This window comes from Sapajus apella, unplaced genomic scaffold, assembly GCF_009761245.1.
Source record: "Sapajus apella isolate SASKATOON/1434 unplaced genomic scaffold, GSC_monkey_1.0 scaffold27, whole genome shotgun sequence".
Lineage (NCBI taxonomy): Eukaryota > Metazoa > Chordata > Mammalia > Primates > Cebidae > Sapajus > Sapajus apella.
The window spans coordinates 19,540,453-19,675,039 of record NW_022436967.1 but is presented as its reverse complement, the minus strand read 5'-3'; the positions used below and the strand labels follow the sequence as shown (position 1 = coordinate 19,675,039).

The window sequence follows — 134,587 nt, the reverse complement described above, 5'->3', positions numbered from 1 at the left end:
TATCTAGAAAACCCCATCATCTCAGCCCAAAAGCTTCTTAAGTTGATAAGCAACTTCAGCAAAGTCTCAGGATACGAAATCAATGTGCGAAACTCATTAGCATTCATATGCACCAGCAACAGACAGGCAGAAACCCAAATCATGAATGAACTCCCATTCACGATTGCCACAAAGAGAATAAAATACCTAGGAATAAGCTAGCAAGGGAAGTGAAAGACCTCTTCAAGGAGAACTACAAACCACTGCTCAAGGAAATCAAAGAGGACACAAGCAGATGGAAAAATAGTCCATGCTCATGGATAGGAGGCATCAGTATTGTCAAAATGGCCATACTACCCAAAGGAATTTATAGATTGAAAGCTATTTCCATTACACTACCATTACATTGACATTCTTCACAGAATTAGAAAACACTATTTCAAAATTCACATGGAACTAAAAAAGAGCACAAATAGCCAAGACAATCCTAAATAAAAAGAACAAACCTGGAAGCATCATGCTACCTGACTTCAAAACATACGACAAAGCTACAGTAACCAAAAGTGCATTGTACTGATACAAGAACAGACACATAGGCCAATAGAACAGAATAGAGAATGTAGTAATAAAACCACACACCTACAACCATCTGTTCTTTAACAAAACTGAAAAAAAACAGCAATGGGGAAAGGATTTCCTATTTAATAAATGGTTCTGGGAAAACTGGCTAGCCATATGCAGAAAATTAAAACTGGACACCTTCCTTACACCATATACAAAAATCAAAGATGAATTAAAGACTTAAATGTATAAGTCTACAAAACTATAAAAACTATAAAAACCCTAGAAGAAAATTTAGGTAATACCATTCAGGACGTAGGCATAGGCAAAGATTTCATGACAAAAAACCAAAAGCAATTGCAACAAAAGCAAAAAAAAAAAAAAAAAAAAAGAGAAAAAAAAGAAAACCTATTATCAGAGCAAATAGACAACCTACAGCCTACAGAATACGAGAAAAATTTTGCAATCTATCCATTTGACAAAGGTCTAACATCCAGCATCTATGTGAAACTTAAACAAATTTACAAGACAAAAACAGACAACTCCATTAAGAAGTGGGCAAAGGACATGAACAGACACTTTTCAAAAGAAGACATACATCCAGCCAACAATCATATGAAAAAACAGCTCAACAACACTGATCATTAGACAAATGCAAATCAAAACCACAATGAGATACCATCTCATGGCAGTCAGAATGGTGATTATTTAAGTCAAAAAAAAAAAAAAAAGAAGCCAGATGCTGGTGAGGTTGTGGAGAAAAAGGAACACTTTTACAGTGTTGGTGGGAGTCAAAATTAGTTCAACCATTGCAGAAGACAGTGTGGCAATTCCTCAAATATCTAAAGGAAGAAATACCATTTGACTCAGCAATCCCATTACTAGGTATATACCCAAAAGGAATATAAATCATTCTATCACAAAGATACATCCATGGGTATGTTCACTGCATCACTACTCATAATAGCAAAGACGTGGAATCAACCTAAATTTCCATCAATGATAGACTGGATAAAGAAAACATGGTACATATATACCATGGAATGCTATGCAGCCACAAAAAGGAATGAGATCAAGTCCTTTGTAAGCACATGGATGGAGATGGAAGTCATTATCCTCAGCAAACTAACACAGGGACAGAAAACCAAATACTGCATTTTCTCACTTGTAAGTGAGAGCTAAACAATGAGAACACATGGACATGTGATGGGGAAACAACACACACTGGGGCCTGTTGGAGGGTCAGGAGTAGGAAGAGGGAGAGCATCAGGAAGAATACCTAATGGATGCTAGGCTTGATACTTAGGTGATGGAATGATCTGTGTAGCAAACCACCATGGCACACATTTACCTATGTAACAAACCTGCACATCCTGCACATGTACCCCAGAACTTAAAATAAAAATTTTAAAAATATAATAAAGTAAAAATCTGCTTCTAGGCATACCAATTTGCATTCCTTGACAGATCCTCACTGTGAGACCAACATCTTGTTTCAAGAAATATATTCTTTACTTCTGATATATAGAAAGACATATGAAGATAGTATATGATCGATCACAATAAATTTCCTCACGAACTCATTGAAACCTATTAAATATTTTTAAAAATTCAAAACTTTTAATTCTGTATTAATGTACTGCTTATTATAGTTACACAGAAAAAATATGTTTTTAGATGAATACATGTATAAATGTATAGATTACAGTTAATGACCACAGTTATCAGAACATATTAGACTATGCTTCTTGTACACCTCCATACTCTGTTTACTTAAGTGTCCTCTTGCTAGCATAGCAAAAGGGCATTAATATTTTAGAAATAGTAATAAAAATAAACAAAGAACAAGTTATTATTTTGCTAGGTACAACCAACTGGTACTATATTAACAGCATGATGAAACACTCCCTTTGGTTTAAATAAACAACTTGAATTAAAGAACTTTAGAAGTAGGCATTGCCTTGAAATATCTAAATCAATCCCCTCATTTAAAGAATGGAAACTGACATTAGAGAGGTTAAGAAACTATTTCAGTTTTATATTGCACATATAACATTAGGACCCAAGTATCCTGACTTCTGATGTAATACTCCTTCTACCATCTCATTCTCTATCTCAGTTGAGAACACAATCATCAACATGGGCACAATCCACATATCTTTTGGTGACATATGGTAAATTATTTCATATTTATCCATATTTGTACAGATGTAACCTTGTATAATTTGTATACCATATTTATTAACCCTTGAGAAATAAAATTGAATGAGCAGTTAATGTTAGTGAAATGTGGAGCCAGAAAGTAAAGTCCTTTTTTTTGCAATGCTAGGCAGTTTCGATTTTATCAGTAAAAAATTGTAAACATGACAATAATGACAATATCAAACCAACATGAATATTTTTTCCTAAATAGATGGGAGTATATTTCCATTTTCCAAATTTTTCATATTTCTTTGTTAAAAAAAAAAAAAAGTAAACAGTCTCCTTCCATTAAAAATCTCTTCTTTGAAAGACATGAAACCATGTCTTTCAAATTAGTTGTGTTCTCTCAGGGGACATAGAAATCGATTTGGTTGGCTACAATCAGTAGCTTTTAAAATGAAATAGAATAGAATAGAATCAAATATCAGAGTACATCAGTCATAGTAATATTGTTTCATAAAATTTCTGAAATCAGTTTTATATGTGTTCATGGGTACTGGATCTCTATATAAAGTTTTCTGCTACTCTAGATTGAATCTAAAATGTTTGAAAGCTAATATTCTTTGGGCTATGCATGGTGGCTCACACCTGTAATCCTAGTACTCTGGGAGGCCGAGGTGGGTGGATCACCTGAGGTCAGGCGTTTGAGACCAGCCTGGGCAACATGGCAAAATCCTGTCTCTACTAAAAATACAAAAAAATTAGCCAGGCATGGTGATGCGTACCTGTAGTCCCAGCTAGCCAGGAGGCTGAGGCAGGAGAACCACTTGAATCCGGGAGGCTGAGGTTGCAGTGAGCCAAGATCCATCACGCCATCATACTCCAGTCTGGACAAGAAGAGTGAAACATCGGCTCAAAAAATAAAGCAAGCTACTGTTCTTTCTAGTGCTACTTGCTGCTTGCAGTTTAAATGTCAGCCCTGTTTTTAGCGACTGAAATAGCTTCCTTCTATCACATTAAAACTATTAAAACTAATTTGATAGAGTTCTTTAGAGTTAAAAGTATTTGAAACATTAGCAGAATAAAACTTATAGAAAGCAATTTAATCCACATACAAGTGATTTTCTTTGCCAAGAGTTAGTTTGTGTTTTTCTTCAGCACAATTTCAGGTTTAGGGCTTGTTTTACAGATAAGAAAATGAAAGCTTCAAGAACCCAAACAGTTAAGAATTGGAAATAAATTCAGTACTCTATTATTTTTGCCTTTACATGTAAGTCTTGGAAATATTTGTGTCACTGAATATTTTCTAACAATTTTATTACATTATTAAAAATTAAATGTTTATTTTACTTTTTTCTTTTGACTGTAGAGTGAATTTCAACAAGGAAGTTCAACTTGAAAACACTGGTGCCCTGAATATTTTTGTCATCTTTACAAAGAAAAGTGCTCTCCAGGGAAACTTCCTTTGGGTCTAGTATTTCAGCCAATATGCTATGAGCAAAAGACACTGTGTTACTTTACTATTGTATTTCTTAAAGAACTACTTTAAAAACAAGTCAGTCCAAGATGTAAAGTAAGTGTGTGTGTGTGTGTGTGCGCGCGCGCATGCGCGCGCGCATGCACACGTGCACATGCACAAGTCACAGAGACCTACATTTGTTATATTTCCAAGGAGTGGGAAAATATACTTCATAAATTTCCAAACATGATGGTTGTTTTTCATATAGTCAGAGAACTACCATGGATATCACAATTCAGAAGAAAGAAGATACTCGCTTTTGAAATACTCTTGATCTCATGTTTGCTTTCCTTTGTCTTATAAAAGGGTACAAAAGTGCCAAGTATGTTTATCAATATTCTAATATTTGAATATATAAGAAATTTTACTGTACTTTAAGAAAGAAAAGGGTTCCATCTTATATGAAACTTCAGAATACTTCATGGAAAATTGTTCACACTAGGCAAATTCCAAATGTTTAGGAATTAGGTTTCAGTCCGGGTTCTGCCAGGGTCTAGAATGAGGTTGGGTAATTTTTCTTCCCTGGGCTTAAGTTTTCTCATATGTACACTGAGGGATTTTAACAAACTAATCTCTGAGGTCCTTTCCATCTCTAAGATTCTAAGAAATCTTATATATAAAATAATTTAACAAAACTAGTTTCATAAAAAGTTGAAGAGAAATGATGTTCAATCCTAGTAAATAACTTTATGACAATTAAACCTCCAGATATTTTTGGCCATTATTTCTGAATCTATTATTAATACAGAACATATTGGCTTTGTTCATTTCTACTGTATTTCCATGGTATATTTTCAGTATATTTAACTGATATGGTCTTTTATTTAGTCATTCATCTTCTGTTTATTGGGTGTCTCCTATGTGCTAGACACTATGCTAGGTACCTCATTTTCACTGTTTCTAAAATAAGGGTATTAATAAATCTAAATAGTAATATTTAGGGTCATTGAAAAAGTTAAATAAAATAGTCTGCATAAAGCACTTAGTTTCTAACACATATTTGGGGATTAAATAACAACTGAGAAAAGGCCCTTTCACACATTTGGAACAACACACTCCCATTCATTTAAGCATGAAGAAAGAGGTTAAAAGAGGTTAAAACTGACCTGCCCACAGTCATACAACGACTTGTTGAGAGCAAAGAACATTCAGTGTTCTATCATATCCACATTGTTTCTGAGCACAAAGAATTTCACCATTTTTTTCATTATTTTGCTCAGATGACAAAACATTGCCAGAAAATGAATTACAAAACTAGGCAAATAAATGTCCAGAGGGGCTGGCAGTCCTACTTAATCCTATCAACAGTAATCCAGTTAGCTAGAATACCCTGCTACACACAGATGAGGAAACTCAGATTTAGAGAAGTTAATAACTTTTCAAGATCACACAAACAATAAATGGCAAAGTCAGGATTTGAAGCTAGGTCTGTCCAGGTACAAAAACCATACTATTTTATGATGCCATGTTGCCCTTAAACAAGTCTTTTCTTGGCCTTCTAACAGTTTTAATTCTGCCATTAGGATTAATTTAGGCTATGGCTAGAGCAGAATGTCAGGAATCCAACCTTCGTCAACATTGTCCTTAATGACTTAGCTGAAGACAAAGAAGATATTACTAATTTTTGCAATACAAATAGAGAAAGAATATAAAATAGAGAAAGAATAGTGAATCTTATGAGATATGGCATAAAACTTTAAAGCAAAATATGATACTTAAAAGAAATGAAGAAAACCAATGATGGGGTTGCTTGTGCTTTGAGACAGCATAAATATTTGTGTCCAAAAAAGAATAATGGGATTAAGATTTGGGAAACTTGGCATCCTATCACTTTATAAAGAAAATTAATCAAAGTAAAAATTAAGTATTTTGAACATAATATTGGTTAACAAAGTAACACAGTTGCAAAACAATCTTATTTAAACAACCCTGATAAGAAAACAGTGTCTGAACTATGGGAGGAAATAATTTCCCCAACCACAATTGGGGTAATTGCAAAAATCTGTTTTTATTTTTGGGGACCACATATTTTTCTGAAGTTGACAAGACAACATCTTGAATTCAGTTACATGGATGGTATGTGAGGCTTGTTACTGCATTTGCCAGGAACATGTTGATGAGGCCATTGTCAGGAAACATAGATAAGAGTTGCCTTAGATACAGGCCCACACGGTGAAGAAAAGCATTTTAAATGATGACAGAAAAATGTTTTCCTGTTACTGATAACTTAAATATCTTATTCACTTTTGGTTTTAGATCACAGCCAAACTGAAGTTTAATTTACATGCTCATGCATATTTCTGTTCTTTATCTTCTACTCTTATTTTAATTGCTGATAGTTCTGATATTTTCTTATTTATATTTCACCTCCGTTTTATATTATATGCTAGAATTTATTTAAAATCATTTAAATCATTTGTAGGATGAAGTGAATTACTGTATAATAAATTAATATGTGGATTTGTTTAATATTTACTAGGCTTTCAAAAATTGTTGATAGAGCGGAGTATTTTAGCTTAAAAAGACAAAAGATATTTTTAGTGTTAAATAGTATCTTATGAAAAAGAATATAGATTTCTGTTGTTACAAAGGACAGAAATAAGACTAGTGTGTGGAAATTACTAGGAGATAGATTCCAACTCATTGTGATGAACATTTCTTAATAGTTAGAGAAGTCTTAAAAGGGCAGTAATAGGCTGCCCCACAAAGCATTAGGTTTTCCATCACTGTTAACACATTTGAACAGAAGCTGATCCTCCACTGAGTGGAAGCCTGGACCAGATGAAATTTAAAGCTTTCTGTATTTTTGAGATTGTAATAAAATACGTATCATTGCCATTATGATAATGGAATTCTATATGAACCTATATCTTTTTTTAGTAGTCAGTGTTAGTACTCACAATAATGGCACTAATGGCCATAATAACCTAGTGTGGGACTTTACAGTTGCTTTTATCTAGGGCATTATAAAAAGACATTTGTACAAGGATTTCTTCTCACCCCAATTTTACTGATAAGAAAATTAGAATGTTTCAATGTGAACTAACATACAAGGGTAATGAAATGACCTACACTGACACTAAGTCAGCAAAAATCAAGGAGGCCACTAGTAGTAATTTACTAGCAAATGTTGACCTTGGTATGGCAGAGCCTTAGAAGGATAGGGATAGATGACCAGAAAACTTTCAGCCAAGGAAAACTAGCTAGGATCTCATGGATATTGAATTTGAAGTTCCAGTGCTTAACAAAATATCATGCTGCAGAGTTTTGAGGAATCCGCAAACGCTGAAGTCCTGAATTTCTTGTAAGAGAATAGAGGATCATCAGGAACTCTCTCTTTCCCACTCCATCTCTGCCTTATTCGTTCAAACCAGCTACTTTTAATGACAAGGTACATAGCTAAAGCGGTACTGGGCTCACATTTTTACAGCTTTGCAATCAGAGAAAAAAGGGATCTTTCCTGTAAGCTCCCATTTGAAAACTTCTGGGAAAGGATGCCGATTAACCTGAATCACTCACACACCAATCACTGAGGCCAGAAGAAGGTGAAATACCTCATTCAGGGTCATACCTGTCCTGTGATTAAGTAGTGTAGATTTGTTGCTGAAAGCAATACAAGAATATAGGTCCACGGTAGCTATTTTCTCAGTTGAAAGAAGTAGTATATTAATCAGACACTTCCAAATATACTGACACAACTTTTTCAGATGTACACATATTAAGAACTCAGGTTTTCTAGCTTTCTAGATCATTTGATCAAAAAATATAGTTTTATCTGATTTTGGGGGTACTATTCTCCCATATTGTCTTTTTTTCCTTTCCACCTCAGTTAATTAGGTCGCAGTATAATTCTACTTCTGGTTCCTACTGTAAGAAGCTGGGAGCCCAGCACGAAAGAGTATTTGTGGAGCACATTTGGGTACTGACAGCAGACCAGCTGCCTTCCAGAGGATGCTCTGGTCATGACAATTTCTTTCCAGGTGTCTTTACTCTGCTCTCTTGGTATATTTTATTAACTGTATATATTTTTTTAATTTTACAGGAAAAAAGAATAAAAGAAAGTCTTTCCTAAAAGAAACTATCAACTTTCCATCCAGTGACCTATTGTAGATAATAATTTAGATGTTTAACAACTCCCCATTGATGCCTATTGTCTGTCACTATGTTCTATTTACAGATAAAATGGCATATCAGAATGACTTTATCAAACTTTAGAGACAGAATGGTAATCAAAGGACACATGCCTTTCATAGAATTTTATTCCTAGATAATTAGAAAGACAATAAACAACTAAGCAAATAAATAAGCCAAATAATATAGGTTGTGATAGAGGTAAATAAACAGGAAGGACTAGGAACTCTATTCTGTGATATCTCAATGTCTGTGATAGAGATAAGCAAGGAGTTCTAGATCAAGGATGGCTTTCCTAAGAAGGTAAAGTGAAAACTGGGGTATAGATGATGAAAAGAAATAAATCATTTAGAGACCCATGGGAAGAACGTTCTAGGTCAGCAATTCTCAACCTTGGTACTACTGACATTGGGGACTGTCTTGTCCATTGCAGGATGTTTAGCAGCATCCCTTCCCCCAACTGTGACAACCAAAAATGTTTCCAACCACTGCCAAATATCCATGGAAGATAAAACCATCCCTAGTTTAGAACTAGTCTTCTAGATATAGAGAACAGAGAATGCAAAGCCTTGAACAGCACGAGATGTTGTTGCGGAGGTAGGAACAGATCATTCAGCGGTCTACAGGCCTGAGCAAGAATTTTGGATTTTATTCTATGTAAATGGAAAGTCACTGAACAATTTAAGTTGGGGAGTAGCATGTCAATATTTTTAAAAGACTATTAGGCTGCTGTGTGGGAAACATTTAAAAACATGAGGATAAATGAGAGCTCATGATCAGGCACTAAGGTATATCAACATTTAAAGTAGATTGAAAAGTACAAGAGAAAAGTAGACTGAGAAAGGAGTCCATGAGGTAGGATAAAAGCCATAAAGGAATGATGTCACAAAAAGAGATGAAGATGTCAAGAAGGGAGTGACTAGATTTTTCTGGCTGGCTCATCCCTGAGTCATAGCCTAGAGATGTCTCTTATTGCCTAGCTATAGTTTCCCCTACAGTTCTTCTGTATCTTATTCCAAATGAATCATTCTGTCCCAGAACTTACAAAGGCTTCCCATTGTAGTCCTGTACTGGCCTTATTCAATCCTGTTTCTAAAACTTTGCTCTTTTAAGTCACATCTGTTCCTCAATGCCTTCAAATACACCTGCTTATAACCCTTCCAAGCTGAAGTTCATATTTGATCTCCCACAGAAGCCCTCTCCAACTTTGGCTCACACAAATGACTCTTTTCAAAAAAACTCAACAAAACTTCCAATATTTTGCTCCATCCAATAAACACTACTTGTTAAGCATCTGTGCTGGGCACTGTGCTATGCCTTGGAAATATGAAAAAACAGAGGGCTTAGTAAGGAAATTCACTTCTCAGTCCTCCTCATGAATGCATTTAGGAAAAATGGATTTTGTCTAGTTTCTAATCCTGAGTCAGTCATTCAGCTACTACTTCTCTAAGCTGTATTTCACTCTACCCCACCCAACTCAGTCATGGTTAAGCTGTTGATTACCTCCTGGAACTACTGGATTACAGCTCTGCAGGACAGATTGTTGCTACTCCTGCCAGTCATCAGTGGCAGGGTGCATCTAGCCACAGGGTAGCACATTTCCCAAAGTCTGAGTTATAATCAATCCAGAATAAAACTAAGAAGTGTGTAGGTGTGCTGGTGGTGTGAACTTTGGCTGAGCCTCAGTTGAATAATCTAGGGTGTTTTTTGCCATGCCAAGCTTACTCCCTTTCATGATCTCTTTGCCTGTGTGAGGTGCAGAGACTGTTCTTCACAAATTTGGGTCCAGCCAATCAGAAACTATTGCATTGAACGCACACACATATCCCTCAAAGACAAATAGTAAGAGTTAATATATTTTGACCTTCCCAACTACAAAGTTTTCTGGGAGCAACTGCTCTCCTGCAATGTCAATTTTCCAGTTTTTCATGTTTGCTTCATACTCTGCCCTCTTGATGCTTAAATGTATCATTTAAGGATCAGTACACAGACATGCTGAAAACTGGTAGAAAGTATGAAATTATATGATTTTAAAAGTGTATAGTCAGGGTTTAGTCAAACTCTTGAGCAGGGTGAACTGAAAGGTATTCTGTAATCTCTAAATAAGGAAGGGAGGTAGTATAAGCCATTATTATTCACAGTTCAAATTATTTCTCAAAGGTAGAGGTGGGGGTTACTCTATCAGGCACATTTGCAGAGAATTATAGTACAACATAATTGTTATAAAAATAAGTCCAAAAAGGGTGAAAGAATGACAAGCCTTCCTCAGAAAGTTATGAAAAGATCCATGGAGATAAGTATTCGAGAGAGAACCAAAGAATCTTGAGAGGACCAAGAACACACAGAAAGCAAGGAATTTAGAATGATTAATGTGGAGGAACTGGAGGAAGAATGGCAGATGAGTTTAACAGTCTGATCATGAAAGGCCCTGAAGGGTGGGTACATCTGTACACTGTACCCTTCTATAGAAGTAAACTTCCTTGCTGAGAGGATTTATCTTTGCTATTTCTTTTGCAGCATCAAAATTTTACTTGTAACAGGAAATGAGAGTCAAAATTTGATATCAGAAAAGAAGAAATTAAGGAAAAGTAACAGGGGTACGCATGCATTTCTGACTTGGGGAGTTGCATGTCATCATGTGAACTAGGGAATGAAAATGGTGTAGGTTCCAGATGGGTGAGGAGGGAGATGGCATCAGGAGTAAATTATAGTAAAGATGTCCATGCCCGTTTGGGACATATTCAAGGGACTGTGTAAAGTCCAAATGAAGATGAAGATGTTGCTTAAAAATGTCTGACCTATAGATCAGACTTAAAAGTCTGACGTTTTTAAAAATCAAAGTATAGATATAGACATACACCTGCGAGTTGTTGTTGCACAGGACACCTGGTAGGGAAGTCCATGATGGGAAAGAGACTGCTCAAGGAGACATGAGGATTAACATGAAACAGCAAAAGAAAATGGAGTGCTGGCGAACACAGAGACCAAGCAGAAGAAAAACAATATTTAAAGTGGCTGCAGAATGAGCAGAAAATGACATTAGGGAAACTGAAGGGAGAGTTGATGGTGTGCTCTTATTGTTTTAAAAATGCAGAGTAGGCCCTTTCTTCCTCCACCCCTCCCAAAGTTTTTAATATTTTGAGGGCAGAAACCACGGCTTCCTTTCATTCTATTTCCTACAGTGTCTAGTTCAGTAAAGGGAACATACTAAATGCTCAATACATTCTTAAGGATTCAGTCTAGACATTACAAACGGGTCCCAATTGTCGCCTGTGTCAACGTCCCATATTTCTTCCCCGTTTCTTCAAATAAACTTTTAGAAGTGCCTCTGGGTTTACTTAAATCCATTTTTACAATCAGTATATTCTACTTACACGAGCTTTGAAATGAGTTCCAAAACCTTATTTACTTCGGAGATCTTTGATATCAATGACGATGGGTTTTTCTTTTACTACTATTCCTAAGAAACGTTTTTTAAAGTCAAAGTTTGGCCCAATTCCCAGCAGTACTTTTTAAACTTAAAACCTGTTCGAAAGCACAGCGAGGAGGCGGCCAGACTTTTCTGACAATCATTAACCAGGTCAACAGGCTTATTAAAGCTATCTAATTAAAGGCCACGAAACAACCGCTTGGGGAGTACACATTCACGCCACAGGAAGTCATTTAACTGCAAATAGATCGTCTAACGACTCACACAAAGCTACAGGAAACCGCGTGTCTGCTTGGCGTTTTGATGCCAAGCTACGGATTGCTCTCTCAAGTAACATCTAACCTTAGCGCAGTCCTTGGTGGATCCGCGTTCTTGAGCTTAGAAAATACGAATGAACTACCGAGAGCACCAGAATAATCGCCTCCTCCTGAGGAACTAGCCTCTCTTCCGCGCTACACCAGACAGCACGTCCCACAACCACCTTTCACCCAGCAACCAAGCTCCAGCGTGACGCTCGCGCTTTTGGGGAAATGTCTCCCGGTCTCGCGCGATCTCGCGTCTCCGAGGACGCCAACTATATCGCGCTCGCCATCAAATCCCCGCGGGAATAGAATTCCGCAGGTCCGGAAAGCCGGGAAATCGCGTGCGGAGGCGGGGTTACCTTGGTGAGCGTGAAGGCGGAGCCAACTCCGAGGGGGCGGGCTCGAGGCGGGGAGAGGGGCGGGGCTCCAGGGACCTGTTGATCGCAGGTGTCACTGGCCTGACTGGCCCCTGGGTATTGGGGCGTGTGCGCATGCTCCGCGCGCAGGGTCGGGCTCTGGGCGGCGGAGACCAGCCGTCTCTGCTCCAGTTCCCGGTGAGGCTTGGTACGTTGGCAGCTGTTGGTGTGTCTGGCGGGTGTCGGCGTGAAGCCGAGCTGGGCCAGCGGGAGGCAGCTCTGTGGGAGTGGAAGGCCAGTATTTCTCTATCTGTACCGCACGCTCCTAGCGCAGAGAGGGTAGTAGCTCAAGGTAAGTCTCAGAAACTAGCCTCTGGTTGGAGATCTGGCGACCTGCGACCCCCGCGGGCCTGACCGGGCCACTCTTATTCTGGCCCCCGACCTCGTCTCTCCCCTCGCAGCCCGGAGACGTCCTCTCCCCGCCCGGCCTTCAGGGCACACACTCTCTTTGCTGGGCCGTTCAGGCGCCGGAGGTCACGCAGCCCTCTAGTCCCTTCTTGCTGCGTCTGGTGGAGATGCCTCTGGCCAGGCTGGAGGCGCGCGCGAGGCGGGAGGAGGTGCTGTACTTGCTGGGTCCTGGTTGTTATTGCTGCCGTGTTTGCGGGCGGCGACAGGGCAGAAGCTGGAGTCCTGCTGGGGTTGTGAATATTACCCTTACTTGGCTCCTGCCTCTGGCTATCCAAGCCACATTACCTCGCCTGACCACACAGTTTTTTATTTAAAGGAGTTCAGGATGGTTATGCTCCCTCCTTGGAGAAGAGAGATGACTGGACTTGTGAGGTTCTTGGGGTGGTGGTTTCTTAGTGATAGTGGTGATGTATATAAAGTTAATGTTTAGCTTCCAAACGGCGGCTTACGGGGCATTTACTAAACTATTTTTAAACAGCGTTGGAGAACAGGAAGTACTTGCACAGGTGTAATAGGGAGGGTTTCTAAAACCTGCAATCAGAGGATGTTTTGAGGTTTGTAACCCTACTACAAGATTTTCTTTATCATTGCAAAGTCTGGAGTGCATTACCAGTTGGACAGCAAAGTTTTCCGAACGTTTCCTTATCTGGAAATAGATTTAGGGGTGTGTGTATGTATAAATATATATGTTTTGCGAAGAATATCAAAGGCTATTTTTGAGTTAGGTTTAACAGTAAACTTAGGAAGGAAGGGTTTTGTGATTAGGCTCTGATTCACTTTTAGTTCGTTCTTTAAAGAAAAGCCTTGCTAGTTTTTCGCTATTTAAAATGAGTAGCAAGTGCTAACACAAAATGTCTGATGGAAATGAACTTTTGGCTACATTGATACTTGTTAGTTTTATTTTCTGTCCTTTTCAGTTCCATGATGATGATCTAAGCAAAGACCCTTCGTCTTGTTAAAGATAAATTGTTTTAAAAACCCAAAGCGAACAAAACTTACTCAGCAAAAGTAATATATGATTTCTCTGCTGTTGCCATAAGAATTCCAAATGGACAAACTCAGTGTAAGTAGTAGTTAATTATAGTCTGAGAAACAAGGTTTTTGTTTTGTATCTCAAAGACTTTTAAAATTAACTCCGTGATACAATTTGTCCAGGTTCTTGATTACTGGTGATAAACCATGAAAGTGATTTATTAATATTTTTTTCATTAATGAAACTAGCAGGTGTATTTCTTCCTAACATGTAAAAAATAAGAGACTAAGAACTGGCCTTTCCTTTTTCCTATGAATTTTTAATTTTTTTTTGTAAATGTATGTAGATTGTATAAGTTCATGGAATTTGACACTAATTCATTAATATTATTTTCGCTAAATGATGCGAAAGATAGTTTTTAAAAAGATATTTTAATGGGATGTTAGACTTTTCCACCTAGTTTATTCTTTTCCTCAAAAAAAAAAAAAAAGAAATATTACAGTACTCTTAAGACCTGCCATATGTGCTGTGATTCAAGTTCTTTTATATTGTTTAGTGTTAGATGTTTATTTTAAACTGTGTAGTATCAAGAAATACAGCTTTGGTACCATATGGTTTACAAGTTTGTTTTAACAAGACAAAGTTTAAAAATGAAAATTTTTATCTTGTTTAAGGTTATATATAGCTTTAAAAGCCAAAATCAGAATTATTTTCCCTCCTGGAACTGTTTGGAACTCTCTTACTTACTGGGGTAGGAGGGGGTTCATTGCTTTACTCTACAACTTTCCAAAAATATATTTGATCTTTATAAAGTGGTGGATTAAACTATCCTACAAGGATGTTTAGTTATTAAAATACTTAGGAGATCTTTTTTGACAGCTTTGACTATAAGGTATTTCTTACTTGCAGACCTCAGAACAACCTATTGAAAGTTCGTTAGTTTATATACTGCATTTGGAAGCATTTTGAACACAATGTGCTAGGTGTGATAGGACCAAAATGATTGCCAGTTTAGCTTACCCTTGCTCATGAGCTCTTGTTTTAAGGAAGGGTGCTAGGTAGAAATTAATGATGTTCAAATGTAGTATTATATTGTTAATTTTACACTGATGATTTTTAGAAAATTTTGCATTACAGTATTTGCACATAATAGGAACAGGAAATGGATGCAACCTGTTCTGCTACCTGTTCTGAGGATTTAAAAATCCTCAAAGGTTAAATTTTAAATAACTTTATGTAATATCCTAATCTTTGCAGATTATGCATTTTTTAAAATTAATAATAGGAATGTCATAGATACCATGTATAGTATATAGAATATTTAGGCAAATAATGTTATATGTTCTTCCAAGTTAACGCATATCCTCTATCAGGAGTTGCTGAACCAAAAGCCCATGATTAGAACTGTGGTCTGTGGTTGTAATTGAGTTTTCATATAATTGGTTTTCTTTGTGATCTTAGTATTTTTTCTTTTTCTTTTTTTATGCTATTAATTTCATTTTGTTCATTTACAAACATTATTCGACAAGACTTCATTATTAGGTCATTAAAGATGTCCATCATACAAAACAAAAAACAAAAAACAACAACTACAAACCATTGCATCTGGCTAAAGAATTTTGATTTTACATGAGACTTCAGAAAAGTTACTTCATATACTCATCTTTGTAATTCATCAGAAATTTTTCTGCAAAATAAACCTTGTTCCAATATCTTAGCTGTTTTTATGGACAAAATCAGTTATTTGAGATGTCATAGTATTTTTGAATTAATTTGAAAATAATTACATTAGTCTTCTATTTTACATATATTACAAAAAAGAAGTTTTAAGAAATACTCTTCCTTTGGAAGTTTTTACTTCTGCGCTTTTCTGAGTTAGAAGTATTCCATAAACATTGACCCAATATTGTATGCTAGGCATAGTGGTAAACACTAGAAAGTCAAACATTAATTATACAATGTTGACAGGGTGCTGTGGCTCACACCTGTAATCCCAGCACTTTGGGAGTCCAAGGCAGGCAGATCACCTGAAGGTGGGAGTTCAAGTCCAGCCTGACCAACATGGAGAAACCCCGTCTCTACTAAAAATACAAAGTTAGCTGGGCATGGTGGCGCATGCCTGTAATCCTATCTACTTGGGAGGCTGAGCCAGGAGAATTTCTTGAACCTAGGAGGTGGAGGTTGCAGTGAGCCAAGATTGAGCCATTGCACTCCAGCAACAAGAGTGAAACTCTGTCTCAGGAAAAAAAAATGTCATTAAGCTTGTAGTTATTTTTCTGAAAAGTTGTACATTGGTTGAAAATTTCTAAATCAAATCTCTGTTACTGACATTGTTATTTCACAGTCACTTTATCTTTCTTTCTGATCCATTAACTGCTAACATTTTAACTCATTTTCTCCTTCTCTCTAGTCCAGAAAAGTTTTATAAATGAACATTTACAACAATTCATGGTGAAAATCCACTTGTGACGTGAAGCATTCCCAAACATACGTTTTGTAAATTAGGATTTTTCATATGCTAGTTATTCTTAAACTAGGATAGTTCCATAAATAAAATTGGTTATCATTTACTAAGAACCACTACTAAAATTTTAAAATTAAGAAATTTGCATTTCGTTGGATAGTTTATCTGATCTAAATCTGAAAGCAATAGTTACGTTTAATATATCAGTTTAAGGTATTTCCTTAAAGATAACAAAATGGAATATGAAATGTATAATATAGCTTTTGCTTTTTTTTCTAAATTCTTGTTGATATTGTTAAAAATCATTTTACATGGAAAATAATGTTATTATAATTAGGCCGCATTTGTTGAATGCCTATGTTTTGGCCATTTGTTAGGTATTTTATACATGGTTTATGATTCTCACAATAGCCCTATGAACCTTTCTATATTGATTTTGATTATAGATGATAAAACTGATATACTTTTAATGATTAAGTAGCTGAGTAATGTGTTGCTGTAAACTTTTTATCAGGAGAGGAATAAATATCTATGGGAATTATGAAGTCAGTGGATTCCATCCTTGTCAAGAACCCATCCGGGTATTCTTTTTCCATCAGATACCTCATGCTTTGGCTTTTTCTTAACTCCTCAGCCTGCCTGATAACCTATTGCCTTTCTCATGGTGCCTCTCCCCATACTTAGGTGAGGAAATTGCTTGAGCCCTAGATTTTTCCTCCTGTATGGTGCTGCCATATAGGCCTGAGATAATGCTCCTTCTTTGTCAGTGTAGTACTGACACTGATCTAGCTGCCAGATGGTAGGAAATTGTCCTGTACTCTAGTGCCTAGGTTGTCTTTGTTAGGAACACCATTTTTCCAGAGGGTTTGTTGTTTGAGATTTTACTTTATTTCCTGAGCTTCCTTTATTAAATACTTGATGACAACTTACCATGCACTGTGTTCTGTTCTAGATGCTTGTGATTTGCTTTACATTCTAAGTAGATTTGGAGAAGAGACAATAAAGAATAAACACCGTCAATACTCTAATATATGAGAAGGTGAAAAGTGCCAAGGAGGAAAGAAAAAGTAGAGCAAGGTAAGAAGAATTGGGAAAGTGTGGTGGAGATTGTGGTGGTTTGCAATTTTAGATAGGCATAGGCCTCATTTAAGTGATTTTTTTAGCAAAGCAGTTATGAAGGCAGGGAGGGCAAAGCCCACAGGGGAATAGCCAGTACAAAGGATATAAAGAACAGAGGTTTGGGTGGTGTGCAGGAATGACATCAAGGAGCCTGATGTGGCTGGAATGGAGAAAGCCAAAGGTGAAGTAGTTAGATGAGGGGCTGGGCAGGTAGTGACATTATGATTTAATTTTAGAAAGATCTGTGTCTACTCTTTGGAGTGGACTTATATGTTACTGTGTAAGGGTAGAAGCCAGGAGAGAGGCAGCTATTCTATTAATTCACACAGGACATGATGATGGCCAAGACTAGAATTGTTGAAGTGGAGGTGGTAAGACGTGGTCAGATCCTGAAATGTGAGAGAAAAAAGAGTCAAAGATGACATCAAGATGTTTGTTCTCAGCAATTGAAAAGATAAAGTTGCCATTGGTTGAGATGGGGAAGAAGGTATAGATAAAGTAAGAGTTCAGTTTGGGGCTTTGTCAAGGCAAATAAATGTTAGGTTATTGCTGACTTGACATAATTTTCTTCTAAAGATCATGCCTTAAAGCAGACTGCCATAAGCCATTTTCTTTAATGAACATGTCCTATATTCTGGATACATGTGTACACTTGTTGTTTGCAAGTCAGTTACTACTGGAAACTGGTGAACAGGTAAAAGCAACATGAAATAAAGCACAGTTTTTTTTTTTTTGCTAGACACAAATGGAGCAAAAATGTGGAAACTTACTGATTTTCTTTCTTTTGGGTATATATCACTAGGGATTGCTGGATTTTACATTGCTCCTTTTTCTCATGTAATAAAAAAAATATTCTATTCCCACTATTTTTTATACTTATTTTTATGATTTAAATCATTTCAATCACTTTATTATGCTTTATAATAAAATAACAGATGAGTAGTTTTCCCTTGCGGATTATGTTATAATTAGTATTACTTTGGGAACCAGTAAATCTGAACTTTCACTTTGTCTCTATTTTCAATATCTATATGCACATAATAAATTTTGAGAAATAAACATAAGAAGTTAAAAGTTTATAAGTGTATCTTTTAGTGAGGTAAGTTGAGCATGAGTTAAGGTACCCGATTAAAGGAAACTTAAATTACACCAATATTTTGAGTTGTCCCTTTGTTTGGCCCCTGGAAATTTTTGTAGTAAGTCTAGAAAATAGAACACAGTAAGATGTAGGACAGGTGGGGGGTTTATTTCTTTTTTTGGTAAAGTAGGAGAAAAGCAGTTATGAAAGTAGAACTGGGAAGGAACTATAGACTAATTGTTAGCCAGATCAATTTTAGGAAAGTGTCCATTTGGAAGTGGCAAATCTGTAAATTAATTCCTTTAAATCTAATGATACCTTTAAACTCTGGGAAACTGATTATGGTTTCTTAGATATACATATCCTAGTTTGAAGATCACTGCCTTTAAATGTAAGAAAACCAAGATTTTAGGGTTGGTGAAAAGTCAAAAAAGGAGAAGGTGACTTGATAGAGGACAATTTAGAAATCCCAAGTAATTTAAGAGTTTCCTTTCTGGTACTTCCGTGGCTGAGATCTTCCTGATGTGCTGCCAGAATCTTTACATTCACATTATTTTTCTTAGTGCTACCAGGGTAATCTTAAAACAGGTCTGATCATCATAGGTGGTGGGGTTAGAGGTAAAAGTGTTAAACTGGCACTTAAGGTATATAATTCCTAATTTTAGCTCTACTATTTACAGTTTCTAAAAACTGGAGTCCATTACTAAACTTCTCCTGACCTCATATTTCTTATTCTTACACTGTCAAAAGAAGGAAAAAAGTTAGTTTAGTTCAGTGCCTTTCATACTTTTGTGACCATGACTCAAAGTAAGGAAGATGATTTGCATCACAGTCTAAGTACATATATCCATATATTGTTTTATTGGAGACATGAATTTCTTTTTAAATATTTATTCATTTATTTTATCTTATTTTGTTTTTTGAGACAGAGTCTTGCTGTGTTGCCCAGGCTGGAGTGCAATGGTGTGATCGTGGCTCACTGCAACCTCCATCTCCTGGGTTCAAGCAATTCTCTAGACTCAGCCTCCTGAGTACCTGGGATTACAGGTGCGCACCACCACACCTGGCTAATTTTTGTATTTTTAGTAGAAACAAAGTTTCACATTTTGGCCAGGCTGGTCTAAAACTCCTGACCTTGTGATCGCCCACCTTGGCCTCCCAAAGTGTTAGGATTACAGGTGTGAGCTGCTGTGCCCGGCCTGAATTTCTTTAAGCAGAACCTGTGTATAAATGCTACGTTAAGCCCAAAGCAGCCATGTTTTATTATACTACAGAGTGTTAATAATGAACTGTTAGAATGCAATTTACTTTATGCTAGCCAAAAGAACGTTGAACTAACACATTTTAAACTTGTGTTTCTTATCACGTATGAGGTTTATAGTTATTTAATAATCTAACTCAGTGCTTCTAAATGTTTTGGAGTTAGGGAGGGAGGTTAGTTCTAAACATCTTTATAGATCTGATTTAAAGCTATAGTGGGGAGGCTGAGGTGACTAGAATTTGTGGAACAGAATGCTAGAAGGGAAAGAATTTCACAGAGAGGAAACTCACAATCTGCACAAGAATGTCCTTGAATCTCTGGCTGGGAACTGGGTACAGGGAGAAACTCCAGGAGGCTGGGAAAAGGAGTACTTGAAAGTTGAACAAGGGAAATTTGAAACTATGTTGAAATGAGTAACATTGAAAACAATATAGCAGACTGTGTGGGATTTAAACTAAGGCAGTGTGGAGGGAAATTTATAACATGAAATACATATATTAGAAAAGAAGAACGCTTTAAACTTTTATGAGAAAACTGGAAAAAGAAGAGCAAATTAAACCCAAAGTAAGCAGAGAAATAAAATAATGGATACTGGAAACCAATGAAATAGAAAACAGGAAAGCAATAGAAAAAAAAATCGTGAAATGAAAAGCTGATTCTTTGAGAGGAAAAATAAAATTGATAAAATCCCTAGCCAAGACTGGTCAATAAAAGAGAAGATACAAATTAACAATATCAGGAGTGAAAGAAAGGACATCATTGCAGACCTTACCAACATTAAGGGGATTATACAGAGTATCGTGAATTTTTTTCCAATAGATTTGACAACTAGGTGAAATGGGAAAAGTCCTAAATTTCTTCAGTCTTTTAAGAATATTGAAATAATAGCAGTTCTACATAAACTCTTCCAGAAAATGAAAGAGGAGAAGACACTTCCCAATTCATATTATGAGATGATTATAACTCTAATAACAAAATCAGACAAAGATATCAGAAGACGATGACAGACTGAAAATCTCTCATGAATACAGACGTAAAAATTATTTAAAATTTATTAGATTAAATCTAAAATATATAAAAAGAGTAGGTTTTGATAAATTGGGATTATCAGCGGGAATACAAGGTTGATTTAACACTTGAAAAATCATTGTAATATGCTTCATTAAGACTCAGAATAATATAATCATCTCAGTATTTACAAAATTACAAAATTTAAAACTTTTGACAAATTTCAACAACCATCTAAGACAAAATTTTCAACAAATAGAATCATATAATCATCCAGTATTTACTTTTATTTACAAAAAAATTTTGACAAAATTCAAAAATTATTTAAGATAAAATTTTCAACAAACTAGGAATAAAGGGCAACTCACCCAACCTGATACAGATATCTACAAAAATCTACAGCTAACCTTATACTTAAGGTGAAAGACTGAATGATTTCATCTTAGATTGGAAGCAAGATCAGTATTTCTGTTCTCTCTTCTAACATTTGGCATTGTACAGGAGGTCCTACCCAGTTCAGTAAGGCAAGAACAAGCTGAAAGAGGCATGCAGATTAGCAAGGAATAAGTGAAAGTGTCTAAGAAATCTATACAATAAGTCCTAGAACTAAGGTTGCAGTTTTTATTGTCAGTACACAAAATCAATTATATTTTTGTATGTTAGTAATGAAAAATTGGAAACGAGAATGGAAAACATCATTTACTATAATGTCAAAAAAGGTGAAACACTTAAAGATAAATTTAAGAATATGTATAACCTGTATACCTAAATTGACAAAACATTTCTAAGAGAAAGAAGACCTAAAAAAAAATGTAGAAAGACATAATATTCCTAGAATGGAAGTCTCAATATTGTTAAAATATTATTTTTTTTTTCAAAGAGGTGGTTTTGGTATAATTGTTGACATACCTGAAATATTTATAATTCATGTAATGGCAAAAACAGCAATTATTTTTGCTCCAACCTAATTGAATAGAGAGACCAGAAATATATCTACTACATCAGTAATCAATTATTTTATTTTTTCTTTTTTTTGAAACAAGGTCTCACACTGTCACCCAGGCTGAAGTGTAGTGGCACAATCACAAGTCACTGTGGTCTGTACCTCCCAGGCTCACACAACCCTCCCAGCTCAGCCTCCTGAGTAGCTGGGACTATAGGCATGTGCCACCATGCCTGGCTGATTTTTGTATTTTTTGTAGAGACGGGTCTCACTATGTTGCCCAAGATACTCTCGAACTCCTGGATTCAAGTGATTCTCTCACCTCACCCTCTCAAAGTGCTAGGATTGCAGGCATGAGCCACTGCGCCTGGCTGTAATCAATTAATTTTTGACAAAAGTATTCCAAAGCAATTTAGGGATTAAAAGTATACTCATTTTAAAAAATAGTGCTGGAAAATTGGATTTTGTTTGAACAAAATTAACCCAAAGCCTTATCTAATACTACACGCGTGTGTGTGTGCACGCACACACACACACACACACGCACACGCACACTTGAAATGAATCATAGAGCTAACCATAAGAGCCAAAACTTTAAAATCTCTGAACGAACACAGGAAAATATTTTTTTGTGACAAATATTAGGACACAGAAAAGCACCAATCATAAAATTAAAGAATGGATAAATTGGACTTCATCAAAATGAAAAACTTTATCGTAATTAAAGAACACTTAAAAGTCATAATAATTAAACGGGAAAGGTTCCCTTGTACCCCTTGCAGGGCATGTGATGGGGGTGTGACTGGCTTCTTCAGTGCCCCACTGCTTAAACCTCTAAGGGAGCATACAAACGGGCAGGCTATGGGGCTCTGATCCCACTCAGTGTCTCGGGGTGAATGTTTACAGCTCCTGATGCCCCAGTGGGCATGTGTTACAGGGTGCTCTTTTAGTTTGCCTATAGGCGGCTTATGTTAACCAGCTCAATTAGACCCTCTACCTTGTTGCAAGAACAGAGGGCTTTCTGTATCTCAGAGCTCTTGCCTTGGTGTACCGGAAGAATCGGATCACACATGGGCTTGGAGAATAAGTACAAAGTTTTATTGAGTGGAAGTAGCTCTCAGACCATGGGGGAGCCAGAAGGGAGATGGTTTTCCTGTGGAGTTGGGCCACTCATTGGTCCTGGCTCTCCTTTGCCGAACTCCACCTCATCCCACTAGTCAATGGCCTGGTGGTGTGCCGGTGTTTGTTGGTGTGCTTTTCTGCTGGGTGCCCCTTTTGAGGACCAGCCGCTTGCATCTTCTTCTGCTGATGTGCCCATCTTGACGCCTGGTTGCCTATGTGTCTGCTCACTAGTGTTTTGGGTTTTTGTAGGCCTGGGATGGGGGCATGGTGGGCCAGGGTGGTCTTGGGAAATGCAACATTTGGGCATGAAGGCAGGAGTGCCTGTCTTCACCTAGGTTCATGGGGTGGATCCCTAACCAGGGACCACATCCTCTTCTACCCAACACTTCCCTTCCCCTCTTCCATATCATTTAAAGGGACCATGCTCCCAGTACTCCTGTATCAATAACATATACAACCTAATGAAATAATGAGTGGAAGATTTGAATGTATATTTTTCTGAAGATATATGAATGGCATAAGCACACGAACAGCTACTTTGCGTCATTAGTCATTATAGAAATATACATTATAACCATAATGTGATACTGCTAAATACATCCACTAGAATAGCTTAAATTAAAAAGACGGTAACAATTGTTGAAGATGTGGAGTAGTTTTAGCTCTCCTACAAAAGGAGAGAATTAAAAATTGTATAGTATTCAAAAGCTTGGGAAAGCACTTTGGCAATTTTCTATAAAGTTAAACATACATTTACCTTACCATACAACCTAGCAACCCCACTGCTTGGTATTTATAAGAGAAATGTGTCCACAGAAAGAATTATACTTGAATGTGTATAGTTACTTTATTAATAATAACTCCAAAATGGAAACAACTCTAGTTAATCTATCTACTGGTAAAGAGATAAGAAAGAATATTACTCAGTAATAAAAAGGAATGTACAACTACTGATTTGTGCAGCAATACAGATGAAACTCAAAAGTATGAATCCATTCATGAGACGTTCTAGAAAAGTTGAAACTAGGACAGTGGATTTCTGTTTTCTTGGGGGTTGAATATATTAATTTTCTATTACTGTGTAACAAATTACCACAATTTTAACAGCTTAAAACAATGCACATTTATTATTTCACAGTGTTAGTGGGTCAGAAGTCTAGGTTGTTTTTTAACTGGGTTCTCTGCTCTCGGTCTCACAAGAGGGGTCAAGGTGTCAAATGGACTGGCCTTTTATCTGGAGGCCCTAAGGAATAAGAATCTGCTTCTGGGTTCATTCAGGTTGTTGGCAGAGGTGTTTCCTTGTAGGAGTGAGGCCCCTGTTTCTTTGTTAGCTGTCAACCAGGATCTGTTCTCTCATGTTAAGGCCCCCTCCACCTTTAAAGCAGCAATTGCACATCAAGTCTTTCTCATGCTTCAAATCTCTCTTTTTCTGTCACCAGCCAGAGAAAGCGCTCTGCTTTTAAGGATTCATGTAATTGCATTAGGCCCAACCAGATAATCACCATATTTTTAGGTCAACTGTGCCATATAACATAATGTGGTAATGGAATAGATATCATATTTACAGGTTCCTGTAGGGTACGAAATCTGGGGATGTGGGGAGTGGGTGCACTTTCAGAATTCCGCCTACCACACTGAGGAAGGTTATTGACTGTGAAGGGGCACAGGAGAGCTTCTCAGGGTGATTGTGTAATGGTTACATGACTGTATGTTTGTCAAAACTTACTGAACTGTACACTAACAGGATTAATTTTATTGATTGCAACTTATACCTCAAAAGCTGGTTAACTTAAACATCCTATGTACAAAAATCTTGTACAAATGAAAATTAATTAGCTCTCACTGAGATACTAGTGACCTCTGAATTGTTTAATTTGTATCTTATAAAATAGTAAATAGACTAAAATATAACTAGAATAGAGACAAATAAAATAGAAGAAAGAGTAAGGAAAACTACAGTTGTGTAGTGTAAGTAGATTTAGATGAATAAAAGGGAGGAAGGAGTTAATTACTAGCTGTTCTTCTAGATCTTTTGTAAGAGTTAGATTCCCTCTACTCTGCCTTCCTTTTTGCTACCCAGGTATTCTTCCTGGGGATTATAAAACTGAATGGTCTGAGCAACATCAGTCCTAGACCTCTGTCAGATGCAATAACAACTGCATACAACATAGACCATAGTAGCTATCTGCTATCATCCATCCAGCCATCTATATATGGTTCTATTATGTAAAATAAAGACTAAAGTAATGTTGTCCTTTTGGCTCCAGTATAATAAATACCATAAACCTGGTGTTTCTGATACTCTTTCAAGCTGCCACTCTTCTCACTTGCATGCCCTTTCTTTACCATTTCATCTATTCTTATGTTTATATGTTCATGACTTGAAAATCCATTATGTCCAACCCTGAACTCTTCCCCAAGATTACCTTTTGAATCTAAATGTTTACTGGATCTCTCCCTTTGAATGCTCTATAGAAACTCTTTCATTTTATCCCAAATGGAACTCAGTATTTTCTCTCAAGCTCATTTTCCTGTAAATGCTATTGGAGTTGGTATAACAATCCTACTACCATTCATTGTAGAAATCTGGGAACTTTTTTTACTTTCCTCTCTGCTTCATTGGTTTTGCTGACTTGACTTCTGAAAGGTGTGTTATTTTCATCCCCTTTTCCTGCTACCACTGCCCTTGTGTAGGCTCATGCCGTCTCTCCTCTGCATTCCTTCACCAGCCTCCCAATTTACCTGTTTTACTTGCAGTTTAATTTACCTCAAATTCATCGTATTCATTGCCGTGTCTGTTTATACCACAAGTCTGATTGTAATTTCCCTGCTTAAAACCAACAAAAGCTTTTCACCACCTATTAGGTAAAGGCTAAATTTCTTATGTGACCTTCAAGAGCAGCCATGATCTGACCCCTGGTTCTGTTTACCTCATACTTTATTGTGTATATTACTTCATTACTTGGTTCATAGCATTTCTTTGAAATGCATCTCATCCTCCCAACATACACACAAAACTGGTGCTCATTTTTCAATATATAGTAAGATGTAACCTCTCCAGGAAGCCTATTTTGCTTCCACACAGATCTTATCCTATAATATGCATATCTCTGGCTTTGCATATTTATATGTTTTGTTCATTTTTTCTTTGGGCTTCAACTGCACATCATTGAGTTTAATCTTTTCTAAGTTGGCTGTCTAGCCCTGTTTCAATTATACATATATATAGTCCTTGCTCAGGTGATCATATATAGCGTATATGCTTTCACACATATATTGTTTTACCAAAATGAGATAATATTAAGTTTCTGCATTTTGCCTTTGTCACTCAAAAACACTGTTGTATTTTCCTCGAATTTGATCTTGTGGCCTGTCTCTGGAGAATGGCTATAAACACTACTCTTGCCCTGATAGGACTTCAGGAGATGTGGTCATGGGTGTTTACATGTGCCTTTCACAGGATACTTCTTTTTCCTTCATATGACCTAATGCCTTAGTGTCCCTGACCCTCGACCGGTGTCCCTCTCACAGGAAACTTGTTCATACTGGCAGATGCCCTTGTGGCTCTTGTCTTACCTGTGTTGAGTTTATTTCTATCAAGATAGCCATTCTCTAGGGGAGAGTCCTGACCAGAAAAGGAGTTGAATTCAGGTGTAATTGGGCAAGATACACAGGATACAACTCACCAAAACATGAAATAACAGAAGCAGTTTATTACTTAGAAATCCAGAGACAAGAGGGCAGCACACCTCCTATGGCCAACTGGAAGTGGGGAGCCACTGATACGTGCACATTCAACCACTGAATGGGGAACAAAAGAGAGAGAGGGGAACTTTTGGGCCAAAACCTTTACTGGGGCCCAGGGTATTACCTAGGTGGGTTTCCTGCAGGGAGTTCTAATTGGTGGGTTTAGATTAAGTGGGTACATGTTCCACGGAGTCACTGTGACTAAAAGGTGGTCACTGTGGCATATCTGCACAGCCTATGCAGGCTGTGTGAGTCAGCAGGTCAAGTTATGTGGTTTGGATTTCACTGACTACCTATAAAGAGGTGGTAAGTAGGAGGCAGTTGTATGAAGTGGATATCTGGATCGACCACACTGAGGAACTAGGAGGAGGTAGAAAACTGTAAACTGTCAGGGGTAACAGAACACTGCTTCTGGTACGAGAAAGTCCAACTTATGTTCAAAGTGGATGCAGAGGTAACATAAAATTACACGAATTCACTGCAAACATCCTGTTAGCAATTATGTTCCTAATGATGGATAGTTACTTTATTTCTTTCGTTATTTACTGCTACAATCTAATATATCTCAATAAAAGTAGTACTTTTATTTCTGGGGTATAGATTCTCAGTATTGAGTTTTGGGGTTGAAGTATGTTAAGTTTTTAACTTTAATAGTTGTGGCCATGTTGATATAATATTGCCAGAGGGCATAATAGTATGATTACATTTCTTGTTAGCAGTGAAAGAAAGTATCTTTTCCCTTTTATTCTCACCAACAGTGTTTTAGTATTTTTGTCAGTCTGGTAGAAATGAAGTACCTTTCAACTACTGTACTAGATCCCTCCCACCTGCCAGTTTTGTTGATTCTCTAGCAGGACTCACAGGGCTCAGCATATAGTTGTATGCATTGCTGTGATTTATTACAGTGAAAGGATATAAAGCAAAATCAGCAAACAGAGAAGGAGCAGGAGGTGAAGTCAGCAGGAAACCAGGCACAAACTTCCAATTGTCTTCTACAAGTGGAGTCACACAGGGCACACTGATTTCTCCAGCAATATATTGTGATGACACATGTAAAATATGTACCAGGAAGCTCATTAGAGAGTCGGTGCTTAACATTTTATTGTGGGGTGGTCACATAACATCCTCTGCCTGGAATGTACCAAAATTCCAGTGTTCCAGAAGAAAAACAGGTATTCAGCATAAAAATTTTGTTTGTGCAGTTTAGGTATAGTGACCCACTCTTATCAGTGTGTTGGAAAGCCTCCCCAAATCTTGAGTTCCCAAAGGTTAGCCTTGCAAGCAGACCTTTGTAAGGATGGCAATCTAAGGGATGCTATGTAAAATCTTTTCTTTTGCTCTTTTTAAAAAACAGCTTTATTGAAATATATTCAGATACCATACAATTCAGTGGTTTTTAGTATATTCACAGGAATATATGTACATTGCTAGAGTCAATTTTGGAACATTCGTATCACCTCAGAAAGAAACTGTTTACCTTTTAACAATCACCTCTCATGCTCCAATAGCCCCCACTTCTCCAGTCCTAACCAACCATTAATCTACTATCTATCTTTGTAGATTTCCTAATTGTGGACATTTCATATGAATGGAATCATTTAATATATGGTCTTTTGTGACTGACTGCTTACACTTTGCTTAATGTTTTTAATGTTCGTTCATATTGTAATATATATCACTTCATTTTTTTATGGCTGAATAATATTTCATTGTATGAATATACATAACACATTTTGTTTATCCATTGACTGGTTGATGGACATTTGGATTGTTTCCACTATTATGAATAATGCTGTTTTAGCTATTTTCTTCACAGCCTCCCAAATGTTTATTGAGGGAATAAATACAGACTCACATTTGCATTCTCATAACAAACCACACTTGTCATTATTGTTTTCAATTGTATGTTATTCCTTTGACATATTGGTAGACTATGTTTGCTAGCATTTTATTTATAATTTTTGTACCTATAATCATGTCAAATTGGTATGAGGTTTATCATGTTTTGTTATTAAGGATATGTTAGCTTTATGAAATGATTTGGGGATTCTTAGTATTTTATTTTCCCTGTGGCCTGCAGTGATTTAACACTAGAATCAACAGTTATTTGATGCTTAGAATTTGTCTGATCCAGATGCTATTTAAAATGGAATAACTTTTATCTCTTTTCCATTTTCTTCTAAACTAGTCTTTTTAAGCTTTTCATTTTTTCTTGTATTCTTTCCATTGCTTATGTGTCTGGTCATTTCTCCTTTATCAATTTTATTAGTGTTTATGTTTCTCTCTCTCTCTCTCTCTTTTTTTTTTTTTAACCTTAATCAGGTTTTTTGTAAAGCTGTCTGTTAGTTTTTGTAAAATTTTAGTTTGGGATTTATTTTTTCTATTGTTTATAAGTTGACTTGGAAGTCTCCTTTTTTCATGTTAGTATAAGGTTTTACAGTTTTTGTCCTACGTCTCTTTTTTCCTACATCATGTTTGGATTCTTTGAGTTACACATCCTGATCCTGTTTGTGTCTGAGTTTTTCAGTCTTTAATTCTGGGAAATTCTTAGTCATTTCTAGACATATTTACTTATATCCCTCTCTAGGAATCTTATTAGGTAGATACTGACATTTAAATATTTTAATCATGTCTCATAGCTTTTGAGAAGTGTTTATGTTTTCTACTTCCTTATTCCTTTTTTAATGCTTTGTAGGAGAATTGCTTGATCTGAACTTGTTGCCACGAGTATGTTCTTGTCCTTTATTCAATTTGCTAGTTAACCCATCGAGTTTTTTAGTTCAGCAATTTAAAAAATATGTACATATCTTCAATTGGTGAATATTTATGCTTGTTTTAAATTTACATTCTCTTTAGTCTTTTTTCTCATGATATAGATTGTTCAGTTTATTGTCTTTCTTTTGTTGTGCTCATACTCTCCAAGTGTCTGGTTGTATTTTTCATGGAAGGGTGAAAGACTAGGCTCTAACTTGTGTCTTTGTATGATTTCATGGAGCAAAGGTGGGGGTGTATGGGCTTGATTTGGGGTGATACAGTTTGAGAATTGGTGCCAAAAAGGAACTTCCTGTTGACCTGCCTATGAGGCATGATCTTCTCTAGAACCTGCTATCCTTATTCTACGTATGCAGTGCGGGTGAGGACAGAACACACAGAGTCCTTGCCAATCACCTGAACTTGTTACTGCTTCCCAAACTGCTTATGTTCTGCTGCTTTCCTGATATAATAATCTCCTGTACACTCCAGATGGCACTGGGATGGTAGCAGAGCTGTTCTGTTTCATTGTATCGTACGGGGTAGGAATTATCTGCCCAGAGCAGTGTCAAGACTGGAAAAGGTCACTACTAGCTCTTTCCCAGTTGGTAGCATTTGGCCTGCTCCATCTCCTGGTTGCCATTTCCTTAACACTGTAGACGCCAATTGCTTTAGTGCCCCAAGGTTTTTTATTCATTAGACTTATTTTTGCTTTTGTGTAATCTATAGGGTTGAGACGGATGGAGGGAACCAGGTGTTTGAAATCCTGTGCTGGAGTGAAAGCCATAACATTTTTAAATTATCTGTTTGTGTCTGTGCCCCTCACCAAAGTAAGCCCCTTAAGGGTAGTGATTTTTATATGTACTTCAGCATAGTTCATGGGGCAGACTTGGTGTCTAATAAGGTTTATTGAAAGAATATTGTTTCAAAAAAATTCTTTCATTGAGAATATAAATGTACCACCGATACAGAACTTCCTTAATGTTGTAAAAGCATGACTAAATTTATTAAAAACTTAATTTGTATGCAAGGTTTCAGAATCATTTAGATCACTTTAGAAGAGGTGATAAACTGGAGAGTAAAATAAAAACAAGAAAACAACTAACATAATGCATTCGTCCCTCAGTGGATTGGTTCCAGGACCTGCTGTAGATACCACAATCCATGGATGCTTAGGTCCTTCAGTGGGTTCTCGGGAATGCACAGATGCTAAAAGTTGGTCCTCCACAGCTGAGGTTCCACATCCCGCAAACACTACGTTTTCGATCCATGGTTCTTGAATCCACAAATGCAGAACTCATGGACATGCAGGGCTAATTGTATAGTATTTTATAATTCTCAAAACATTTAACCTATGTTAAAGCAGGGCTGTTCGTGTTATCCCCATCTTAAAAGTGAAGAAACCATGAATCAGAGATGACAAGAATGTATGTAAGACTAAGCAGCCAATAAACAGGCCTGGAAACAAAGTCTCCTGACTGATTCTTTTAGAGACTGATGCTTCTTTATTTTTCAGCTCTTCTCTATTTTAATGAGTTTTTGGTTAATGATATTCAACTGACCTGGGCCATTCTGTCTGTCATATTTTTGTACTATGGAACTCAATCACTATTACCCAGAGTTTTTGGTGGTGGTGGTATTTGCTTTTAGAGACAGGGCCTTGGTGCTACCCAGGCTGGAGTGCAGTGGGGCAATCTTAGCTCACTGCAGCCTCAAACTTCTGGGCTCAAGTAATCCACCCACCTCAGCTTCCTGAGTAACTGAGATTAGAGGTGTGTACCACTGGGCCTGGATCATTTTTTTTTTTTTTTAATGTTTTGTAGAGACAAGATTTCACTATGTTGCCCAGGCTAGTTTTGAGCTCCTGGTTTCAAGTGATCCTCCCCATTTGACCTCAAAAAGTTCTGGATTATACATGTGGGGCACCCTGCCCGACCATCACCCAGAGTTTAAAGCCAGAGTTCTTCAAAACGGCTTGCGAGATCTCACATGATCTGTCTTTTTTCCATTTACTTTTCTCTTTGTTCATGTTTCTGCTGCCACACACGAGGCTTTATATTACTGTTCCTCCACTATACCAGATATGCTCCAACCCTCAGTATCTTTGAGGCTTCTGTTCACTGTGCTTGGAATTCTTTCTCTCAGGTGGCTTCTTCATCTGCTTCTAATCTTTGTGCAAATGTAACCTCAGTGAGACCCTATCTAAAAAGCACAAACCATCCTACATCATATATACTTCCTATCCCCTTTTCTTAGACTGTTTTTGTTACAACTTAGCACATAACTCTCTAGTATACTCTACAATTTATTATTAATTAAGGTATTGTCTGCCTTTTGTCATTATACTGTTAGTTCCAGTGACTGGTTCAATACATGGCTCAAAAAATGTTGAATGAAATAATTCATCAACAAAATTCAGTTGATTAAACAAAAATGTTAGTAAAATATGTATACTGCTGAGGTATTATGGGTTCGATTCCAGACCAATGCAATAAAGCAAGTTGCAGGATTTTTTTTTTGTTTCACAGTGCATATAAAAGTTTTGTTTACATTATACTATAGTCTATTAAGTGTGCAAAATGGCATTATATCTAAAAAGACAATGTATATATCTTATTTTAAAACTGCTTTATTGTTAGAAAATGCTAATGAACATTTGAGCCTTCAGTGAGTTGTAACCTATTTGCTGGTAGAGGGTCTCACCTTGATGTTGATGGCTGCTGACTGAATCAGGGTGATTACTGAAGATTGAGGTGGCTGTGGGTATTTCTTAAAATAAGGCAACAATGAAGTTTGCCACATTGACTCTTCCTTTCACCAAAGATTCCTCTGTAGCATGTGATGCTGTTTGATAGCATTTTCCCCACAGTAGATCTTCTTTCAAACTTAGGGTCAAACCCTGCCACTCCAGTAATGTTCTAAATGTTTTGTTGTCATTTCAACAACGTGCACAGCAATTCAGTCACATCTTTACACTCCACTTATAATTCTAGCTCTCTTGCTATTTACATCCAGTTACTTTCTCCACTGAAGTCTTGAACCCCTCAGAGTCATCCATAAGCGTTGGTATCGTTAACCAAATATCCTATTAATGTTGGTATTTCAACACTGAAAATCTGTTAATTAGTGTAGCCACTTTCATCAGTTATCTTAGCTAGATCTCTGGAAAATTTGCTGTACCTTCTCAACATCAGTACTTGCTGACTCACCTTGTATTTTTGTAGTAAGTAATTATGGTCTCACCTGTACAGCACTATTAAGATGGGGATGGCATCTTTCCTTAAACCTCCTGAACCAACCTCTGCCAGCTTCCTACTTTTCTTCCTTAGCTTCCTCACCCTCTTTTTCTCAGCTTTCATAGAATTAAAGAGAGTTAGGGCCTTGCTCTGCATTGGGCTTTAGCTTAAAGGAATGTTGTGATTGGCTGGATCTTCTATCCAGACCACTCAAAATTATCAGCTGTTTCACTTTCTTATCATTTAGGTGTTCACTGGAGTAGCGCTTTTAATTTCCTTCAAGCTTTTCCCTTGTATTCACAACTTGGGTTACTTACTGTTTGGTGTAGGAAGCCTACCTTCCCGCCTGTCTCAGCTTTCAACATGCCTTCCCCACCAAGACTAGTCATTTCCAGCTTTTGACTGAAAATGAGAGACATGCAACTTCTTTCACTTGAGCACCTAGGGGCCATTGTAGGGTTATGAATTGACCTCATTTCAATACTGCTGCATCTCAGGGAATAGGGGGGCCTGAGAAAAAGAGGGTAGTGGAAATAGATGGTCAGCGGAGCAGTCAGAATACACACATTCATGGATTATGCTTGCCATCCTTTTTTTGAGTGGTTCATAGTGCCTGAAAACAAGTACAATAGTAACATCAGAGATAACTTATCACAGATCAACATAACAGATATAGTAATATTGAAAACGAATTACTAAAGTGTGACATAGACTCGAAGTGAGCACATGCGGTTGGAAAAATGGTGCTGGTAGATTGGCTTGGTACAGGGTTGGAACAAACCTTCAATTTGCTAAAAAGGCAGCATATTTGCAAAGTACAATAAAGTAAAATACTATAAAACAAGGTATTCTTGTATTTGTTTTTAATTTATAAGTTTAACATTGAAAGTCCTTTTAATCAGGAGTATGCATTTGTTGATACCATGGAAATTTAATTCACCAAAATTTATTTATGAATAAAAGGTTTGAGTAATTTTACATATCTATTTACATAAAATCTGTCTTTTTTGGAAAAATGTGATTCTGTCTAAGAAGGATACCAATATATTAATAAATAGAGCAAGTTAGTGTTGACAAATATAGGATACCAGCTGAAATATAATTTATTTTAGATTTTTGAAGAATATTTTCCTTATGAAACCATCTTTTGAACATTGAGCTTAAAGTAGGTAGGGATTGATGTCACATATATATTTTAAAAAGGTAAATGATGAAATATTTAAAAATATATATTAAAATGCTATCATTCTAATCCTTTATATGATGAGTTTTAATTCCATATTCAATATTTGTGTTCAAATAGTAAAGTAAAAATTTTCTTATTGCATTTGCTTTTATTTAAACTTTTCTTTTTCTTTTTTGTAGATTTGCCTTGAGGTCACATTGATATGAGCTTTGGAGTCACCTTTCATAACTTCACCTGGGAAAGAGAGAGAAAACTTTCTTGTTAAAAAAATATAAGGAAAACAACCAACCAAAGGAATCATGCCAAATGCCAACTCTACATCTTTTTGTGTTATTAACATATATATTTTAATGCATTAAGACAAATGGCTTATACATTAAAGGAGATGATTTGTTCATCAGTATTTTTAGCCATTAAGAAAAATTGTTTTCATGTTGACCTTATACAGCTCTCATAAAATTTAACACATATAAACATCTTTAAGGCCTTGTTTAAAATAGCTTTCTTTTTTAGTGCTTAGAACTTCAATGTTTATGTGCCCTATTGTTACTTGTCAAAGTCTTCACGAGTTTGTAACATCAGGAAAGATATGGACATGGAAACTTACGTTATTAAAATAGACTGCAGTGGATTTAAGTGGACAATTCAAGACATCCATTTTATTATCTAAAATATTACATAAAAAGTGTACAGTTTTTAGCCTAAATGCAAACAAAGTTGCTTGAAAATGGCATGGGTAAAGTTCTTACGGAAACCTGGTGGCAACCTTGGAAAAGTTTATCAGCCTGGAAGCATGCTATCGCTAGCCCCTACCAAAGGCTTGTTAAATGAACCAGGACAAAACAGCTGCTTTCTTAATAGTGCCGTACAGGTGAGACCATAATTACTTCATTAAAAAAAAATACTTCTCAGAAAATCCTTTGTTTAATGATTCTTTAGCTCATAAATTAAAAATAAAATTATAAACTAGAATGACTTTTTAATATAACTTTTAATGGGAACAAAAATGTTTTGGCTGGTCATTTTGATTTTTATAATAAATGGAAATGGTTTCAACAGATTGATGTATCACTATGATATAAATAATCTTATTTAAAATGTTTATTTAGTAAATTAATATTTTTCTAACATACATAAACATTTTTGTTTTAATCAGCTAACACCCCTCCCTTTAAAAAAATTCAGTATATGGATATCTGTAGATAGAATAAAAAGACATAAGCTGCTTGGATTGAAATGAGAATGCAGAGTTTTTTTTTTATCTCAGTACTCAAACTTCCTTCACCTTTCACTGTGGTCCTTAAATTATCTCTGCAGAATCAGCATTTGGGCTACACTGTTTTGGGTAAATTGAAGGATAATCTGTTTTGCTTCAATTCTTGTTGAAAGTCTTTTAATTAACCTGCTTTTCTGCCTCAGATAATGATACACTTTCTTATGCATAATATAGTTTTTATTCAGCAGTCATAGATTTTGTAGGTCCTGTGTCCTTCTGACCATTGTAGAGCACTAAAGATGAGGATGATTTAGAATATTGATAATTTTTTCTATTGAGCTTAGAATATACCATGAAAGAATTCATATGTAATGATTCACTTTTCATATGTATTGTTTTTTCTTTTGAAAAATAATAGAGAAAAATATTGGTTGATTAGATCATTTGACAGATAAATGTAGAATGTATTAAGTGCACAGACATCTGACTCAGAGCTATGTTCTCAGTTACCCTTTACCCGAAACAGATGCCAAACTTGAACATTCTCTAACTCACCCAGGGAAAGAGAGGCAGTTGGTATTAAGAAAACATTCATGCTAATTTACTTTAGGATACTTAAATAGTAGTGTTCTGCCCTGGCTCAAAGATCCCACTGACATTACTGTCACAAATGCAGAAAAATATTTATTCAATGGCACTGGATATAGTGAAGTATTAGATACCAAAAGACCTGGAATTAAATGCTTTTGATTGAATCAGACTGTGAGAAAGGGTTTCTGGCATTTCAGATATTTTTTTGTTTACCCCTTTTTCTTTTTCACTTTTGTTTTCCCCTCTGTTTCTGTCCTTTTCATTGGCACCCAAAATACTATAGTTCAGGGAAACAAAACACAGAACAGGTGACAATTTTGAGTAAGGAAACTTAAATGGGTTAGAACATGGAGAAGTATTCCTATGGTGATATATTTTTTTTTCTTTAAATGAGCATTCCACTGACCTTTACCATGAAGACTATTTACTTATACTTATCTACCAAGTTGCCATTTCTGGTGCTCATCACTTTTTTGCATAGACCGCATTCCATCTGATATTCTTTTCTTTGGCTTGAAGGATTTTTCTTGTAATACAGGTTTATTGGTGATGAACTCTTTCACCTTTTGTATGCCTGAAAAAGATCTGCATTCCACTTTTGTTTTTGAAAGGTATTTTTATCTTGTTAAAGGGGTCTAAGTTGACATTTTTCTTTCAGTACTTTAAAGATTTTGCTTCTCAATGTTTTAGCTTGCATTATTCTAATGAAAAATCTAAGATTCTGATCTTTGTTTTTCTGTATGTAATTTGTTCTTTTTCTCTGACCGCTTTTAAGATTTTCTCCTTATCATTGGCTTAAAGCAATTTAATGATGTTTCCTGATGTAGGTTTCTCCATGTTTCTTTGTGTTTGGGTTTGTTGAGCATCTTGGATCTGTGGGTTTTGGATTTAAATCAAATTTGGAAATACTTTGTTGTGTCTTCAAATAATTTTTCTGTCTCTTCCCTCCTTTGGGGTTTTCCAGTTACATATGTAGTGGATTGCCTGAAGTTGTCCAGTTGTTCCAGATCTCACTGATGCTCTCTTTATTTTCTTTCTCAAGTCTTGTTTTCTCTTTGTGTTTTATTTTGTGTGGTTTCTATTAGTACATCTTCAAGTTCATTAATCTTTTCCTTTGCATTACCTATCTGCTATTAGTCCCATCCAGTGTACTTTTTGTCTTAGACATTGTAGTTTTCACTTTGAGAAGTTTGATTTTGGTCTTCTTAAAATCTCTTTCATGTTTTTGGATGTCAGACAAGTTTTACCTTGTCAGGTTATGGATATTTTTATATTCCTAAAAAAAATCTTGAACTTTGTTCTAGGACAGAGTTTATTTGGAAGCAATTTGATCATTTTACTTTTAAACTTTGTTAGGCGGGACAGAGCTGTGTTTATTCTTGAGTTAATTTTTCAGCTCTTGAGACTCTGTTTCTTCAACCATTGTTTTGTAAATTTTGAAGTTTTCTACTTTGGTTCAGGAATAGGCACTATCTTGGGCCTGTGTGAGCTCTGTGCACTATTCCCTCTAATCTTTTTGGGCGTTTCTTTCCCATGCCTCAGACAGTTTCCTCATAGTAAACATCCAAATACTGGAGTGGGGTCCTCTACTGATCCCTGATGTAACTCTGCAGTACTCTGCCCTGCCAACTCTAGCAGCTTTGGGGGATCTGCTGGCCTTTTGATGTCTGCCATATAAACTAACTCACAAAGCCAATTCTCCCTGACAAAACAACTATTCAAATGGAGTTTCTATTAGATAAGACCTGACTTTCTTTTTAAAAATTCAGAATACAAATGTTGATATGCAATTTGATGAATACTTTTTTAAACTGCTGAGAAATAAATTGTAGAATATGTCTTGTAAGAAATTACTAAACACAGACACTAAAGTGTTTGGGTCTAAGAAAAATGAATTTATATGCCATTTCTTATTAATATTTAAGCTATTTCTTACATTATTTTCAAGTAAAGAATGTATGATGAAGGGTTTGTATTTCTTTATATAATGTGCGTCTAGATATGTATTGATCTTTTAGGAATAATCATATAAGAAATATGTATAAATATTCAAAAATAAATCAGTTTTGTTAGGCACTGTTTTAATTGCTACATGCAAATAATGAAAAGGTGTATATTGCTAAAAACAAATTAGTTCAGCAACTAGCTTTAACCTTAATTTAAAAAAAATAAGTGCTAGAATATAGTCAACATTTTAAAATGAAATGGGACTGGGAATGGTGGCTTATACCTGCAATCCTAGCACTTTGGGACAAAAATACAAAAGTTAGCTGGGCATGGTGGCAGGTGCCTGTAGTTCTAGCTACTCAGGAAGCTGAGGCAGGAGAATTGCTTTGAACCCCGGAGGTGGAGGTTGCAGTGAGCCAAGATAGCACCACTGTACTCCAGCCTGGGCAACAGAGTGAGACTCCATCTAAAAAATAAATAAAACAAAATAAAATAAAATGGATGAGGATTAACTATAATTAGGATAATTATTTAGTGACAGGAATTTGTTAAAGTAGCCTCTGTACTATTATGTTAAAGACAGTAATGTACAGGAACTTTAAAGAAATAACATAAAACATTTTGTAGTTTGAGCCAGTGTAACTGAGAATTTTTGTAATCACAGAAAACATTTTGGTTACATTTGGAAGACTTCATTAACTTTATAAACAGATTTTAGAGGGTATTCTATTTTAGCTGAACATTTTAAACTTTTAACGCAAAAGCAGTACAATTAGGTATAATATAACATATTAGTGTGGTTTTAACGTCAGAGGTGCAAAGTTATAACATTTAATATTGTCATACTATTTAATAGCTCACATTTATTGTGTTCTTACTGCTTGTTGGAACATTACCTATGTTACCTAATTTAATCCTTACAACAGCCCTAAGAGGTGAGTACTACATTTATCTTTATTTTGCTGATGAGAAAACTGAGTCCCAGAAAATATTTTGCCGAAGTCAGTCCAGGAGTTGGTAAATGGGAAACCCAGAATTAGAAACCAGACACCTGCCTTCAGAGGTTATTTTATTAACCTCAGTGGTGTACTACTTTTAAAGTTGTGCGGGTCATTAATCATCTTCATTGTTGGTAAAACAGATTTCAGTGTATTTTTAAAAATATGTTAGGACATGATACTTAAGAAGGTTATTAAACATCATCAAGTGCTTTGTAAAAACTGAGTTATCTGTGACAGAAAAATTGATACTATTATGCTTTAAGAAAATGCAACTTTCAAAGAGAAATTCTGAAATGACCTTCAGTTATGGAGCAGTTGAAAATATAGGAAACATTAAAACCAGTTTGTTTTGATTAGCTTTTTGTTGTTATTTGGGAAGAAGGAGAGATCATGAATAGATTTTCTTAGTTACGTTATTTGAGGACGCAACTAAAAGATAGGAAAATATGAAGATCTTATTTGTTTGTTGTAATAGTAGCAACAGCCACAAATAGCAGCTGGTACTCATTGCATGACAGTTAAGTACCATACCCTGCTTTAAAAGCATTACATATTATTACATATTATTTAATCCTTACAGAAACTCTATGAGATACAAGTACTATTCTCATCCTCATTGTATAGAATTTAGGTTTTTCAGAATGATTTTAAGCACGGGACTGCTTTGTTTTTACAGTGGCAGTCTTTTTGGGTTTGCTTTGTCTTTGTCTTTTAGTAGCAGAAGGTAAATGGATAATTGCAGCAAGTACATATTTAGGTAATTTATTAATGGCTGCTTCTTACCATGCTGTAACCCCATTACCATATAGGTACCCCATTTCTTGTTCAGTGTACAGTGATGCCACACACCTCTGCTTACCCCTTTTTCTTGCCATAATGTGCAGACCCTAATTTAGTACACTCTGGCTTTAAAGTCTAATTATATTTCCTTTCAAAAATTCAATTTGTTCCAAGTATTATAATCACTTCCTCTTTCATGTCTCTGCCAGCTTCTCCATTTAGTTTTCCATGTTTCCTGTTCAGAACAAATCCTTAATGAGGAGTTAGTTTTTCCCTGCTCCATGCCTGTCATGGTTTTTCATGTGCACCAGTATCTTCTGAATCTAACATTTATGTATGTACAACATGCATGTAGCAATTTTATACTTCTTGTCATTCCCGGTGGTTATGTATGTCTGATTATGTACAGGAAATTAAAAGAAGCTACTTATTAGCCTTTTGCCATTTTTAAAATATCTAAATATGTCTTTTGTTACAGTAAGAAAAATCTCAGTGTGTTTTTTTCCTTCACATCTCGTTGTTTTTTAGGTTTTATGGCAATTGGATATATTCCGACGAAGCTTGCGGGTTTTGACTGGACATGTTTGCCAGGGAGATGCCTGTATATTTTGTGCATTGAAGGTAACCTTTTAATAGCTCTGAAAAATTACTATCAATTGTTCCCTCAAAAATTTAAGTTTGATAGTTGATATACGTGGTGAATTTAAGTTTGATAGTTGATGTATTTGGTCAATTTGTTGTAACTAAAGTTCACTGTCAGGTGATTAACAGTTTTGAAGGTAAATTCTTAAAGAATAAGTTATTCAGGGCCAGGCGCGGTGGCTCAAGCCTGTAATCCCAGCACTTTGGGAGGCCGAGGCGGGTGGATCACGAGGTCAAGAGATCGAGACCATCCTGGTCAATATGGTGAAACCCCGTCTCTACTAAAAATACAAAAAATTAGCTGGGCATGGTGGCGCGTGCCTGTAATCCCAGCTACTCAGGAGGCTGAGGCAGGAGAATTGCCTGAACCCAGGAGGCGGAGGTTGCGGTGAGCCGAGATCGTGCCATTGCACTCCAGCCTGGGTAGCATGAGTGAAACTCCGTCTAAAAAAAAAAAAAAAAAAAAAAAGAATAAGTTATTCAGGGTTGTGTTTTTATTTTCTTCTTTTATATGAGGACAGTTAAAAATTAATATTCTAAGTAGTATAAATTGTTAGGAACATTATCTTTTTCATTATTTTGAAATTATTCTTAATCATTTTAACAAATGTTTTTTGAGCTACTACTGAGTTCTGGGTACCAGTGTAGTTACTGAGGATACAGCAGTGAACAAAACGGCTAAAAATTTCCTGTTTCATATAGCTTGTATTCTTACAGAGGAGGAGACAATAAGAAAGCCAAATATTATAGAGTATGTTAGATGGTAATAATTATAACAATGGAAAAATACATCAGGTAAACAAAATAGGGAGTATTGTGTAGCCAGGAAAACTTCACAGAGAAACTGATATTTGAATCGAGACTTTGAAGAGCCTTCCAGGCAGACAAAGAAACAGCGACTGCAAAGGCCTTGAGGTGTGAGTATACCTGACATATTTAAGGACACCAAGGAAGTCTGGGTGGTAGGAGCTTTGTGAGCAAGGAAGAGACTGGTAGAAGATGAGCTCTGAGGTGAGGGTAGCTGAGGTGGCTTTAAAACATGTCTGCAGATTCTTTTGCATGCTTCCTTTTCCAAAATCGAATTCATTGAATGGCTGATTTCTGTCAAAAAAATCAGCCTTATGACTGATTTCTGTCAAAAACTTAGACTATGGCAGAACTGAGGCTGCAAGCAAGGTATCTGAGGTTAGGTTAGCTTAGAAAAGGCAATATAGCTCTCACCCAGCTCTGTCTCTTCAGTTGCTCATTCTTGGAAGTGAGCCACCATGATGAGGAAACCAGGTAGCCATGCAAAAAGACCACATGGAAGCATTCTGGACACAGCTAGAGCTGAGTTCCCAGCCCACAGCCAACATCAATCACCAGACGTGAAAGAGTGACCTTCAAATATTCCAGATCCCAGCATTCAAACTGCCCAAAATGACTTCAGGTGGAGCAGAGACATGCTGTTCCTACCCAAATTGCAGATTTGTGATCAAAATAAAAGTATTTTCTTAGTAACTACATTTTGGGGTGGTTTAGTTACAGGGCAGTAAATAACTGGATCAGGGGTTTAGATTGTGTAGCGCCTTATAGGCCTCTGTAAGGATCGTGGCTTTGTCTTTGAGTGATTTAGGGAGATTGGGGATTGTTTTGAGTGGAAGAGTGATACAGTCTGTTTTAACTAGCTGTAATGTTTGAACTAGATCCCTGTGGCTGCTCTGCTGAGGAAAATAGAAGGAAGGCAAAGAAACAGAGCATCCAGTATATATTAGCAACTCATTTGTGCCACTGAAAACTTTTGCCAGATCATTTAAGATTTTGTTACACATTTTAGAGATAAATGTTTCATTTTTTACATTCTTGAAAATATTCATAACACACACACACACATAGACACACAGAAATTAAAAAAAAATTTTTTTAAATTTCTTATTTATAAATTGTATTTTTTGCAGTAGTGAAACAGATTCTTGAAATGTTTTCCTTGTATGTTGATCTTAAAAATATTTTTTTTGAGATGACATAACCCCTTGAGCTAACATAGGACTGAATGTGACCAATACTTCTTGGTGGGGTGTCATTGAATACTTTTTTCCCTACTTTCTTCCATGTAAGATGATTGTCATAAAATTGGTATTTATTAAAATGTTTTTTTTCTTGCTTAAGCTTAGTAAGGAAAATTGAAAATCTAATAACTATAATCCCATGTTTACAGTTTCTTAGGTTTAGATTAGAAACTGAATGAAGTTTCCAGTTTCTTAAGTTTAGATTAGAAATACAGGTTGGTTATTCCTTGTCTGAAATGCTCAGGACCAGCAGTGTTTTGGATTTTAGTTTTTTTTTTGGATTTTGGAATATTTGCATTTATATATTTACTGATTGAGCATCAAATTTAAAAGCATTTTCTTTAAGCATTATGTCAGTGCTCAAAAAGTTTCAGATTTTGGAGCATTTTGGATTTCAGATTTTTGATTTGGGGATATTCAACCTGTAATATTCATTCAACCAGTTGAGAAAACTGATAACTTGGGGGTGGTAGGACCTTTTCTTAAAAGTTAAAAGTCATTATTATCTTTTTTCTGAATCTTCTTGTAAGCTGTACATTTGCATTTTTAAAAAGTAAGTTTAGTCAAATAATAGTGGGAAGTTGTCATTCTGTTAAAGTGTCTAATTTTTAAATCAAAATTTGTCATTTTCGGAGGTATTCTTAAGACCCTAGTAGAAAATTTTTTAGAAATTGTAAAGTTCTTTTAGGTTATTTTTTTTTTTTTTTTTAAGACTAGTGCATTCTAATTTTTTATGTGATTATATGTTTATTTTGTTCAGCATAATTCTAATTCCTATTGTATATTTTTAGATTTAAAGCAACTTAAATCTCAAAACTCTGTTCCTTAAACAACCTGCATCAGAATCATCTGGGGATTAATTTATAAATGAGCCTCACCTAAGACTTAGTCAGAATCTCTGAGAGTGGAACCTGGGAACCCTATATGTTGAATTCTTGTGTCCCCTAACATTTAATTTAGAGGCTGTTGTAAATATTTCCACACTTGATTATACAAATAATTGGTTTTTCATGAAATTTTAGAACAAAAGACTTCTGTATTATTTTCTAAGTATATATAGTGTTTTGAGTTTCTCTGTGTTATAATGAAATTACTGAAATATTTTTAAAGTTGGCATAAAACTTACTGATTTTCTTGTTGATTCCCAGACAATATTTGCACAGTTCCAACACAGTCGAGAAAAAGCACTTCCCTCAGATAACATAAGGCATGCTCTTGCAGAAAGCTTCAAAGATGAGCAGCGATTTCAACTTGGCCTTATGGATGATGCTGCAGAATGCTTTGTAAGTATTTCTGATATTCCTTAAGAAATCAGAATAGTCATTTTGATTCCTTAGATAGAACAAATGTTGAAACAAATGAAACAAAAATTTAGAACAATAGAAGACTGTCAGAACCGGCCAGCAGATCTGTATCTTACCCATCCTTCAAGCTCAACTTCAATCCATCTGTCTTTTGTGTTGTACTTTTGGTTTTGATGATTTGTGTTGCTCTAATTTTTATTCTTAGGCTACTAAAATATTTTAAAACTTAATTGGAGCAATAAGCTTTGCTGAATATAAATGATATCACTTAAATCAGTGTTCTGCCTCTACAGGGTTCACATATGTGGCACATTCCTAGCAGGAATATTTTTCATTACATGCAATGATTATCATTGAGAGAGAAGGGGATTTGGTGGGAAGTTAACAGGGGCAACAGTTCTGTTACCCACATTCCAGGTTGAGAATCACTGAGGGTGATGTTCTGAGGCTCTGTTACCACCATAGTAGTAAGTAGAGCATTCTTTTGATCAGGTACATATTTTATACATATAAAATATGTATGCTAATTATTAAATGTCTCAGTAATATTGATGTCACCTATAATTAAGTTGTAGCCATTTCTTCTCTCTTGTTCTTATTTCTAGTCAGCAAATTCTGTAAATTCTTTCATCATAACCCCTTTCAAAAGTTTTTTCTTTCCATATTCATTCCCTACCACAACTTCTTCCAGTTCAGCATATTTAAGCCTACTACTGGTGTGCATTCAGCCTGTTTATTTGTGGCCTATTTTTTTTAATAGCCGCCATGTTAATATAATTTTATTCAGGTTAATGCTTACTCTTCAAATATTTCCATGATTCAAATGTAGACTTTTTATTCTAATATTTAAGGCCCTTTATGATTAAACTCCACCTTCCCTTGGTGCTTCATCCCTGGATTTTTTTTCCTAGTGAGATTATTCCATTCAGTACCTCATGTTTATTTTTATATTCTTGCTTATATTTCTTATATGAAAGCCTGTTCTATTAGCAGCTTTTGCTCAAGTTCCTGAAATACTCAAAACTTTAAAAATCTATCATTTTGTCAAGGTTCAAACTAAGTCTATGCCTACCAGATAACATAGACTTATGTTTGGCTTGACCAAACCACCCAACCCATTCCCTCTAGAATTTACTATCAGTAGAATTCATTTGGCATTTGTATATTATTAATCACCTTTTTTTAAAGAAGCATCTTCATGGTTTCCTTAGATGAAAAGCTCATTGACCAGCACCTGGCCTAGCACACTTGCATGTTGATTAAAATGTGAATATTGCCACACACAGTAATGAAATATAATTTCCATGTTTCTTCTGTTTATAATTGATTTTTCACTTAAAAAATTTATTTTGAACAATGCTAAACTCTGTAGTTTTACTTTCACTTAAATGAATTGTTCTAATACATGATGTGATAATTCACACAATGTCTAGAAATCTAGGCTTAAATTATTAAATGGTTTTAAATATCCTGGCGCAGAGGAGAGGGAAGTTAGCTAATTAATAGAATTCATTGGTTAAGCTTCGGTAAAAAGAATTCTGTTAAAGAAATAACTACCCCTTATTGATCTATATTGTAAATCAACATTTATATGAAATTCATTGCAGAGTACATTGTCTCCATTATGGTGTTAGTGTAGATATAGAGCCTTTATTTTGCTGTTATTTATACAGACTGCCTAGATGATTCAAATAGGATTTTTTTTAAGCTGATTTTTCTTAATTTGAGAATATTGGGAACACAGGAAACTATTTTCTAACATTAAATTCTAGATGTCAGTCACCATGGGTTGATTTTTAGAAGGATTAAAAATAAATTTATTAAAGATCATTTTATATTACAACGCTTCTTTCATAAAACAACATTTAATTTAAGCTAGTGCTATAAAAGGTGAATAATTGAACATTCAATTAAAGTATTGATTAGAGAGGAAAGCTGAAAAGCTAGCAATATGTATGACACTTTTAAATTTACACTTTGGAAAATCTTCAAGTAAAGAGTTCTATTTTGATGTGTTCCCTGCAAGATCAATAACTCATTTATCTATTTTATTTTTAAATTAGGAAAATATATTGGAGAGGATTCATTTTCACATAGTGCCAAGCAGAGATGCAGACATGTGTACCTCTAAATCTTGTATCACTCACCAGAAGTTTGCCATGACTCTGTATGAACAGGTGAGATGGCTTAGTTATTTTTTAGACATTATAGTTCTGTTTTATGACTGATAGATTAAACATATGTTTTTACCTATATAGTGTGTGTGTCGTAGCTGTGGAGCATCATCAGATCCTCTACCTTTTACAGAATTTGTGCGGTACATTTCTACAACAGCCTTATGGTAAGAACCTGTTAAAACATGCTTACCAAAGATGTAATAACATATTTAAGCAGATCGAGTACTTATTTTATAAAACTGTAGCATACATGAATTTCCTCTCTCTGTCTAAGGCTACCAAATATGCTGCTGTGAGATATATACAGTGATGTCTATCTCAATTGGATGTTTGTAATGTAGCCAATATATGTGTTACTTAGTGAAGTGTACATAATGCTAGTTAAAATTTTTATCTATTTATAACAAATTTTAGAACTGTGAAAGGAAGCATAACATGATAAACTGAATGTTAAAGGGAACTATACATGGTTTCTTCATTTATGAGATGTTCTATTTGTAATGGCCATATTTTCTGTCAGCTCCACTATGTCCCTTTCTGGTGATAAAAGCTAGGGTAAGAGAGAAGAAAGAAAAATGTAAGCATAATTCTCAGATTATTGTATTTGAGGCCTCAACATTCACCTTAAATAAAAATTTGCTTGCCTGCTCACCTGCTCACTCACTTTCTCCCTTTTTGTCCATGAAAGATTAGCCAGTTAAGGATCTAAAAGTTATCTCTAGACCTTACATAATGATCTTTGAATACTTTCCAACAGGTATTTGAAAGTATAAATATTTGGCATGTGGTAAACATTGAGTAAGATCATAAACATTTGCATACATTTTAATACAAAAGACATAATGTGGATCAATAATCATCAGTCAGAATATGTTAGTGCAACAGTTAGTTGATAAATGCTGCCAATATTTATGTCAGTGTGCAAAGTGAATGTTGTGTTCATCCATTTCATATTCATCTTCCTGTCTTTACTGGGTATAAAACGTTTCATAATGATTATTGAATAATAATTTGGTTATTTGGATGTGTTTACTATCTTTCTTATGTTTACAGACAACTAAAAAACATTGATTTAGAGAAACATTCCTAAATTTCAGTCAAATTGCAGTCATTTAAAAAAATTTCTATGAAAAGCAGGATGGGGTTTGAACAAAGATAGGCAATAAGTTAAAAACTAAATTTTTAATTCTACTTTAAAACTCTTGAATGAAATGACAGTGTTCTGAGGCAGAACGTTAGATAATAAGAATTAGATTCACATTATTCTCTGCTTAGTAAACATTGTAAGTTGTAGGAGTGTACACTGAATTCTAATTATAATATCCTTATTTGTATTCGTAATAAGTGTTGAATACCAGTTATTGAATGCTTACCATGTTCCAGACTTTATGTAAATTGCCACTTTTAATCTTAACCAAAATTCTATTTTGTTGATGAAGAAATAGGTTTAATGAGATTAATTTAGTAAGTAGATGAATTAAGATTGAAACCCAGATCTGTCTGACTTCAAAATTTGTTTGGCTAACCACTACTCTAATGCTGTCAGTTTTGTAAGACCAGTATATGCAATTTGAATGAGCTTATCAGATTTTGGGCTTTCTAGTGTACTCGTGAAGTGTTTTGGAGAGGTACATTTAGTTGCTACCAAATACTTATAGATTATTTAAACTATTGAACTGTAAAATATATCCAGCTCTAGAATAGTTACATTACTGTTAAGTACGACCAGAGTAGCTAGAATGGAAACTAGTAAGTGTTTCAACTTACATTACGTTCCTTTTTGGAAATGTTTAAATCGTTGTTTAAGTATTAGTCTGTTCTCACGCTGCTAATAAAGACATACTCAAGACTGGGCAATTTATAAAGTAAAGAGGTTTAATTGATTCACAGTTCCATGTGGATCATGGCAGAAGGTAAGGAGGAGCAAAGTCACATCTTACATGGTGGCAGGCAAGGGAAGATGAGAGCCAAATGAAAGGGTTTTCCCCTTATGAAACCATCAGATCTTGTGAGACTTATTCACTACCACCAGAGCAGTATGGGAGAACAGCCCCCATAATTCAATTGCCTCTAACTAGGCCCCTCCCACAACACGAGAATTATGGGAGCTACAATTCAAGATGAGATTTGGGTAGGGACACAGCCAAGCCATATTAGTTACTTAATGCCCTATATGTAAAATATGTCTTTTAAGGAGGTTGAATAAAAAAGTATCACAGTTACCCTGTAGTGTATTAAAAGACCTGCCTGGGCTCTAATAAAATGATTAGTATTCTGGCTGGGCGCAGTGGCTCATGCCTATAATCCCAGCACTTTGGGAGGTCAAGGCAGGTGGAGCTCCTCACCTGAGGTCAGGAGTTCAAGACCAGCCTGGGCAACATCGTGAAACTCCATCTCTACTAAAAATACAAAAGTTAGCCAGGTGTGGTGGCACGTGCCTGTAATCCCAGCTCCTCTGGAGGCTGAGGCATGAGAATCACTTGAAGCAGGAGGCAGAGGTTGCAGTGAGTTGAGATTGTACCATTGCATTCCAGCCTGGGCGATAGAGCAAGACCCCATCTCAAAAAAAAGAGTAGTATTCATAATAAAAACAAAAGGCGTAAGTCTGGCTTTAAAAACTTGGCTTGTGACTTCTGCATTTAATCAGCAAAGGACCTTCTCCTAGCTGAAATTGGTAATTTTGCTTCTAGGAACTTTGGGCCAGAGAGCGAGCCTTTCCTACAGTTTTGTTCTTGTTAGGGTATGGTTTAAACTTCAGTTTCTACTTATTAATCAATAATACAAAAGAAACATTTGCTTTAGAACTACCTTCAGACAGAGCATCTTAGCCTCATTCATCTAGTTCCAAACAAAAGTATAATTTTGTCACTTTGTTGTCTTTATTTGAGCTAAGTGTTTTCATCATATACTTGCCAAATTTAATAATTTTTCACTTTATGGAAAGGTACTTTATGGTTAATTTTAAAGTCATGGTCATGTCTTAGAAAAAATGACGCATGTCTAAACTGACAATATTTTTCGTATGTAGTTTATTAAAGTTTTAAGTTCATAGGCCAGATTTGGGATTGTTTCTTTTTTCATAGCAATGAAGTTGAAAGAATGTTGGAAAGGCATGAACGCTTTAAACCTGAAATGTTTGCAGAATTGCTACAAGCAGCAAATACAATGGATGACTATAGGAAATGTCCTGTAAGTATAATTTGGAGAATATTAGATGCTTCTGGTTTTGTAAATTTGAAAATAGACATTCAGATATTATCATGTAAATATTGATTTCTTTAAACACTCTAAAGTTTGTGAAGGTTTTAAGGTAGCATATGTTAATTGTTTTCAGAGTTCTGAAATGTATCATTTGATTAAAGAGAAAGTTTCTTTTTTTCAGTAATTTGATGAATGATACTCTTTTCTCATCTAATATTGTTAATGACTCAAGGGTTTTATTTCTGCTTTTAAGGTTGAATTTGTTTTTTTAACAGATTTACACAAATATCAAAGAATACTTTTATTTAAAATAAACTTCTTGTTTAATCAATAATTAAGACAGCTTGTGAGAAGTCAATTTTTAGTATACTGAATAAATTGCAGATATGTGTTAAAATTGTTATATAATATATAATTATTAAACTGTGTAAGGCTTTGCATATGATTTATCTGTTTTCATAATTTTAAAATTTGACTTTTGTGTTTTTCTGTAGAGTAACTGTGGCCAAAAAATAAAAATTCGCCGTGTTTTAATGAATTGCCCAGAGATTGTTACAATTGGTTTAGTCTGGGACTCTGAGCATTCTGACTTGACCGAAGATGTTGTACGGAATCTAGCAACACATCTTTATCTTCCTGGGGTATCTTAACTATTTTCATTCCTCTCTTTTTTATTTTCATATTCTTCTAAAACATCTTGATATATATTATGATACACTTATTTTGATTTCAAAACTAATTTTTTTTTCTGAAGAAAATAATACTATTCTGATGTTTTATCTGATAAAGACAAGTTTAATCAAATCAGGCTAACTGGAATGTCTTTTTTACAAAAGCTAGGAATGGCTTTCAATTATAAACTAAACTGTCTTATGACTTTTGCTTCTTTCAATCTAAAATGATGATGATAGATGATTTTTTATATATGGCCATGATTATAAATATAAATATTGTTAACTTAGAAAGGTTTTAAGATTTAAAATTCATCTAAAGCACTGAAGTCTCTCTCTCTCTCTCTCTCTCTTTTTAATTTTTTGACACAGTCTTGCTGTGTTGCCCAGGCTGCAGTGCATTGGCACAATCTTGGCTCACTACAACCTCCACCTCCCAGACTCAAGCAATTCTCATGCTTTAATCTCCCAAGTAACTGGGATTACAGCCATGCACCACCACACTCAGCTAATTTTTTGTGTTTTTAGAAGAGAGGAGTTTCACTATGTTAGCCAGGCTGGTCTCAAACTCCTGGCTTCAAGTTGATCCACCTGTCTTTGCTTTCCAAAGTGCTGGGATTAAAGGTGTGAGCCACCATGCCTGGCCATGATCTCTTGATATGCTTGTAACTTTCTTAATATATTTTGAATTGTTACAATTAAAGTTTTAGATAAATATCTTTTAGATATTTTTAATGAACATTGGAATATGTGATTCAAAAATTACCAGAAATGTGGAATTTATCTCATATTTTGAATTTCTTTATGAAAAGTTTCAGTCATGTATCATTAGAGATACTCTATTACTAATTAGTAGTGAATTTGTTTTATTGGTCTTAATGTTTCTATGAACAAATTAAAAGTAGCAATTATGTTAACAGTGTGATCTCAGTGGTACCTTTGAGTAACAATATCATAATATTGGAGTGGGGCAGTATGCATGAGAAATATTTCATGAGTCAAATACATGATTAATCTAATTATTCCTCATTTTAAAAAAGATATAGTGTTAAGTATACATTACTAATTTTTTAAACAGCTTTTTTATAGGGTTACTGATGAAAATGCCAAAAATAGTGAACTTCTCCTTGTTGGTATGATCTGCTACACCAGCCGACATTATTGTGCCTTTGCATTTCACACCAAAAGTTCCAAATGGGTTTTTTTTGATGATGCAAATGTGAAAGAGGTAAGTGACACTTTCTTTAACTGAAATAATTACTGTGATTTTTACTTTTTGGTAATAAATAATATGTTGATATTAATACTCAAAAGGATGATATAATTATTATGCAAAATAGTAATAAATGAACATAATGATGCTGGCATCATCAAGTTCAAACTTTCTTTTTTTACTCTTGAAACTGGCTTATTTTGAAGCCAACTTTTAAATTAGTCCATTTCCAGAATAATAATAAACTGACTAATGAATGTTAGTATACAAATATGTAACTATCAGTGATCTGTGTGTCAGAGATTATCCTTTTTGCCTAATGCATAGTTGCTATATTTTTTTTGTAGATTATTCACAGTAGTTTTGTATAACTAGTGATAAAAATGTTCTTGTCTTTTTATTATGACAATTTTTTTCAAATTTTGTGTGTGGCATAGAAGGATAGATATATCAGTTACATCTTTTGGTAATTATAGTAGACCCTTAAACAACGTAGGCATGCCAAAGCCCCTGTGCAGTTGAAAACCCACAACCAACTTTCAACTCCCTCAAAACTTAACTGCCCACAGCCTACTATTGATAGGCAGCCTTACCAAAAACATAGTCAATTAACACTTATTCTTTATGTTATATGTACTTTATACTGTACTCTTACAGTAAAGTAAGCTAGAGAAAAAAGTGTTACTTAGAAAATTATAAGCAAAAGAAAATATATTTACTACTTACTAAGTGGAAGTGGATCATCATAAAGGTCCTCATCCTTCTTGCTGTCTTCATGTTGAGTAGGCTGAAGAGGAAGAGGAAAAGGAAGGTTGGTTTTGCTGTCTTGGTGGCAGAGGCAGAAGAAAATCCACATATAAGTGAACCTATGCAGTTCAAACCCGTGTTGTTCAAGGGCCAACTATAATTTATTTACTCAAATTGTAATAATATTGTCTAGAAAAGTAGTGAATAATGGTTCTTAATAAGGAATATCAGAACCACATAAGGAGCTTTTAAAAAAACATATGCCTGGACTCCTAAAGTTTTGATTTAATGGTGTAAAGGCAGGTATCTGAAATTTTAAGTTTTACAGGAGATTCAGACATAAGCTACGTTGAAAATTGTTGGTCTTGGCACTACTGTTCTCTGGCTTATAAGCTTTGGCAATCTTTATTAAGTAGTAAACTGATTTTAAAATACAAGTTCTTTGGTTGTTATAAGCAAATAATGTAGAATTCTGTTTAGTTTCATTTTAATATACAACCAAAGGCCATTTATCAGCACTGTGATTAATACATACAAGTTCAAATATTTGGCATTTAGTGGACTTCTAATTCTACCCATGAAGGATTAACTGCTGTAGAAATAGCCATTTCGCTGTTTAAAACTAAGACATAGGTGAAACAACTCTTTTTAGACATTGAACAACATGCAGTTGAACAAAGAAAAGGGAAACAAATGAGGTCAGCTCTATAATTACCCCTGCTTACTGCCTAGAGGTAGTTTCTGGGTTGCAATGCAGGCAATGGGAGCCCAAACAAAGCCCAGTAGTGTTACTGAGTTCTGGAGACTGAAATTGAAGTTCAGGGAGGCCTAGATGGCTAAAATTTGCAGGACAGAATATCAGAAAGAAAACTGCACAGGGAGAAAGTTCTGGAAATTGACGTAGGGGTTCCCTGGAAATTTTGGCTAAATTGTGATCTGTGTATGTGAGGAGTGAACCCACACAAGTTTGGGGCTAGTTCAGAGAGATGGGAGGCCTCACTGGAAAACAAAATGTAAAACAGTTTTCCAAAATCATGCAAGGTTAGTGATAGTTTGTATCCCCACCATAAAGAGTGGAGAGATGATATAACATATAGGCATTTGCTAGAATTTTCAGAAAAGTATTACCTTGATAATGGGGCTAAATTATTTCTAGGCTGAAGGTTGTTCTGTACCTGACATTAAAAAGCTTAAAACAACGTCAGGCACGGTGGCTCATGCCTATAATCCGAGCACTTTGGGAGGCTTAGGTGGGCAGATCATGAGGTTGAGATCGAGACCATCTTGGCCAACATAGTGAAACCCTGTCTCTACTAAAAATACAAAAATTAGCTGGGTGTGGTGACGTGTGCCTGTAGTCCCAGCTACTTGGGAGGCTGAGGTAGGAGAATCGCTTGAACCCAGGGAGATAGAGGTTGCAGTGAACTGAGATCACACTACTGCACTCCAGCCTGACGACAGAGTGAGACTCTGTCTCAAAAACAAAACAAAACAAAAAAAAACCTTAAAATAAAGCCTTGAAAGGACAAAGCTAATTCTACTTTTCAAATAGCACAACAAAATTCAAGCCTACAAAGTTCAATGGAATTTCAATATGCCACTTCAAAATGGCATTCAATAAAAAGTTACCAAATATGCAAAGAACCTGAAGAAAAATTAATAAAAACAGATCGGAAATGACTGAGATGGGAATATCAGGGAAGGATAGTAAAACTATTATTTATATGTAGGGATTTCTTAGATAACATTTAATAAGCATGAACCTTAAAATTAGTTGATAAATTAGACTTCATCGAAAGTTAAAATTTTTGTTCTTTGGTAAGAATGAAATGACAAACCATAAACTGGGAGAAAATATTTGTGAAACATGTATCTAATAAAGGCTATATCCAGAATATTGAAAGAACTCTTAAAACCCAATAAAAAATTATCAAGAATTGTTGATAGTTCACCAGTGAAAATATATGAATGGCCTTTGAAATGATATTCAGTACATCATTAGCCACAAAGGAAATACAAATTTAATTCATAATGAGATTCCATTACTTACCTGTTGTAATGACCAAAATTAAAAAGACTGACCATACCAATAGTGGTGAGGATGAGAACAGCTAGATCTCTCACATGAGGCTGATGGAACTACACAATTGAAAGTTCACTTACAAAACTGTCAGTTTCTTATAAATTTAATCATATATTTATCATATAACCCAGCAAATCCACTCCTGTGAAAACATAAGTCCACATATAACGTGTACTTGAATGTTCTTGGTGGTTTTCTTCATAGTAGCCCAAACTAGAAATGACTCAAATGTCAACAATAGGTGAATGGATGAACAAATCGTGGTATAGCTATACAGTGGAATATAATACTCAGCAAGAAGGACTGAACTATTGATGCATGCAATAATATGAACAAATCTCAGAAGCATTATGCTAAGTGAAAGAAGTGAGATATAAATGACTACATGCTATGATTCCATTTATATGAAATTTCTAGAAGGAAAAACAAAGGTGTAGAAAGTAGATCATTTTCAGGGACTGCAAACTGGGGTGTAAGGTAAGGTTTGGGGGTGAGGATTACATGATTATGTTATCAAAACTCACTGACTTGTACACTATAACTAGATAATTTTACTTCATATACTATACCTAAATAAAGCTATTAAAAATTTTTGGTATTTATGTTCTAAAATCAGCACTTCGCTTAAATTACTTAGTACTTTTTTTTGTAGGAGTTTATTAAGTTTCATCTTGAGTCAATGTGTAACAACATTTTGCAGTTTCTACTTTGCTTTTACATAGTTTAAGTTGTCAAAATTTGGAGGAAGAACTGGGTAATCACCCTGTGAAGTTTTTTGTTATTTTATTTTCACATTGACTCCTCAAAGCCTGGCCAACATGGTGAAACCCTATCTAAAAACACAAAAATTAGCCAGGTGTGGTGGCACATGCCTGTAATCCGAGCTACTCAAGAGGGCAGAGGCATGAGAATCTCTTGAACCTGGGAGACAGGTTGCAGTGAGCTGAGACCATGCCACTGAACTCCAGCCTGGGCGACAGAGTGAGACTTTTTCTCAAAAACAAAACAAAACAAATGGACTCCTCAAGTCCAGTGAGGAGAATCAACAGCAGAATATGTGTAGTTTGAAAAAGCTCATGAGAATTTTTCTTAAAAGTCCCCTTCACTGCAAAAATATTCTAGAATGCTTTGTGGTGTTTTTGTTTGGTTGGTTTTGCTTTGCTTTTAAATCAACTTTATAGAGGTATAGTGCACAAACATTAAAATACATCCATTTTAAGTGTCCAGTTGGAGTTTTGATAAATGTATTCACCTATGTAACCACCATAATCAGTACACAGAACATGTTCATCACCCTAGAAAAATTCTATCAGTTTTCTTTGTTGTCATACTCTCTACACCACTCCAGGCCTAGGAAATCACCGGTCTCATTATAGATTAGTTTCACTCATTCTACAATTTTATATAAATGGTCTCTTACAGTATGTACTACTCTGTGTCTGCCTCCCTTCCTTCAGCATAATGTCTTTAAGATTCATTCATGTTGTTTGGATCCATGCTGTATTTTTATTGTGTATTTTATGGCTGTACAACAATTGATCCATTTACCTATTGAAGTATGAATAAGCTGTTTGTGAACATATTTTTTTCCATTGCTCTTAGATAATACCTAGAAGTGGGATTTCTGGGTTGTATGGTAAGTGTCTGCTAAACTTTACAAGAAACTATCAAACTGATTTCCAAAGTAGTTTTACCAGTTTGCATTCTATGATAGCAATGTATGAGAGTTCCTGTTGTTCCACATTCTCAGCAGCACTTCTGTTGGTGTTCTTTTTAACATTAGCCCTCCTAGTATATGTATAATAGTATCTCACTGTGGTTTTCACTTGCATGTCCCTTGTGATTGGTAATATTTTGAGCATCTCTTCATGTGCTTGTTGACCATTCTTACATCTTTCTCGTGGTGGAATGTCCAAATTTTTGGCCAGTATTTCATATTGGATTATCTTCTTATTAATGTATTGTAGGAATTCTTTATTCTGCATTCCTTTATTACATGTATGTTGCTTACTTTTTCGATTTCTTAATGGTGTCTTTCCAAGAGCAAAAGTTATTAATTAATTTTGATTAAGTCCATTTTAAAAATATTTCTCTTCTATGGTTTGGTATGCTGAGAAATCTGCCCTTTCCCAAAGTTGTAAAGATTTTCTCTTTTGTTTTCTTCTGTAAGTTTTGTAGTTTTTGTATGAGCCATTCTGAGTTAATTTTTTTTGTCGTTTTATAGGAAATCAAGTCAAAGTTCTTTTTCTCATGGTAAAAATTCTTTTTCTCCAGTTGTAGCACCATTTGTTGAGCCAGCTCTTATATTTTTCCATTGAATTGCCTTGAAATCTTTGTCAGATGTCGGTCAACCACATATTTGGAAAGCTTTTTAAAATTTAATCACCTTGAAGTTGATGATCTTTGTCCGTCAAAAATTTAAATGATAATGTTTAAAAGATTTTTATTTAGACTAGCTACTAAATACTGTTAATATATATTATGATACATACTTGAACTACTAGCATCTGCATATCTAAATTTTTAAAAACTATAAAGTAATTTTTTAAAAATATAAAGTAATTCAGAGTCTCTGCCTTTTCATGTAACACATTGATTACAAGGTTTTGTTTTGTTTTTATTCATTGTGGTTTTTTAAAAGATTGGAACTAGATGGAAAGATGTTGTCTCCAAATGCATTCGATGCCACTTTCAGCCACTACTTTTGTTTTACGCAAACCCAGATGGCACAGCAGTTTCTACTGAGGATGCACTCAGGCAGGTCATCAACTGGTCACATTATAAATCTGTTGCAGAAAATATGGGTAATTCTTTCTTTTTAAATTTTTCAATGTTTTTCTATTATCACAGTCAACTAGGAATATTAATACTCTGATTATAAAATGAATATTTAGTATAACTTCAAATTTGATTTTCAGCAGAGTTCAAGAAATTTTAGTAATTTTTGTTAGTATTTTGGAATGAACCTTTTCTCATCAGTGGCCTCAGAAGCACCTTCAGGAGTTAGCCACTATTATGATCACACAATCACAGAAGAGCCTCTACTAGTAGCTGTTTCTAGAAGTACATTTTAAGTGATTGAGTAAACTGGAAAAGTCCAAAACAGCAAAGTCATTTTTGGATGCCTTCATTTCGAAATTCTTAAATGATATCAATCCTCTAAGTTTTACTTAACTGTTTCTGCAGTTAAAAATATCTGAAAAAAATGATTCAAGCATCTCTTCTCATGGGAAGGAAAGGAATGATACCTTTTGTTTATCTTTTTAAGGATGTGAAAAGCCTGTAATTCATAAATCAGATAATTCAAAAGAAAATGGATTTGGTGATCAGGCAAAGCAGAGAGAAAATCAGAAATTTCAAACTGATAATATTTCATCATCTAATCGGAGCCATGTTCACACAGGTGTAGGGAGAGGACCAGGTATGTGTTTAAATTGTCATTTTTACATAGTTCCAGGTGAGTGTCCTCCTTTCTTTACTCTGGAGGATTCTTAACTAGCTTTCCTTGGCTATGAAGAGATAATAACAAGTAGATAACAAAATTCGTCTTTTGATTTATGCATTTTTCTGAGATCTGTAGTTTTATCTGACCAGTTTGATTCCATGAATTGTTTGAGTTTCTCCATGGCCTCAGACTGTGGTAGGCCTGAGGCAATCTGACCTCAGTTACCAAATAAAGCAATAATGTGGCATTTCCTTCAAGGAGTTAATAATCAGCTTGAAGCAGAAAAACATAAGTTAGTATTTGGCATAAATGCCAAAATTAAATTTACTGGTAGTGAATGCAACAGTATTTCAAAGATACTATTGCCATAGTTTGTTCTTAACCTCATTTTTATTCAATTCTATCTTGTTATTGTTATCCCATAACTAATTTTCATAAGCCAAGTTCTGTAACTTCGGTCCAAAATAAGACCTCACAATATTGTGTATAGTTATGGTTTAGAAATACATATAACTTTTGTGGACGTTCAGAATGATTTTGTAAGCAACTTTTAAATATATTAATGAAATAATGTCTAATCATAAAAGTAACCCATTTAATCAAAGGTAGTAAGATTGAGAATTAACAATTATCCATAAAGAACTAAAATAAAGGCTTTTAAAAAATTCTTAATAAAGCCGTATCTCTTTTCCTTTCACAGATTATCAATACGCTTAGATTAAGGCATTTTATGTTTTTCAAAAGATATCTAGTTTTAAGCCCAGAAATAGTATATAAGTGTGTAAGAACAGAAGCATTGAAACCAGAAAACTTGGGTTCATATTCCCGGTTCTAGACTTACAAGCTTTGTGAACTTGGGCAAATTTCGAATTTCTCTCTGCCTCCGTTTCCTTACCCAAAATAGAGACAGTAATTGTACCTCAGAGAAGTAAATGAGTAAGACACATGGCACAGAGAGACCATTCAGTTACCTTTAGCTCTTATTTTAATGGCAGATCTGTTTCTTTCTTTTATACTTGTTTTAGTGGCTACACAAGAAATTTTAAAAGACAGCATGCATCTCCAGTGTCAAGAAAAATCACATTTAATTTTTAATCATAAAAATACCATTGTATGCTATATACCAACATATCTCTGCTCTTTTTAAATATGTAATGTGTTACCATTTTTATATAGATCAATTTTATTTTTATTGAGCAATTTGAAAAATGATCTGTATCACAGTAAGAATGATTTCTTTTACAGCTAAGTTAAGTCACATTGATCAAAGGGAAAAGATAAAAGACATTTCCAGAGAATGTGCTCTCAAAGCTATTGAACAGAAAAACTTACTCTCTTCACAAAGGAAAGAGTTAGAGAAGGGACAAAGAAAAGATTTAGGACGACATAAGGGTAAGTTAAGATCTTATACTATTGATTCTAAAAATCTTATTTTAAAACAATTTTTTAACTCTAATTTCTGTATATATTAAATATATATTAAAATATATAAGTTAAATATATATTTCTGTATCTAGTATATAAAATATACAAATTACATATATTTCTGTATATGTATAAATATATAAATTTTATCTATGTATAATTTCTGTATATAGTTAATATATAGAAATTAAATTATATTAAAGTTATTTTTAATAACTTTAAGAGAGGAGATCTCATTCTGTTGTCCGTTATGCATGACATAATCATAGCTCTCTGCAGTCTTGAACTCCTGGATTCAAGCTGTCCTCATATCTTAGCCTCCTGAGTAGCTAGGCACATGCCACCACGCCTGGCTAAATTTTAAAAAGTTATTCATAGAGATAGGGCCTTGCTGTGTTGCCTAGACTGGTCTTGAACTGCTGGCCTCAAACAATCCTGTTGCCTCAGCCTCCCAAAGTGCTGGGATTACAGGCATGCCCAAACCTATTATATTTTACATGTTTATATATTTATTAATATGAGTTCTTTAATACACCTGTACTAAATATGCAGAATTTTCCTGGTTCTTATTTAATTTTAACCTGGGATACTTGTATATGTGTTTTGATGTTTTAACTTACTCATAGATATAATTCACTCATGGCATTCAAGTTTAAGGAAGTTTATGAAATTTAGTGAAGGGGCTCCTTTTCTGGCAATCCCTGACCTTACCTCTCTTTACTTAGTATTCCCATTTCATTATAAGCATGTCTTTTTATGGTTTTATGCCTTTTTCTTTATGGACAGAACATAATTTAACTGATACTGATAGACTTTAAAGGCCGATTTAAGATTTTTGCTTAAGCAACATCCTTTTCCACACATATCTTTGTACGTTTTTGTGTGTAGCCATAACATAAAATTCCTTCAGAGGAATTGCTGAGTCAGGAGATATTTACTTTTAATTTTGACAGACATGGCTCAGTTGCCCTCCTGAAAGACTGAACTAGTCTCCATTCCAACCAACAATAATTGGATGTTTCTTCACACTCTAAGCAGCAATTGGTTGAACAAACTTTTAAATCTTTACCAATATAAGAAGTGGAAAATATTTTACTGTTTTTGTTATTATGAGTTAGATAGAGTGCTTATTTTTTTAAAAAAACAATTATTATTTACCCTAGAGATCATTTTTTACAGTTTGTTTCTTTTTTAAATACCCCTCATTAAGCATACATAAGGACTGGAAAAGCACTTTTAAATTTTAAAGCAGTATGTGATATAATGTACTTTTAATTACTATTTACCTAAAACTATTTAACATTTTACCTCTAACAGGTATTTTATGACTAAAAGGTAGCTCTGAGGAGTAATTCATATGTATCTTTAATTTTTTTTTGTTTTTAAGAGTTAGTTGATGAAGACATTTCACATTTCAAGTCTGGATCACCTCCTGTCGCAAATGGTTTTAGGCAATATGGGAATCCACATCTATATCATAGTCAAGGAAAAGGATCATATAAACATGACCGAGTTGCACCTCAGAGTCGAGCTTCTGCACAAATAATAAGTTCAAGTAAATCCCAGATTCTTGCTCCCGGAGAGAAAATAACTGGCAAAATTAAGAATGACAGTGGCACTGGATATGATACAGACAGCAGCCAAGATTCTAGGGATAGAGGAAACAGCTGTAATAGCAGCAGTAAAAGCCGGAACCGAGGTTGGAAACCTATGAGAGAAACATTAAATGTTGATAGTATTTTTAGTGAAAGTGAAAAAAGACAGAATAGTCCAAGACACAAACCAAATATTAGTAACAAACCTAAATGTAGCAAGGATCAAAGTTTTAGTAATTGGCCGAAAGAGAATCCAAAGCAAAAAGGTTTAATGACCATATATGAAGATGAAATGAAGCAGGAAACAGGAAGCAGAAGTTCCCTTGAATCTAATGGAAAAGGAGCAGACAAAAATAAAGGCCTTGTAGAGGGTAAAGTGTATGGTGATAATTGGCAGATGCAAAGGACTGAGTCTGGATATGAAAGCAGTGATCACATCAGTAATGGATCTACTAATTTGGACTCACCTGTTATCGATGGAAATGGTATAGTAATGGATATCAGTGGTGTTAAAGAAAAAGTATGCTTCAGGTAATGTAAAAGTTGAGTGAATCATTTTTCCATCACTATTATTTCCTGTTAATCGCATGAAGTAATTTTTGAAGCTTGGGGTCAATTAAATAGGCTGGAACAACATGAGCTGTTTTAAAGAGCTTTAAAACGTTTGTTTCTCTTAAATACAAGTATGTTTCTGTAAAGAAACCTAGGATATTGCAGTTTATTTGATATTTTAGATTTCTATTTTTAATAGTTATTTCCTTATTCCAAAAATAGCAGCTTTTTTAGAAAATTTGGGAAGTACAGAAGTTTATTATCATTGTTGTATCACTGTTAACAATTGATTGGTTTTAAAGCACAGACTTCAACTGGCATCATTTCAGTCATGAAGTTGGTTGTTTAATTCTTTTTTGGGTGGTGGGGGAAAGGAGTCTCGCTCTGTGGTCCAGGCTGGAGTGCAGTGACACAATCATGGCTTACTGCAACCCCCGCCTCCTGGGTTCAAGTGTTTCTCCAGCCTCAGCCTCCCAGGTAGCTAGGACTATAGGCACACACTACCATGCCTGGCTAATTTTTGTATTTTTAGTAGAGATGGGGTTTTGCCATGTTGGCCAGGCTGGTCTCGAGCTCCCAACCTCAGGTGATCTGCCTGCCTTGATCTCCCAAAAGTGCTGGGATTATAGGCCTACGCCACTGCGTCTGGCTCTGTTGTTTAATTCTTCAATCTATGTGATGTTTATAATCTCATCTCTAACATTTGTAACTCAGAGCTGAAGCTAATTTTTACTGTCACAACTCAGTCTCATGGAAGAGATATTTTCTCTTTAGCAAATATAAAAAAAAATCAGCCAAATAACTAAGTTTGTGCTCATTTAATTCTAAATACATTTATTATATTACTATTTAATCCTTCTAAAATGTGTTTGATATTAGCTGGTATTTTACCACATTTGTTATTAAAAGGTAGATTTGCAAAAATCAACTGCCCATGTTTTATGAAAATACTTGTTTCAATAGAGACTTAAGGAAAGGGCCAGGTGTGGTAGCTCATGCCTGTAATCATAGCACTTTCGGAGGCTGAGGCAGGAGGATTGCTTGAGCCTAGGACTTTCAGACCAGCCTGAGCAACATGGTGAGATCTTGTCTCTACAAAAAAATTTTTAAAAGTTAACGAAGTATGGTGCCATGTGCCTGTGGTCACAGCTACTTGGGAGGCTGAGGGGGGAGGATTGTTTGAGCCCAGGAGGTCAAGGCTACAGTGAACCATGTTTGGGCTACTGTACTCCATTCTGGGCAAAAAGGCAAAAAGTCCTGGCTCAAAAAAAAAAAAGACTTGACAGGGTAATTTTATAATTCTTCTTGGAATGGAATAGCTCAGGATAGTAGAAAGATCAGGACTTTATAACCAGATAGACTGAGATTTTAATTACTGGACAAATTAATTTGACTTTTACAGTCTTCATCTTATATTGTAAAATGAAGATAACAACTACTTTTAAGTATTGTGAGATGTATATTAAATAATGTACATTAAGCCCTGGAGCAGCACATGGCATATAACTGTTTAACAAATGTTGTTTTCTTTTTTTAGAATAAATTAAGGTCTGCCATAATAACTGATGTGTTTAGTGTGTATTTTATTTTCTAGTGACCAGTTTAAGACAAGCAACCTAAATAAAGAACATGGGGACTGTACCTCCCTTCAGAACCAAAATGACTTAGAAGGTAAAAAACTTATTTGAATATAATGGTTGCAGTAAAAAATAAATCATAATAATTTATTGTTTGCTATTATGATGTACCTAAGAAAAAAATTCCTATATTACTATAAAAATTATTTTTAAATAACCTTAAAATATCAATAAATTTTATTGTTAATATGTTTTAATGTGGAAAGAAGGAAGTCAGCATTCTTTTTTATATGTATATTGTCATACAAAAGGAAGCATGCTATGCTTTCCACATTGGCTTCACAAAGTGTTAATAATGGTTTTGTATCTTTGTATCTCACTTTTTGTTTGATTGGATAACTATTGCTTTTGAAGCTTGCAGTCTTTTTTAATGTGCTGTTTGGCTATGTCTCTGATATTGCAGATAGTGTTAGATTGCTTCCTCTTTTGATTTAGATGATGAAGTCTTTCAATTTTTTTTTTTTTTTAGTAGCAGTTTGCATTTTAAGTGTCCACATTAGGGACCCTTGAACACATTGCTTTTGATGCTGATCCTTACAAATGGGATTTGGGACTCAAATAGGCAGGAGTATCTGTCTATGGTGGCTTGTTAACACATTACTTTTACTTAACAGAAGGTATATTTCTATATTTGCCAAGAAAAATGTCATGTTCTGATAGTTTAGAAACTTGTCTATGGACTGTTGGCGTTTCTTACTTTATTTATCTCCCACCTTTTATGCCTATGGGAAATAGGCATAAAAAGAGAATGGTCCATTTTTTCTCTGAGGTAAGAGTAAAGAAGGTAAGAATGGTCCTGTTACTGATAAGTTTGTGAGTAATGAAGGAAGTTGAGAGCATTCATACTTGATGGCTTTTAAAGGATGGGAAAAGCTGTGAGAAAAGGAGGAACTCTATCGGGATAGGTAGCTTTTAGATTATGCAATGGTAGTAGCTCCAAAATCTCAAGGTGTTAACTCGTTTGTTTCTTGCTCACAATACAAGTCCAGAGGTGATCAGTGTAGTCTCTTCTTAGGAGTCACTCAGGACCCCAGGCTAAGGGGATATAGGTGAGGAGGAGGTAAAGGAAGATACAGTGTGGAGAATCACCTGCCAAGTTTTAAAACTTCAAAGCAGAAGTGACACATGCACTTCCACTTCCATATAATTGGCCAGAGCTAGTTTTCTAACCAGGCCTGATTTCAAAGAAGGTAGAAAAGTACAGTTTTATAGGTGCTTGGAATTGAATGGAAGTATGTATGAACAACTCTAATGATTGCCACAGTAGTTAAGAACAAATAGAAAGACTGATTAAACAGTCTTCTGGAAAAGTTCAGTTTGGCAACAGTAACTATGCAATGGTGTGGGATTATTATAGGCAATTTGTTGGCACATAATAGCCCAGAAGCAAAGAAAGTTAGACATTTGAATGTATACAGGATTCAGGATTGCTATTGGGAATATATACCTGAAGAATTTGAGGAGAGAGGTCAAGGAAGATGATTAGTAAAGGGATTATTATGTTGCAATCAAAGACAATGTTTTCAACTCTTATAACTCAGAGGAATAGAAGGGATGTAAGTTTTCCCAATATGAAAGAGCAATGAACAGCAAATTTTAAAGTTTTTTAGACTTTATTATCCTTAAGGGTTTTTTGGGGATTATTCGTCAGTTTGCAGACAAAGAATGTGATTAAATTTTAAATTATTTTGTTTTCCTCAAATGGTATACTATCAGAAGGAAACACTTATATTAAGGAAACAACCTTCATTTCCCATATTAGAATGTCTCGCCTGATAAAATCTGATAAGTTTGGTAACCAAGTATTACAGGAAACAGTAAAGGGCTGGCCAGAAATCATAGCAAAAGTCAGTGAGATTGAACAATAACTGCAAGTTCAGTACTTGTTACAAAATGATGCTTGCTTCCTGATAGTTATCAAAACACAATAGAGATTTTGTTGGTCAAAAGTACATTGCTATAAGAACTTTGCAGTAGGTTTCATCATTTAATATGAAAGAGTGTGTATGTGATGCACTTAAACATGCTTTTTTCGTGGTAAAATATACATAACCAAATTTACCATTCTAACGGTTTTTAAGTGTACAGTTCAGTGGCATTAAGTATATTCACATTGTTGTGCAACCATTATTACCATACATCTCCAGAATTTTTTTATCTTCTCAAACTGAAGTTCTCTACCCATTAAACAACTCCTCATTCTCCCCTCCTCCCAGTCCTTGGCAATCACCATTCTACTTTTTGTGTCTATGAATTGGACTACTTTAGGTATTTCATGTAGGTGGAACCACATAATATTTGTCCTCTTGTGTGTGGGTTATCTCACTTAGCATGATGACTTCAAGGTTCATCCATGTTGTAGATGTATCAGAATCTCATTCCTTTTTAAGACTAACATTCCATTGTATTATATACCACATCTTGTTTATGCATTCATCTGTAAGTGGACGTGTGGGTTGTCACTACCCTTTGGCTACAATATGCTAAATAATGCTGCAATGAGTATTAGTGTGCAAATGTCTGTTTGAGTTCCTAAAGTCTTTTGAATATATACCCAAAATTGCAGTTGCTTAGTCCTGTGGTATTTACATGTTTATGTTTTCAGGAACTGCTATACTATTTTTATAGCAGGTGTACCATTTTACATTCCCACCAGCAGCACATAAGGACTCCAGTCTCTCCATAGCCTTACTAGCACTTGTTATTTTCTGTTTTAATAGGTATCTTATTGTAATTTTGTGTAACCCACACTTTATTTAACTAAATAAATTATACTATTTTAAAGTTATTTCTGATTTCATAAACTTCCCTACTTCAAAGCCTACCATGGTTCTCTAAGCCAGTCTTTAACTTGAGAACATCTGTTTGTGTTGTACCTTGTAGTATTGTGTATTCCCTTCCTCCAGTCTGAGACTGAGAATATGTGGAAAAGTAATACAGGAATTTTTTCCCAACTTAAGAGCTTGCTGTGCATGGGTTTTTTTCCCCCCCATGAGGGACAGTTAAATATAATTCTGTGACTATATATGATTTTCTTCATTCATTCTTATTCTTATTTATAAAATGAGGGCACACTTAAATTATTGACCTATAGGATCATTTTATATCAATAGCTAAAAGACTTAGAAGTTAAAGAGCCTTAGAAATTTCTTATTTTCATATTTTCTTGACATTTTGTCAATTTTTACTATTAGTCTATACCAATATATTTAATGGTAGAGGACCAAAATCTATAATAATGCCACTGTTATTACTGCTTTTTTAATTCCATTAATAGGGATATTATATAGGCTTGTCTGCCTATGTCATGAGGAATTCTGCTGCAAAAATCCATCTCTGCACTGCCTAAAGCCGTTATATTTGGAAACATTGTTTAAATTGCCACAATGCCATTTGGAATGTTTTAGCCCCCTTTTAAAAAATGGAATTCTAGTATAGGGATTTCACATGCCTTAAATTACCTTCAAGACAGAAGAAATGTTTAAAACACATTGTCAGGAGAAAGCATCACATATTTGAAGAACACAAGTAGTTTGGTATATGCAAGGCAGAAGTGCATGCATGGAATCATGGGATAATGGCAAAAGGGATAGATAGAAGCCAAATTATAATGAAAGTTTGTGCTATTTTTTAATCATAGAGGAAATGGAGAGGCACCAGAGAACAAGAATGGTATGCTGTGATTTGCATTTTAGAAAAGTCTGTGGTGGTAGTGAAGAGGGTAAATTTGGGACAGTGGGAGAAAAATTAGATGACTACTGTAATAGCCTAGAAGAGAAAAGTTGGGGCGTGAACAAAGGTGGTACCAGCATCAAGAAAGATTTGAGAGACAATAAGCATATGTGGGCAGGATAATTAGCTAGCTTTTGTGACATGTACCAAATGAGAGAAAGGGAAGCTGGGATAGATGTACTTGGGTTGTATACAACTAGATTTACCATTTAGCAAAATGGGGAATATAGGAAGAAGGAACAGATCTTGAAGGTGGAAGGATGGCAAGTTTATATTTTAATTTGTTGAGTTTATCATCTAGGTAAACAGCATTATTAGGCAATTAGAACTCAGGAAAGATGGTATATTTGATAACCATTCATGTATATGTAAAAGTGCATTACATACTTTTTCATATTAACTGAGGAAACCTATTGCAAAGTCCTTAGAGCAATGTGATTCTGATCATCAGAATCTCTATGACCTTGTGTTATGATAACAGGAAGCAAGAGAAGTAAAAAAAATGAATTTTTGTCTGTCTTTCCAACCCTTTGCTGTGAATAGCATACCTGGAGGAGAAAATGAAAGTAAGTGCTTAGTTTGGGTTTTGTTTTGTCTGTTTCAAGTGGACATGCTTGGTATTTATATTGCAAAAGATAAGGAACTAATGATGTATAGAGGGAGAGAAAGGCATGAAGAATAGAACAATACAGTAATTGATGAAGACCCTTGAGGAAGGTAGAGTCAGAAGGAAATAAGGTAGAGAGAGGATTTCAATGAAAAGGATAGCAGCTTTTCTGTGATGAAGAAGAGAAAAATGGAGCAGATATTGATTAATGTGTATTTGTGTTAGGTAGAACAGTTGAAATGTTTATATCTAATTGACTTTCTTTTCTCTATGAGGTATGGTTATCTACTGAGATAAGTATATAGTAGGTTAAGATATTTACAGATCATACATAACAGATAACAAAGGAATTACTAGGTCTTTCAAGAACTTTTGTCATTTGCTTTTCAAGTCTGTAATACTTGGCTTAATCTCAGTTGTTCCTACAAGTCAGGATTCGTTAATGCTGAGTCTTGATCTGGGACATAACAAATAAGAGTCAAAGAAATTGATCAGTGGTTTAAAAATCTGTTAAGTCCTCATTTCTTATTATATAAATAATCTGTACCTCCACTTTCTTAATTGAAATATACTATCCTTAATGTTGTTACATCCTAGAATTAGTCAATGAAAAATTTTGTCAGAAGTGTTTATACATATACTTAAGTTTGATCATTTTCTCTGGCCAGGCATGCTGGCTCACTCTTGTAATCCCAGGACTTCAGGAGGCCGAGGTGGGCAGATCACAAACCCTCTACTAAGAATACAAAAATTAGCTGGGCGTGGTGGCGCATGCCTGTAGTCCCAGCTACTTGGGAGGCTGAGGCAGGAGAATTGCTTGAACCCAGGAGGTGAAGGCTGCAGTGGGCCAAGATTGTGCCACTGCACTCCAGCCTGGCTACAGAGCAAGACTCCATCTCAAAAATAAAATAAAATAAAATTTACTCTAAGCTGTTTTTGGCAAACTGCAGTGTTTGTTCATTTAAAATAAATACATTAGAAAGTATATTTAGAGAAAGAAGTACTTTTGTCAGCCAATTTTTTTTCTATGTACATTAAACATTTTTTCTCTAAGAATTTCATAAACTGGAAACACATAATCTCTTCTCTTTCTGTGGCCTACCCAGCATCACCAAATAGCTACCTATGTACTTTTTTAAAACTAAACTTTTGAGTTTGAAATTTACTTTGTAGCAAATTGGCAATATTTGCTTTTCATTTAAATTATAATCCCAGTGAGAAAAGAAATTATTGACTCCTGGTTTTTTATTTTGTAAAATCCCAAAATTTAGGTTTCAGATAGCATAGATTATTACGTATTAAAGTATCTTTCTACTCCTTTTAGTATATGGTAAATTTAGCCATAAATATTCATCTAGTTAAAGTTTGCTGATTTTTCTAAAATATTCAGATTTTGTTCAAATATATTTTTATTATAAATTCAGTTGTTGATTAGATTGTTGCTCTTGAATGTTTAGGGTTTGTAAATGTAATATTACCATTATTTTCTGAAATCTCATTATACAAGAGTGAAGATTACATTGTGCCAGCAGTTTGGTTTTATTGCTCTCTCTCTCTTTCTCTCTCTCTCTCTATATATATATATATTTATATATTGCTCTCTATATAACTTTTTATATATGTAGCTCTCTCTCTCTCTCTCTCTCTCTCTATATATATATATATATATCTATATATATATATAGCTCTCTCTCTCTCTCAATATCTCTCTCTCTCTCTCTCTCTCTCTCTCTGTATATATATGGATATATATGGATATATATATATGGAGAGAGAGAGAGAGAGAGAGAGAGATACACACACACACGTGTATTTTAAATGTAGGTCATTTTTTTCAGATGGAATATATATTTTGATTTCTTGAATACTATGTTTTGGGTTTTCTTTTTGCATACAGAATCAAAATTGGCATTATTAAAGTTTCTTGCCGTGATACTGAGGGTTTTTCCTGTGTCAGTTGTCAAAATTGGACTATCTTAGATTCGTGAATAACCTAGAGCCAAAATTCCTCATAAAGACACATGGATGTCTATGTCAGCAGAAGAGAAAAATAACATATCTATTTTTAAGTTAGTTGGAATTTTGAAGTCAGACCACTTGGTTGAATGCCTGCCACAGTGATATTAAAATTTCAAACATGTTCATAAATCTCTGCTGCCTCCTGCTGCCCATTGTATGAATAATTCATAAAATTAAAGAATTATTTAAGAACGACTTTTTTATTGTTTGTGAATGTTAAACTTGAAATTATGAATTGGCTAATAAGTGAAATAAACATGAAGTTAAAAATCACACTGAGTAGCAAATTACAGTTTCAACTTAACGATTAAGCTTTAAACGTTGACAAATTATTGAGGTTATTTTTGACATCTTATTATTTGTCACATCTATTTTTAATCATAAAATAGCTGTTGAAAAGAATGAAAAAGTTTTTGAGCCTGTGGCAGTATCTTGTTTACCCACAGTGATTTTTGGCAAAATTTTTGAGCCTCTGGCAGTATCTGGTTTATCCACAGTATTTTTCTTAAGCATGAAAAATAATATATTCCTTCTAGAGAGACTCTGGGATAAATTTTACTGCTGTTTAAAAGTTTTATGAGCATGGTGCTTATAGACTTGAGACAGGTGGGAGGGAAAAATAAGATTTGTCTCAATTCATACTTAACTTGTCCTGCACCACTGAGTTGGGAACATGATAGGCAGAGTAGAGGTGACTTAAAAGAAGTAAAACTGTTTTTGAGGCAGTTGTTTATTCTGCAGACCTTCGTTTGAATGTCTTTGTGTGCTAGATACTGTGCTAACTTCTGGGGAAATTTTTTTTTTAAAGGCACATATATAATCAGAGGGCTTACTGCAATTTAGTGGAAGTGTTAAATCTTAAATGAGTGCCAGGCTTATAATTCCTCTCATTCAACCATCTTAAGTTTTATTATTTACTATATAAGCAACATTGGCATAGAGGGTATTAAATTCTCATATATATTACATGACTTACATGACTCTTTCTTGGAAATTGCTTCCAAGATTTAACTTGCAGAACCTGATCATAATCAAATATAGATTCTTTTTCCCCTTTAGGGCAATACCTAAAAAGTATCTAAGATAAAGAACGCTTATTGTTTAAAAAATAAAGTTACTGCTTTAATAACTTTGATTTGTTTTCTTTGCAGTGTTCATAGATTTGGTGTACTGTAAAGTATAAGCAGGAGAATGAGAGCAAAATGAGATAAATGAACAAGATGAAAATGTCAACTAAAACTATAGGAGAATGCAGAAAAACTTACTAGAAATGTTACAGAAGTGTAGACAATTAATTGACAGTTCATGCTAATGCCATATATTTTGGTATCTTCTATGAGCATCAGCATGTTATTTGATGTTCATACTAGTGGCCTAATTTCATCAGAAGGAGGTTTAGTGTAATGACTTTGTATATTAATGACCTAGTATAGTAGGAAAAGCACTAGCTTTGGTGTGAACCCTGGATTGGTTTAAATGCTCCTACTTACCAGATATGTAGAATATTGGTTAGGTCACTTAACTTCCCTGAGCCTCAGTTTCCTCAAGTGTAAAAAGGGGAATTGTTTCACAGAACAGTTGTGACTGATGTTTTAAAAGACAACTATTATCACCTAGAACAGTAGTTTTCAAACTTTTGGGCCTCAGATATCTTTATAATCTTAAAGGATGTATGACCTCAAAGAGCTTTTGTTTCTATAGGTTATGTCTATCAACATTTGCTAGATTAGACACTAAATCTGAAACTTTAAAAATATTTATTCATTTAGAGAATAATAAACCCAATACATGCTAACACAAATAACATTTTAAAATGAAAATTATTGAAAACAAAAATTTAGTGAGATGAATGGCATTGTTTTATGCTTTCAAATCTCAGTTAATGCCTGGCTTCATATAAGATGGCTGGATTCTTGTTTTTGCATTCAGACTGTTGTGTTTTCATGTATGAAGAACATCCATTTACATGCAGATAATACAGTTGAAAATGGTAATATTTTAATAGCCTTTCCAAAAATTGTGGATATTCTTCTTTGACACTACACTAATACCAAGTAGTAGTTTCTTTAATGTAGTGTGAAATCTGAAACCACAGTATTTAACTTTTCATCCTCCATTACATTAAAATGCATTAGTCTGTCTTGTACTTTGAATGGATATTTTACACATGCATGATTTTATAACATTCATGTATAGTCATTTAAAAAATATTGGTTTGCTAAGTTATGTAGGCTTCCAACTGTTGATACATTTCATTAATATCTTTCTAAAAACTATTTTTGTTAGTATTACCATAGATACTAACAGGAAGCCTTTATAAGTATTAGTTGCAAAACTCATGGTGATGGATACAAATTTTCCAAAATTCTTACTTTCATTTCAAAGCCTGAATTTTATCACCAGTAATAAATATTGCCAGTTATTTTCCGTGAAATGACAGGTTCATTATTTTCAAGAAAATGTCTGCCAGTACCCAAGTCTGAATAACCAAAGTTTGTCATCTTTTCAGGTGAAAGTGGTGTTCTGTGAAAAACCAGCTAAATTCAGCTGACAACTCAAACAATCCTATAAATGCTTTTTCTTGAAACAGCTGTCATGTTTGGTATTACCACAGCGAAAATGCTTTATGTATACTTCCCATTTCCTCACATAGAATAATAACAAGACATGCAAATTAATAAAATAATTGTTACTGCTTCAAGCATTCTTTAAATGAAACTGGCTTTAAAAAAAAAACACAAAGTGTATGGCAATGAAAAATATAGTTAGTACATTTTAGTTGTTGCCTTGAATTATGCCAGCAGTTTTATCCATTATTGTTTTTGTACCATCAGTGTAAATGGCATCATAGTCAGAAAGAAAAATGACATCCTAATATTATCATGAAAATAGTTTGACTTCATAGACCCCCTGAAATTGTCTTGGGAACCTCCAGGGTTCCAAGCCCACACTTCGAGAATTGCTAAGCTAGAATAATCTTAAGACTTGGTACATATTGGGTATTCCATAAACTGTAGCTATCATTATTGTGGTGATAACCAAGATAACTTTATACAATTTCCTACTTCTCATTTCTAACATAAGCAGGTGTTCATCATAAGATGACGTTGTTCACAAAGTAATTAAAGATACTTTTGTGCTTTGTCGATATGTTGGTGCTTGTGACTCTTCTATCAGTATATTGGTGTCCCAGGCCCCTTGTGCCTTAGTAAAGGAAAAAGCTCCCTGTAGACTTTCAGGTCCTTAGCTATAAAGCACTTGCTTTCCCATAAGGGGGAATCAAAAACTTAGATAGTCTTAGGTAAACTTTTGTATAAATCCAAATGTCTTAGTTCCCTTTTCTTCGTCTCTAACCTTTAAAATAGTTTTTAGTTTTCAGGGTTTTGTTTGTTCAGTTGGGCCTACTTTATCTGTAGTCTGGACATCAATTTCTTTTAGTTGTATTAAAGTTTAGAGGGCAATAGTCATTTTTATTAGAGCTGTTTTAGTTAAGGTCATATTTTGTAGAGAGAAATCCAAATGTAGATAATGCTTTACTCTGAACATTAATATTGTTAAAGGCTCTCCAGTGAATTCTCCTAGAATTGTTGTTCAGAGGGAAATAGATCTGCTATATGTTATGTGGTGCCACATTGGCCTTTAGGCCCTAATCAATAGCTAGCTATAATTAAAAAGAGAGAGAGAAAATGGTTAATTTGGTGTCAGAAATCTTATGTAACAGGCTTAGAAATATGAAGATAGTTGGAAGTAACAAAAGTCACACTGTAAATTAGTTTTTTCATAAGACTTCATTAAAATTAAATTAAAAAACTATTTGGTGCCTATTAAATGTCAAAACCAGGGGATCAAATTAAGTATCAATTATAAGGCGGCAATATGGGATCATGGTTAAGAGCACAGACTTTTGAGTCAGACAGATGGAGTTCTGTATACATACATATATATATATATAGGCATATATATCACAGAATATGTGATATATAGATATATAGAGATATATATAACCAAGGTTATAGATATATATGGTTATATAACCTTAGGTAAGTTACTTAACCTTTCTAAGCCACTGTTTTCTCATCTCTAACATCAAGATGATAGTGTTCTTTATAAAGTTATTGTAAAGATTAAATGAAATACCCACTTTTCACAACTTGAGTAAGCAGTCAATAAATGGTAGCTAATTAGTAGTCGTGTATTTTATATGCTGTCATAATAACCTCCTACCAATTTTAATTCAGTTTAAGTTCCTAATATTCCCATGAGGTAGGTAAAATGGACTATCATTATCCCATTATATAAATGAAAACTGAGATTTTAAGAAGTTAAGAGGCTTGTTTACCTACCCATAATTAGTGAGTCCAAACTTCAACTCAAGCCAGCAGTCTTCAAATGTGGATTTTTTTCACCGTAACACTTTGTCAGTAAAGATCTTATCTCATGTAATAGGGGAAACATATACACAGATCTGCATCACCAAGCAGGAACAGCACTATTCTGTCATTGATGACACCCTCAAGTGATGATAAAATGAAGAAATTTTGTATAAAGTATTCAAAAAAGAACAGTTATTTTGAGTTGTCTTATTCACTTTTTTAATTGGAAGAGAATTACCTGTTTATAGAAAACTATGTAAATATAAAAATATAAATGAAATAAATTCTATAAGATAATTTAAATAATTTTGTTTTCCTCATCTCTCCTCCCCACCCCACACCACCCTAGGCTTTAGAAAAGAACTCAAGAACTTGGAAGCAGGCTATAAATCTCATGAGTTCTACCCAGAATCACATTTACAAATAAAAAATCATTTGATAAGGTAACCATAATTTTTTTCCCTAAGTACATGTATTATAGGCACATTGTTTATCAGAAGGGCATAAATATTTATTATTACTTTGAAAGCAATGGGTCTACAGTATTAGGATGCCTTTCTTATTGGGAATCATTAATAGAATGTGGATCTAAGGAGAAAGTGTACAAAGTACCAGGTACAGCACCTGATTATCTGTTTCAATGCTCACAGCATTCTTATGAGGTAGGTGGTATTTTACAAGAGAAAATTTGAAGCTTAGATTAAGTAATGTGACCAAAACAACTGAGCTGAGATTTGATTGTAGCTCCATCTACCTAGCAAAGCCTCAACTCTCTTTAACCATTGCATTCCAATTCAATTCATGTAATTCATATGAGAAGAATAATTTGCAATACAGTATCATTTACCCTTACCTTAGAAGGTAACTATTACCTAAATGTAATCATTATTTTAAACTAGTATACAGCAGGGTGTGGCGTGGTGGCACTATCTGTAATCATAGCTACTGAGGAGGCTGAGGCAGTAGGATCACTTGAGGCCAAGAGTTTGAAGCCAGCGGAGGCAACATAGCAAGACCCCTACCATAGCAAAATAAAATAATTAGCATACTATACTGCTACATATCAAAATTTAAATATTCTATCTCTATTGCCTTTAAAGTTTGGAATCTTACTGGGGAGATGTTTTAGGGTATTGTTTAACTGTTAACACTTTCCTCAAGTTCTACATTTTGTCACAAATAAATGTAATTTTAGTGTTGTCAATTGAAGTGGGTTTTAAAATTACATTTCTAATTATTAGAAATGGGATTCTGGTAATGATGGGTGTTTCTGGTAAACACTCATATTCTGACATAAAGATTTTGGATTTGGAGAGAGTTGAAAATGTTAATGGTTACAAATATCTTTCCATTTTTGTGGTTTTGTTATAAAAATAATATAAACTGTATTTGGGGAAAATCAAACTACAAAACACATGTTTATTTTCTCCTAGTTTCACATATTTGCATAGGGTGTTCTAGCTTTGTTTTTATTTTCATATTCCAGATCACATATACATGAAGCCAATGGAAAGTTATTTCCTTCATCCAGTCTACAAATACCCAAGGACCATAATACCAGAGAACACATCCACCAGTCAGAAGAACAGAAACTTGAAAAACCAAATGAATGCAAATTTTCTGAGTGGCTTAATATTGAAAATTCTGAGAGAACAGGTTTGCCTTTTTGTGCTGATAACTCTGCTTCTAGGAAGAGACTGAACAGAAATGAACCATGTTTATTATGGTCTTCACACCTAAGAACTGTTGGGTTAAAGCCAGACACTGCTCCTTTCATCCAGCAGCAAAATATGGATCAATGTTACTCTGAGGACTCTCTATCCACAGAATGTATAAGTCAGTCAGCCTGCAGATCTGATGGGTGTCAGATGCCAAAACTTTTTTGCCAGAATCCACCACCCCCTTTGCCACCAAAGAAACATGCTATAACCAGCCTGCCACAGTCAGAGAAAAGTGAATCTACACCTGATGTCAAACTTACAGAGGTGTTTAAAGCTACTTCTCATCTTCCGAGGCACAGTTTAAGTACAGCTTCAGAACCAAGTTTAGAAGTGAGTAAACATATGAATGATGAAAGACATAAAGAAACATTTCAAGTGAGAGAACGCGTTGGCAACACACCAAACTGCCCATCCAACTCCTCAACTAACGATTTTCAGGCAAACTCAGGTGCTGTTAATGTCTTTTGTCAACCAGAACTAGACTCTATTTCTACCTGTCCAAATGAGACAGTGTCATTAACTACCTATTTTTCAGTTGATAGCTGCATGACAGATACATATAGATTGAAATACCATCAGAGGCCCAAGCTCTCTTTTCCAGAAAGCAGTGGCTTTTGTAATAATTCACTATCTTAGAGTGTAAAAGGGCTAGGACCTGTGTTACATAATAGTCTTGGTTCAAGCTGCCCTTCTGAACAAAGATACAAACCTAGCATACATTCTAATAGGTAAATGGTAAAATTGACACTAACTTTTACTTCTTAGAGGCCATTTAAATATAATAGGAACCTACTGACCAAACCTAGTGATACATAAAATTAAAGCCCATAGTATTTTTAAAGTTGTTAATCACTATACATGTACATGTGTGTGTGTTTGTATATGTGTATACACAAATATAATTTTATGATCAATATATTAGATATTTTAGAAATTGCCTTTGAATAGTCTTGGCATGCCATGAAAAACGGAAAATTAGGGAGATGTAATAATTCATTTGCCATATTTGAATAAAAATTAAATTTGCCCCTCTTATTTTGTGACCAGTAGACCTGCAAGTATTAAACTAACCAGTATTCATGTGTGGAGATTATTATAAACTATGCTAATTGAGAAGTACCAGGTGATACATAGCTTGGTACTTTTTTGTCAAAGAATTATTTGCTTTTTGAAGAAGCACTTTCTAATGGGTAACCAGAAAAGGGCTTCACCCATTTGCTTTCGACTTCTATGATAGTCTACTGCATATGATCCCTTTAAGTGTCTTTAAAAAAATGACTTATGAATTCGATAGCATTTGGAAAAAAATGCCTTAATGATCTTAACAATTTGTAAATCTTCAGGATCAGATGGAATTTTGCTCCTAGAACTTTTGTCTTCAGAGTATCTAGTTAAGATAAATTAGGCCTTTGACTATTACAGGTATTCATAAATATTACTTTAGCCATTTAAGTTAAAATAAATGGCTTAAACTTTAATATATTTATTTATCCCATTACTTTTTTTCTAATTTTATATGAAATGTGAAAAGTCTTTATTTTGGTTTACTTTGGGCTGCTATCCACCAGTGTTAGGAATTAATGTAGAGACCCTCTTATTGGGAATGTCATAGCAACTGCCTACATTTTCTTTGCTATATTACTTGCTTATAGGTTGTCAATCCATTTTATTTGAATTTGAAAATCTATCTAGGTTTCCAGATTAAATTTCTGCCTTTCACATATAGAGTTTAATTTTAATGAATGTTTAATTAGAGTAGCCTTCTCTTTTGTTCTACTCTGAACAAATAGTAATTTTACTCCAAGTACTTTTCATGAAGAGGGCTTTGAAAATTAAAGGAATTTTTATTATAATGGTAACTTATGAGTAAAAATAAGTTACTTTGCCTTATTTCATTAGTTATTTTATTTTGTACTATGCTGGTAAACTGATTGTGGTTTAGAATAGTTTTATGTTCACTCCAAATAACTGAGAAGCAGAACTAGTTTTCTGTACATTCCTAAATGGATAAACCTCATAATTCAATAAACTAGTAAATTAAGCAACTTAACTGATTCCATAAATCTTGTTAAAACATTCTAAAATTCTGTAAATAATTTAATGTGAATACTGTTAAACAGAAAATAATTGCTTATAAAAGTCTAACTTCAGCCAGTTACCAAGTCTTGGGCAAATTTTATCTTCGACCTATAGTTTTTACTAGCCTTTTCTAACCATAATAGTGAGTGATAATTACTTTATAGTGTTGTTAGAAATACTTGAATGCCAAATTTTATCTTTTAAGAAAGTTTATTTTTAACATCATTTTTTAGTATGGAGAGTTTGTAAATAATGTAAAGTTTGTAAACTTGTATTTAATATACCAATGTTTTTAATTACTGCTTTTATAACATTGTAAAATACTAGAAACATGGGCTTCAAGTTTTTTAATAGCTTTCAGAAAGTTTGTGCATTTTTTTTTCTATTTGGTTAAGATGTGAGTTGGAAATGTATTATTGGAAACATTTAAACTAATTTTTATATTTAACAGCAGTTTCAGAGATTTGTCTTTTCAACTCAGTTGAGTTGTAGACATCAAATAGAAATGTTTTGCCTCTTTTAAGTACTGTCCAGTTGAAACCTCCTGAACCATGTAATGTACTGCTACACAAACTAGAAACTGACCATTTAATGTTGTCAACACTCCAAATACAAATATATATATATACTAATCATTTTATTACATGTAAAATTTTTACATCTAGGGTGCCTATTTATTTTTACAGATGTTTTCATCTGGTTATAAGCTTATTATAACTTTGTAAATAATTCAGCCAACAATTATAATGTTTAAAATACTTACCTTCAGAATGTTATATTTTCATGTGAAATCAATTTCTTCTAGTTCAAAAAAAATTTAAGATAAACTGATTTTTAAGTTTATATGATTCGGCTTCTCTTTGCATTCATGAACTGTGTGTCACCCTCCCCTAATGTGGATTATTATGGGACTTGTTAAGTCAAGGGTACTTGGAATTTCTCTGATCATAAAACGTATCTATCACAGGAGGGCCTAAGAGTTAAACTCCAGCAAGGTCTAAAGCACAGCCCCTTAGAAAAGGAGTTGGCAAATTTTCTATAAAGATAGAAGATAATTTAGGCCTTGTGGACCATAATATTTCTGTTAACAACTACTCAACTCTGTAGTGTGAAAGCAGCCATAAACAATATGTAAATGAATGGGCATGGATGTTTTCCAGTAAAACTTTGTCAACACTGAAATCCAGATTGCATATATCTTTCACGTCCTGAAAGTCTTTTTTCCCCTCAATTTAAAATGTAAAAACTATTCTTGGCTCACAGGCTGAAGTCTCCAAATGTACTCCCATTGCCACTTATGGACTGAGTATTTGCAGCTCTTTACATCCTAAAACATTCAAGTTAAGCCCCCTAAAAACTATCCCTTGCAACTGCTAATAAGCCAATTCATTTCAAAAGAAACTACTAAAATAATCATTTCATTTTATATAAAATTGTGTGAAATTTACAGAAGAATTTATCAGAGTAGCCACATTGATTTTCTTTTGATATCTTTTTTTTTTTTTTGTCCTGTTATCTTAGCAAGTTTGCAACTTTTCTTGGTGTTCCATTTATCCACTTCTTAAAAGCCTTCAAAGTGTGGGCAATGTAAGCAGTCACTACTTGAAATGGCACAGTTTAACGGTAGGTACAATTTCTTACCATCTGTAGGAAAGATTCAACCTTCATACTGCCATCATTTTAAAAATACTATTTACAGTCATGTCATATTACTAAGTCAGGATTCTCTATAGAAAGAGAATCAACAGAATATATATAGACATATAGAAAGAAATTTATTTTGAGGGATTGGCTCGTGATTATAGAGGCTGAGAAGTCCCACAGTCTGCTGTCTGCAAACAGTAGGCCCAGGAAAGCTAATAGTGTAGTTCTAGCCCAAACCCAAAGGTCTGAGAACCAGGGGCCCTGGTCTGTGTATGAGAGCCAGAGAATCAGGAGAACCAATGTCCAAGGATAGAACATGGATGTCCCAGTTCAAGCAGAGAGAAGAGAGAATTGCCCTTCCTCTGCCTTTTTATTCCAGCCAGGACCTGAAGGGATTGGATGACACCCACCCACAGTGGAGTGAGTGGCTCTTTTTTATTCAGTCTACTGATTCAAATGCTAATCTCTTCTAGAAACACTTTCATGGACAAACCCAGAAATCTGAGCATCTCCTAGGATAATCAAGATGACATGTAAAATAAACCTTCACACCAAGATCTCTCCATCTTCACTATACCAGAAATTTTCAGAATATCTGATAGTTGTGGTTGTTGGCTGATTTTAGGCTCAAAAAGGTAATATGAATTATGATTGGAAGTCTGTGTGTGACCTAACAGTAAACTATGTAAGAAACACACACACACACACACACACACACACACACGTTAATTACCTCACAATCTCACCACCAGTTGTTTGTTACAATAAAACCAGCTATATAAGTAAACATTTATTAGACAAAACCATTAGCAAGCAGTGCAGAAACAGTTCATACAATCAATTTGGTACTCAGTGAAAAATCCCAGTTCTGTGTGCCTATAGCTGTTTCAACCATATCTTCCATAAATTGTTCTCTTTAGGTTGATGCAACAAAACCCTCAAGGCATAATTGCTAACTTTATAGTCAGCATCAGGCAATTAAAAATCTCCAAAATCAATTCCAGACTTTTCTGAAAGGTAGGAAGATACACAGAGAATTTACCAGATCTTATACCCTGTTTAGAAGGGAGGGAAATATCCCTAAAATATTTAAGACAGTTCACATATACTGAATGCAAGTAATTTCAACAAGAGCCCACTTCTACCATTCCTCATGTAAAGCCTTTAGGGCTAACAGAAATATTTTCTTTTTGAGACAAGGTCTCACTCTGGTGCCCAGATTTGAGTGCAGGGCCCCATCTCGGCTCACTGCAACCTCCACCTCCCACCTTCAAGAAATTCTCGTGCCTCACCATCCCAAGTAGTTGAGACTATAGGTGTGTGCCAACAGGCCCAGCTAATATTTTTGTATTTTTTAGTAGAGACAGGGTTTCACCAGGTTGGCCAGGCTGGTCTCAAAACTCTTGACCTCAAGTGGCCAACTGCCCTTGGCCTCCCAAAGTGCTGGGATTATAGGTGTAAGCCACTGTACCCAGCCAACATTTTCTATTAGTTACTACAGCTTAGAGTAGCTGCTATGGGATTGTGGCCTTTTTGATTAAATACTAGCTGATCAACCCTTGAATGTAAATTCTTGTTTTATAACATTTAGATTTAAATAACAATAAGCTCCATGGAGTCAAGAATCCCTTTTTGTTTTGTTCACTGCTGTGTCTAAGATAATGCCTGGCTCAAATATTTGTTGAATGGGTAAATATGCTGACTTTGCTGAAGTATTTAAGCAAGTCACAGACATTATAAAAATAAAGGTTTTGGCCACAAGCATACTTAATGCAAGTAAATCAAAATGATTTATTAACAGTAATAAAAAATAGGTTTGAAACACATAGGAGGCTCAAGAGTTTAAAAGGGAAAAAGGGGGAGATACCCAGGTAAGAGGACATGCATGCTAGCTTTCCAATACTTTCACACTACCTATTTTTTCTAAGACTGTATCAACCTGTTGCCCATAACCTATCTTTTCAAAACAGAGTTCAACGAAACCTAAAAATTTAAAATGGAACTTAGAGGCAGTAAATACACCGGGGGCCTACATTTTCCATATATCTTATTTTTATACAGCCTCTGTGCAATCTAAGAATACTTTGTTCCTTCTCTCAAAATCTTTCCCTGCTTTTGAATAATTTACTTTTGAATTCATATAAACCTTCGCTTATGAGTCGCCATATTCCTTGCATATTAAATCCTGAACAACTCTTAAAACATTAAGACATTACTATATTTCTTAATTAATACACAAAACCTTTAAGTACAAATGTTTTTCTATTCAGCCCCTGTAAAGCCATCGGATGTCTGAAACGTTTTTAAACATGAACCAAAAGGTTTAATTTTAACAACTTAGTGAGGAATGGGTGAAATCCTACCAATTTAATAGAGTTCTGCAAATTAGTAACAAAGTGTAAAATGAAAGGAAGGGTCCCTTGGAGATTTGAAATTCTTCTGTTGAAAGTCCTGTCTTCTTTATTCAAGACATTTGTAGCCATTTTCAGAATTCACTCAAGAACGAACTTCTTAATATGGGTATCACCAAATGAGTCTGTAAAAAGCAAGTATTTGTCAGCAATATTTGCTTTATGTTCCCAGTTTAACACTTTATGCCTACTTCAGAAAATCTTGTTTTCACCACTTGTCTATTCCTAAATGATTTATATATTGATTTAAAAAGAGCCTGGAACATTTCAGGTAAGGCCTCCATTTTCTATCCAGAGCTGAAAACTCAGGTCATAAACACACACACCACACACACACACACCCCCCACTGTATTTGAGATCAGTCTCCACCAAAATAAGGAGGGAGAGTGAAACTCCCTTTACAAATGGTTTGACAGAATTTTATAAAAATCCCTATCCCTTTAGCCATCCTCCCCATTCATCCCTCTGCCTCCCCTGCCCACTGCCCCCGACTTTGTTTGAGACAGGGTTTTGTTTTGTCACCCAGACTGGAGTATAGTGGTGTATTCACAGCTCACTGATGCCTTGACTTCCCCAACTGAAGCAATCCTCCTGTTTCAGCCTCCCAAGTAGCTGGGACTACAGGCGTGAGCCACTGTGCCTCGCCCTGTCTTCTCTTACTACACCAAGTAATCATACAGTGAGGCCTAAGACTCCCAAATCTTTGTGAAAATATAGGGATGGGGGATGAGGGTTGGGCATAAGTGACTGTCTATCAAGAAGTGAGAATTTCAGAAGTAACTCACGGTGACTAATGAGTTAACTTACAGTGAGTGAACAATCAATTCCAAAGTCCAATAGAGCTGTCTAGATGGGCTACACTGCTTTTCTCCCATAGGCGCTCTCTTTCATCTCACTGCTTCTCCTTATCACCATCTCCACCTGGTATCTGTTTCCTCTGCCCTATTCTGTAAGTTCCCTTCCTTTACCCTCTGCCAGAATTGTCTTTTCAGAATGAGTAACGATGAAAATGGAGAGCATGGGTTTTACAAGTGAACTCTACAGAATTTTGTGACTTGGTGTTTTAGGATACGTGGATGTGTGTAATAAAAAGCCAAAAGTGTCTCGGGTTTCTGGGAGGTAACGTTGGATAAAGTTGACCTTTACTGAAATGAGAACACTGAAAGGCAAGTAAATTCGGGTAAGAAGCTGTTAAGAGTTCAGTTACGGACATGTTAAGTTTGAGACAGCTGCGTGGTCTGCTCATGGTCAAACAGCTGTATAGTAACAATAGCTTTCATTGGGCAGTTACAACTGTCAGGCAACACGCAAATCACTACGATCTCAATCTTCACTACACCCCTATGACCTGGTGAGTACCGGCCCCAAATGACTGATGAAAAAATAAAACTCCAAAAAGCGAAATAACTTCTCCGGTTGCTTCATGGTGCTGCAGGAACTCAAGCCTATCTGGTTCCATTCCAAATCATGAGAAAATATGACGCCAAGTTTTCTCCACACTTCTTTGGAGACTCCCATGGACGTGCCAAGGAAGGACATTTCACTCCTAGTCCTCCTCCCCCACCCACCCGACTGCGCCACTCACCAGCTGTGTGATCTTGGACATATTCATTCTTCTCCCCGCCCAAAATAGAGCAAGAATTACCACTCCAATTCTGCATTCAAGATACTCACCATGGCAAAAAATACACGAAGAGAAATACCACCGCGTCGAAAAGGATGAAGAGCCAGAGGTCCAACCAGTAGGAGTGTTTAGGAAGCCCGTTTGTCCCGGACTGAGGCCGCACATCGAGGTTCTGCCTCCCTGCCTCGCTCTGGCCTCGCCGCTCCCGGGGACCGTCTCGACCATCACCAGCCGGTGCGTCCACCTCCATCTCGCTCCTGCAGCTTCGTAACAACCCTAAAACCTGAAAATGTCTCGGTTCCCGGACTTTGGTGTTCGCCGCACCGGAAACTAAGCTGAGTCCCACCGCCCGCGCAGTCCGCCGCGCCCCAGCTTCCGGAATGCCCTCGGAGCTTACGCATCCCAGCGCGCAGGCGTCTGGTCCGGCTTTCCGCTGCCTACGTGACCACCGGCCTGAAGCGCGGCCTCAGCCCGGACGCTGTATTGATGGGCCCGCCCACTTCTACCTCGCGGCCTCCCAAGCTGGAAGCTGGTTGTTCAGGTTTCGCTGGAAGTAATACACTTTCCTTCCACTGAAAGGCCGGTTCCTGTCAGGTGATGGACTCCTCCCTGGAACTGCCCAGGGGATCCTTATGCTAACGTGTTAGGAAGGCCCCCTCCGGAGGATTTTGTACCGTCTCTAGCATTTTACACTGAATATGTGAAACAGCAGTAATGAAGTGGACGTCCTACTCACGGGCCTGAGTTTCTAAACGGGCCAGAGAGCAGCATGTGAGCATTTTGCAAGTACTTAATGGGAGTGAGTTTAAGAATAAGCCAGCGGCGCCGCCTGTAATTCCAGCACTTTGGAAGCCGAGGCGGGCAGATCACCTGAGGTCAGGAGTTCGAGATTAGCCTGGCCAACATGCTGAAACCCTGTCTCTACTAGGAGAAAAAAAAAAAAAAAAAAGAGTCAGGCGCAGTGGCAGGCGCCTGAATCCCAGCTACTTGGAAGGCTGAGGCAGGAGACTCGCTTGAACACAGGACTTGGAGGCTGCAGTGAGCCGAGATCGCACTACTGCACTCTAACCTGCGCCACAGAGGAGAATCAAAAGTTATTTCAGTTTGAGTGTGAGCCTCAGCAAGAATAGAATGCTAGCAGGAAGAAAATGACCCATACTGTCTGGATTTTACCTGGTGGGTCCAGTTTCAAATATTCTTTCTTGTCACAGTATGAATCCTGAATTTTTCATAAAATATGCGCCCCCAGACATATAAGTGGTTCTCTTGGTGCATACTAAATGCAGATAAGACTCTGTAATTGTATTTTTACAGAAAGTCATTAAATCGTCACAAAACCTCCTTGAAGGGGGTAGTACTCCATTTTATAGAATTAGAAAATGAGACACAAAAGGAGTGAATTGTCTAAGGTTACTAAAAAAATTATAAAGCCTAAAGTTAACTCCAAATCCAGCATTCTTAAAGCTGTTCCATAGCTTCCTAACCCTGCTCCATTTTGCCTCCCAATCAATTGCCAAGATTTAGCGACAAAGATAGTGTATAACCTTTAAAGAAAAATGCCACCGTCTGTTTCTTCAAAGAAAAATGCTTTGTAGATTCTGGGATGAGAGGGCCATTACCTGAGAATTAATTAGATTATGTGCTGTGTTTCAGATTGCCTGATGGTAGTAGACAAGAAGACCCTGGGCTTAAATGCCATTGAATATTTATAAAAATTAGGAAAGGCAAGTAAACAGTCCCTCCTACCAGAGATGGAAGCCTTCTTCTTGCTGATAAGGTAAGATCAATTACTCCTATTATTGAAGTAGGATTGATAAAAATATTTTGTAATTATTAATGTTGAAGAAGCATGACATAAACTGAACAGGTCTTGAAATGGTTTTTAAGCTTGTCTTTGGCACAGAATCACATGCTTATCATGAGGAGATGTTAATAGTATGGTCTGATCTTGAGTCAGGAGTGTCTGTCAGACTTGGAAGAGTAATTAATGCAAATAAGGTGGGATTATTTAAACCAAATTCAGTTGAAAGATTCTATTTCCGACTTTACCCCACTGATTGTTGATTATTCCACATTACAGAAATGAGTTCAGAATGTGTTGTAGCTGGTCTCGAACTACTGACCTCAGGTGAGCCTTCTGCCTCAACTTCTTAAAATGCCGGGATTATAGGCATGAGGTACCTTGCTCAGTTGGCATTTGCCATTTTCAAAACAATTTAAATTTTAAAAAGTACTGTACTGAAATCCAGGTTCACCTTCAGTCATGCAATACCTCTGCACTTGCCCAATCACCTTGAACTTTCTACTTCACATGTTCAAGTGAAAACTATGTACCAGGGACTACAGATTGAATCATTGGAATGCACCATGATCCAACACATCCATAATTCTGTCAGCATAATTAATCTGATTAGGCTGGGGTGGAGAAGGCAGTATATGAAAATGCTGTAACAATCAGGCCAAAGATAGCTAAGTGTTTTAAAGAAGATGTTACAGATCTTCTGAGTGCAGTAAGTTCTCAACAGGCAGATCATTAATTTGGCTTTAACCTAAGGGATAATGCAAGTTTTTTATGCAGCTCTCAAGCCAGTATGTCCATGTAATAAAGCATCCTCATGAACATCCTAGGAATTAAACTAATTTTATAGAATAACCAATCTAACAGTGGAGAATTTGGTTATTGTAATTTTTATCTGGAAATATATGTGTTTATCTTATTCTTTCTCATTTTAACTTCATCTTTTCCTCCTTTTCAAATTGGGTACCTGTCCAAACAATAGCCCTGGTGAACAGGTTATTTCTCCAACTTCTGGGTCATTTCATTCATTTTGTTCTTACTGTTCTCTTCCTTTTTTTTTTTTTTTTTTTTGAGACGGAGGCTCACTCTGTTGTTGCCCAGGCTAGAATTCAGTGGTGCAATCTTGGCTCACTGCAACCTCTTTTTTCTTTTTTTTTTTTGAGATGGAGTCTTGCTCTGTCACCCAGGCTGAAGTGCAATGGCATTATTTTGGCCCACTGCAACCTCCCTGCTAAGTTCAATTGATTTTCCCTGCCTCAGCCTCCTGAGTAGATGGGATTACAGATGTCCGCCACCACACCCGGCTAATTTATGCATTTTTAGTAGAGGCAGAGTTTTGACCGGACTGGTCTCGAACTCCTGATCTCAGGTGATCTGCCTGCCTCGGTCTCCTAAAGTGCTGGGATTACAGGCTGAGCCACCGTGCCTGGCCTGTTCTCTTCTATTCTTACTCCTTTGTATACCTTTGGTAGTTTTCTTTGTTTGAGAGTTGTATTATCTGCTGGGCACTGTTGTTCATGCCTGTAATACCAACTTTGGGAGGCCAAAGTGGGTGGATTGCTTGTGTCGAGGTATTCAAGACAAGCCTGAGCAACATGGCAAAATCCCATCTCTACCAAAAGTACAAAAGTTAGCTGGGTATGGTGGCACACCCCTGTAGTCCCAGCTACTTGGGAGACTGAAGTAGAAGGATCGCTTGAGGTCAAGGCTGCAGTGAACTGCGATCGTACCACTGCACTTCAGCCTGAGCTACAGCAAGATCCTGTTCCCTCGCTGCTCTAACAAAGAATTGTACTGTCATTATAACTAGGTTGCAGCTTCTTTTTTATCTTCATCTTGGTCTTTAGCTGTTTCCACCTTTATACCCACTGTTAATCTGACTCCACTCTACTCAGCCAACCTGGCGCCCAGCAAACATTCTTTGCTCCAGTCTGAGTGCTTTCTTCTATCTTCCTCATGGAAACTGTTCTCTTGGCCTCTGGGCTTTGGTTCATGATGTTCCTGTTAAACTGGAAAGCTTTCTCACCGCTCTAAATCCTACTCATCCTTGGGGCCCCGATTTAAGTGCCAACTTCGTAAAGTTTCCTTCACTAAAATTCACATTGATCTCTCCATTCTTGATATTTCTAACATACCAATTGTGAAAACTTCACATTTAACTTGTTCCTAACTTCTTTCTATGTCATGTTTTCTTCATGGAAGGAGGGTTGTTTTCTCAAGATCAAGGCAGTGAGTGAAGTATTTGTTTCCATAGTTTTTGCCTTCCACTAGAACCTATTATTTCACTCTGCATTCTGTAATGGCCTCCTATTAATGGGGCTATGTATTAGACTGGTCATCTTTCAAAATTTCCCTACCTCTGACTCAAAAAATACTGAAATTTTCTTGATTTTGTCTGGCATATTGGCTTGCTTTCTAGCAATTTTATGTAAACTTTCTCCCCTTTTAGAGTATTAAGTTTTGTTCATTTGTTTTGTGACAGGGTATTGGTCTATCAACCAGGCTTGAGTGCAGTGGTGCTATCAGAGTTCATGGCAGCCTTGAACTCCTGGGCTCAAACAATCCTCCCACCTCAACTTTCTCAGTAGGTAGGACTGTAGGCACACACTGCCATGCCAGACTTGCTTTTTATTAATGTTTATTTTTGTAGAAATGGGGTTTCACTATGTTGCCCAGGCTTTTCTCAAAATCCCAGCCTCAAGCGATCCTCCTGCTTCAGCCTCTCAAACTGCTGGGATTACTGGCATGAGCCACTGAGCCTGGCAAATATTACATGTTCTTTAAAGGAGAGACAGTACTTTTGCCATCTTTGTAATCTCCACAGCCCTTTAAACAGTGTCTTCAACGTGGAAGAAATTAAATATTTATTCAACAGTTTTGTTTTTTTTTTATATTCTGCAACCACTAACACAATCCAGGTCAAAAAAAAAAAAAATGCTTGTTAAATTGTGTGTTTTAGAACATAATAGTGTATAATACCAGTGAGATCTAACACTATTGAGCTATACTGTCAGCAGGGATACTTTCTGAGAATTTTTGAAGTACTAGTAATGGATATGTGCCAATCCTTTCCCCCTCTATGGATTTTCCTTCTTTAGTTTGAGTAAATACTTTTTAATACCTGCTGCGTGTCAGACATTGTCCAAGGAGCCTTAAGAGATACAGAATGCAATTTCAACCAATTCATTAAAAGTACTGACTGAGGATGTATAACAGGGCAATGAAGTTTTCAAACAGTATCACAAAGCCTGGGGTTCTGCATAATGATTTGGTATTTGGAAGGCTGAGCAGAACTGGCTGTGAACGTACTAGTCAGATAAAATTAAAACTGTTTCTGCTATTTACTTATACATGTACAAACAGACTTCAACCATAAAAACTTAGTTTTGTTTATATTTTAAAGTTTTGTACAAGATTTTATTTCAAAACAAAGCATCCTTCTGCTTTTAAAAGTTTAAAAACAAATTCAGTAGAGCAGAGCTTAACTAGTAGGCACGAAAGACTAAGATGTTGAAACCTACAGCTTTGAAATTTTATTAGGCTAATCATCAGCAATCAACCTGTTATTTGTTTTATAGGAAGGTGTTAGAGGAGCAGTCATTGAGGATGGAGATTGAAAGGTTAGGCAATACATGACATGTTTTTATCTCATAAAATTATAAGTTTCCAAACATAAAAAACCTGTGCTTGGAATTAAAACTTATACTTGGAATTAAAAAGTTGTTAATTTAGAATAAATAAATGGATGCTAAGGTGATCATTGCTATATATAAAATATTGACCAGAATTAGACTTAATAAGTGTGACAAATGTAACCATGTTAATAGCAGTTATCCTTGGAGATGGGATCACAGATAGTTTCATTCTTTGTGCTTTTTCCTAGGCCAGGTGCAGTGGTTCACACCTGTAATCCCAGCACTTTGGGAGGCCAAGGTGCGCGGATCACCTGAGGTCAGGAGTTTGAGACCAGGCTGGCCAACATGGTAAAACCCTGTCTACTAAAAATAGAAAAATTAGCTGGGTGTAGTGGTGGGCTCCTGTAATCCCAGCTACTAGGGAGGCTGAGGCTGGAGAATCACTTGAACCTAGGAGGTAGAGGTCACAGTGTGTGGAGATCACGCCATTGCACTAAAGTCTAGATGACAAAAGCTATACTCTGTCTCAAAAAAGAAAAAGAAGCAAGAGATAGTCTAGTCCAAAATCATTATTTAACTATTTCTGATGTGAGATCACTGGCAGTAGGCACATAAGTATCAAGGGGCTTTAATGATTTGTAATGGTGCTTTTTAAACTACATTTCATGGAATGCTGTGATTCCTCAGGGATTACTCAAGAACCAACATGGAACAGAAGAGATAGATGCAGGGAATGTGGCTTAAGGCCTCTGCTGAAGAAGCTCAGCTTTCTTGTTCATATCTATAAATATATCTGTTGGAGAACAGATTGACTGTTTTGTTTTGTTTTTGTTTTTGTTTTTCCTGTTCTGGTGAAAGCTAGTGTCAAAAAGTCACCTTGGGCTACCCATGTTCAAAATGGTGGAATAGCAACACCAAGTTCCTGTCCCTCAAGCACAGCAGCATTGAAAAACAAGGAAAAGTCTGAAATAACTTTGTCAGAATGCTGGAAAACAGTCAAAAGTTTACAACAACCAAGAAAATGCTGAATCAAAATATATGAAGTAGATATTGACAGAATTGAAGGGGGAATAGACAGTTCTACAAAAATTTTTGGAAACTTTAATACTTCACTTTTTCATGGGTGGAACATTTAGACAGAAGACCAGTAAGAAAATAGAGGGCTTGAACAACACTGTAAACCAGCTATACCTAGCAGACACATGTGGAACTCCACCCAACAGCAGCAAAATACCCCGTCTTATCAAGTATACATGAAACATTCTCCAGGATATATCATATATTAAGGCATAAAAGAAATTTTAATGAAGTTTTATAAGTTAAGTCAGAAATGTCTCTGATAACAATGAAATGATGTTAGAAGTTAATAACAGAAGGAAAACCGGAAAATTCACAAATATGTGGAAACTTAACACATTCTTAAACAACCAGTAGTTCAAAAAGGGTATCACAAAGGAAATTAGAAAATACTTGAGAGACAAAAGAAAATGAAAATACAACATATGAAAACTTACAGATTGCAGTGAAGACAATGTGTAATTATAAATGCCTACCTTAAAAAAGAAAGATGTCAAATCAACCTAACTTTACACCATAAGGAAATAGAAAATGGAGAGCAAATAAACTCAAAGCTATCAGAAGACAGGAAACAATAAAGATTAGAGCAGAGATAGATGAAATAGTGAATACAAAACCCATAAAGGGGGCCAGGCGCGGTGGCTCACGCCTGTAATCCCAGGATTTTGGGAGACCGAGACGGGTGGATCATGAGGTCAAGAGATCGAGACCATCCTGGTCAACATGGTGAAACCCCGTCTCTACTAAAAATACAAAAAATTAACTGGGCATGGTGGCGCACGCCTGTAGTCCCAGCTACTCGGGAGGCTGAGGCAGGAGAATTGTCTGAACCCAGGAGGCGGAGGTTGCGGTGAGCCGAGATTGCGCCATTGCACTCCAGCCTGGGTAACAAGAGGGAAACTCCGTCTCAAAAAAAAGAAAACCCATACAGGGAATCTGTGAAACCAAAAGTTGGTTATTTGAAAAGGTCAACAAAATTGACAAACCTTTAGCTACACACACAATAAAGTGAGAAGACACAAATAACTAAATCATGAACGAACATGTAGATATTACCACCAAACTTACAGAAATAAAAAGAATTATAAGGGGATACTACGATCAATTGTATGTCAACAAATTAGATAACTTAGATGAATAGAAAAGCTGAACAGACCTATAACAAGTAAAAAGATTCAATCAGTAATCAAAACGTTCCAACAAAGAAAAGTCCAGGATTAGATCACTTCTCTGGTGAATTCTATCAAACATTTAAAAAGAATTAATACTATTTTTTTCAAACTCTCCCCAAAAAATAGAACTGAGGAAACACTCTCTTTCTATGAAGCCAGCACATTGATACCAAGGCAGATAATGACACAAGAAAAGAAAATTACAGGTATTTGCTCACCCATGTTTATAGCAGCACTATTCACAATAGCCAAGAGGTGGAAGCAACCCAAATGTCCATCAACAGGTGAATGGATAAAAAAATGTGTTATGTACATACAATGGAATATCATTCAGCCTTAAGAGAAAGGAAATCCTGTCAAATGCTGCAACATGGATGAGCCTTGAGATCATTATGCTAAGTGAAATAAGCCAGTGACAGGCAAATACTATATGATTCTACTTACAGGAGGTATCTTTAGTAGTCAAATTCCCAGAAGCAGTAAGTCGAGTGGTGCTTAGCAGGGGCTGGGGGACAGAGGAAAAATGCCAGTTGTTTAATAGGCATAGAATTATAGTTTTGCAAGATAGAAACGTTTTGGAGATCTGTTTCACAACTTTGTGAATATGTTTGACACTACTAAATTGTACTTTTGAAAATGGTTAATATGATAAGTTTTCTGTTATGTGCCTTTACTGCAATAAATAATGCAGACCAGTATCCATTATGAATATAGATACAAAAATTCTCAAAAACAGCTGGGCACAATGGCTCATGCCTTTAATCCCAGCACTATGGGAGGCCAAGGTAGGTGGCTCATGAAGTCAGGAGTTCAAAACCGGCCTGACCAAGATGTGAAACCCCATCTCTACTAAAAATACAAAAATTAGGCATGCACGGTGGCAGGTGCCTGTAATCCCAGCTACTGGGGAGGCTAAGACAGGAAGGTTGACTGAACCCAGGTGGCAAAGGTTGCAGTGAGCCACTGCACTCCAGCCTTGGTGGCAGAGTGAGACTTGTCTCAAAAAAAAAAAAAAAAATGCTCAAAAAGTACTAGCAAATCCAAACTAACAGCATTTTATTTTATTTTATTTTGTTATTTTTTTTTTTTTATAGAGACAGGGTTTCACCCTGTTAGCCAGAATGGTCTTGGATGCCTGACCTAGTAATCTGCCTGCTTTGGCCTACTAAAGTGCTGGGATTAAAAGCATGAGCCACTGTGCCTGGCTACCAACTGCATTTGAAAAGGATCATATACTGTTATCACGTGAGATTTATCCCAGGAATGCAAGTGTAGCTCGACATAAGAAAGTCAATTAGTATAGTATGCCACGTTAGTAAAACAAAGGGAAAAAAGGCGATCATTTCATTTCAATTGAGCAGAATAGGCATTTGGTGAAATCTAATACCCTTGCCTAATAAAAACGCTCAGAAAACTGGGAATAGAAGGGAACTTCCTCAACTTGATAAAGGGTATAATGAAAAACCCACAGCTAATATCAAACAACAACAAAAGAGATAAATTAGACTTCATCAAAATTAAAAACTTTTGGGCATCAAAGAACATTATAAAGAAAGTAAGAAGACAGTTTATAGAATGGGAGAAATTTTCGTAAGTCATATATCTGATAAAGATTTAATACACAAAATATATAAAGAACTTCTACAACTCCACAACAAAAAGACAACCCAGTTAAAAAGGGACTGATAAAGGACTTGAACAGTCATTTCTCCAAAGAAGATACACAAATAGCCAACATGCAGTTGAAAATATGCTCCATACCATATTTCTCATTAGGGAAATGCAAATCAAAATCACAATGAGATACCACTTCACATCTACTAGGATGGCAATAATAATATAATAATACAGAAAATAACAAGTGTTGGCAAGGATGTGGGAAAACTTAAATCCTTTAACATTGCTGGTGGGAATGTAAAATGATGCAGCCATTATGGAAAGTAATTTAGAGGCTTCTCAGAAAGTTAAAGAAGAACCATATGACTTTGCAATTCTGCTTCTAGGTATATAACCCAAATAGTTTAAAACAAAGACTCAGATAGTTGTACACCAAGTACACACCAATTATGCTGTTTCATCGCAGCACTATTAGCAATAGCCAAAAAGTGGAAACAACTCAACTGTCCGTAAATGGATGGATAAACACAATGTAGTTATACACATAACTAATTATTACTCAGCTATAAAAAGGAATGAAGTATTGATATGTGCTACAACATGGATGAGTCTTGAAATAATGCTAAGTGTTAATGTTTGAAAAAGTGCTAAATAAAATAAGCATTTCATTTAAGCCAGATACGAGTAAAAAGACAGTCTATAGAATGGAAGAAAATATGTGATTTTTCAGGATATTGGGAGATGGGGGCAACTGGGTGTTATTGCTTAATGGAAAGGTTCTGTTTGTGGTTATAACAAAATTTTGGAAACAGATGGTGTGATGATTACACAACATTGTGACTATAATTGTCACTGAATTGATATATAAAGTCATTAAAATGGCAAATTATATATTATATGTATCTTACCACAGTAAAAGAGCCCCCCCCACCCCAAAAGAAAAGAATATTAATACTTGACAGTCTTCACCTTCCCCACAACAAAAAGTCACACTGGTCTTCTTTAGGGGACTAAATCAACCTTAAAGTTCTAAAACAGATCATTCTTGTAATTTATTAAATTGGACTCTCTGGAAGCAATCAGGGTAGCAGTTCTTAAGTAAATAATTTTCTTTATGTATTTTTATATGTATATATATAGAGAGACAGGGTCTCACTGGGTTGCCCAAGCTAGTCTGAAACTCTGGGCCTCAAGTGATTATTTCACCTGGCCTCCGGAAGCACTGGGATTTTAAGTGTGATCCACCACATCCGGCCCTTGCCTTTTATATCTTAAGTGGGGCTCTTTAAAGTCTTAAAAGGTGAAGTTTTAGGAGGCTGAGGCAGGAGAATTGCCTGAACCCAGGAGGCGGAGGTTGCGGTGAGCCGAGATCGTGCCATTGCACTCCAGCCTGGGTAACGAGCGAAACTCCGTCTCAAAAAAAAAAAAAAAGGTGAAGTTTTCAGGTGCTAAAAAAAAGAAAGTAGAAAAGCTTAGAAGACAATAGGTCTGTGAGGTAGAAGATACCTCAGCCCTTTTGGCCCCCTTGTCCCAGCTGATAGCCCAAAAGGTAGTTATTGATGTGAAAGGATGAGTTTCTGCTGCCTGCCAAACCCTAATATTCCATGACCCATGGTAAGACTTTGAGGACACCATCTAGTCCAGTACTTTGTTCTCAGATCTGATTGAACAAGTCCAGATGCTCCAGATAATTGCTTCTTGCGACAACTTCAGGTTATGCCATTCTTTACTCCCTGAAAGGAGTATTGAAGTGGAAAACCTCAAGTGCTGTTGCGTTAAAAATGAGCTAGTGTACCCTCTTCTAGGTGCAGAGTAGAATTGACAGTGTAGGCATTGTTAGGTTTCCATGAGGATTTCTTTTGAAAAGATGTTCCCATGCTTAAAAATAAATAATAAATTTAGAGTATTGTCAGAGTTCAAAAGAAGAAGTTTATTTTCCTCCTGCTTTCTATGTTGGCAAATGGACCACACACTGGTGTAGTTCTGTTCATTTAAACTGTTGGAGTATTGCAACAGGATCTCAAGGTTGGGGACATGTTACTTGATTTTGAAAAGCTTGAGGCGTAGGAGGTAAAAGATGACACCAAAAAGCTACCTAAGTCAACTTAAGAGGGAAACAGGCTCATGGTTCAATAGTGGTCAGAGTTATAGAATGTAGGAATAGTACAGCTCTGGTCTTTTCCTGTGTTCCTTCATCATTCCCATGCACACTAAATTTCATAAACAACTTTCTTTTCATAGAGGTTCTCCCTACTGGGGATTAAGGGTACTCCCTAAGAACATAAGGGAATGAGTAATATGACCCCCACAAGCAGTTAGAGCTACTCTCCGTGGTGTGAGAATGACTTCCTCAATTTGTAATGCAGGCAGACTAAAATAGATCATGTATTGGTTTTGTAACAGCTAGAAACTGGGAAGAATAGAGTTCATAAAGTTTTCAGTATTGTTAACCTCACAAAATAATCCTTCAGAAATTCCAGTTCAAATGATAGGAGTCTTTTGCATGTTTCATAAAGCTTATTTTGTTACATTACTCTGTTCTTCCTTAGGGAGCAACTTTGAGCCCACATAGGCTATGCTAATTAGGCTCTTTATTTGTTTTTTTCAGAAAGGGTCTCTCTCAGCCTGAAGTGCAGTGGCATGATCATGGCTCACTACAGCCTTGAACTCCTGGGCACAAGGGCGATCTTCCTGCCTCAGCCTTCTGAGTACTTGGGATTGCAGGTGTGAGCTACTGTATCGAGCCTGAGACTCTTTATGTTGTAGAGCACAGAAACACTCAGTGTAATTCCAAGGCTCTTTTAGGAATATCACTGGCTCAAGGATCCAAATCCAGGCACTGACTAAAACATACTTAGAATGGCTTATTCTCTAACTCCCTTCAGACTGTTGTTCAAATGTTATCTGTTGAATGCCATCCAACTCTGTATTTAAAACTGTACCCATGATCTCACCTCTTGACACTCCACATCTCTCTTTCTGGTTTTCTCTCAGTAGCACTTATATCATCAAATGTACAATATATTTCACTTCATTCTCTTGTTTATTATCTGTATCCCTTCCATGACAACAGGGATTTTTGTCTGTCTTGTTCTTTGTTGTATCTGTAACCCCTAGATAAGCACCTGGCATATAGTGCCTGCATATAAGACATGCTTAATATGTATTTGATGGATGATATTTCAAATGAAAATTTACCTACATAACCACATTAAATAAAATTGAATTTGGACTCTATGATGACTGCTTGGGTTCAAGTCCTGGTTCAGTGACTTACTGGCTGTTGACCTTGGGCAAGTTATATAACCTCTCTCTGCCTGAGTTTTCTCATGTGTAAAATGAGGCTAGTAATAATTGTTCTTACTGTATAGGCTTTGTTGTGATGATGAACATGAATTGGTACTATAAAACACTTTGAAAAATTTCTGGCACATTGGAAACACCATGTATTAATAACTGTTAACTTGTAGTGGTAGTAGGAGTTGCATTTAACTGTATCTGAATTAGCACTGTGTTTTATAAATAAGGCATTTAGATTTTATGATCTCTTCCTTGTGCTTAGGAGCCAATTTGTATGAGAATAAGAATGACAGGAGTCTGAAATGTGAATTAGGCCTTTTAAGAATTCAAGGAAGTCCATATAATCAAGCATCTTATGAAAAATAGTTCAGTGGATAAAGTAATTCAAGGTAGCATATATTTCTATGAGAGCCTACCTTTACACCTTTATAATTCTTATCATAATAATTTTTACTTGTTCAGTATGTCTTCCATGTGTAGATTCTAAGCTTCTAAGCTAGATTGAAGTTCCATGGAAACAAAATAGATTTGTCTGGTTCACCACTTAAACTCATGTGATAGTTAGTACATGGTAGGTGCTTGATTCATATTTGGTTAAAGAAATATATATTCTTGGCTACTCGGGATCCAAGGAGCCTATACTGAACAAGTTATGTTTTTATCCACCAGAAACAGTAATTCATTACTTCCACATCTAAATGTATTATCTCACCCCTCTTTTCTTTTATCCAGTTTTTGTTTACTCATCATGACTGCTCTTACCTCATGGCCTCTGTTGTTTGCTTTTCCATCTGTATCTTTTAACTTTTGCCCATCATTACTAGCTAATGATGTTTTCTGTGTACTGAAGACAAATTCTCAACAGAGAGACCCTACCTGATTTTAATTAATGAGAATTATTGGTCATGGACAAAGTTTTCCTATCATTGGCTGCCCTTGGATCAGTTGGCCATTTTGACCTAATCAGCTATGGCTAGGGTGATCTGGTTCAGAATAAGTTTATCTGTGTGTAAAGAACAACAAGGACTGAATCCCTCTGTAGAACTTCTGGGTATAAGAAAGAATGGGGAAAGCTGGCTTTCTGAGGCTGGGGCTGTCCAGCATGCCTCAAACTACAATCATTAACATTTACTATGTGTTAGAGGGATACGGTGTAGGGTGTAAATATAAGACCCTATCCTTGCTCTCATATAGCTCACAAACTAGAGGAGCAGGCAAGCAGATTGAATACAGAGAAATGGTATTGCTGGAGTTGAACACCTTGTGCCACGGGAACATGCAGGGACAAACACTCAGTCTGGACTGGGATTGTGAAATAACCTCCATCTTCACAGAGATTGCTCTTTTCTGAGGATATGCTAAAGAGAAGAAGATCTGTGTCACATCTATGTCCTTCAGTATCGTTTTTTAAAAAATGTATCTTGTTAAAAGTTTCTAAATTAAAACCAACAAATGGCATTGAGCATACACTCCTTCACTTAAAGGACATTTTGGTTTCAAGTTTAGGAAGATTGCTGCTCTTTGACTTTCAGGTATTTTCTTCAGTAAGTTTGATAAGAACCCAGTTACACTACCTGTCACCTGAGAGATGTGGCTTTGAAACTGGGCTGACATTTAGGGAGCACTTCCTTGCCTGCCCTCCTTCAGAATTCTGCTACATCTTCACAGCAGTCCTATTACTAATTGTTTAAGCTCCCTCTGTCATTTCTGGTAAACTTGATTACATGGCAGAGAGGACTTCTTGGAATCCTTCCTTCTAATGGAAACTTTGATGAGGATGTACATGGATGAGAGAGGCCCTCTGGAACACTATGCTTTTCCATGGCTATTGATTTGTACCATTTGCTCCTAACTTTCATATTCTGCCACTGTCTTACTTATTTTTCTTTTCCAGTCAATTTTCCAGTAAAGACTGTTCCAGAAAATAGCCTGAAGTTTTGTCATTGGGCCTGAAGGCAATATATACCACCGTGCATATTAGCACATACTGAGTGAAAGTATAACCCTACTCTAGATAACCATCCAATGCTGAAGGTTATGATGCTATTCTTGGTATTTTGGCTCAGACCCAAGATGAGCCTGAGAATTGTATCCATTTGAGGAAATTCTAAATGACCGAAATATCTCTCCCAGTGGTGTTCATCATTAAATACTTGCTGCCTGGCACATAGTGTTTTTTATTTTTTGTTCAATAAATGAAAGCAATTCTAGTGGATCGGTTCAAGAGGAGTGTTTGTATTAACTTTGCTTAGTATGGAGTTTGGAACTGAAGAAGCATTTAATAAATATCATTTTAAAGTGCAGAATATGGCATGTCAACCCTTTCTAGAACACTGTCTAGACACTGAAATGCAGTGAAGAGACTGCACTGGAAACCTCTGAAAGAGTCTGTATTCTTCACCAGTAGATGGCATTCTTATGCTATAGTTTCGAGAAAGCAAGTAGCAAAAGGTAAAGAAGCACTTTATAATGTTGAAGTGACCATCTACCTCATTTTTCCTCTCCCTATCTCCACTCTCTCACTTCCATTCTATCCCAGGCAACTATCTTTTCCATCCATTCATGTCTCTTTAGGTGCCAAGAGATGCCTTGCAACTATTCTCTGGAGTTTCTCATAGAAAATATCTTTTGTACTTATTAATAGCCAGTCTGTAGAAATAGGACCACCCCGTCCTTTTCAGGGCCCTGTGTAAAATGAAATGCAGAACTTGTTCAAAAAGCATTCAGAATTTTAGGACAGTACAGAAGATCATTAAACAGAGTACAGGGCCCTATGAGCCTGCACAAGACATACACCCACGAAACCTGCCACACTTTATAATATAAATATTATTTTCTTCCCATCCTACCTTCTATTATTCTAATACCCTGCCCCTGCGACCCACACCCAAAAGGGCTGCTTAAGAAGGGAAGGAATCACCAAATGTTATTCTGACATCATAGAATCTTAGCACTGAAAGAAAATTTAGAGATCTAGTTCAATCCTCTCATTTTGAAGATGATTGAACTGCATTCCAAAGAGAGAAAGAGACTCTCCCAAAGTCCCCAGCTAGTTATGTCACAGGCTGGACTGGAACTAAGTGTTCTCATCTACCAGGCCAAGGCTCACTCTCTCTCATGCAGACTCCATGAGAGGTATTTTAAGAAAAGAGTTTTCCCATCTACTCAGGATATACTTTGCCCGCATTTTCTCTACAGGAGAAGGGTACATGTTTGTGTTACATTTGAATACCAGCTATATGCTAGGTATTACACTAGGTGTCTTACACATAATACCTCAATTAGCAACAGTCTCAGAAAATCATTACATTTCCCCTGAATTTCAAGTGAGAAAAATTGAGAATCAGAACTTGAATTTTAGTCAGCAAATGGGAAGACAAGAATTTTGGCAAGTCAGTGATTCTAAAACCTATTCTCTTTCACCACATCATTCCTGAATTTTAGGAAGACTGAGTCAGCCTGTGTTTTCTGAACATTGATCTTGTTTTTGGTCAGCTCAGGGTGATCTTGGGGTCTCTTTCCAGGTTATGTTTTTCAGATTTATCAGGTTTGCTACTGCCTTGGTGTCTTTGCTCCAGGGTGTTTCCTCTGCTTGAAACCCTCTTCACCCAGATATTTCATGGAAAACAGGATCACCTGTTGGATAGGTAATGGGGGATCTGATCGTATAGGGTCTTACAGGGCATTGTAAGAACATTGGCTTTTTCCTCTGTGTGAAATGGGAGCCATGCAGCAATTTGAGCAGAGAAGCGACGTGATCAGATTTAGATTTTTAAAGGATCCTTCTTGCTGCTGTGTTGAAAAAGAGTCTAAAGTGGGTAGATTAGGGAATGTAGAAGTTTGGAGGCTTTTTAGGGAGTTATGACAGTAATCCAGGAGAAAGATAATGGTGACTCATACTAAGGTGATAGCAGTGGAAGAGATGTGAAGTAGTTGGTTTCTGGAGTTATATGTGTATGTAATTTTATGATTTTTAACTTTTTCTTATGGAAAATCTCAAAAACATTCAAAAGCACCGAAATGAGTATAATGGATTCCCATGTTCCTACTCAGTGAACTTATCATGTGTTATTATGTGTCAGGCACTTTGCAACTGCTGCAAGAATTGCCAGCTTGTACCTCTTCCTCCCCTACCCTAGACTGGGGAGAAAGCAACTCCCAGATAACATATTTCATGTGTAAATATTTCAGCTTCTACTACTCCAGCTGCTCCTGACTGCCCCAACGTTCTGGTATCTACCTTATAGTTTCTGTTTGTTCATGGTTTCATGTACTCATTACTTCTAGTTATTTACTGCCCTATATATCCTCTGTAAACCTTTTTCCTTCCTATCAGCTACAAACTGTACACTTCTCAAATTCACACTTGCTAAAAAGAGGTTCTTGTAGGTTTGGTCAGTTGTTATTTTCCCTTCTGCACAGAGCTCATGATCTGGCCAAATTGTGGTAGATTGGGTGCTGTTGGTTCAGGGACCCTCTTTTGGCCAAGCAGGGTTTTGTAATGACAAGGTTAGTTTCTTCAAAAAAGGATTATTGAAATGGTAGTTGTGTAACAAATAATAGTCTGCTCTCCAATACTAATAAATCGTGGAAATTTAATACTAGAAAGGATATAAATTGTGAAAAAAGTAAGCCTGCAATGAGACTAGAAATAGATGTGTCTAAACACTGAACATGATTATTTTACAGCCTGACCTGACTCATTTAGAGTGCTATTCTTGGGTGCCACTGAGGAATTAAGGACTTTTTTTTTCTTAATATATTTTTGTTTATAACAGGCTAAGTAATAGCATAGATCATAATGATCTAGACTGGAAGTCAAGACCTACATTTAATTCTTCTGTTCATCATTGACTTTGCATAGTATTAGACAAGCTAAAAAACTTCCTTATGCCTTTGCCTCCCTCAAATGATTAATACCTGCCTTTTCCTGATTTGCGTATGGTAGACAGATAAGAGTAGAGGGTTAAAAGTACATTGAGCTTTTATGAAGAGAAGCATGTGAAAATTTAAATAATTACTATTTCCTGTGTCAACATTTTTATGAAATTATAAAATGAACATAGATTTAAGGGTTTTTGTATAAATTTAAGGAGGACAGGTATAGTTTTGTTACATGGATATATTGCATGGTGGTAAAGTCTGGACAGTAACCATCAACCCTTGAATAATGTACATTGTACCCATTAAGTAAATTCTCATCCCTCATCCCACCCCCCACCCCTCCCTGGCTGACCCTCCAACCCTTCCAGGTCTTCAGTGTCTATTATTCTACACTCTGTGTCCATGTATATACATTATTTAGCTCCCACTTATAAGTGAGAACACTCAGCATTCAACTTTCAAAGGTTACATACTCTCTAATCTATTCATTTTCATCAGGTACTCAAACTTTTCTTTGTACATTTTAATGTATATGTCATATGTGTCTACCACTTAGAACAATGTATGACATGTAGTAAGAACTATGTAAATGTTAAGCTGTTGTCTGCATCAGTGTGAAAAATAATTTGTCAAAAGTCCATAGAGTTAGAAATGCTTAAACATTTGACCCCTCCCTCCATCCCCTAACATATACCCTGCTTTGAAGCACACAAAATAGTACATCCTGAGAAAATATGCATAAAAGTACACTTTCTGAGCCCTGGAAAATTGGCAATGTATGTGTTTATGCCAAAAGAAATACAGCAACAACAAAAAAGAACATCAGCAATATATGTGTTTATATGACAAAAAATACAAGAACAAAAAAGAAGGGGGTCATTAAAAATGGCATTGGTAACTATATCTCCATTGTTCTCAGAGACCAGTTAGTAGACAGGCTGCATCAAAATCAGCAGGAAATTTTCACGAATTCTTGGTTCTACTAGAGATTCTGATATAGTAGAATAATAGTGGAGATTAAGTATACAGAAATTGTTGAAGTTTCTCAAATGATCCTGATTTTCAGCCAGGCCTGGGAATTACTGATGTATAGAAAAATGTAATACAGTTTTTAATTTAACTTAGTATATCATTTATTTCTGGGAATCACTAATGTGTAGAAAAATGTAATATAATACTTAATTTAACTTAGTGCATCATTTATTTCCTATCATCCTAATCAAAGTGGTATATATTGGGAAATATCTACCCCCAGGAAAGCGGACTAGGAGTACATCTATCAAAATCAGAATGGCAATTATATCTGGATTATGAGTTTATGGAAATATTTATTTTACATTTGTGTTTCTTATTTCTAAGTTTTCTTGTTGAGCGTATATTTTTATAATAATAGATATTCACAATCAGTGCAAGAAATTTATTCATAATCAGTGCACGATTTTAAAGACTCATATGCAGCCTAAAGTTTATCAAATGTAAAGAAAAAAAAAAACTTGGGAGGCTGAGGCAGGAGGATCGCTTAAGCCCAGGAGTTCAAGACCAGCCTGGGCAATATAGCAAGACCCCATCTCTAAAAAAATAAAAACAAAACAAAACAAAAATTAGCTGGGCAGAGTGGTATATACCCATAGTCCTAGCTACTCAGAAGGCTGAGGCAGGAAGATTGCCTGAGTCCAGGAATTTGAGATTACAATGAGCTTTGATCACTGCATTCCAGCCTGAGTGACAGAGTAAGACCCTCTCTCTACCAAAACAATCTGTCAGTGCATATTCACATATTTTTTCTTTTAAAAGGCCAGGCTACATATAAAACAACATGGGAACAATATTTATTTTTGCTTTTAAAAATGTCACAATTTTTTTTAGTAAATATATATCTTAGAGAATATAAAGCAAATTAAATCCTAATTAGCTTTTACTTCTTTTGCTTTGGCAAGAATGGAAATATACCAATGTTTATAAAAGGACCAATCAGTCAGCAACCTTATACTTGATGTGGTGAGAGAACAGTTCTGGTACAATATAAATCTTCTGTCCAATTTATATTTTTGGCTGTGCTCTGCGAATAATGCTCAATCCTTTTTAAAGATTCTTTTGGATTCTACTCCTTTATATACATAAGTCTAAAAGGTGTTAACAAACAGAAGAATTTACCATAAGATTTACATCTAAATTAAATGTTAATTAAGTAGAAAATTAAGAAAAAGTTTTAAGACATTAAGAAAAAGTATCATCTTAGTTTTAAATGAGTTTATACTATTTTTTCTTGTAGTTGATAGCAACATTTTATTCAGATATAGGATACAGCCATTTAGAAACACGTTGGTTTGTAGTCATTTACATTTTCAGTTAAAATAGGCATTAGCTATTTGACATATATTATGTTCTCTTTTGTAAATAGGCATCAGAAAATAGCTATACAATATTTTTAAAATCAGAAGGATTTACGAGAAAACAAGTAGTCTGTTTACTGGAGATGTAGCTCAGCAGTGACAAAAGTTATTGTTATGTAGTCATTTTTGCCTGTGGAAAACAGCTATAAATTTTGCAACTCAACCTGGACTAGTTCGCCGCCTATAATTTCTCTGACAGTATTCAGTTCATTTCCATTGTCTGTCCATTTGAATTTTCCAATAAATTTATTTCCCTCAAGGGTCCAGGTACCCTACATAATAATAATAATAATGGGACTTTTAAACATGTTAGACACTGTTGTGAGTTCTGTAGACGTTTTTATTTAATCTCCGTGGTAACCCTATGAAATTGATACTATTATCTCTACAGAAGAGGAGACTGTAAAATGGCATAGTAATTCACCTAAAGTCACAGAGTCGGGATTGAACCCAGGCCATTAGGCTACAGAGTATTGCAAAGTACTACAGAGTAGTACAGGTAACCATTATGCTTGTTTTTTTCAATAATTTCCATATGCCGAATTTCAAGGCAGATGAGCAGGCCTTCCTTCTGAATCTTTTATGTTATGTGTCCAGAAACACAGTCTTGGTTAAAATTAGTTTCATGGAGAGGTTAACAACTCTGTGCTTGCTTTAATTTGTGTGATTGTAAAACTAATTAAAGAAAGGCATAACTAATAAGTAATACATTACAGTAGTTAAATTGTCATTACAAACGTGATTTAAATAGAAAAATTTTGAGGCTAAAAAAGTTTTTAAAAAATGTTTGAAAATGGCTTTCTAAAATGTGTTCTCTTAAACATGAAGAGGTACACTCCCAATGACCTACAGTGCATTAAACCTTTCCATTTGGTAACTCCTTAAGTTGTTCATTGATTCCTTTCTTTTAGTATTTCAACATATTACGTGGCATTACAGTTAAGTTACATATTAACTCTAAAAGCTTCTGTTGCTGTACTTTTTTTTTTTTAAGTTGTGCACTTTTATTTAACTCGTCTTAAGTCAGTGTACAGGTAAGCCCTAGCTGCCTCCACCCACTCCCAGGGAGACCAAAAGCCTTCATACATCTCAAGTTGAGGGACAAAAATGGGGTAGCCACAGAGGCTAAAATCTTTCAAAATAAAACAAAATTTAAAAATACTGAGATGAAATTTAAAAAATTTTTAAATTTTTTTCATTAAATAATTTACACAAAAACAATGCTCGTGTGGACATGGGAGAGGACTGGGCCATTCTCCTTAGAGAGAAGTGGGGTGGCTTTTGGGAGGACAGGGGAATTCCTGTAACAATGCATCTCATGATATTTTGAATGACTATTAAAAAAAAGAACAATGTACAAAGTTCTCAGCCACATTGTAGAATTTTGGGGGATGCTTGCTCCAACTGACTACTGTCACCTTTACCATTCCAGTATCCTGAGTCAAGCCAAAACAAAACAAAACAAAACAACAAATAAAGCCATGCCAATCTCATTTTGTTTGCTAGGCAAGTTAGGTTTTGTTAAGAAAGGGTATAACGCAACTAAGCCATAGTCCGCCAGAAGCTTTTGCCGTACGCGATGGAGGGGCCATACTCCTCATACTGCTGCTTGCTGATCCACATCTGCTGGAAGCTGGGCAGCGAGGCCAGGATGGAGCCGCCGATCCACACGGAGTATTTGCGCTCAGGAGGAGCAATGATCTTGATCTTCATCGTGCTGGGTGCCAGGGCCGTGATCTCCTTCTGCATCCTGTCAGCAATGCCAGGGTACATGGTGGTACCACCAGACAGCACTGTGTTGGCGTACAGGTCTTTGTGGATGTCCACATTACACTTCATGATGGAGTTGAAGGTAGTTTCGTGGATGCCATAAGATTCCATGCCCAGGAAGGAAGGCTGGAAGAGTGCCTCAGGGCAACGGAACCGCTCGTTGCCAATGGTAATGACCTGGCCATTGGGCAGCTCGTAGCTCTGCTCCAGGGTGGAGATGGAGGCTGCCATGGCCATTTCCTGCTCAAAGTCCAGAGTGACGTAGCACAGCTTCTCCTTGATGTCATACACCGTTTCCCGCCCAGCTGTGGTGGTGAAGCTGTAGCCACGCTCAGAGAGGATCTTCATGAGGTAGTCAGTCAGGCCCCGGCCAGCCAGGTCCAGACGCAGGATGGCGTAAGGGACGGCATACCCCTCATAGGTGGGCACAGTGTGGGTGATCCCATCACCAGAGTCGATCACAATGCCAGTGGTACGGCCAGAGGCGTACAGGGACAGCTGTGCCGGGATGGCTACATACATGCCTGGGGTGTTGAAGGTCTCAAACATGATCTGGGCCATCTTTTGGCGGTTGGCTTTGGGGTTCAGGGGGGCCTCAGTCAGCAGCATGGGGTGCTCCTCAGGAGCCACACGCAGCTGGTTGTAGAAAATGTGGTGCCAGATCTTCTCCATGTCGTCCCAGTTGGTGACAATGCCATGCTCGATGGGGTACTTCAGGGTCAGGATGTCTCTTTTGCTCTGGGTCTCATCACCCACATAGTAGTCCTTCTGTCCCATGTCCACCATCAAGCCCTGGTGCCTGGGGCGCCCTACAATGGAGGGGAAGATGGCCTGGGGGTTATCATTGCCTGCGAAGCCGGCCTTGCACACGCCAGAGCCATTGTCAACAACGATTGCAGTGATATCGTCGTCCATGGTGAGCTGGTGGTGGGTGTGGACGGGCTGCAGAGTGGTGAGGGCAAGGCTCTGTGCTTGCAGGGCAGATGTGGTCTTGGCCCTGTTGCTGTACTGTTTAAAAACATAGTTTTAAAGTTCTTTATGAATAGGTCTGTACTCAGTCATTCAAAGGTATTTTTCTAATTCTTATATTGTTCAATTCAGATTCTTCCCAGATGTGTATAAAAATAAAAGCATAACATTTAAATACCCTGCCAATTTGGGCAGTACATAACATGAACAAACTTCACTGCCTTCTTCAGTAAATGAAGGAGACCTGCATTAACTAAACTATCGAATGAAATAGGGCAGAGATCATTTCAGTACTTGGTAGAAAAATCAAGAATGCATTACTCATAAAAAAATTCTTAGAGTTCAGTTCCGTCTGCAAGGTCGTAATTAAAGGTGACATCAAGTTCAAAAACAACTTCAAAGTTTCTAAAAGTGCTTGATTCTTTGACTGTGAATGTATTTCCTTCTTGTGTAATTGCCAGCTTCAAATTGTCATGAGCTGCAGGCTTCCTTTTCACTGTATTAACACCTACAAAAGGTGAGGCAATGGAGAAAATAAAGTCAAATGCCATAGGAAGTGTTTATTTTTCCAAGTTCTGTTTTGTTTGCTTGTTATTTTTGAGGGTGGAAAGAAAACTCAGTAAAATTGCCTTTGCACTAAGAGCATTCAGATTGCTTCTACAGAAGTTCAGGTTCAGTCAGATCAAGAAAACTGATTAAAGTTGTTTTTCCAAAACTTGAGAAAAATTAAGTAGAGTACAGAATTACAGAATCTTAGAGCTGAGCAACTTTAATAAGATTAACAGACTGTTCATTTCAGTGTTAAGTAAGTCAAATTCTAGAAATATCAAATGAAGGATTAAAATGTATACTCATGTTTATAAGGAAGCACATCTTTAATTCCACATATACAGTATTCTTTTTTTCTTAAATTCCCGTTTGTTTTTCATAGTGGCTTTAAAATTTTGAACTTTATAATTCTGTTTTTTTCTTGTGGCATTTCTGACTGACACAAAAACGAGCAAATTAGCAAATATTTTAGTCAAAAATCACTATAAGAATCTACAACTTTTATAAATTTGAACTTAGAAATCCTAAACCGTAGGCTATAATTGATGCAACTTTTCTTTTAGGAAAATGACATGAATTTGTTTGCCTATCTTCTGTAGTATATGGGCTACCAGAGTATTGGTATCAATTTAAAAATCAGTTAAATTAAAGCCCCCTGAAGAAAATACATAGCCTCTCAACATTATTCTGCAACTTTTATAAGTTTGAAGAAATGAGATTTAAATCTAACTTATTCAGAGCTGTAAATTTTAAGAGACTTTTTTCCATTACTTTCTTATATGGTCTTGGCTTTTCCAACCCCTAGAATTGAATGTTTTTAAATCTAGAAGTTATCGTTATATGCCACCGTTTTCTTACTGTAAACAACAAAAAAGTCATTTTTAAGAGTAAAAGAAACATATCTGGATCTTTTTGGTGTGTTTCAGAGAACAGCACTCAAAGAATCTTGTCTTCCATTAGTGAGATGGTGGATTCTTCCTAATATAAGAAGTGAGAACATGGTTTCCCTACTCTGAGCATCTTCTGGATCCTCACTACCATATCAGCAGCTATCCCTAAGCCCAGAGATTTAGGAATTAGAAAGAAAAGTGTTTGTAAGAAGGCAAAGAATGAGCAACATAGAAATAAAGTCTTTACCCACTTTTTCCATGAACTTGTCATAGTTTTTACTCTGGTCTACCTTCCAGTTGCCATCAAACGTGATGATTTCAGTTGAGTCAGCCTCCAGGCAATTAGAGATTTAGGTCTGTCCTTGGGCGAGAATTTATTCTATTTCTTATCTTAGAACCAACGTCATACTGTGACGTGGAAGTTTAAAGTTCAGAGATCACCTAACTACTCTATGTCAAGCAATTTTAATTATCTTTCTGTGCATTCTTGAGATTTCTGAAATTAAACTGAATTAAAACATGAACAGCATCCTTATTCTGCCTTAAACTACAATTTGTGGGCATACTTATTTCAAGAGTTAGAATTCATGCTGTCCTAAGATTGTTTTTCTAAGTTCAAAGGGCACACTATATTGGAGCTAATATAATTTATAGCATATATCAAATAACACCTGGGAAATGAGACCATGACCTGTCCCTTTTTCACAACAGCAATTATCTTACAGTTGAAAAGTTAAAGTTAATAAAATATGTTTTCTACCATGTCTTTTTGCACTGTGTTTAGCATTGCCAAGAGTTTGGATAAATATCCTGGCACTCTGTACGGTGCATGACACACAATAACTGCTCATTGATTTTTGTCTTGATCTTGAATGGTGATAGGCCACTGAGCAAAATTTCAAGAGGTATAAATGTTGCTGGATAGTGTAAAAACTCACATAAAAGAAAGAATGAGTTTTAAACATCTGCCATGTGCAGAGAGAACAAGAGCCAGTTTTAAGTATGCGATTAGGTAAAACCACTCCTTCGTTTTACTCTCACTGCCTCTCATTCCCAAACCCGGTAGAGTCAGAAGTCACATCTCAACATGTATGTGGACTCAGAGTGTAGAGGGTAGCTAGAAAGGTACAAAGAAAAGGTCACCATGTCTCTCCTTTCCCTGCTTCTGAGTGCCAACCTGGAACAGGCCAAGCTGGGGGAGGAAACTTGGTGTGAAGTAAGAGTTTTGATTACTAGTCTTAGAAGCTCTAGGGCTTGCCCAAGATATTACTTAGGATCAGGGGAAGATATATCTAACAGATTTGAATAGACCATTGGGAAATAGAATCCTGGTTTTTAAATTTTGATATTATTTTATATTTTGATTTATAAATCTTTTAAACACTTTTGTATTGTTTGATTTTTTTTTTTTTTATTTTGAGTTGCTCACTTTTTATTTTATTAGGTAAGCACATTAAAAAGCAAACTATCTTCTACTAGCTCTATTATTTCATTAAAAAGGGAAAAGAGTTACAGGTGCACTGGCTCTTGCCTGTAATTCCAGCTACTAGGCTGAGGCAGGAGAATCACTTGAGGCCAGGAGTTTGAAACCAGCAGTTTGAGACCAGCCTCAGCAACATAGCAAGAGCCTGGCTTTAAAAATTATAGTAAAATAAATTAGCCAGATGTAATGGAATGTGCCTGTAGTCCCAGCTACTTGGGAAGCTAAGGCAGGAGGATCTCTTGAGGCCAAGAGTTCGAGATTGCAATGAGCTGTCATCATGCCGGTGCACTCCAGCCTGGGCAACAGAGAGACCCCATCTCTAAAAAATAAATAAATAATTTTTTAATGTCAAAAAGGGAAAGAAAAAACACATACATACTCATGTGTTGGGGACAAAGGTCATAATGGAAAGTTGTTTATGTTCATCATTTAAGTTTTACTTCAAAACTGGGTGCATTGTGATTTTTTTCTCTTTTTGTCAATGATTTAATACCTTATCATTTGGAAACCATTAACCTAATATACTTTCAGCTTGGAGGGAAGTAGAAAAGTTTGTTTAAAACTGAGGACTAAAGAGTCTCTCAGGTAGTCAACTGCTTATGGTGATTTGTCAACTCAGAAGCTTATGGATGATGAATTCAATCTTTCTAGGTCAGAAAAATGGATATGTGTGGTCACTGAAATAGAAATGTGTTACAGTGAAAAGAATCTGTGTTTTAGAAACAAAACCCATTGACAGGTTTCAGTACTGACTAAACATACATTACTCTGCACGATCTTTGTCAGATTATGCAACTCTCTGAGTCTCAGTTTTCTCATCAATAAATCGAAGATGTTAATAATAACTGTGTGTGTGTGTGTGTGTGTGTGTGTGTGTGTGTGTATAAAATGGGCATACTTATTTCAAAAGTTAGAATGCATGTTGTCTGAAGATTGTTTTTCTATGTTCAAAGGGCATACTATGTTGGAGCTAACGTAATTTATGGCATATATCAAATAACATTTGGGAAATGAAACCATAACCTATCCTTTTTTTACAACAGGAATTATCTTGTAAAGTAAGACTTTATGATAAAACAGTTATTTTTTTAAAGATCAAAATGGGAATTTAAAAATCAATTTTTTAAATGTCACAACACAATTATCTTGTAAAGTAAGACTTTATGATAATTTTATCAAAATTATTTATTTTGATAAAATTCCATAAAGCACTCACTTGAACAACTTATAGATCTCAACTTATAGAGAAACGTTTGTTTCTTTCCTAAGTCACTGAGAAAGGAAATCGGCAGCAATGACAATATTTTAGAAGCATGCTGGGTCTCAAACCACTATTATATTTTGGTAAAAAAATCCATGCCATCTGGTGTTTATGAGAAAGTCACCTAAAAGTTACTTAGGTATTACTTGGGGCTGGGTATACCTTGGATTTGCCCGTTAAGGATATTATTACACTGTATAACCCTCTGGGATTATATCTTTCTACCATATAATCTTATAGCAATTGAAATGAAAGTGCCTAGCTCAAGAAGGAAGGCTGGCAGGAAGAAACCAAAATGGCTTCTTACCATTTTCACCATGACCTCACCCATGTCTCATGGCCACTTTAAGCTTCTCAGAAGGATCCAAATAGGATCAATTTAAAGCAAATAGGACTTGGGCTTATACAAGCCTGCTAACAAAAATAAGCACGTTAAGCTTTCAGTCTTAAAGTTGTCAGTGGCATTGACTTAATTTAACATTAGATAGGAAATCCTGTTATTTCTGTAGAGTAGCATTAGTTTTTTTTTTTCTTAATGCTCAGATTACATATTTAACATTACAGTTTTCCTTCTCCAGCTCCTCAGCTCTGTAGCTTGTCAGTTTCTATCACTTACCTGTAGTCTATCTAGAAAAGAATATACAGAACTTGGGTGCCAATTTCCCTACAGACCTTTCCTACTGATGATATGATTGAGCCAACAAGCTAAGGGCAGACCTAGCCGTTTCTTTTGCATTTTGATAATTTTGGGGATGTGAGTGGACTAAGTGTATGTGAGCATGTGGATGCAGATGCTATTGAGGTAGAGCTATAGCTATGCCCTCGTTCTCTGGGCTCTGCAGTCAGCATCACTCACTCAGTAGTAGTCTGGAAGAAGTGGAAATCAGCAGAAACTTCTGTGGATCCCTATTTCATTCCTGCAAAGGGAAGTATAAACCACTGTCCTTAACATGGTTTACAAAGCTGCTACTTAAGTCTCCCGTCACTTTTTCCATTCCCTACCGTGTACTCTAAGATCTAGATCTATTAAACTTCTTGCAGTCCCCAATCCCCTGAATGTCCATGCCTCTGTTGCTTCAGATCTTAGCTTGGATGCTGATTGCTCAGAGATTCTTACTTGAATTACCAAGAGCGAGTCAGGCAACCCTCCTCCCCCGAGGTGTTAATGACCTTCTAAAGGTCTCAGAGTAGTTCATAAAAGAAAAAAACAGCTGATCCATGATAACCAAATGAATATTGTTATCATGAAGTCCAGTTACATCATTAGCAAGGGCAATAGGATGTTAAAATCTCATCTCAAAGGAATAATGTTTTAGAGATCACAAAAATCCATTTATCCCATTGTATAATAGAAGGGAGTGTTTTTGTAGAGTATTATTCTTTATATATCCTTATTGCAAAATAGCATTTTAAGGCATATTCTAATCATCTCATAATTTATATATCCTATTTTTTTTATCTCAAGTTGTTTAGCTTTTTACATGTAAAAAAATAGAGGTCTCTATCAGAACCATATGAAAGAAGGATTTGAGGGACAGATAGGAAGAGTAACAGGAAAGTCTTAAGGTTACTGTCAAATCCTTAGCAGTGAATGGGGAATGAGAGAGAATTCTAAAGTTTGCTGACAAAGTTTATTTCATTCTGTTTTAATGAATAGCCTCTAAATTTTAGGAATATTATGACCTATTTAATTATGTTTTAGAGTTTGTACCTGGGATGATTGGTTGTTTTTCTTTCAAAGAGATTATAAATGTACAGAAGTGTGCAGGAGAATGTCTACCCTAGAGTAGTGAGTGTGGCTTGCTAACACTCATTAATAACACAACAGCCTAAGAAAACGGCCATTTTAGAAGATTCATGTGTCCATTGAATGATCTTGCATGATGTATTTGTGGCTTCTTGTTAGTAGCCTGGGTTTATCCCAAAAATGATGAGTCCCTTTCAAGCAGTGTAGATCGGAGGTTGCTCATCTCCTGTGCCCCTCATAGCACAGGTAGAAAACGATGGGTTTGCATTCTCACAGCTCCCTACTGCCACATCCAAACCATTATGTCTCTGCCTTTTTCAAAATAAAATGTTGTTTTTTCAGACCACTCCCATTTGGGAGTCTACTTTGTCATGTTATCTACCATCCACTCCCTCTAGCATTATCATCTACCTTCTATCACTGAAGATCTTGGCACTCGCTCACCATCATCTGTGTCCTGTCATCATCCTGGGTGACCTTGAAGTCCATGTGGATAACCCACTTGTCAACCTGGCTTCACAGCTCCTTAACCAACTCATATCTAGTGACCACAGGCTGATACTTCTATCTCTTGTTCTTCGTCTAATCCCTAGATTTCACATATTTTGACCCACTATTAGAACAGAGTAGACTATTTTCCTAGTCTCCCACCTCTATCCTGCTGTCTTAGGCTGCTTTGGCAGGCTGTGGTAAGGGTCAGACATTGCCCTGTATGCCCCCACTCAGGGCTGGGACTAGGGTGAAAGTAGTAATATATTTTATTTGAGTGCAAAATTTTAGGAAGTACCAGAAAACTGAGCAATCAAGATAAACACATCTTTTTTTTGAGATGGACACTTGCTCTGTCTTCCAGGCTGGAGTGCAGTGGCACAATCTCAGCTTACTACTACAACTTCCACCTCCCAGGTTCAAGCAATTCTCCTGCCTTAGCCCCCCAGGTAGCTGTGATTACAGGCACATGCCACCATGCCCAGCTAATTTTTGTATTTCTAGTTGAGACAGAGTTTCTCCACATTGGCCAGGCTGGTCTCGAACTTGTGACCTCAGGTGATCTGCCAGCCTTGGCCTCCCAAAGTGCTGTGATTCCAGGTGTGAGCCACTGTGCCCAGCCAACATAAACATATCTTAATAAAATTTTTAAAAATAATTATTAATATGAAAAACCATGATGAACAAGATACCAAAAATTTACTTGTAAGATTGTGCGGGAAATCCTTATGGTGTTCAGTGACCATCTTGACATGTATTGCAGACAACTATCATCACTGTTGCTTCACAGTACATTTATTTTTCCACTGAAATAATTTTCAAAAAAGTTCTCTCAATTGCCATCATCTTTGATATCTGTGTTGTGGGTATTAGAACTTAATAGCAGTCACCATCCTTGAAATTTAGGCTCTCTGGTCCAACACTTCACTTTGAAATGTATTTTGCATATTGTTGTATCAGTCAAAATCTCCAATTTAAATTACAGCTATCCATTTATCCATCCATCCATCCATCCATCCATCCATTTATTGAGTTTGTGTATGAAGGAGAAATAGAATCTTCAAATTCTAATGATTAGTCCATTTTAGAGTTAAACTAATGACTATGAAATAGAAATGTTTACAGTTACGAAGGAAATAGTAAGTTGGTGTGCCTCAACAAGTAGGCCTGGAGCAAAAATTGTAAGTAAAATTAAAGGGAATCACAGTGCATTTTACTCTCATAATCACTGTTAGAAATGTCCCACTAAACATGTTATGTTACCAACACCTCTATTATGCCCTCATCTTTACCTCTATAGATTTAACCTTTGTGAGCTATTCTGAAATAGCTTATTCCACAGCTTCTGGTCAATTTGTAGACAATGTAAGTAGAGACCTCCCTCCAGATATAGACTGATGTGTCTGGTCTTCTTCAGAGAAAAATTAAGGACTTTCAAGCTACTGAATTGTCCATTCCTTTGTAAAAAGTGATTTATTAACCTTCAGCTACCTTGGAGGTAGTTGTTGACAGAGCCTTATATTGAACTTCCTATTAAAGAATACAGATATGCACTGTATTATAGGCATAGGATTTTTTTTCAAAACCTTGAAAAACTTTTTTTCAATTTTTTGTAAAAACTGTTCTATTAAAGGGGTAATATAGTCAGTAAATATTTGGTATCTGTTTAACTACCTTATGTAGAGCTATTGGCTCTAAGGATTTTGAAAGGATAACGATAATTCTCTAAAATAATTCGGCACCTTTGGCCATTTGTGTAACCAGGTGCAAATTACCAAGTTTCCCAGTTTTTCCCTTGAGTCCAACTGTAATGTATTGTTCTGCAAAGTATAGTCCAGTTATCAGCTCTGTTTTCCTTGGTCAGTTGAATTAACCTCCTTCTTAAGCTTAGCCTGTAGTGCGTTTGGGTTAATAACCAAAACCGTAACATGCCAGCCGCACAATAGGGGATTTTATAGAACTGTTTCTGCCTGGAATACTGTAATTGGAATTTGAATTAATTATAATCAAAAAAGCTTTCATACTTTATGATATGTGAACTCTGAAACCCCAAACACCAAAATCTTACTATATAAAAATGAGCCACATGCTTAAAAAAAAAAAAAACAAAAAAAAAAAACCACACATAAATCAAGTTTAATTTCATATCATGCTATTTTCCTAAAATTTACTATCTAAAGAGTTATTAAAAATTAGTTCCTTCTGATTGACAAATACCACATTTAAACTGAATTACACCTGCCTTTCTGCGATGAAGGCCCAACTTTTGGAAATAATGATTTACAGTCCAATGACACAAGGGAGTCTATGGCTCCATTGCTGCAAATGAGCAGAAGATGGATGAAAATAAAAACATATTAAGAAGTCCACATTTCTAACAAACATCTTGCAAAGAATAAAGTGATAATTTAAGGAATGTGTATAAGTTTACTTAATATAAATTTCATGTGTTTAGGGCAAATAATACAATAAATACCCCTTTGACTACCCCCAATTTAAAAAGTAGACTAGTATAATAGAAGGCATATCTCCTTGGTTCTCAGTATTCCTAAAAGACATGAATGGCTGTCTACTTCAAGCACCTGAGATGATATGCCTCTGTATACCCCTCTAGCCTTAGAAATATGCTTGTCTCCTGCAGGCAGGGCAAGCTGGAAGTGCCAAGGAGGTAAGGCTACCAGGACCAACCCTCACCTAATAATGGGCAAAAGGTGGTGGATATATATCTAAGCTCCCTGTCTTCAGATAAGAAGACTTTGATATTTTATTAGATTGGTGCAAATGTAATTGCGCTTATACAATCTCCAAGAGGAAATAGTCTCCAAGTGAAATTGAGCTCCAGTTGTCCACAGTAATAACCTGCGTATTAACTTAGCCTGTATAGATTTACTTCCTTCCCATCTGTCTTCCATGCTTTTCAGGGAAACAAGTAGTTTACTAGTGTTTCCTGTGATAACCTCCTGAATAAACTGCTTATGCTCAAATCCTTATGTTGGGGTTTTCTTCTGGAGGGATTGCCAAACTGTTGAAGTTCCCTGTGTTCATCCGAGTCTCAGCTCTGTCTCTTCCCCCACCAAGAATTACTGTTTTGGTTTTTTGTGTTTATTGTTCCTTTCCTATTTGTAATAGTTGTATAAATTCATTAAAAACATTAATAACTACAGTGGTTTGCTATAACACAGTATATCTTCTCTCAGAATACAAAGCCCTTGGGGACTTTCCCTAGGGAGTCTGGACCCTGGCCATTATGTGCTTCCCAAGCTGTGGCTGCTGCACCTAACATTTTCTTTTAGAATTGGGCAAGGAATTACTAAAAGATGCTCCAGTGGATCACTTGGGTACCAAACATATTTCTTTCTATACCCATTGTGGAACAGCAACCTACCTTTTCCTGATGCTTTGGTTTAGTTACTCTTGCCAGGATAGTGACTGCTTTCCTTGACCTTTCAGCACACAGACCCCAAAGTGACTGTGTAGCAATCACAGCTTAAGTTTAATGGAATTTCTACTGTGTCTGCTGAAGGAAGCATTTCCTTCTGAAAAATAGGATTTCTACCACAAAGGCCAGAGTTGAGTGAGTGAGAAGTGATGGCAAAAGGATAATTTCTTCTTTTACCCTTTGGTTTCCAGATCCATATATTTCGTCTGTTGAGGATAGAGTACCATGTAATGATTAGTTATATATATATATATATATTCTACAAACTTGCTCCTTAGCTGTCTCTTCAAAAGACCAGCTTCTAGGCCATATGTCATGTCATAAATCCAGTGGATCTTATGATCATGTACCCAGGGGTGTACCGCTTTTGCTGTGAGTTCCTTGGTCTGATGTGATTTCGAGCAGGATTCTATGACAGTGGATCACGCTTTGTAGCCCCCAGATGCTGAGGCTTTGCTGGCAGGAAAGGAAACATCATACCCTCAAAATGTGTCTGTTCGAGTCCAGCTTGATTGCAACGTTTTCTAGGGTAGGACAGGCCCAAGATAATCAACATGCCAGAGATCTCATCCAGGGATGGCTTCATATTAGGAACTCATCGTTGGTCTTGTTTAGACATTTGCCAGAGGCAGCACTGGATCAGCTAGGAGAGTGGGAGTCCATGGACCCATGCATAGCCTTCATCCCTCCATCATGACTGTTTATTCATGTGGCTTAGTTCTGTGCCAGAGCGAAACTCTAACAGTCTAGGTAAGAGCCTGTCTTTCACAGTATGAGTTGGATCCTTATTCCATACTAACCCTTGACCTGCCTTGATGCATGTTGGACTGATAAATTATTTTATTATCTTATTTATTGAAACTGGTTGTCACTCTGTCACCAGTCTGAGTGCAGTGATGTGATTATGACTCACTGCAACCTCTGCCTCCTAGGCTCAGGTGATCCTCCACCTTAGCCTCCCTAGTGGCTGGGATTATAGGCAAGTGCCACCATGCCAGGCTAACTTTTTATTTTTTGTATAGACAGGGTCTTGCTCTGTTGCCCAGGCTGGTCTCTAACTCCGGGTTCAAGCAGTCCTCCCATTTGGGCTCCCAAAGTGCTGTGATTATAAGTGTGAGCCATCTGGACTGACCTTATATCTTTAAATTTAATCAGCCTACAATTTAAAAAAAAATTATGCATTCTTGACAAAATTGTATTTAGGCATTTTAAAACAAATATTTATTTTTCCTTCATTAGCAAGATGAACACTACTAATTTACAGCTTTACCTAGCATTTCATTTCTCTTATTCTTTGGAATAATCCCGTGATCATTAAGCTTTATTTCTGACATGGAGAGATGAGGACAGATTTTTTTTTTTTAGATTTGTTATGTTAGTTCAATCTTATTGTGTTATAACACGTAGTGGTTAAGAGAAGAGTGCTGGAGAAATCACCTTGTTCAAATTATAGTAAAAAATTTCTACTTAATTGAATGACCTGAGGCTAGTTATTTGACCTCTCTGGCCTCCAGTTTTATCATATCTAACGGACAATAATGTATATCTCACAGGTTTTCATGGACATTCAGAATGTATGAAATGCCCAACACAGCAGCATATGCCTGGTTATTTCTTTATTTCTGGCTATAAAACCAAGCCTCACAGTGTGTAACCAAATGGGAATTCCATTTCTATCAGAGCATACTTTCATTTTGTGAGGCTTGATAGGCCAGGGGAGACAGGAAAGTCATAATTTTGAAATTTTCTTTCACCAGTGACTCCCATAGACTTGATTATGGTCAAAGTGTCATACAAGTATAGGCTATACACAGACATGTTTCCAAACTAAAGTGATAAGATGTCTAAAAGAAATCGTTCTTAGTCTGTGTTGAATTAATGATATAGGACATCATGGATGAGTGACTTACTTTCAGGAGGGAGGAAGCAGTAGGAATAGTGAGCAAACTGTATATGAGGAGACCTTATGAAGCAAGGTCATTCTGTATTGAATATTGCAACTCAAGAACCCATTCAAGGTTCTCTCTTGAAAACTTTTACAGAGAGACACAGACCAAAAAAGAAAAAAAAAAAAAAAAAAGAAGGGTACATAAACTAAGATCCCAAGAGAAACAATACTACCATGCCAGATTACTTGCAAAAAGCTACTTTTGTCTTTTGGTTCAGATGGGACCTATGGAAATAGAAAGCTGCTAGTGTTTTGTGGAATCTTATCCAGAATATTTTTATTGTTTTTCTCCTCTCCTGATTATGAAATCAATCTAGGCTTACCTCAGAAAAATGAAAATATGTTGAAAGGTAAAAACAACTCCAACAAAACCACAAATTTTTTTTTCTCCATTCAGAGACAGCCATTATTAGCAACTTAATGTCTGTCTAATCACATCCTTTTTTTAAATTAAGTAAATTCTATTTAATGGGGTTTGTAATCTGTTTATTTTCACTAAACACACTCATTTCAATAGAGCTAATTTTACATGATTTTTTTTTCTTATTGAACTTTTTTAAAGGGTCTTAAAATTCTGTGACAAATTTTTGGTCACGTTGTTTCAATTAAAAGGGGCACATAAACACCATGGAATACTATTCAGCCATAAAAAACGATGGTTTCATGTCCTTTGTAGGGACATGGATGAATCTGGAAACCATCATTCTTAGCAAACTGACCCAAGAACAGAAAATCAAACACCACATGTTCTCACTCATAGGCGGGTGTTGACCAATGAGGACACATGGACAGGGAGGGGAGCATCACACACTGGGTTTGTTGTGGGGGACTAGGGAAGGGAGAGAGAGGGGAGTAGGGAGGTTGGGGAAGGACAACATGGGGAGAAATGCCAGATATATGTGATGGAGGGATGGAGGCGGCAAACCATATTGCCATGTATGTACCTATGCAACGGTCCTGCATTATCTGCATATGTACCCCAGAATCTGGAGTGCAGTAAAAAAATATATTTTTTTAAAAGTACTGATTTTAAAAACTAATAACTTAAAACTGCCACACACAAAAAAGGAAACCAAAGTGGTCCACAAAACATTCTCCTTTCCTTCTGAAGGTTTTACGATGCATTGTTATTAACAAGCCTTTTACTACTAAGCTTTAATGGCCCATTGAAACAAACAGTTCTGAGACTGGGGTGGCAGGTATTAGGGATAATATTCATTTGGCCTTCTGAGATTTCTGGGCAGACATGGTGACCTTGCCAGCTCCAACAGCCTTCTTGTCCACTGCTTTGATGACACCCACCAGAACTGTCTGTCTCATATCAGGAACAGTAAAGCAACCCAGAGGTGGATAGTCTGAGAAGCTCTCAACACACATGGGCTTGTCAGGAACCATATCAATGATGGCAGCATCACCAGACTTCAAAAATTTCGGGCCATCTTTCAACTTTTTTACCAGAATGTCAATCAATCTTTTCCTTTAGCTCAGCAAACTTGCATGCAATGTGAGCCGTGTGGCAATCCAGTACAGGGCATCGCCAGCGCTGATTTAACCTGGATGGTTCAGGATAATCACCTAAGCAGTGAAGCCAACTGCTTCCATTGGTGGGTCATTCTTGCTGTCACCAGCAATGTTGTCATGGCCAACATCCTTGACATTGAAGCCCGCATTGTCCCCAGGAAGTGCTTCACTCAAAGCTTCATGGTGCATTTCGACAGAGTTTACTTCAGCTGTAACATTGATTGGAGCAAAGGTGGCCACCATACCAGGTTTGAGAATACCCGTCCCTACTCAGCCAACAGGAATAGTACCAATACCAATTTTACAGACGTTCTGGAGAGGCAGGCACATGGGCTGGTCAATTGAACCAGTTGGTGCTGGATGCAATCCAGAGCCTCAAGCAGCGTGGTTCCAGTGGCATTGCTATTCTTAAGGGTGACTTCCCTTCCCTTGAACCAAGGCATGTTAGCACATGGCTCCAGCATGTTGTCACCATTCTAACCATAAATTGGCATAAATGATACTGAGTCAGGATTGTAGCCAATTTTCTTAATGTAAGTTTTGACTTCCTTAACGATTTCCTCATATCTCCTCTGGCTGTAGGGTGGCTTAGTGGAATCCATTTTGTTAACACCAATAATTAGTTGTTTCACACCCAGTGTGTAAGCCAGAAGGGCATGCTCTTGGGTCTGACAGTTCTTGGAGATACCAGCTTCAAATTCACCAACACCAGCAGCAGCGATCAGGACAGCGCAGTCAGCCTGAGATGCCCCATAATCATATTTTTGATGAAGTCTCCGTGTCCTGGGGCATCAGTGATAATCACATAGTACTTGCTTGTCTCAGTTTTCCACAAGGAGATATCAATGGTAATATGATGTTTATGCTCCACATTCAGTTTATCCAAGACCCAGACATAATCAAAGGAGCCCTTTCTCTTGTCAAATTTTTCAGTGGTTCTTTTGTCGGGGGCTCCGCATTTGTAGATAAGATAGCCACTTGCTGGAATCTATGTGTCCAATGATGACAATGTCGATATGAGTCTTTTCCTTTCCCATTTTGACTTTTAGGGGTAGTTTCATGACACCTGTGCTCTGGCTGCAAACCTGTTGCAAAAAAGCTACATGATTTTTAAATATGCCTGCATGGTATTCTTTTATAGGAATGTATCATAGTTTAATTAGTCCTCTAAGGGATGCTTATTTATATCATTTGAGACTTCCATTATTATAACATTGTACAGATTTTTATGTACATCTTTAATTATTTACTGATGAAAAACTCCTGAAGTCGATTTGTTGGAGAAACAGCCATTGTATAGTCAACTTTCTCACAGAGGAGGGTGAGAGTTACTACCTGTAGGACGTATCAGAATATCCTGACTGCCTAAAAATGCCCTCCTCCTATTTCATTTCGAATTGTTTGCTCTGTCCTGGCATGTAATACCCTGGGTTACTGTTATCTAGAAACTCTGCCCTGTAGGACTGGATTCTATCATGGAATTGTTTTGGCAAATAGCTTATAAAAAGAAGGGTAAAACTGTGGTTGACCAATACAAAGTGAAGTATTCTGTAGTGGTTAAGTAAATCCCCAATGGTGAATAATAGATATATATTCTAAGAAGAAATTAATTTGTTTCCACCAGGGATTGGTTTCGCTCAGTAATGGTAAAAGTGGTAAAACAAACTTCACAGAAAATCATTCTTCTGATTTAGGTCATCACAAATGAATGATTAACTGGCTGAAATATCATTGAAGTTATGATTCTGTTATATATCAAGCTCGTTCAGGGCAAAGAAAAGAGCACCTAGAGAATTATGATGAAGCAAGCAGATTGGAACAAGTGCTCTCTGATTACCTATGTAAAGGGGTTCACCTTGGTCATTTTTTCCCTCATGTAAGAGAGGGAAAAAAATGGAAGAACTTTGATTCTGGATTTCTGTTTAACTGGGAGATGTGGAGGTAGTATACAGAAAGGAGATTTAAATGGAAAAAGAGGAATAGACCGCATAAAAAAGGGTTATTCATGAGAAAATTCCTTACTCAGCTGTCTTTGTTAGATGGTAGAAGTACATAAGAGTTCTCTTTTAATACAGCATAATTAATATGTATGGTTTGCTGGCCAAGAAAGACGGCACGGGTGATGTTTACACTGTAATCTCCATTGATCTCTGGGTATCAACCCACAGCAAAAGCCTTAAAATGACTCTTCTCTCAGAGATGGCTGGTTTGTATAATGGGCCCTTTCTGCTTTAACAACACAGTAGTTAGGAGAACGTGGACTTTAGACCCACACCCAAATTCATATTCCAGATATGCTTCTTACAGAGTGTTTGATTTGAAGTAGTAACCTAACCTTCTCTGCCTTGTTTTCCTTTCCAATAATGGGTGTAAAATCACCCACCTAATGAGGTTATTATGAGGATTAAATGAGTTAATGTATGGAAAGGGGCTGGCACATAGTTACTGCTCAGTAGTGTTGGCCTCATTCCCTCTCCCTGCTAGAAGGCCTTTCTATAATGCAGATAATTATCTTCTGGTAACTTCATAGAAACGGCCTCTTAGGCCTGAAATCACCTGCCAACTGTGCTGAGGACACAGGCTTCGCACAGCTCCTGGAGGCTGATTCAGGTGCAGAGTTCAGAGCAGAAAGATGCTTTACTATATGTGTGGCAGGATGGCCACCAGGGCCTATTATCTGACAAAAGTAAGCGTTCTTTTCCCAGGGATTAGGAACAGCCCCGTTCTCATCTGGTGTTCACCCTATGTTTTGAAGAGGTTCCAAACTAGTGCAGCAAGGAATGTCTAGGGCTGAGTGGGGCAATGGCCCTACTCTGGAGGTTGGCCTCTGTTGAAAGACCACTAAACCTCACCTTCTCTCCTAAGTCTCTTCAGAAATGCTTACTCTCTATGATAGATATAGAACAAACGCTTTTCCTCAGGGATTTTGATTGATTTTGCCCAGGTCTTTCCCAAGGCTCTTTTCAAAGCTAGACTAATCCCTTCATTCTGGGAAAGATTTGTGAACATTAAGGCCTATGGAATAATGGTGGCTGGTAGGTGTCTTTGCTCTCTCAAGTTGCTTTTGAACGTTGATTCAACTCATCAAGAGATATTTGGATGATGAATTAGAAAGAGCAGCTCTGCCCTCTACTCAGATTCTAGGAACAATTTTTTGAATTACCAGTAAGCAGTATCTGTAACAGATAAATCCCTGGGATTGAAACCTTTCATCATCATCACCATGATAGTAATTACAACAGTAACAATACTAGTTCACTGTTTATTGTATTTTCTGCACTGGGCACTTAATATGTTTTCATTATATATTTCAAAAACCTCATAAAATCCATTTTATCATATATATTATTTGCTTACCTAAGAGTTTACTGGACAGAATTTAAATTTTTCTTGAGGGCAGTGCAGTTCTTAGGGTATGTGATGTCCCAGTATATATAGACAATTTGATTTTAAAATGTGTTATAGGTGATATATTTATTACGGACTTTTTTTTGCTAAAATGCAATGAGCTACCAAGCTATAAAAAGATATAGAGGAACCTTATGCATTTTACTTTTTGAAAGAAGCCAATCAGAAAAGGCTATAAAATTGTATGGTTTCAACCATATGACAGTCCAGAAACGGAAAAACTATAGATATATCGAAAAGAACAGTGGTTGTCAGGGATTAAAGGGGGTGAAGTGATAAATAGAGCACAGCTGTTTAGCACAGTGAATTATTTTGTATGATATATATTGGTGGATACATGGTCATTATACATTTGTCAAAACTCATAGAGTGTGCAACATCAAGAATGAACTCTAATGTAAACTATGGATTTTGAGTGATAATGATGTGTCAACATAGGTACATTAATTGTAACAAATGTACCATGCTGGTGCCCAGTGTTAGTACTGGGGGAGCTGGTGTGTGCAGAGGACCAGGTTAGATGAGTACTCTCTTGTAATTTGGGAACTGAAAACTGCTATTAAAAGAATAAATCCTATTAAAAAGGATCACACCAAATAATGTATTGCAAAATTCATGAGCTCATGTGACCATGGTAGATAGAATAATGGCCCCTAAAGATGTCCACATCCTAATCCTTGGAACCTGTGAGCCTGTTACTTTACATGACAAAAGGGGCTCCACAGATATGAATAAGTTGAGGATTTTGAGATGGAAAGGTCATCCTGGGTTATCTGAGGATGCAGTGTAACTCAAGGGTCCTTTAAAGATAGAGGCAGACTGTCAGAGGAATTGTGACAAAAGCAGATGTCACACACAGTGGGGGATGGAGAGAGAGAGATGAAGATGTTACACTGCTGGCTTTAAAGTTGGAGGAAGTGACTGTTAAGTCAAGCAAGGCATGCAACCTGAAAAGCTCCAGAAAGCAAGGAAATGGCCCCCAGAAGGAATAAAGCCTTGTATTCCTGGCTAACCCATTTTAGACTTTTGACTGCCTGAACTCTAAGTTAATAAAGTGCTGCTGTTTTAAGCCAATAAATTTGTGGTTATTTGTTACACCAGCAATAGAAAACTAGTATAATGATTTTTCAATGAAAATTAGACAAGATTAGAAAAAAAAAAAAAAGAATAAGGGACAAACAAAACCTCCAAAACTATGGGACTATGTAAAAAGACTAAACCTATGACTAATTGGAGTACCTGAAAGAGATGGGAGAATGGAACTAAGTTGGAAAACACACTGCAGGACATCATTCAGGAGAATTTCCCCAACCTAGCAAGACAGACTCATATTCAAATATGGGAAATCCAGAGAACCCCAATAAGATACTCCATGAAAAGATCTACCCAAGACACATAATTATCAGATTCTCCAATGTTGAAATGGAGGAAAAATTATTAAGGCCATCCAGAGAGAAAGGCCAGGTCACATACAAAGGGAAGCACATCAGACTAACAGCAGACCTCTCAGCAGAAACCCTATACGCCAGAAGGGATTGGGGGCCAATATTCAACAGTTTTAAAGAAAAGTAATTCCAACCTAGAATTTCATATCCAGACAAAGTAAGCTTCATAAGCAAAGGAGAAATGAAATCTTTTTCAGACAAGCAAATGCTGAGAGATTTTGTCACCACCAGACCTGTCTTGCAAGAGCTCCTGAAAGAACCACTAAACATGGATAGAAAAATCTGTTACCAGCCACTACAAATACACATTGAAGTACACAGACCAAAGCCACAATGAAGCAACTACATTAGCAAGTTGGCAAAATCAACCAGCCATCATCATGATGACAGGATCAAATTCACACACACAGCAATATTAACCTTAACTGTAAATGGGCTAAATGTACTAACTAAAAGATACAGAATGGCAAGCTGGATACAAAGACAAGACCCACTGGTGTGCTGTATTCACGAGACACATCTCATGTTCTAAGATGCACATAGACTCAAGATAAAGGGATGAAGAAAAATTTGCCAAGCAAATAGAAAGCAGAAAAAAGCAGGGGTTGCAATCCTAGTTTCTGACAAAATAGACTTTAAACCAACAGGGTTAAAAAAGACAAAGAAGGGCATTACATAATATTAAAAGGTTCAATTCAACAAGAACAGGTAACTATCCTAAATATATATGTACCTAATTAATACTGGAGCACCCAGATTTATAAAACAAGTTTTTAGAGACCTACAAAGAGACTTAGACCCCCACACAAGAATGGTGGGAGACTTTAACACTCCACTGTCAATATTAGACAGATCAATGAGACAGAAAATTAACAGTTTAGACAGATCAATGAAACATAAAATAGATAAAGATATTCAGGACTTGAACTCATCTCTAGACCAAGTGGACCTGATAGGTATCTACAGAACTTGTCACCTAAGAACAACAGAATATACATTTTTTTGACACCACATGGCACTTACTCAAAAATTAATCACATAATTGGAAGAAAAGCACTCCTTAGCAAATGCAAAAGAACTGAAATAATAACAATCTCTCAGACCACATCACAATAAAATTAGAACTCAAGATTAAAAAGCCCACTCAAAACCACACAACTACATGGAAATTGAACAATCTGCTCCTGAATGACTCCTGGGTAAAGAATGACATTAAGGCAGAAATCAAGAAGTTCTTTGAAATCAATGAGAACAAAGAGACAATATATCAGAATCTCTGGGATGCAGCTAAAGCAGTGTAAAGGAGGAAATTTATAGCACTAAATGCTTACACCAAAAAGATAGAAAGATCTCAAATTAACACCCTAACATCACAACTGAAAGAACTAGGGAACGAAGAGCAAACAAACCCCAGAGCTAGCAGAATACAAGAAGTAACTAAGCTTACAGTGGAACTGAAAGAGATAGAGACATGAAAAATGCTTCAAAAATGCATAAATCCAGGAGCTGCTTTTTGAAAAAAATCAATAAAATACACCACTAGCAAGACTAATAAAGCAGAAAAGAGAGAAGATTCAAATAAACACAATCAGAAATGATAAAGGGAACACCACCACTGACCCCACAGAAACGCAAACAACCATCAGAAAATACTGTAAACAACTCTATGCAAATAAGATGAAAAATCTAGAAGAAATGGATAAATTCCTGGACATATACACACTACCAAGACTGAACCAGGAAGAAGTTGAATACCTGAATAGACCAATAAGTTCTGAAATTGAGGCAGTAATAAATAGCCTACCGACCAAGAAAAGCCCAGGTCCAGATGGATTTACAGCTGAATTCAACCAGAGGTACAAGGAGGAGCTGGTAACATTTCTTCTGAAACTATTCCAAACGATTTAAAAGGAGGGACTTCTCCCTAACACATTTCATGCGGCCAGCATCAGCCTGATACCAAAACCTGGGAGAGATACAACGAAAAAGGAAACTTCAGGAAATTATCCCCCATGAACGTTGATGCAAAAATCGTCAATAAGATACTGGCAAATCGAATCCAGCAGCACATCAAAAAGCTTATCGACCATGATCAAGTCGGCTTCATCCCTGGGATGCAAGTCAATAAATGTAATTCATCACATAAACAGAACTAAAGAAAATAACCACATGATTATCTCAATGGGTGGAGAAAAGGTCTTTGATAAAATTCAATGTCCCTGCATGTTAAAAACTCTCAGTAAACTATGTATTGAAAGAACATACCTCAAAATAACAGCAATTTATGGCAAACCCACAGACAGTATCATAATGAATGGGCAAAAGCTGGAAGCTTTCCCCTTGAGAACTGGCAGAAGACAAGGATGGCCTGTCTCACTACTCTTATTCCATATAGTGTTAGAAGTTCTGACCAGGGCAATTAGGCAAGAGAAAGAAATGAAGGGTATTCAAATAGGAAGAGAGGAAGTCAAATTCTCTTTGTTTGCAGATGACATGATCCTGTATCTCAAAAACCCCATCATTTCAGCCCAGAAGCTTCCAAAACTGATAAGCAACATCAGCAAAGTCTCAGCATACAAAGTCAATGTGCAGAAATCACAAGCATTCCTATACAGCAAGAAAAGACAGACGGAAACACAAATCATGAATGAACTCCCATTCACTATTGCCCAGAGAATAAAATACCCAGGAATACAACTAACAAGGGAAGCGAAAGACCTCTTCAAGGAGAACTGCAAACCACTACTCAAGGAAATCAAAGACGACACAAGCATATGGAAATACATTCCATGCTCATGGATAGGAAGAATCAGTATCATGAAAATGGGCATACTACCCAAAGGATTTTATAGATTTAATGCTATTCCCATTACACCATTGACATTCTTCGCAGAATTAAAAAAATATATATTTTAAAATTCGTATGGAAGCAAGAAAGAGCTCACATTGCCAAGACAATCCTAAGCAAAAAGAACAAAGCTGGAGGCATCACACCATCTGATTTCAAGTTATACTCCAAGGCCACAGTAACCAAAGCAGCGTGGTATGTTACAAACAAGCACATAGATGAAAGGAACAGAATAGAGAACTCAGAAATAAAACCACACATCTGCAAACATCTGACCTTTCAGAAACCTGACAAAAACAAGAATGGGGTAAGAATTCCCTATTTTAAAAATGGTGCTGGGAAAACTGGCTAGCCATATGCAGAAAATTGAAACTGGATCCCATCCTTAAACTGTATTAAAAAACGGACTCAAGATGGATTAAAGACTTAAATGTAAAACCCAAAACTATAAGAACCCTAGAAGAAAATCTAGGCATTACCATTCAGGACATAGGCATGGGCAAAGACGTCATGATGAAATCACCAAAAGCAATTGCAACAAAAGCAAAAATTGACAAGATCTAATTAAACTAAAGAGCTTCTGTGCAGCACATGAAACTATCATTAGGTCAAACAAACAACCTACAGAATAGAACAGCTTTGCAATCTATTCATCTGACAAAGGGCTAATATCCAGAATCTATAAGGAACTGAAGCAAAATCACAAGAAAAAAACAACCCCAGTAAAAAAATGGGCAAATAATGTGAACATACACTTCTCAAAAAGAGATACATGCAGCCAGAAAACATGAAAAATAACTCAACATCACTGATCATTAGAGAAATGCAAATCAAAACCACAATGAGACACCATCTCACGCCAGTCAGAATGGCAATGATTAAAAAGTCATGAAACAACAAATTCTGGCAAGGTTGTGGAGAAATAGGAACACTTTTACACTGTTGGTGGGAATGTAAATTAGTTCCACCATTGTGGAAGACAGTATGGCAGTTACTCAAAGATTTAGAAATATCATTTGATCTAGTAATCCCCTTACAGGTACATACCCAAAGGAACATAAATCATTCTGTTATAAATATACATGCACATGTATGTTCATTATACCACTATTCTCAATGGCAAAGACATGGAATCAACCCAAAAACCCTCAATGATAGACTGGATAAAGAAAATGTGTACATATACACCATATAATTCTAGGCAGCCATAAAAAGGAATGAGATCATGTCCTTTGCAGGGACATGGATGAAGCTGGAAGCCGTTATTCTCAGCAAGCTAATGCAGGAACAGAAAACCAACCACCACATGTTCTTACTTATAAGTGGGAGCTGAACAGTGAGAACACATGGACACAAGGAGGGTAACAGCACACACTGGGGCCTGTTGGGGAAAGGTTCTGGGAGGAGAGCATTAGGGAAAAGAGCTAATGCATGCTGGGCTTAATACCTAGGTAATGGGTTGATAGGTACAGCAAACCACCATGGCACACATTTACCTATGTCACAAACCTGCACATCCTACACATGTACCCCGGACCTTAAAAGAAAATTTAGAAAAACGGATAGAGAAGAGGAATTTACATACTTCATTTTCCAATTAGTGCACGTGAAAATCAGTTCATCTGGTCGTGGTGTCCAGATACTGTCTCTTCCTGTTTAGGTCCAGGTACACTCCAATTGTGTTTTTTTAAATTGTCAAATGTGCTGTTCTCTCATTTCATCTCTCACTTGGAGAGAAAGAATAGCAATACTCATACTCACAATGCTGTGGCTCTTTAGAACCTGTTTATATGAAAGTAATACAGATCTTGCCTCTGCAGTTGCCTGATACCATTCATTGATGTTGATTATACTATTACTCGTAATGCTGCTTCATCCATTGTGCTGCCTGTGAATATTGGTTTCTGATGACTAGAGGTTTGTTACTGTGCTTTGTTGATGGTCATCACAAATGCAAGTGTTCCATGGAGTAGAAAGAAAAAAAGGGAATGATAATTTCTGGTCATGTTAAATTTATTTTTCAGATTTTTATAACTTAAAACAGAAACACATCTTTCAGTTATGCTTTTCTTGAACTCATTAGATCATATTCACTGCATTCCTAAAATGTGACCCCTTTCAATGTCGATCTCTCTCCTGCCCCTATTCCCCTATACAGCCACCAGGAGAAAGGAGAGATGAGTAAGAATGTTCTCACTGGCACAAGGAATGTTTGTCCCTAGAATGGCATGGCTTAAGACAGAACCAGGAAAGCATGGATTTACTACATTGATCAGAGGCAGGAGAAGGCTTTGATTGAAAAGGCCCATTGGTGTTGCTGATCAACACTCTAGAAAGCCAATAGAGGATAGGCATAGTTAACCTCAGAAAACTGTGTGACATTGACTAGTGTGTTTTATGGAGGGAGTCAGGTAAGCAAGTGGTTTGGAGAACATGTTTAGGTTCAGGAACATTCTCTGCTTAAATGGGCTTATTCTTACCCTCTGCTTCAATCCCCATTTTGTCCACAGGTGAGACCTTGGGACAGCCCACATACCTAGACATACTTAAGCTTTCCAACTAGTACAGGAACTGGGTGGAAAATAAGGAAAGGAAACATGGGCCAGGAGCGGTGGCTCACGCCTGTAATCCCAGCACTTTGAGAGGCCAAGGCAGGTTGATCATGAGGTCAGGGGATCAAAATCATCCTGGCCAACATGTTGAAACCCCGTCTCTACTAAAAATACAAAAAAAATTAGCTGGGCGTGGTGGCACATGCCTGTAGTCCCAGCTACTGGGGAGGCTGAGGCAGGAGAATTGCTTGAACCCAGAAGACGGAGATTGCAGTGAGCCTAGATTTTGCCACTACAGTACAGCCTTGGTGACAGTGCAAGACTCTGACTCAAAAAAACCAAAAAACAAACAAACAAACAAAAATATCCACAGCATTTTACTGCCTTTTTTTTTAAGATCAACTTTACCCACTTTTGGAGTGTGGAGTGACGGCTATCACAGTACAAACAGACTGAATTGAGTTAAAGTTGGAGAAGGAGGCTGAGAATGTCACTTTAGGGGTGCTCCTCCATGTGGAGACAAAGGAGTGAGGAGTCAATGATTTCTCCCAACTGCTTCAATCAAATAGATCTTTTATCTGAATTTCTTGGGGATCTGATCTTAGTCTTGTGACTTCTGACTTCATACATGGTGATTGTTTCCTCATGTGTTTTGAAATTATGAATTAAGAATTTTTCTTAAGTGTTGTAATTTCTGTGGAAATTTGATAGGCCTGTTGGAGGATATGTTATTCCAAAGACACTCTGCCTTTGCTTTTGTCTGGTGTACTGAGGACATTATGTTGTTTGAAAACAATGCATGCAATCTTCCTCATTTTGTCTTTATTTTCATACTGTTTTAAATTATGTGTAATAAATATAATTTCTGGGTCATTCCAAGTTCCCTTTAATTACCTTTCCTTATTTCACACACTGCAAAGTTTAATTTAACCGTGGTAGTTTTAATAGGTTAAAAGACATTAAGTTGGTTTTAATTTATGCTATGAAAAATAAAAACGCTAATAGGAAATATATTCCATTAAAAAAAAATCTGGTCTTCCTTTGCTTCTCTGGATGCCCCTATGGCCCACTGTAGCATGTATATCTGACTACCATTCCCTGCTATTCCCTAATTAACTCTGTTCTGGAAAGCCAGACTTGCTGCTGTTTGTTTTACGTTAACACCAAGAGGGGTGGGCATTAAACTCTTTATGATAGAGGTCTGCAAATTGTCCCAAGTCTGACACAGCATCAGCTCAAATGCTCTCTACTTGGATTTTTAATCATCTTTGTTTTGACCGCTGAGAATTTCTCTTACTTTCTTAAGAGCTAAGTCAAAGGTCATTTGCTTTATTTTATAAAACATAAGTATATAAGTATAATATTTATACTTTTTTTTGGTCCCTTTGTTAATTGTAGCTTAGGTTCTGGGGTACATGTGCAAATCATACAGGATTGTTGCATAGGTACATAAATGGCAAGAATATTTATACTTTCTAAATATACTTTTAATACTCATCATATGTATAATAATTTTGTTAGTATTTAAATAAGTAGTGGGAAATGTTTCAAATTCTCTAGTCTGCTACTGTTAGGTCTTCAGATATCCGAATTCTTCTGCCTTTTCACTTGACTAAACCAGAGGTCACATCTTTAAGGAAGCTGTGAGGCTCAAGCTTGAATTAAATACCCTCTGCTCTTTACCCTCAGTGCATAGATCTAATGGCCTATTTGCCCTCATGTGTTTCCTCCACTGAATTGCAAGCTCTTTGAGCCCATGCCTATTTGGTGTACCCCAGCTTGACACTTAGTAGAGAACCAGCTATTTGTGAATGAATGCATGTCTTCTCTTGACTTGTTTGCTCATTATATTTTAAATCCTTTCTCTTGGCTTGAAGTTCTTTGTCTTCTCCACAGATTTTTGACCTTTAGCCTTTATAAATTTTCATTGATGCCTAGCAATAAAGGCTCCCACTGGGAGTAACTTCATACTGGTTATCAATTTATTAATGAAAGCCTGGCAACTAACTTGTTTTTCACAGTAGAATCAGAAATTCTTTTCCTAAAGACTTTTTTATTATTTAGTCTGTTTTTTTCATATTACATTTCAGCTCTTATCCAACTGAGGATTCTTTTAAAAATGCTATATGATTTTTCTATTGACCTTCACTAAAATTACCTTCTTCATTATAAAAAATTCAATTTTATGTCAAGTACAAAACGATGGGAATCTATTCTTTTACAAATGCATAGGTATTTGCTGAGTACCTTAAAAGTACAAGGAAGAATGCAGAGAGATGCTGGTAGCTTAGGAAGGCTGTGTGATTCAGGTGGGGCATGGGAGAACTAAATGTTTCTAGAGGATGGAGCCAGAGTAGAAAAAAAGCAGCAGAGGTTCCAAAAAACAAAGTTACTAATGATGGGTACAGTCCTCTCCTCATCTTCCAAGGAGTGTTACTGATTCTTTTCTGTACCTTTTATTTTTAATTGACACCTAATAATTATACATATTTATGGGATACAATGTGATATTTCCTGACATGTATATATTGCATAATGATCAAATCAAGGTAATTACCTAACCTATCATCCCAAACATTTATCATTTCTTTGTGGTGAGAACATTCAAAATCCTCTCCTTTAGTTATTTTGAAATAAAAAAATAGAATATTGTTAACTGTAGTAACCTTACTATGCCATAGAACACCAGAACTTATTCCTCCATCTATGTGTAATTTGATATCTGTTGACCGTTCTCTTCCCATCCCCCACCCCCAACCCCAGCTTCTGGTAACCATCTACGCCATACTTCTATGAGATCAGTTTTTAAAAAATCCAAAAATTAAGGAGATTATGTGGTATTTACATTTTTGTGCCTCGCTTATTTCACTCAATATAATGTTCTCAGGTTGATTTATGTTGCTACAAATGACAGGATTTCATTCTTCTGAATGGCTGAATAGTATTCCATTGTGTATATGCACCACATTTTCTTTATTCATTCATCCTTTTATGGACAATTAGGTTGATTCCATATCTTGGCTATTGTGAATAGCTGCAATAAATATCGGAATGCAGGTATCTCTCTAACATTATTTCATTTCTCTTGGATAAATACCCAGTAGTGGGATCACTGGATCTACTTATTTGTTCTTTATTTAAAATTATTTTAGTTTTTAGAGATAAAGGTCTCACCCTATCACCTACACTGGAGTGCAGTGACTGGATCATGGCTCACTGTAACCTAGAACCCCTGGGATCAAGCAGTCCTTCTTCCTCGGCCTCCTGAGTAGTTAGGACTAAAGGCATGAGCCACCGTAACCAGCCAACTTATTTATTCTCATAGGCTCAGTAGAGCATCTTCAGTAGCTATTTCTATAGGCTTTTCTGGAGAGAGAGAGAAAGAAAGAGAGCAGTTGTAGCTGAGGTAGAGTTGTTGTTGACCACGTTTCATGGGAGATCAGTGAAATCTGAAAGTCAGAATTCCTGACTTTCAGAGCTGGCTGGTAAAGGGGGATGTTTGCTTCTTACAGTTATATGCTGATTGGTATCTTATAAAGCCTAAAAACACTCATACTGGGTAAGGCAAAAATAACATGAAGTGAAAATGTGAGAGCTAGCTCTGAAAGTAATTAATGTAGGCTATATTAAAGTTAGAAACTGTTACGAGGGTTGGCATGGCGGCCCACCCTGTAATCTCAGCACTTTGGCAGGTGCTGAGGTGGGTGGACGGCTTGAGCCCAGGAGTTCAAGATGCCACGTCTACAACAAATACAGAAATTAGCTGGGTGTGTTTTGGCATGGGCCTGTGGTCCCTGCTATTTGGCAGGCTAAGATGGGAAGATTGTTTGAGCCCAGGAGGCATAGGTTACAGTGAACCAAGATAGTGTTACTGCACTCCAGCCTGGGCAACAGAGTGAGAGATCGTGTCTCAAAACAAAACAAACCCTGTTACAATAGTTCGTGGTTAGTGTTTGTTTCTTTGTTTTTTCTTTAGCCATGCAAGCCTGTCCCTCAGATTCCAGTTTAGGAAGAGGAATCCTAAAATTGGGATTGCCGTTAGATAACTGAAAGACCAACTTAGTTCCTGTGGCTACTGCCTAAAATCCCTTTTGCCCATCATAAACACACCTCTGCACAGCTGTGTGCACTTGCACACCAACACATACACTTAAAATGAGGAAAGCAAGAAAGAGAAATTACATATACCATTTAGTCAGATTTCTTTTGATTAAGACAATTATAATTTTGATTCTATTTGTAACTCGTGGTTTTTTATTTTGAACAAATGGTTTGTGAACTGAAAACGTTTTTCTGGGCTACAAGCTGAATGTAGTTTAAAACTGTGAAGACTATTTTCCTCAAGTTCAAAGAATTTATTTTAATTTAATGTTATGTGCCTTAAGAATAGAAAATCATAGCATGACAGTTCCACATTTCAAATGTAAGAATCCTTGTTTGCCGAGAAGACTACAGAGCTAACAGCAACAAAGCAGGTTCAAGAGCTGTCAAATGTGTCCCTTTTACATAGGAAAGGTTGGTGTCTATCCGAATAGAATATTGAAGATCAGAGACTTCACATGATAACTTTCTGTTTGTCTGGAGAAAACCTTGAGGACTTGATCACTGTATGTAAGATAATAAGCAAGTCTTAAAAAAAAATTCCCCACCTACCTTTTATTTTACCTTAAATTCTCTATTGATTTTTTTCCATTTATTTTTCTTTAGCCACTAAAAATTTTAAAAACTGTTTTATTAGTCATTTATGGTCAGGAAGGAAGATTAATTCTTTAAATATAACTAAAACTCTGGCACTCTCTAGTGGTCAGATAATCTAAAATATTGTTCTACATGAGCTTATAGTTTACTTCTTCCTTTAGCTTTATGAATTACACATAACCTAGATATTCTGCCCCCCATGAAGATGGCATGTCTAATGGCAAAATAATGAAAACAGATATTCTGCATTTACTCATACTTCCACACCTCTAGACTAGAAGCATAAGATACAGTGGTGTCGGATTCCCTGAAGGCATTTCCTTAGCTATTACCAGATAACTAAATTAAGAAATGTTAACTGCAAAAAACTCAGACAATCCAAACCTGCTGGATGAGGAAGAATATTATGGAGAAGAATCTAGGCTAAGGAAAGGATTATATTAAACCATATTTTTCTTCAGCTAATAGGATCACAGGTTAGCTTAATTAAAGTCTCTCAAACTATTGCATCCATTCTCCATGCAAAAAATACAAACTCCTCTACTAATTCCCCACTCTTAATATTCAGAGCCCCTTAATAATCACACAGTATTCATACCTACTTGTTCATTCTTTTTATTTTTACAAAGCATGGCAAAATGAGGAAACCACTGACAAGTGAAGAGTTTGCACAGTGGAAGACCACCTTGACCATCTCATGACTTTATACAGGAATCAGGTGGGTAAGTGTTCCTTTAAAGTGATTTTGTCGTAGAAGAGTCATCTGAAATGACTCTTATGATGGAGGAAAGGAAAGAAATGAAATCAATATTCATGATTATTTAAAATGACTTAAAAGCTAAGTGTAATATACAGAGTAAGTCCTTTTCCTAGTATAAAAATAGTGCCAGAAACTATATTTGTACAAATACATTGAAAAGGTATAAGAATACAAATAGTTATTAACAGTGGCTAGTGATGCCTCATAAGGTTTTCTTTTCCTAAACTGTGATAGAAATTTATATTTTCAACTATTTACATTGCTTTCAACAACATTCATTAAGACATGTTTTCACAGGCTTATGGTAAGTATATGGAATGGCAAAGTGAACTTTAATACTTTCTTCTTCCCTCTCTGTAGTAGAGCAGAAGGGTCCAAAACTGTGCACAATTTAACAGTCCAGAAGAACTGTGTAACCTTTACCTTACTAGCATATGGAGAAAATAAACTATATACAAGAATACAAAACTCCTTAAAGTGTTCAACTATCAACATGTTAAGTGATTCATACTTGCAAGATAGGATGTTTGTTCACTGGTAGATTCTTACTAAGTTTCAGGTAAAGAAGGTGCATAAAACATACGTTATTGATGAAAATTGAAGTGATGCAGTACATCCCATGTTCTCACATTAAATTGGCAGTATCAGAAGCTGATAAGTCTCTTCTCCAGC

At 36.2% G+C, this 134,587-nt stretch overlaps 3 protein-coding genes and 2 long non-coding RNA genes across 7 annotated transcripts; 2 read left to right on the top strand and 3 right to left on the bottom strand.

The window, feature by feature from the left end:
- The first annotated feature begins 34,442 nt into the window (after nucleotides 1-34,442).
- USP53 (ubiquitin specific peptidase 53) lies at nucleotides 34,443-77,425 on the top strand. Of its 2 annotated transcripts, XM_032292439.1 has the most exons (15): nucleotides 34,443-34,647; nucleotides 39,840-39,932; nucleotides 43,150-43,284; nucleotides 45,369-45,482; nucleotides 45,564-45,646; nucleotides 48,566-48,671; nucleotides 49,178-49,324; nucleotides 50,433-50,582; nucleotides 56,039-56,201; nucleotides 56,666-56,818; nucleotides 58,088-58,234; nucleotides 59,655-60,393; nucleotides 62,009-62,085; nucleotides 73,132-73,225; nucleotides 74,269-77,425. In XM_032292439.1, the coding sequence occupies exons 1-15, from the start codon at nucleotides 34,504-34,506 to the stop codon at nucleotides 75,137-75,139; spliced, it is 3,216 nt and encodes a 1,071-aa protein (XP_032148330.1). In that variant the 5' UTR covers nucleotides 34,443-34,503; the 3' UTR covers nucleotides 75,140-77,425. The 2 variants fall into 2 exon arrangements, with proteins under 2 accessions (XP_032148330.1, XP_032148331.1); XM_032292440.1 differs by lacking the exon at nucleotides 56,666-56,818.
- Nucleotides 35,800-51,329, bottom strand: LOC116560889. Its single transcript, XR_004273189.1, has 3 exons — nucleotides 51,294-51,329; nucleotides 43,128-46,032; nucleotides 35,800-36,168 (listed from the first exon to the last, which is right to left on the bottom strand). It is a non-coding gene; the product is annotated as an uncharacterized LOC116560889 (long non-coding RNA).
- Nucleotides 77,426-80,414: 2,989 nt separating the features above from the next.
- CUNH4orf3 (chromosome unknown C4orf3 homolog) lies at nucleotides 80,415-82,780 on the bottom strand. The gene is made up of 2 exons (XM_032292444.1): nucleotides 82,313-82,780; nucleotides 80,415-80,762 (listed from the first exon to the last, which is right to left on the bottom strand). Coding segments are annotated over exons 1-2 (201 nt in total). The 5' UTR covers nucleotides 82,513-82,780; the 3' UTR covers nucleotides 80,415-80,761.
- Nucleotides 82,781-83,252: 472 nt separating this feature from the next.
- On the top strand, nucleotides 83,253-134,354 carry LOC116560890. The gene is made up of 3 exons (XR_004273190.1): nucleotides 83,253-84,039; nucleotides 87,639-87,680; nucleotides 133,785-134,354. It is a non-coding gene; the product is annotated as an uncharacterized LOC116560890 (long non-coding RNA).
- On the bottom strand, nucleotides 103,578-110,602 carry LOC116560887 (actin, cytoplasmic 1-like). 2 transcript variants are annotated; one of them, XM_032292443.1, is made up of 2 exons: nucleotides 110,597-110,602; nucleotides 103,578-104,652 (listed from the first exon to the last, which is right to left on the bottom strand). In XM_032292443.1, exon 2 carries the CDS (start codon nucleotides 104,578-104,580, stop codon nucleotides 103,681-103,683), a length of 900 nt encoding a protein of 299 aa, XP_032148334.1. In that variant the 5' UTR covers nucleotides 104,581-104,652; nucleotides 110,597-110,602; the 3' UTR covers nucleotides 103,578-103,680. The 2 variants fall into 2 exon arrangements, with proteins under 2 accessions (XP_032148334.1, XP_032148333.1); XM_032292442.1 differs by lacking the exon at nucleotides 110,597-110,602 and having other exon boundaries at nucleotides 103,581-104,823.
- Nucleotides 134,355-134,587: the final 233 nt, after the last annotated feature.

Coding starts and splice junctions, on each gene's coding strand:
- USP53 (XM_032292439.1), top strand. CDS start 34,504: ATGGCATGGGTAAAGTTCTTACGGAAACCTGGTGGCAACCTTGGAAAA. Junction 45,647..48,565: donor ATTTCTACAACAGCCTTATG/GTAAGAACCTGT, acceptor CTTTTTTCATAG/CAATGAAGTTGAAAGAATGT. Junction 62,086..73,131: donor GAACCAAAATGACTTAGAAG/GTAAAAAACTTA, acceptor ACACCACCCTAG/GCTTTAGAAAAGAACTCAAG.
- CUNH4orf3 (XM_032292444.1), bottom strand. CDS start 82,512: ATGGAGGTGGACGCACCGGCTGGTGATGGTCGAGACGGTCCCCGGGAG.
- LOC116560887 (XM_032292442.1), bottom strand. CDS start 104,823: ATGGACGACGATATCACTGCAATCGTTGTTGACAATGGCTCTGGCGTG.